Below are 133,296 nucleotides of genomic sequence, written 5' to 3'. Positions count from 1 at the left end.
CCCGAAAGCCCAAAGAAAACCATATCTGTTAGCGGTGGGCTTAGATCGTTACAGGTTGAGCTAGAGTAGCTCAACAGTCGACCTAGCATGATTAGTTCTATAAATCTTACTGCACTGACCATAGTAAACTCATTTTAAACAAATTTCCAACTCATGAAACAAACGACCGACCTAGGAGTTTAGCTTAGAGCTGTCCCAAAACGACGGGAACCTTTAATTGAAGGGCATTTTAGTAAATTTGTGTAATCCTTTTATTATAGACTAGAATTTATATCTTTGACTTGCTTAAAGAGATGAGCTCACAACCTCCAATAGTCAACTAGCCATATCCATAGGGTTGAATTTGAATATTAGAATGAGATCATCTTCCAAAATTATATCACTTACCTTCTTAGCTCACATTTAGAACGAACGGGTTCGATTTATTTGAAATGAACTCACAAAAACTCGATTTGGGGGTAGCTTGTGACCAGTTTCATCTCGGGCGTCAACTACCAACGATTTATTTGAAATGAACTCACAAAGACTCGATCAGTGTTTTGGTGTAGATGAAGAACTCAAATTTAACGTTCCGTTTTAGCTTCCTAACCTACAACATCGACATATTTTGATATTAGAGTTAGGGTCGTGAACTCAACTCAAATTTGTGAACGTGGATTAGGGTTTGAATATTTAAAAAGGAAGATCGATGTTCTTTCAAGAGAACAAGAGTGTTCAAAAAATTCGATCAGCCCAACTTAACTCAACCACGATTTTGATTGGATTGGATTCAAATAAATAAAAATTTTATAAATTGAGTTGGGTTCATTAGTTTCGTTAAAATTAGATTTAGTTGAATCAGACCTAAATTTATTCCGATACAATTATATATATTTATATTTATGTAATTCTATAATTTTTTTTTGTTAAATTTTTTAAATATATATTGAAATTGAATATATTATATTTTTGCTTAAGATATATTATCAAATTTAATAAAATATTTTATTTTTTATTTTAGAAAAAATTATATTAGATAATGATTATTAATTAAAGATTTATTTGAAACCAATATTTTAATTATATAATCCTTATGTTCTTTAACCTAAATTGTCTGAACCGGTTTGATTGTGATTTCGGGTATCGGATCTTCCGAAATTTTCACAATCGATCCCTTCCTCCTCCTTCAACGGCACAGCTTCTTCTCAGGTATGCTTCAGCCGGGTGTTTGATCGGATAACTTCAGTTTCCGGCAAATAGAGGATCAATTTGGAGTCTCCGACTCGAGTGAAACTGAAACAGGACCCAACTTTTTATGGGTGAGGCCAATAAGTCCACCTCCACTGCCGAGGAGGACTTGCTTCTCAAGAGCTTCTTCGCAGAAGTCAGCGAAGTCGAGAGAGATAACGAAGTTAGCAGGTCTCCTTCTCTCCCTTTTTCTGTTTTCTTTTTATCCCCAAGCATCGTTTGTCTGTCTTGTATTTGGGGTGTATGCTATTAATTTCAGAGTTGAACAGCATTAGGGTTTGTTGGGTTTTGGCAATGTTTTTAGTTCTTTACCTAAAAGTGGACGAATCTGATATTGTAAGCGAATTGTTTGGCTATGCTTAGTTTGATGATTAAAATGAACACACTTGGTTAAAACGATGATTTTGTTTCTGAATTTGTAGTCTTTTGATTGTATTTTCGATGTTCTTTTTGCCTCGTGGGAATTGAGAATCTGGATTAGTATGGCTATGGGATGCTTTGTGAACGTTTAGATTGTATTGATATATTTTCCACCGGAAGATTTTGATTGTATGGAATCTCTTTGAAGCGTGAACTTAGATAGTTAATAGTGGGTGATGAGAACCCAACTTTGTTCCATAGAGTGGTGTCTTTTGAAAGAATAAACTTCATTGCAGAAGTTTCTTAAGTGGATGGATGAAACTTTTATATCTTCTGATGATGAGGTTCTGAGAAGAAATTTGTGGATATCTTTAAGAAGTTCATGGTGCCTTTCTTGAGATCCAATCTCATATTGTAGGAAAAAGATTATGGCACAACTTTTTATTTAAGAGGAAGCTGAGAAAGTGAGTGAAGAGTGAAAACATAGGATCATATAAAGTTCTTTCCCCAGATGGACCTGTGATAGAACTTAGTGAAAAGGGTGAAACATACGCCCCAGATAATATTATCAATAGAAATTTCATTTGAGCAGCTTCTTTTTTATTAGAAACAATTTCATTGATGTGTGGAACTTACAAAAAGGATGGATAATCCATGAAGGTTACAAAAAGCTTTTCCAATTGGTCACCACAGAAGCATAAGCGTATGAATCAAAGAGATTAGTCATTTTACACCAAGAAATAGTATAATAGATGACAAGACCAGAGTACACTTCAAGGATTACTCTTTTTCCAAAAAAGGAACTCATTGGTTTCTTTCTTTTGAGAGAACCCAAAAGAAGGACTGAGTGATGTTTAACCATAACAAAGCCTTGGCATTCATGAAAGGATGCCCCAACAGAACAATGATGAGAAGATCCTTCACATCCCTAGGAATAGCCAAATACCATCCAAAGGAATCATAAGTTTTTGTCCGAACTTTTGTGCAAATGAACACTGAATAAGGATATGGTTCGGGATTCATCATCAGCCTTACACAAACAACACCATACAGGTGATAAAGCCAAGTAGGGTATACACCTTTGAAGGACATCTTTGGTGTTGATGATATCTCTGTGCCAAATTTCCCATGGGATTTTTTTTTTTCTTTGGTATCCTTCCATATGCCAAAGATGTCTCCATAAGGCAAGTGGTATCTCCCATATCTAAAATAAATGGTTTTGTAGAGAAGTGACAATTAGAATTAGAGGCCATCTCTAAGTATCCTCGAGTTGTGTGATTATAATCGGGTCAAGGTCAAGGTTGAGTTCTGCCCACTTTAAAGCCTCTACATCTTTCAAGTTCCTCCAAAGTCTAAGGACCCAAAAACTATTGGTGATGTTCCGAACTTCTTTAACCGTGGCCTTTTTACAGAGAGAAACCTTGGGGGTAAGTGAGAAGCCAAGGGGAAGCTAGTCACCCAAGGATCGGTCTAGAGAAGTATATTGATTCTATCACCAACTTAGTGGCCAATGCAATTGGTAATAAGGCTTTGTTGTTTTACAATGTTTTTCCAAGTACCTTTGACAACATAGCCCAATTTAAGCAAGTCAACCCGTACTTTTCTCTTTAAGTTCCTCCCCATAGCATTTTTTTTTCTTGGTTGTATCGTGATTATCATTTTGCAAGAAATGCTTTGTTTTTGTCCAACATGGAATGTAGTCCAAGGCCTTTTTGGACAAGTGGATAGAGAATATTACTCCATCTAACAAGATGATGCCCATATGCATTTTATTCTCCTTTCCATTGGAAATTTCTAAAATTTCTTGGGGTACCCTAAATTCTAAATCGGCTGATAAGTGGCTCCCATCAATATTGAGTGGAAAAGCTATCAAATTGCCACTTTTCAAGTATACCTGTGTAACTTCTATTATCTTTTTCCTTACCCTCAACAATGGTCTCTTGGAATGTCAAAGGCTTGGGAGACTGGCAAAAGTGAGCCCGGCTCACCTCCTCAACTGCAATCCCACTATGATCATTATTCAAGAAACATAATTGAATTTTGTTGATCATTGGGTTGTTAAATTCGTTTGGAGTGCTAAACATATTGATTGGACAACTTTGGATGCCTCCAGAACATCGGGGGGATCTTAATGATGTGGAATGACCCAACTCTGACCATCTTCGAATGCCAAAGGTCTTTAACCCTAACCACACATATTACTATGGTAGACGGTTACAGTTTTTGGACCACAAGGATCTATGCCCCTGCAGATACCAAGAAAGACCCATATTCTGGTAGGAATTACAGGACCTATCTTGCCTCTGCAGAGAGAACTGGCTTTTGCCTGGCGACTTCAATATCTCCATGTGGGCACATGAAAAATCTAGGTGAAAAGTCATTAGAGGCATGAGACATTTAAATAACTTCATAAGAGAAGCCGAACTCATTGACCTTCCCCATAGCAATGGCCTTTATAGTTGGTCAAACAACAAATTCTCATCTACTTTGACATTCATTGGCAGATTTATGGCTACCAACGGTCTCCTAAAAAATTCATTGATGTCGGTGCCTTTCCATGGGTTGCTTTAATTGGGCCCCATACCCTTTCATCTTGAGAATTTGTGGCTAGACCGCACTAAATTTTTTTGCCAATTGCAGAATACTAGTGGAAAAACATGCCTAATCGTGAAAGGTCAGGACATGGATTTATTAACAAACTCAAAAGACTAAAAGAAGTCATCGAGAAATGGAATAAGGAGGTTTTCAGTTGTATTTTCACAAAAAAAAAAAAAAAAAAAAAAGAAAAAAGAAAGAAATAAAGACAACACCTTACATAAATTGCTGGACTTGATCGAATGGAGGAAACCAACTCTATCATATTAGTTCAACACACGCATAAAAAGCTCATGAAAGCTGAGCTTATCTCGTTGGCAACAAAGAAAGAGAAATCTTGGAGACAAAAATGTAAAAATCGATTGGTTCAAGGAGGACGACATAAACTTTAGATTCTTCCATCACATCATGGCCTTAAAAAAAGGAAAGAGTACCATCATGGAAATTCTATCGGCATAAGTTAGAAGTTTAGTTAACCAAGATGGAATTGCTAAGAGTTTGTCCTTTTACACATCTTTATATACAAAGGACGATGCCCCTATCGAATTTTTCCACGATCTTGATTTGATCCTAGTTGATCAGCAATGGGAGGTTGCTTTCACCGAAGAAGAGGTAGGGAAGGCGATAAAGCTCTTGGGCTCTGAAGAAAACTCCGGGACCGGATGGTTTTACCTCAAAATTTTAAAAGAGGTATTGAAACATTATGAGGCAGATATCATTTGAGTGTTCCAAGACTTTTTCTTAATGGAATTATCAATGGAAACATAAATGAAACATACATATGTTTGATTTCAAAGAAAATGGATGCTCATGTTGTTGTTGACTTTTTGCCCCATAAGTCTTACAACCGAACTACACAAAATTATAGCTAGGGTGTTATCAGAACTCCTCAAAAGGGTTATCCTCTTGATAATTACTAAACAAACAACATTTGTAGTGGGACATCAGATCCTTGATAAATCCCTCGTGGCAAATGACTAATAAGCAAATGGAAAAGAAGGAAACAAATAAGTGTAGTCATCAGACTTGACTTGGAAAAAGTCTTCGACATGGTCAATTGGACTTTCCTCGAACATTCTTGTTGCAAAAGGTTTTGGCGCAAAATGGTGAGGGTGGATAAAGGGTTGCATCTCATTCACAAACTTCTCCATCATCATTAATGGAAGACCAAGAGGAAAAATCTATGCTACTTGGGTTCTTTGACAAGCGGATCCACCATCTCTTTTTCTTTTCATAATGGTAATGGATTGCCTTAGTTACTTACTCACCAAGGCTAAATACGAAGGGCAGATAAAGGACTTTCAAGTTGGAAACAAAGGCTTAGGTATATATCACCTTTTGTTTGCAGATGACACAATCCACTTCTCTGATGTGACAGATGTCTCCATAAAAAATATGTATGAGATGGTAAAATTCTTCAAAAGATTCTGAAGACAAAACATCAACCTTCAGAAAATAAAGATTATCGGCATGAACATTACAACAAAAAATATCAAAGACTTTGCTGGCAAATATGGTTGTAAGAAAGGCGAATGGTAAGCATGCACGTGGGATTGCCCTTAAATGGAAACTCCAAATCCTTCTCTTTCTAAAAGACCATTATTAAATAAATAGAAAGAAGGTTATCATCACGGTCATCATGTTACACTTCTCGGCTCAAAGCCACGCTGTCCAACATTCCCAATTACTACATGTCTCTATCCGAAATGCCTTAGAAATTGGCTATGAAAATATAAAGATTATTAAGAAACTATTTGTGGAGTAGAGTGGCTATGACCCACACTGTGTCTGATAGAATACCATAAACTACAATCTAGATTTGTCACATGTAAGACAGAATTTAGTAGTAAATTGTGGATAACACTAAATAAGCCTGTCTTCAATACCTTGGAGTAAGCTATCTGCAATCTGTTTTCGGCTCCTTTTGTTTGGACCTTTTTTTTATGCCTTTATATTCTTTCCTTTTTTTTTCTTTTTTTTTTTTTAAATTTTATTTTATTTTATGAAATCTTGGTTTCTTACACAAAAGGAAAAAATAAAATAAAATAAAATAAAGGCCTCATTGGGTTTGTTTCTTTCAACCTTTATTTTCTTAATGACCCAGTTTCTCATTGGCAAAAAGATAATTAAAAAAACCCCTTTTGGCAATGTTTAACTCATTAGTGAAAGTCCACTTGGTTTTGTGAAACTCAGGTATACTTTATGTTGGACCTTCCTCCTTAACATCTCTCTGCTACTTTTGAAAGTGGGACAAGAAAACATGGAGAATAAGATAGAAACTAAAATTTTGAGAGAGGTTGAAGTATTATCATGCATTTGGACAATACAAGGGAAATGTAGAAATCTAACATGGAAATGGGAAATTTTTGTGGGACCCAATATCATAACGATTGGCCATAAAAACTTGCTCATTGGGAGATTGGAGAGAAATATAATTTTGAAGGTAGGAGAAGGTATAGTAGGAAGTTTGGGATTGATGTTGCAATGTCTCTACTTGATGACTCGATTGAATTTTCTTACAACCTTTTTTTGTCTATTTAATTTCTTTTCTTTTAAAATCTGATCCAATTAAAAGTTTTTTTTTTTAAACTAATCTTCTTCGCCCCAATGTCCAACAAGGGTACCTCGTGTCTCTTTTTGTGCTTGATCCTGTTGATAATAATACAATATTGATCATCTTATTTCATGTACTGTTTTCAAAGATGATGTTAGGTTTTTTTCATCTTTTGTAACTGTTGGGACTTACCTCTTTAGGATCTTGTCCTGCTTCAAATTGAATCCATTCGAGTATCTGAAGTTACCATTTGATGCGTCTCCAGAAGAGGTGAAAAGGCAATATCGTAAGGTAATTGTGCTCAGCATGAAATCTGTTCTAGTTTCCTCCCAAGCTATATACTGCTTCTGTATTTTAGAGTTCATCTAATTCACTTTAAAGTATCTAATCATTTGTAGTTATCATTGCTGGTTCACCCTGATAAGTGTAAGCATCCACAAGCAAAAGAAGCATTTGGAGGTATGTTGATTTATGATATCAGTTTTGTTCAGTTTAATGTTTTGCATTCAAGGTTATTTAGATATTATTTAACTGTTTATGCCTGTAATATCCAACTAAAATTACTTTGTTGGTGCTGATCAGCATTGGCAAAAGCCCAGAAGCTATTACTTGATGGGCAAGAAAGGGATTATATTCTGAGCCAAGTCAATGCAGCAAAAGGCAAGTCAACTAATGCTTTTAGTGAGATACCAAAAAGAATGGGACTACACATACTGGAGATGAGAGAGAACTAAATTTATGCCTACCCATATCTCTATGTCTTTCCATTGCGTTGCATTTTAGTTGACAGTTTCTTGATTGCTTTCCACATAGTAGGTACATCTGGTCAAGTGATATTTACGCATGCCACCATATGATTTAGGGGAATTGATATTTACGCATATTTAGATTACACTATCCGTTGTGCCTGTAGTAGACTGACTTGATCCTGGTAGTATCATAATCCTGAACTGTCATCTGGAAGAACAAATAAAACCTATAACTATTCTACATAGAAAAATTTAACCTTCACAAAATGTAGGCTTTTATTTATTTATTTATTTTTTGTGAAATGAATTTGGTTAATGAATGAAATACAGGAAAGGCCGAAGCCTACCAAATCCAAGGAATCACATAAACATCATAAAATGCATTCCTGATTGCTTTTTTTTTTATCCCGACGTCATGGAAACTAATAATTTATATCTTCAAGTTTAGTGACTAACAAAGCTACGGCTGAAGAGTTTAATTTGGTTCTACAGTAATATTTTTCTGAAACAGTGAACTTATTTTATGTCTTAGTGTAAGTTCACTAATTTAAAAGACCTTGGGTTTGGTCTTACCTCGGTCCTCCTGCCTAGTGTCTGGCTTAGCTTGTCCATATTTGGTGCAGTAAGATCCGCGTCCATTTGTGCTTACATATTAAAACTTGGTTAAATGTGAGATAAGAAGTTGGCCTGAAATGCATGTAGAGTTTAGGTTCTCCTAATTACAAGGTTCATTTACGTGGCCTCGGTCCTCAAATTTCTGGATAGACTGAGTTTCATTGCCTGTGGATGTTTTTTCTTCAGTTATGTTTCTTGTTTTTCCCCTTCTCTTTTCTGGAGCTCTATGGAGTTGGGAAAAATTTTCACTTGTACTTATTTTGAACTGCAGAAGAACTCCTAGCAAAGAGGAAGAAGCAGTTAAAGAAAGATACAGCTTCTAAAATAAAGTCATTGGTCGAAGAGGTGAGCTGAATTCCCTTTTCTTTTCACATTTCATTGTTACTTTATGTTCTACTTGCAATATCAATGGAATCCATTTATGGCTCAAATCTAGAGTTGGTTTGTGAGACTGCTACCATTTAATTTGTGTGAATTAACAGAGCTCACTCCCTTATCATGTTGTGAATGAAAAGTTTTGTGAAAAAGTTGAGCCACGTATGTAGTAGACATTTGTGAGAGTTCTAAATTAATATAAAGCTAAGTTACGATAAAGGTCAAGTAATTAATAGGCGTCTATAACTAAGATTTTACGTTTATTTACAATAATATTACATCTAACATGTAAAATTCATCCTCAAACTGGCCTAATTTGTTACAACAGTAACCTAATCATCCTCTATGTAATGGCTTTGTGAGAAATCTTCCAATTGCTCTTTGTTCTTTATTGACAATGCATTTAGCTTGCTGACGAAATACTGAAATTGAATCAATATAAAGGTAACTTGATTGTGACACTGCAAATTGATTGAACCGTTGGAATTATGATACTATGAGTTGACGTATTCACATGATTTATGTATATTATTTGTCATAGTTTTGTAATTTGATGCCTGTGACCTCTTATGCCTGTTGATTTGGCACAGGGAAAATACGACCAACAGTATGAGAGTACAGAAGAATTCAAGCAAGAGCTAAAATTGAAGGTTCGAGAAATTTTAACAGAACAAGAATGGAGGAGGAGAAAGATGCAGATGAGGGTATGCAGGACGCTCAGATAATTTGATATTCCTCTGGATTTCTTTTAATTTCGTATATTTGGGAAGGATTATTCATTGTCTATATTGCTTTTATTGCATTTAGATTTCTGAGGAAGAAGGCAGATTGAAAAAAGATGAAGAAGAAACAAAAGAAATGTGGAAGAAAAAACGGGAGCATGAGGAGCAGTGGGAAGGAACAAGAGAACAGAGGGTTAGTATTTAACTTTTCTATATTTATAAACACAATAGATCTAGTTTTGCTATTCTTTTGGTTCTGTAAGACTGTAGAATGAGTAATTTTGCCTGTTGGTATGCCATTGGAGGAAAGAGAAGACGACCATTCAGACTTCTCAGATATAGGGAAATTCCTGCCAATGATAGAGTAGGACGTATAAGCTCAGACCCTTATGTGAGGTTACATGCGCTAGCCTCCCTGCACGTGCCGCTGTCTGCCTCACTACTCTATTTTCTTTGACGGGAAAAAGTTTATGCTTTGTTCTTCCAGTTTTCTGGCTCTATTATCTGGTTTAACACCTTCAAATTTTCTGGTTTACTGATGAGTGCTTAACATAACGTCATAACATGAATACTTGATGTTCAACTTGGAGCTAGAACATGGAGTTCTGAACCTCTGATTCTTTACCAAGTTCTGTACGGAACAAATGGTTTAATTTGCACTTTTGCCTTTCCCTTCTTCATCAGGTTTCAAGCTGGAGAGATTTTATGAAGGGTGGAAAAAAGGTGAGATGGTATACTCAGGTTGCGTTGAAGTGATGAATGCATGCGACTAAAATGGCCCAAATTTGAAATTTTTGTTTGTGTTACAGGCTAAGAAAGGGGAAACTCGACCGCCAAAGCTGAAGACTGAGGACCCCAACAAATCATATGTCCAGCGGCCAGTAAAGCGAGGTTAAATGAATGAACTGCAGCGAAGCTCCGGCGAGTAGTAGGGGAGATTGTGGATGTAGGCTGGCAGTATCAATTCTTATTACTCGCCTGTAAGCTACATAGTTAGAATGCAAATCTTATCTATATAAACATCAAAGCTGTAAAATCTTATTACTAAAATTAAAAGGATTGTTTTAATTATAGTTCCATGTAGCGACCCGACCTATTTGAATAGTAGAATGATGGCTACTCGAAAGTAAATGAAAAAACGAGTTTAAAAGTCTCTTTGAGCGTCCTAGAAATTTACATAATTGAAGAGAAGTTCACTTAGAAAGTCTCTTTGAGTTTGTTTGTATCCTTTCTAGGAGAACATCATAGGATGGTAGTTGTAGGGGTATAGCGGAGCCAACAAAATGATAGTAAGTTTGATTAGTTAGACTGAGATCTGTCAAAGGTAAGGTCTTTAGCTTGAGAGTAAGTTTCAATAAAAGAGTCATGGCCAATTACAACGTTTTCGACTATAGAATTCGGCCTAAGGGGTCAACCCGATGGCTTTTATGAGGAAGGCGACACAAAGGAGGCTCAAGAGTTTGTTAAGGAAGGTGGCAAGGGTCGAGGATAAATTGAAAGGCGTTTTCTAGTCCCCTAAGCTGGGTGGTGCTTGTGTGTGGAGTGTGCCACGACTAAGTTATGCACAAAAATATATCTTATGCACAAAAATATATCTTCTTCAAGTTCATTAGTTTAGCTTAGAAGAAAACATCTCGTATTACTACTTAATTGAAATGGGAGCACGTGTTTGCCTTTTTCATTTGAGCCCTACGTCCCAACCACGTAGCTTTATCATATTCCTCTAGGTATAGCAGAAATGAACTAGAATTATTTTTTTATGGTTGCGTATTTAGTTAGGCGGTTGATTTTACATGTTTCCATACCACTTTTTTTCTTGATGAACTATTGGGCCACACGTAAACGTGCACATACAAGTACAAATGAAGGCTTAACGTACCTTCGAATTAAAATATGATTCAAAACTATTTCATTTGATTCTTATGTCGATGTTGAATCCAAAAATATATGAAAATGTCGATTTATTTCTTAGGTTTTTGTGAAAGCTCGAGAAATAAAAAAAATGGATCGAACTGTCAAGACGACCACGAAAATTTATCCTTAACATTCTAAATTTTAATTTAAGAAACAAATTATTAATTTTGGGAAATTGAAAACAAAATCTTAAAAAACTATTTTTGTCGTCCATTTGTGACCTGAAGAAAGAGAGAAGACGAGTGTCGTGGACGTGACACGCGCTATAAAAAAGCGCGTGGGGGAAAGATGAAAGCATAGTTGTCCCGACCCCATCGGATTTTGAAGCAAAGAAAACACCTTGGAAGAAGGAGGTGAAATTTTCGGTTTAAGAAAACAAAGAAACTCCAATCCGTCTTCGGTAATTCCGGTGACCAAAGTCCTCCATTTCCACCCTTCCTTCTTCCTTCCGCCGCCGCCGTTCCTCCTCCCCACGGTGTTTCCTAACATTGTTACGATTTTCATTCTGTCCTGAAATCAAAAGCTATTCGTCCATGGAAGACGTGTTGTTGTTGTTGTTGTTGTTGTTACGTTCATTGTTGCAATACCGGTAATTTTTTTTTTTGACTGAATTTGGGCTTTATTGGGAGAGAGAAAACTTTGTATTCGTTTCTCTTTCTCTCTTTTGCTTTTGTATTGTACGTATGTTTTTGAGGGGGTCTTGGAGATTGTCATCGGAGTTTTGATTCTTCTTTTTTGCTTCTGAGCTTTATCGCGTGAGGTGAATTACGAGTTAAGAGGTAAGGAGGTTGTGGAGATTGTGTTTTCGTTGCAGCGTTTTATTGGGAGATTGATTGAAACAGAGGACTTTCGAGCTCTAGGGTTCCGGCAATGGGATTTGGTTGAATGTTGATGGAGATTCGTGTTTGTTGTGAATTCTCGTTTGGATCTCTTTGGTAGGGGTTGAATCAGAGGGTTGATGGGAATGGAAGTTGATTCGTCTATGTTGTCCGAGGTTGATCACGATCTGGCGCAGGAACAGGGCACGGCGTCGCCGCCTGCGGAAATGGAGGGGGACCAGGATAGGGAGCAGCCTTCTGGGGGAAATGGATCTTCAACTCAGTCGACGGCGACGTCCCAACAGCAGGCGTCGTCTACGCCGCATGTTCAGCAAATCCCAGTTGTGGGGCCGAGACATGCGCCAACATACTCGGTGGTGAATGCGTTAATGGACAAGAAGGAAGATGGTCCAGGGCCGCGCTGCGGCCACACGTTGACTGCGGTGTCGTCTGTTGGTGAGGAGGGGACTCCGGGATACTTAGGGCCGAGGCTTATCTTGTTTGGCGGTGCCACTGCTCTCGAGGGCAATTCTGCAGCTACAGGGACACCTACGTCGGCGGGAAATGCTGGCATCCGTATGTTTCTCTTTTCTTTTTACTTTCTGGTTGTTCCTTTCCCTTTCTCGGTTGCAAACTGAAGTTTGTTGCTTTTTGATTGCTTCTTGATGGTAATATCATCTGAAAACTGTTTGCACGCAGCCTTTTGGGTTTATATTCAATTTGCATTTTTATATAACGTTCTTGTGCGTGCTATTTGATCGAATTACTTCTCTGCTCTTTGCATATTCCAATATTGAACTAAAGGTTAATCAATTTTCCAGTTCTATAGAACGAACGTGCTGATTATTCAGTGTTATCAACTGACGTTGGGCTATGTAGCAGATGATGTCTTCAATATGAAGATCCCATCTCCACACCCCCCACACGCTCTCCCTCTCTCTCACACACACAAAAAGAAAAAAAAAAGAAAAAAGAAAAAAAAAAGAAGTAAAAAAGATGTATGTTCTTAGAATTGCTCTTAATCAATCAGTTTGGGTTATGAATCCCTTTTGGCATTGACAAAAATCATCACAAATTTTGCAGATTATCTTAAATAATTGATTACGATATTCAGGTATCTATCCTCTGTCTATTGAGTATAATATTGAGGTTTTTACCCTACGTGTCAATCCACAAGCTGGACTAACCTCTCTGAAATATAAATGTTTTAAGTTGCTTACTCTTGTACTTTTGTTCTAGTCTGCAGATAATTGTGCTTATGTTGAGTGCTGACAACATGAAACGACTTGTAGAAAGAGTTATTTGATTTGATTTTGATTTTTCTGAACATAGGGATCATCAATAATTGATACCTTAATTTTATCTGTAAATTTACTCCTCAGTATTTCTTTAAGCAGTTCTATAGTATTAGTGATAAATTTCAATGTTTCTCTCTTTTATTTTATTTTACTTTAATGCTTGACAATTTTGTCTCACTAATTGAGCAGGATTAGCTGGCGCAACTGCTGATGTGCATTGTTATGATGTTTTAACAAATAAATGGACCAGGTAAGCCTCGGGGAATGCTTTTTTCTAATCAGCTCGGTTTCCTTTACTTCTCATTGAATTACTACAGTCCATGGATTATTTTTTTAGGGTTACTCCACTTGGAGAACCACCCACCCCAAGGGCCGCACATGTGGCAACTGCTGTGGGAACAATGGTAGTTATTCAGGTATCTTGATGTTAATAATCCTATTTAAGTTCTCATATATACAGAATCATGTTTTAGTTTCTATGATCAATGTTATAATTTATTTAGGCCCCTTTATTTCAATATAGGGTGGAATTGGTCCCGCTGGTTTATCTTCTGAGGATCTTCATGTTCTTGATCTCACACAGCAACGTCCAAGATGGCATAGGTTAGAATTTTGAAGATGTTCTTGCTTGTTTGAATTTTACGTTTTGTCTCAATAATATATGGGTTCCGAATCCTGTAGGGTTGTTGTGCATGGTCATGGCCCAGGGGCACGTTATGGACATGTAATGGCTTTGGTGGGACAAAGATACCTCATGGTAGTTGGCGGCAATGATGGCAAGTTACTTTGTCTTATTTTAAATGAATATAGTAGTACATTTATAGTTTCTTGGATAAGAAGTTTTTAATTGATGGTATGAAATTACAAAACGGGGGCAAAGCCCCCATCCAAAGGAGTTACATAAAACCTCTCCAATTGGAAAAGAGAGAGTTATAGCTATAGTGATGAAAGAGTGGAGATCATTTACACCATGAAACAACCAAGATAACGACAGCATGAAAAAAAAACTGTGAAATGAAAGCTCCTTATCTTGAAAGATTCGTCGATTCCTTTCTTGCCAAACACTCCAACAAAAGGCTCTTATGAAGTTCATCCAAAGAAGCTTTTCTCCCTTTTGAAGGGGGAACCTCCAAGAGAGAGTTAGGAGGAAGGTTGGGTCATTATGTAGAGCAATGGGCTATCCAAAAGTTTTGAGAATAATATCCTAAGAAGTACCACAATATCACATAGCAGAAGCGCGGATCCAAGCTATTCCTGCGAAGAGAGCACAATTGGATAGAGATAGACATATATGGCATTCTCCTTTGTAGTTTATCGTGAGTATTAATAGCTTTGTGGCTATTGCATTTATAGTTTCTTGAGAAGCGTATTGCTTTTTTTTGAGAAGCCATGTAAGCGTTTGAGTCAAGATGCCATACGGCATATTGCATGTGTTACTAGGTTTATTTTTTTATTTTATTTTTAAAAGAAACCAACAGGATATGTATTCAGAAAGGAAGAAAGGAAAGACAATCTATGGGCTGGGAAAGAGAGAACCCCCAACAGAAGAGTACAAAGAGCTTTCCACTCAATAAAAGTGAGAGAAAGGTACTTACAAAAGAATTTGCTAAAGCTATGACACCCCCATGGAACATTTAGCTGTACATCATCCCTACTAAACTCCGAAGGAGTAGACTTATCTTCAAAAACCTTCTATTCTGTTCCAACCACAAGCTTGAAAAAAGCGCTCTTGAGGAGAACTTCCCAGAGATTCAAACAACCACCCATCCACCTGATTTGGGAGACAGATTTGCACCTCAAAAAGATTCAATAATCTTTCCCAGCAGTGTCAGCAAGGGGGCATGTGTTACTAGGTTATAATCTGACTTCTTCACGATGTGAATTGTGAAGGCTGGGACAGTGAGTTTCCATATTTTTGCTTGGTTGCTTAATGCTTTTAGTTTGTGGAGGCGCATATTTGACATGCTTTGCTTGGGCAATGGGGTTATGAGAACCTTGTGAGTAGGCTGTTGAGATCGTGTACCAACAAGAGTTGTGGAGTGTGATATTTCCGTATTGTTTAAGTATCAATGAGCTTCAATTTAGAAGGATTTTTGGGTTTAAGTATCAAGGAGCTTCAATTTAGAAGGGATACCAAGTGCAATAATGTTCGACCCTTATATAGGATGCCAAGATAAAATGTTTAGAAGGTTTCTTTCTCTTTTTCTTTTTAACAAACAAGAGAATTATCACAAGTTTCTCAGTTCATTTGTTCATTCTTGTTGCTACCATAAAGTCTTAACACATTTTATCACAGTGCCCAATATTTCATAATTTATTTTTAATATTTTGAAAATATATCCAATGATCTACGATTTGAAACTGTTCAAATGGGCTGCATCGTTTCGGATGGAATACAAGCAACAGAAACCCTATCATGGGCATTCAAAAAGCTACTGAATAAATGTAAAGAGACTTCCTTTAGGAATGTTGCAAGAAAGCATCCTAACAAGGATTTCTTTAGGAATAGTTTAAGAAAGCACCTCAATCAGTCAATAAGAATTGAATAACCTTTGGCATTTTTTTCAATGTTGTGGGGTAGTAACTACTAAACTCTTAAAAAGAAAACATACCAACAAGCTGCATAATGTTTGATTTGTTGTGATCTTTCCTCTCAATTTATCTGTTTTCCTTAAAAAATGTGTTGACTCCTTTCTGAGCAAATAAGGAAGATCCCCCCTGCTTCGGTATGCAAAATACAATAACTCGGTGTGATTACCAAGTATCGCATCTTCTTTGAATTCTTTTAGTTTTAGACCTTTCATAAGAACTAGTCATTCAAAATATTCACTTTTATCGGATGTCTTCCACATTGCAAATACATATTTACTTAGGTATGGGTGGAGAATCAACAAATTCTTCAAGAAGGGATTTTTATGGAAACTATTCCAGCAGCATCTTTTGTGACCAGCACCTTTTTATCTTCCTCTCTAGTAATAGGAATTTCCTCAAATCTATTGTAAAAGCTTAGAAAGTTCACTTATTTCCCCATGTTTGAGATTTCTTCTTATGAATTATGAAGACTTTCCATGATTTAGAATCTTTCTCTAAGCTTACAAAATCAACAAATCTTTCTTCGGAGAACTTAAAAAATATTTGTAAAGGTCTCAAGGTCAATTTTCCACCCATATATCTATCACTCCAAAAGGATGTATTCTTGCCATTGCCTGTCCTAAACGAAGAGAATCTGTTGAAGGAGCCTTTAAGCTTTCTAATGGTCCATTAAAGGTTTCTTCAACGATCTGCTTTCTTTCACTTTGTAAACCGTCCAAAGTTCTTCTTCTCATATATGTCATAGCCACCATTAATGCCATAATTCATTTGGTTCATTTAGGAGCCTCTATAACCATTAGTTATTGTTGCAAGTCTAAATTAACTTGCTCTTTTTTTAAGAATATTTTCAAAGAATTACATGTCCCTTTCTTTGAGAGAGGCTGACTGAATCTAAGGTGATAGATAATCTAAATTATTTATCTAGATATTAGGTAATCTAAACAAATCCCTATATAATAGGTAATAAGATAAGATAAATCTAAACAAGTCTTTAGTTAGTAGGTAACAATAAATCTAAATAATTATCCTTAGTAGGTAAAATCTAAATAATTATCCTTGGTAACTAAATAGGACGTCAACTACAATACTACTTCCCTTGTTTAGTACGGAATTACACTAATCTCCTTTAACAGTTACTATTTTATTTTAGATGGATTATGTATAATTATTTCATTGCACTACTCAGGAAAACGGCCACTGACTGATGTATGGGCGCTGGATACAGCAGCCAAGCCTTATGAATGGCGCAAGTTAGAACCTGAAGGCGAGGGTCCACCTCCTTGCATGTAAGCTTTCCCCTTATCTTTGTATCTCTCCCTCACTCTCTAAGGGGAAAAAAAAAAACAATTTCATTGATGTGCGAAATTTACAAAGAGGGGAAAGGATGCAGAATCCAAAGGAGTCATAATAAACTTTTCTTTGTTTCTCGTTTGTACATATATGCAATTGGAGTTATTATAAACTTCTCTTGATTTCTCATTTATACATAAATGCATTCTTTCCTTCAATTGTTTGTGATTGTGACACAAAGTGTACCAGGGGAAAAATAAAGAAAAGGAAAAGACAAAGTTCTGTAAAGATTTCAAACCATTCATAAAAGACCCTGAAAAAAAGGTGGAAATTGGAAACAGTGATGTTGGGGTTGAGATTGGGAAATGGATAAGGTATATGTGTGGGGTAAATGAGAGAGTTTAATGTCATTAATGGTTGGTCTAATTTTAACACTTTACTAAGTTTTGAGTTGTTAATGGATCCAATTGAAAAATGTGAGGGTGCAAAGCAAATATCATCTTTAGTTGGAGGGTGCAATTTTCTTATACCTCAGGCTGGCTTGTGCAAATTTTGTTTTTCTTTTATTTTCATTTTGAGGATGTTGAACTTTGGGTTTAATTTTGATAATTTAATTGTTGGAAATTGTGAACTTCCTTTTACTATCTATCCTTTGGCCCAGTACGAATTTATGTTCAATGTTATCATCGTTATCCCTAATCTAGCCATATATTAATTAGGTATGCAACTGCAAGTGCCCGGTCTGATGGTCTTCTTCTGCTATGTGGAGGAAGGGATGCAAACAGTGTGGTAAGTTTTAAAAATCGTCAATCCTTCCATAGTATTTATTATTTGTGGATGGTTGCTTTCATATTGTTTTGTGCAAATTCATGTCAAGCATTATGATTTATTTTTCATTTTTTTCATTTTTATAATTATGATCTAGGACTTCAGAGAGCCAACAATCATTGTTCATGTGTACACATATATTTGAAAGGAGAATATTATAGGAAGGAGTAGTCGTTATTTGAGGAAAGAAAAAGAAATATAAAAGAAGCTGAAATGGTATCGTAATTTTCATGTTTTTGTCTTTTTTGAACCACAAACACACTCCATCATCCACTTAATTCACCTTCGGCCGCAACCTTTTTTATCTTAAAAACTTATTCAATAAAGTCCAAGTCAGCTTGATCAACTTCTTTCTTTATATCAAGCTTCAAAAGCCCAACCCCTTTTCTTCTTGGTTTTATAATCTTCCAAAATTTTGTTTGCAATTAGAACAGTATCGAGGATATTCCTATTCCTAACCTCTATAAAAGCACTTTGAGTAATGGAAATAGTGGAAGGCATCACTAATTTCTTATATCGGGAGAATCTCCTTGAAGGACCTTTACAGATTTCCAGAAGGAAGCCAAAGAATCTTATAGTATTTTTTAGTTAGAATTTATATTTCCTTATTTGTCATCAGAACGTTATTATTTTTAGTATGGATAAATCAGCAAATTTTGTGACAATGCAATTTATACCTCCTCTCCCGAAATGTTAAAGAGTTCTCGAAAGCCTCTTAAACAAGGCACATCTTTGGTTTGGTTGCACATCTTTGGTTTGTTTGAGCATCTTTGGTATATACATGCCGAGAAGAAATCAACGTGCTACAAGAGTGATTAACGAGATAAATTCTATTTAAAGACATGGTATACCAACTCAAAGAATGAACACAGAAGGAAAAAACGCAAGGGAGACAATTGAAGTAATAATTCAATTGTTTACTATTTTTTTTTCTTAGGTTTTATGTTTTCTGAAAGTTCCATATGTTATGATTTTGGAGTACGATACTCTTGTTTCTTCAATATATATAAGTTCTGTACTTTACTTTTTTCTTAATCCATTTTCTAATTTTTTTTAGCCATTGGCAAGTGCCTATGGGCTAGCTAAACACAGAGATGGCCGTTGGGAGTGGGCAATTGCTCCTGGTGTCTCACCGTCTGCAAGATATCAACATGCTGCTGTAAGAGTTCTTTCTTTCTTTCTTTCTTTCTTTTGGTCTCTCTGTAACTTTGTACACTATGGGAAGTCTGGACATGTGCTTGTACTTCTTTCAGGTCTTCGTAAATGCACGACTCCATGTGTCTGGAGGGGCACTTGGTGGGGGGCGCATGGTGGAAGATTCGTCAAGTGTTGCAGGTTCTTGATTTCAGTGATTTAGTGCTAACTTCCCCACTTATGCTGCTATGTTGTATTGGATATTCAAGTTACTTAAGTTCTTTTGAGTCAAACTATCCTAGGTGGGCTAGTGGTTAAAGGGACAAGATATGTGTTTAAATGTCTTTGAGGTCAGGTATTCGAACATGAAACCACTTATCTAATGTTAAATCTTTTCATTTTCTTAATGAAAAGTTCCGTTTCTTGTTCAAAAAAACCTTATCTTAATAATACATATCTTTCAAAGTTTTGGCTGAATGCCACCAATTATTGTGAAGTCAGACCAATGTCTTGAGGAATATGTTGAAGTTCATAAAAAGGCTTGAAAACATCCATGGTTATATAAAAAAAGTTCTTTATGAAGTTTTCCATTCACCATTTCCACTTCTTCCCACGTGAATGCTCATATTATGCATTCATAAAATGCATGCATAGCAATGATGCTGCTTAGGAAGGGAATTTCATAGAAAGAGGCAGAGATAAGTAATGGGCATTCTGAATTTGACTTTTGGGTAGTTATTGGTTTTATTGGAGAGGTTGGTGGAACAAAATATTCCATTTTAGCTGCAGGCTAAAATTCAAAGGGCTCAGAGTGAATACATTCGCTCTATAGTGGCCACCTACATAGGATTTAATATTCTAGGTGTTTTGTTAGCAACCAATTGTAGTGCAGTCGAGCAGTTATCCTGTAAAGATTAGTCATGTGCTCAAGCTTACCTAGACATTCACTGATAAAAGAAGAAGTCACAAAAAACTTCGGAAATGTGAGGGCTGTTAGGTGTTTAATTCAAATCCCAAATCTTGGTTCAAAAGTAGTGGGCTTGGGGTTTTATAGTCTTCAGTTTTAATAAATGCTTAGGATGTTTGGTAGAATGATTTGGAATCCGTTGAACTCCTAAAACCATTTTTCAATGATGTTTATTTTAAGGTTATTGCTAGTTCTCCTTCCCCTTTTTTGTTAATCGTGGGGATATTTGGCAGAATAATTTTTTTGAACCAGAAACGTTACATTAAATAAATGAAAAAAGGCCAACGCTCAAGGGATACAAACTTCATAACAGAGTGAAAAAGTAACAAAGTGGAACGAGTAGAACAGAAAAGCAAACCCACAAAGAGAATGCCAAAGAGAAACTAAAAGCCAGCTCACTAACTGAACAAAGAAAGAATTTGGAAAGAGAGAACTGGGCAAACAAACTCAATCTGGAAAGCAGCCCACTGGAAACTACGAAAAAGGCAAAAAAAAAAAAAAAAAACAACAACATCAACGCAGCAAGGAGACTGAAAACTAAAGACCCAAAAACAAGCAAGAAAACAAAGAGAAGAGGCTACAACCGATGATTAAACCAAAAAACAACCACCAACTGCAGCCATAAAACAAACAGATGCCCCAACCGATGATCAAACCAAAAAACAACCACCAACTGCAGCCCATAAAACAAACAGATGCCCCAACCAAAACAAATAGCAACGAAGATAATAGCTCTCAAACAAAACTGAAAAAAGGTAAGGACGTTCGAAGAAGACCAAAACTGAAGTACCATTTGAACAATGAGGAAAGATCATCACAACCAAAAACAACTTTTTCACCGAACCTTTTTATAGCAAAGGAGGAATTTCTTGCATCTAAAGACCACTAACTTTATTGAGAGAAGCAAATTTGCAAGGCACTAAGGAGGGAGGAGGACAAGGAAGCTCCTTATCACTATCTTAGCAACATAGAAGACCTCAAGCACAGAATCGTGAAAATAATTTTCCAGAGGCTGCACTAATGATTCCACACTAATAAGACTAACGATAGAATGAACATTAGAGTCTTCAAAATGGGAGGGTGGAGTTTTGGAGTCTTTAGTTCCCCTTCTGTAGCAACTCAAAACTGTTTGACATCAACATGACTTGTACCCCTGAATTCTCCCTTTCGTGGTAAGGGCAAAATTCTGGGACAGCTTGTTTTTTCAGCTTTCTGAGGGATTTGGCTGGGGCGGAATTATAGGATTTTTAGAGGAGTGGAGAGATGTGGGTGGAAGTTAGGGCGGTTGTTAGGTTTAATTATTCTTTGTGCCCTTCCATCTATCATACTTTTTGTATTTATTAGTTTGATTTTATTCTTTTAGATTGGAACCCCTTCCCATAGTTAGTTGTGGGATTCCTTTTGTGGGCTTATTTTTAGTATGCCTTGACATTCTGTCATATTATTCAAATGAAAGTTCAGTTTCTTACCAAAAACACAAAAGCTTTTATCGCTGAGCTTAGCTACATATTAAATTATACCACAGTTTTACTCTCATTGGCAATATGGTCACTGTGGTTTTACTTTTTGGCTTTATGTGTTTGAAATTGATACATTTAATTTATCTGGAGTTTTCTTAAGGGAAACAATAAAAAAATTTACTGTGTTTCTACTGTTTTTAGTGTTGGATACCGCAGCAGGCATCTGGTGTGATACAAAATCAGTTGTAACAAGTCCTAGAACAGGAAGGTACAGCGCAGATGCTGCAGGTGGGGATGCTGCAGTTGAGTTAACAAGGCGTTGTAGGCATGCAGCTGCTGCTGTGGGTGACTTAATCTTTATTTATGGTGGTTTGCGGGGTGGTAAGTGATGCAGGCGCTCACATTTTCTGACTTTGAGATGTCCATTTCTATTTTTTCTGCTATGATTTACTGCAGCAAGTGATAACTTCATTTCTTATACAACTTATGTTACCTTTTATTGTTGTACAATGATCTGGTGTTCTCTCCCTAAATCTTTCTGTAATTATGATCTTGTACATATTTTGACTGATCGGGAGTCATTTTTGTAACCGTTTGACCGTTGTGCAAATAGCTCATCATCTCCCTTTTGTATGATCCTCCTTCAATCGATAAATTATTTTGTTTCTCATCTTTTTTTACAAAAGGATGCTGGGAGATCAGCAAGAAAATTTTCCATCTATGCTGCTTTTCATCTCAACTTTATTTAAAGCAGTGTCTTTATAAGAAAATTGACAATCTTTTGCTTACACTGATCTTGAGTGAGAACCATGTAGTTATCACGTTATGTGTACAATTAATTTAGAACTACATAGGTAGTGCAAGCGTGCTTTAACCAAGTCCTGTTATTTTATCATGGAAAGTACAAGTTTGTTAATGTTTTGGATTATAGATTGAAGCAATTTCCATATAGTGCAAGTATGTAGAATTTAGGTTTCATGTGTCATGATCATGCTGGTTGAATGCGTTGTTTGCTTTTGGTTGCATGTTCAAGCTGTTATCACATTGTAGAGAGATTAAGGTATGAATCATGCTTTTAGTTACTAATGTACTGTTTTACACCCCTTCCCTTCTGTAGTTTACATTGTTGCCTAATCAAATTTGATTATGGAAGCTCTATTGGTTTCTGATGTCAAATTTTGGACCATCCAGTTTTTTCTATGCATCTCTCTCTTGTTTCTTGAGGTTAATAACAACATATTCTATCATTGTCTAGGGGTATTGCTTGATGACCTTCTTGTTGCTGAGGATCTAGCAGCTGCTGAAACAACAAGTGCAGCTTCACATGCTGCAGCTGTAGCTGCTGCATCTGATGTTCAGTCTGGGCGGCTGGCAGGAAAATGTGGATTTAGCGAAGAAAGGAGTAGACAGGCCATTCATGTTGTGGCTCCTGATGGTGCTGTAGTGCTGGGAAACCCTGTAGCTCCTCCTATAAATGGTGACGTGTATACTGATATAAGCACTGAAAATGCTATGCTTCAGGGCCATCGGTAAAGAAAAATGTCCTGCTCTGATTTTTTCTTATTACTTAGTTGTTGCTTGCCGCATGCTTGACCAATGCATCTGACTGCTCTTCAGGAGAATGAACAAAGGTGTTGAGTATTTGGTTGAAGCATCAGCTGCAGAAGCTGAGGCTATTAGTGCAACATTGGCTGCAGCCAAGGCCCGACTAGGACACGATGATGGGGAAGTTGAACTGCCTGACAGGGATCGAGGAGCAGAGGCTACTCCTAGTGGGGCACAAATATCTAGCTTGATAAAGCCCAACTCAAATGCATTGAATAACATTGCTCCATCTGGAGTTCGATTGCATCATAGAGCTGTCAGTCTTTGATTTCGATTACCCTTTTGATTGTGATCTCAGTTACTATGTAACTAAGCCTCAATTAGATCAAACTGGATGGCTGATATTTGGTCCCATTTGTTTCAGGTGGTTGTAGCCGCTGAAACTAGTGGGGCTTTAGGTGGTTTGGTTAGGCAACTTTCAATTGATCAGTTTGAAAATGAAGGTCGTCGTGTGAGCTATGGTACCCCAGAGAGTGCAACTGCAGCAAGGAAGCTCCTAGATCGCCAGATGTCCATCAACAGCATTCCGAAAAAGGTATCAACTGTTTAAGTTATTAAAACTACATAATTAGTTAATCTTCGGGAAATTGCACATCTGATCAGATTTGATGCTCCTAATGTTTTGACTGACATGTAATCCAGAATATTCTCTGGCCTATATATAGAGTGGTAATATTATGCTCCTCAGGAGGCTGGAATCATTAGTCCTAAAGTTGAATAGCCATCCAGTCAGACTGATGTTGCTGTTTATAGATTGTTACATCGTTGGAAAAATTGTTGTTTGCATAAGATGATTTTCAGTTATTTCCCTCCTCTGTTTCAGCCATTTTACTGTTCATACTGCTCAATGTTGATCTTGGAATTGTGCCGACTTCATAATTTATACTTTTCTGTAGATTGTGATTCCTACTTGCAGGCATATAATCATACAAGAATTCTTGACTTCTGTGGTTGTTACCTCCTTTATATTTGATTTTTGACTTTGTTTAGTGTTGTATCTGTTTTCAGAGAAGTACTCTAGTCTTCCGGGATGTTTTTCATTTTATCTGTGTACTTCAGAATGATGCTGGTGCAGGAATATTGTTTTCATAGAATTTATCATTTCTAACATTTTTACATGATGTTGAAACCCCTTCTTTCTTGATCTAATATTCTTGTGGATATTCTTCAACTATTGTTTTAGTTCCTACAGTGGGATAGCAAAATTATTGCCGGATTGGATTCAATGTAACCGTTTCTCCTGAGAAAAATGTTATTTTGTTTGAATATGAAGTTTTTTTTTTTTCTTAATGTTATTAATGTGGTTCCTTTATCAGGTCATAGCCCATCTCTTAAAACCTCGTGGATGGAAGCCTCCTGTTCGCCGGCAGTTCTTTTTAGATTGTAATGAAATAGCTGACCTTTGTGAGAGTGCTGAAAAGATATTTTCATCTGAACCAAGTGTTCTAGAGCTCAAGGCTCCCATCAAGATATTTGGTGATCTACATGGTCAGTTCGGGGATCTCATGCGCCTTTTTGATGAGTATGGTGCACCTTCTACAGCAGGAGACATTGCGTGAGTTTTGGCTTATATTTACTTTGTCGTATTATTATTTCCTTGGGATCACAGACACCTCGAGGCTGAGAGTATTCATTTTTGACACACATGATATTAATAGGCCCCTGGTTTATGTTAGAAGAAAGAGATATGTGAGAGAGCTTAGGGATCGTTTTTAAGGGCAGGTTGGTCTTTTGCTACATGAGAAGGTTTCTTTCTTTGTGTGCAGGTTGTATTTTTGCTGTAGTGCTCCGGTTAAGTAGGTCATTCAGTTACAAATAAAAGGTATTTTGTAACAGTGGGAGCAGGAAACTAGTGATTTGAGTCGAGCATTTTCATAGTGGTGGTTTCTGGTAACATGGGGAGGGTTCTCTCATGGACCTGGAATCTTGGTTAAAACTTAGTAGCCTCAGTTCCTTAGTCCTTTTCATTTATTCAGTGTAAAGTTTTGTTCCTCATTTAAAAAAGAAATGCTTCCCTTAAGTTGGGCAGAGGCTTAATGGCTGGAGCACCTCCATTATGTTAGGTCTAATTCTTTATTGAGGCTCAATAGGAATCTGAAAACTCTCTTTTTTCTGCAATTTGGCATTAGAAGTGCAGCACTAGTTGTGATTCTCATATAAAACTAATTCTTCCTATGCTGATGGCAAGTATTTGGTGTAACTCAGCTTGTCTTAGTCCGTAGAGTTCCCGTTGATTTCAAATGATTTTGAAGTATTTTTGTAGAAAATTCCCCATATTCCTTTACACGCTTCTGAGGGTAGATGGTGGTTCATTGAATTGAGGGCCACTGGTAGACCATGTTGGTATTTTCCTTCCAGATTTTACCATTCTAATTATATTATAAAAAAAACGATTGAGAAGTAGGAAAGAATATACAAGGGCATAGAAAAATCCCAACGAAAGGAACCCAAAGAACTACAAAAAAATGGTTCCAATTCAAAACAATCTGGCCTAATTGATCATTACAAAAAAAACCTTAGCTACTAAGGTATCTCCACAAATCTCCTCCTCCTAATATTCTTTCCTTAGACATCTTCAAAGAAGCAAGCCTATAATAGAAACTCTGACTTCTCCCTAAAAGGAGGAAAAAGTAGAAACTCCTCCATCATAGCCTTGCAATCCAAAATGCAAACTGGTAACTCCAAAGAAAATGGTCAATGTCTTCTGTTGCGTCACTGTTTTTTTTTTTTTTTAAAAAAAAGGAAGAATGTCTTTGCACGTGAACTGTAGTATTAACTTTTCCATGTAAGACCGGTTAGACAAAGAGCCTTAACCTTCTAGAGCAAGGAAAAAAAGAGGGGTAGTTGGGATGAAGGAACTGTGTAGATGAAAAGTCTTGGGATGGATAGGGGGGTCCAAAAATGAAGACCCTCCTCCCTTAACTGACAAGTTCTCAAAAGCAAAAGAAAAGGCAAAGTTGACATCTTCAACGTCTCCCTATTCACGAGAGGACGCTGAAATCCAAAACTAATACAAAAAGAATCACGTGAGGTTGAAAGAACAGAGGCTACTGAATGCCACCTCTTATCCAAAAGCTGGTATAGATGAGGGAAGGATGTGCAAATATATTTTTCCCTCACCCAGAAGTCCTCCTGAGTCTTCCCAATGGAGCATTTCATGAACTAGGAACAGAGCGGGAAAATTGAAGAGATAATCTCCCAAAAGCCTACTGCCAGAGACCCACTCATAACAGTGAGAACTGTACTTACTCATGATGACCCTAGGCGACAAGGCAGTAGGTTCTCGAAAGAAATACCACAGCCACTTGGTCAACAAAGGTACTCAATCTTGGAATATATATATATATATATATATTCAGAAGATTACTCAAGGACGAAGAGATTAATGATTTTAAATGGTTGTTGGGTTGTATTTCTTCGGTTGTGATTGGTTCTTCAATAGTTCTAAGAGATGGTCTCTTGAGCCCTCAAGAATCTTCTCAGTTAAATCGTTACCTCAGCATCTTGCTTCTTCTTCTCCTCTTTGGGTAGGAATTATTTTCAGCTTTGTGGAAGTCTAAAAGTCCAAAGCGTCTTAACATCCTAATATGGATCATGCTTAATGGATCTTTAAACTGTTATGAGGTTCTTCAAAGGAACCTCCCTTCGCTTTCATCATTGGCTTGTTTGTTCTTTTATTTAGCATATATTCTCTTCAACACATTTTCTTTGATTGCCTATACTGTCAGCATTTTTGGGCTGAGTTAGTAGCGGGTTTCATTTACATGGGGTGTTTTATAACTCTTTCTAGGAAAGTGTGTTTCAGCTACTTCTGGGCCCTTCTTTGGTGCATAAATCCAAGATTTTATGGTTTAATGTTGTGAAAAGCCATCCTTACAAAGCTTTGGTTTGAAAGAAATCAATGAATCTTTCTAAACAAGTCACTCTCTTCTTTTGATCGGTTTGAGTTGGCTAAGCTTAAGGCTACATTTTGGTGCTCTCTTGCCAAATCTTCTGCAAATCACTCTATCCAAGACTTATGTCTGAATTGGAATGCTTTGATCTTTCGTCTTTAAGTTTTCCTTTTTCCGTTCTTAATGTTTTCTTTTATGCTCTGTGCTGTTTATTCCCATCTGGAGTTTGCATTAATCTTTTTGTTATTTATTTATTTTTATTTTTTGCTTGTGATTTATCATACATGGCAATCTTGCATCACTTTTGATTAGGTACATTGATTATCTATTCCTGGGAGACTATGTTGATCGAGGGCAACACAGCCTGGAAACCATAACTCTTCTGCTAGCTTTAAAGGTGCTTTTGGGCATAGTACATTTGTGTGTCATAATTTCACTTTCACTTGCACGTTAATTCAAGTTTTTTAAGGGACAATGTACTTTTCTCATAAATATTGCAGGTTGAGTATCCAAATAATGTACATTTGATTCGTGGGAATCATGAAGCAGCTGATATTAATGCCCTTTTTGGCTTTCGGATTGAGTGCATTGAACGAATGGTATAACATAGTTGTATCTCATGGCTGTATTTTGTGTTGGTTCATTACAACCTAACTTTACAACTCAATGACCAGGGTGAAAGAGATGGAATTTGGACATGGCATCGGATAAATCGTTTGTTTAACTGGCTCCCTTTGGCAGCCTTGATTGAAAAAAAAATTATTTGCATGCATGGTGGTATTGGTCGTTCGATTAACCATCTGGAACAGATTGAGAGTCTTCAGCGCCCTATAACTATGGAAGCAGGCTCTATTGTGCTAATGGATTTGTTGTGGTCAGTGCACATCCTTGATAGTCTCCTTTTATTTTTTCATGGTGGCCATGCATATAACGTGTATTTTTGTATGTATTTTATTATTTTCCTTAGGTCTGACCCCACAGAAAACGACAGTGTTGAAGGATTACGACCGAATGCTAGAGGTCCTGGATTGGTTACTTTTGGGGTGAGTAGTGTATATTTCCTCCTCTCATTTTTTCCTATTTATTTTTCTATATTGGTTTTAATTTTTTGCTCATATAGGATGGGGACTCTATCTAAAATGCTCTCTATTTAAAAACTCTATTGTTCGTAAAGTCCATAATAAAGCCAAACTTGAATACTTTTTGCATGTTAGGTCTCAAACACTGGAAAGTAGTTCATGTAGAGGCAAGGGCAATAATTCTTTTCATTTTTGAAGTTTGGAGCATTTCTCAATTTGTGTTGTCCTTGTACTGAGGGCTTCACCACTGCAATGGGTTTTATAGAAAAAGAAATTACATATAGTTAAGACTGGTTTACAAATTGTAACTGTTTTATCTCTAGTCTAAGGTATAAACGTGTCTCATATAGAGGTTTTGAGTTATAACTCACTTCCTCTGGGTGTTATCTTCATGTTCTCCATTTCGTCCTGCAAAGAGATGTTTGTTTTACGTTTTTTCTAGAAAACATTGATTTGACTTGTGTCAACTTGACTGTGTTTTCGGTTGAATTGATAAAAAAACGTAGGCAACAACTTGTCCCTGTGTCAATTTGGTTTCGTTTCATCCTCTGTATTATGGAAGCGCTTCTACTCTACTATATCTCCAACTGCAATTTTTTAGATATTGGAGAAAAAGGACGTTGACTTAATCCGAAGTTCCCAACTTTAGTGCCTTGTCGCAATGGATTATGGAGCAACAAGGATTATATATTTTTGAGTCATCAGCATAATTCTACACAAATCCTAAAAGAAAAGCCAATCACCACTTAACAACTTTCGATTCCCACACTCTTAGTACTCAAGATTTGAACAAAGGGAGTTCTGAGTGGTTCTGTTTTGTTGTTAGGTCTGGGAGGAACGTTGGGTGATGTTTGTACTTGGTTTAGAAAAAAAAAAAGTGGATTAGTAGTCTTGGGAATGTTAGGGAAAACTTTATTGAAAATTGGAACATTCTCATATGACTATTCGAATGCCCAACCAATTTTTGGATAATGGGATGGGATTAACTGTCCAATTTATCTCGTCTTCATTCTTCACATAGGGGGGCAGGATGCACAGTTTTGTAACTAATTAGATGGGAAATTAAATTTGTCCTTGTGAGATTAAATATTTAGTTGCAGCGAGCTAGTAAGTTTTTTGGGATGGTAGGTTGAGGATATCTTGGTAATATATATAAAAGATTAGAGGTTGGCTAAGTTAGGAGTAAGACATGGAACTTGTTCACTGGTTAGTGTAGGGTGTCTTCTTGTGTACTAGAGTGCATTAATTGGTGATTGGTTAAGTTAGGAAAAACGACTATCAGTTATTCCATGGTACGTGTATTTAGTAATGGAACGTCTATCAATTGATTTGGTTTTACTATCATCACCGGATGCAAGGATATTATACTTATGGATTATCTTAATTCTTTTCCTTATATACTATGCAAAGGCTTGATATTTATGCATCCATTTTATTGAGGTTCGATTTATAAAGTTTGAATTATTTTTTGGGGGTCTTGTTTCGCTGCAGCCTGATCGTGTCATGGAATTCTGCAACAATAACGATCTTCAGTTGATAGTACGTGCTCATGAATGTGTAATGGATGGGTTTGAACGTTTTGCTCAAGGACATCTAATTACACTTTTCTCAGCTACCAATTATTGTGGTATGTGTGCCTCAATTATGTTGCTTTCACGTCCTACATATTATATCCTAAAGTCCGCACTTCTGTACAGGAACTGCAAATAATGCCGGAGCAATCTTAGTTTTGGGTAGAGATCTTGTGGTTGTTCCTAAACTCATTCATCCCATACCTCCAGCAATTTCATCACCAGAGACGTCTCCAGAACGCCACATGGAGGATACATGGATGCAGGTAACTTATACTTTTATATTGGCTCGTACTCTAATGTCACTCGTTGTGTCTGGTATTAATCCTATTTGTTTTCTTGAGAACAGGAGCTGAATGCTAATCGGCCACCAACACCCACAAGAGGTCGCCCACAAGTTTCCAATGATCGTGGTTCTCTTGCTTGGATGTAGTTCATGATTTCTTTCTGTTGAATTACGAGTCGTCTGCAGCATGGTCCTTCTGATGCTCTCTGTATATAGCACTATGCCTCATACAGAAATATCCAATTGGATCTTCAACACAAAACAGCGGATGAAATTCTGATTTTTCAACACAAATGATAGGGGCCTTACAAGGTGTTCTCAAGAACCAAGTTGCTAGCGATGAGTTAGATTCAGCTCCTCTTCTCTTGAGCTGCAAGTTGATGGTGAGTTTTGACCGTCCCTTGTATATTAAGGTAAAGGCAGGTGGAAGTCAGCGTTATCCCGTCCCGCGCTGTTCTTTTTCATTTCTCTATATATTCTTTAGAATCCTTGTTATGGTCTCATTATTATTATTATTATTTTTTTCCTTTAAAATGAAACTTTCCTTGGCAGTGAGATGTAATTTCTTAGCTCTGTGGATGTTCTGTTGTGTATCATATAGAAGTTGATTGCTTTCTGTAATTTTTGTTTGTCTGCTTTGTACATTATAATTCGTGTAAAGATCAAAAAAAAAAAAAAATTTACGTCCTTCCCCTCGTTCTAAATCGATCGTTCATGGAGTTTCTTTGTTTCCTTATCATTTTTGTTGAATGGATTTTGCTCAAACTCTAATTTGCATAAGTCTGGGCTGAGTGTTTCTCGTATCACTTGAATTTTTGTTTTAAATTTGTGATTCAGGGTTACTACGAAGTTGGCCTTGTTGCTTGGAACTCTAACGATGCTGGGCTGTGTGTGGGTGTTAACAGCCAATGGCAGATGAGTTAAGAAGTTCGCTGGGTTTTCTTTTCAAAATAAGAAGCTTGTTGGTTAATAGTTTCTTAATTTTGTTATATTTTGCTTTGTAAAAGTGCTTTTTTTAAATATTTTGTGAAAAGAAAAATTATATTTGTATTATTGAATTGCCTTTTCTAGTGTTTTCAAAACCCAACCAAATTCTAAAATGGGGTTCATAAGTATATTGAAAAATTGCCTGGTCAGAAGTGAATTATGAAGTTATTAAGCATGGCTGGTTAAAGAACTTTAGAGATGCATGTTAAAACTCAGGTCGAAACTTTGAAGTTATGGTCCGAAGCCTACATGACCCAATTTGCCTCTGACACTTTTGACGTCATTATTGCCTCAAATCTTGTTTGTCTCAGCTTGTCTATAACACTCTTCTGGGTGTGTTGGGATGATGCGTCATTATTTCCTCAAATCTTGTTTGTCTCAGCTTGTCTATCGTGTTAGACATTCACCTCGATCCTCAAATCTTGTTTGTCTCAGCTTGTCTATCGTGTTAGACATTCACCTCGATCGCATCATGATACTTAGTATGATTAGGACACCACACGTCTTCAGCCCGTCTCCTTCCAATACAAATTGGTTCACATCTAAACTAATCATTAGTTATATCCTCCTATCCGATAGATATATGCAGTAAGCCATTATTGCTTTTTGTTTACGTTCCAATTTCAATTTCTGGCTTCTCTTGCTTTCTAAACTCTTTCTAAACTCTTTCAAAATCTCTCTGACCTATTTTCTAAAACTTTCCTCTTAAACTGAGGCTAAAGGCTCGAGCATTCGTCGCTTGGCCTTAGTTAAGCCTATAAGTCATCTTTAAAAGTCTAAGTATATTTCATCTTTTGGAGAAAAGACATGCAAACTCTCTTTTATGGTATTTTTCGTTATGTTATTATTATATATATTGATACTTTTCTAGTTTTTTGTAAACTAAAAATTCATATTTATTCTACTTTGCATTATCCTCACTTTCTAAAGATTCTATTTTAATACTCAAATGTAGAAATATCTTATTTCTAAAGAGAGATGAAAAGCTTGAAACTGGCATTAAAGGCGAAGAGGTGTACACTCTTTCATCCCTCACAGGAAGAGAGAGAGAGAGAGAGAGAGTGAGAGAGAGAAGCTGCTTAGGTATCACAGAAAACCTTCAAAACGCGAGTAAAATTCAAGGAAAAACAAGGAACTATAACCATTTGATAAATTTCACACCCCATTAAAGAACAATAATAATATATATTGTTGCTGCTCTTAATTCTACCATTTCCATTTTCGTTAATTTGGTCTCTCTCCCTCAGCCTTGAAAGTTAATAGAGATGCATCAACTAACCTCATGGTAACACTTTCAGGGAGGCTGAGTTTATTGGCTTCTGAAACACTCTCATTGCATGCATACCATCGCCATCTTGATTTCCCACCCGCCATGACCGATCCTTCTTTCTTTGCGGCTTCTTGTGGTGTTTATGAGATTCCTTGGGCTTCCTTTCGGTGATGCTCGGCTTCGCAAGTCCATTTGCTATGTCAAATGAATCGAGATACTCAGTCACATGTTCAAGACCAGAGGCATTTTCATTATCCACATCTGAAGAGTCCTCAATCTCATCCGAGTCTGAATCGTGTGTATCGGAAAGCCGGGTAGTTGCAGCATCTTCATCTTGAATATCATCCTCACTTGACATTCCTGGGGGATATTCATAGTGAGGAATCTTCCCATCAACGTAATCCTTCAAAATTTGGCGCGAAGCTCTGGTTTCGTCAGGCAGTCCACTAGAGGCAACATAACCACGGGAGAAACAATAAGCTTTCAGAAGTTCTGATGCTAGTGGTGCCCGAGACTGTGGCTCATATGGCTTCGGTTTTGGCAGATTAATTTTGTACACACCCTCAATCACATGCCTTGGGACTCGATTGGCGACAACCTGGATGGCCTCTCTGTGCTCTGTCATTCGATCAATAGGCAAGACTCCGTATGCAATCATCTCGTATCTTGAGCTTGAAAATGAAGGAAAAACTAAACCAGGGCAGTCACATAGTGTAAGCTTCTCAGAAATAATCAATGTTTGGAAGTGCTTTGTTTTCCCGGGAGTAGAGGTGACTCCAGCTCGCTTTTGGCCCACTAGGGCATTAATTGTTGAGCTCTTTCCCACATTTGGATACCCAACAAATCCCACCATGACGCTACTCGATGATCTTTGGTTTGTATTTCCACCGGAAGAATGATTATCTGACTGGCTTGTAGAGCTACTGCTTGATGTTGTCCTCTTCTCGGCAATCTGTTCTGCCTCATACTGTAAACGAGCCAGAAGCTCGTCCCGACCATATATTTGTGTATCATGATCATCCAAACCGTCCTGAGGTTCATCTGTGTTCCACCGGCTGCTAAGCTTCTTCCCCTCTAGAGTAGCAGAAGCAGCTTTAGCAGACCAAAACAAATATAATATCTCATTCTGATTGAAAAATTCAGCCCATTTCTTCCTGTTCATAAGTATCGACATGGAATTTTTGTTGATTAAAAGATAGCACATAAACATAGACTAACATTTAAATAATAAATAACAATCACTAACCTGAGAGAGTAAGGTAGCAGATCTGCCTTGTTCACAAGAAGCATGGTCCTCTTGTGCTCATCAACCTCTTTTGCGTATGCCTGCAGAAACAACAAAATCAGGCCAAAAGGAAAAACTAAGAAGAGTGGACATGAAGACACAAAGGAGAATGTCGAAAACTACGACAGGTTTTAGAATCACAAAGACAACAATTTTTATGTCAGCATTAAGACATACCAGTTGCAATTTTCATTCAAATATTCAATAGTAGCAGAGTTCAGTAAAACAGAATTTTTTTAACATAACATGCCAAACAAATGATGGTAAGTAAAGCAATACAAAATGTTAAGAAGTAAATTCTAAACCAAGTAAATGATTCGATTGTCTAATAAAGGCAGAACATTTAAGCTCAAATATTCCACTGAAAACAAAAAAATGGTCATTAGCATCATATCACTGACAGAAAAAAGTACAAAGTATTGAATATCTTTTTATTTCATTGCTTTTTCAGAACTTCAAAAAAATTACATATGATCATAACACCAAGTGTAGAACTTGTTTTGGAGTATTTAAATGTACTGCACGAGTAACACAGGGTTAACATATCAAAAAAAATAATTACATATGATCATAACACCAAGTGTACAACTTGTTTTGGAGTAATTAAATGTATGGCACGAGTAACACAGGGTTAACATATCAAATGGGGCACACATATTTCAGACATTCAAATTTAGTCAGAGAAAAGAACAGGAAAAGGAACCACAGATAACTAAATTATCATCACAAAGTTATATAATAAAAATAAAATAAAATAAAAAAAGTTCAGCAAAAACAATGTATTAGCTATAGATGGCAACTCATTCTTTCTTCCTTTTCTAGCATAAACCCAAGTCCACATAAATGAGATTGAACATTCTCAGGCATCAAACTCAATCAGAATAGAAAAACAGAAAAATTATGGTAGAAAAGACAATAAAGAAAATAATTCACCTCAAGGTCAGGGCAACGGTAGAATAAAGGGTCTCGAGCATCAACAACCATCACAAGCTGAAAAGGAACAAGAAATGAAAAAACATTATGATGCAGGATGAACTTAACATGATTGTAAATACAAATCAACAGAGGGAGTAATAGGACAATTACTAAACCGGGAGATTTGAGAACTGGCTGGTTATACATATAATAGCTAACTTTTATTCACTTCCTAGTTTCCACGCTATAAAACATGGGAAATAAAAGTGCACTTAATAAAACAGGTAACAACAATAGCAATTAATAAGTTTCATAGTATTACGGATAAAATAAGTAAACACATTCCAACATTTATAAAATAATGTAATACTATTGCTTCTTTTCCATATAATAATGTAATACTAAGATTTCAAGCACGATTATCAATAAGCATACTTGTGCGATAATAATTTAGAATGAAAATTCATGTACTGGTAGTGGAACTCAAGGTAGTATTGCAAGTTCAAACTAAGAAACTTTCAAATGATAAACTTTACACTCGTACATTGAATTGTTACTCTAATCTTACACAGCATATGATACTCAAGGCAGGGAAAAGGATTAGCCATCCTCAAAAGGAAAAAGAAAACACAAAATTATCAAAAAGAATTCATACTAGATAAAGACGAAACAAAATCTATAGATTTAACATATCTACTCAAGAAATGAGAAAATTACTGGACTCAAATGAGAGAGAAAATACATGGCACAGTTGAAGATTTAAGGGGAAAAAACACTCCTTTAGAGAGCCTAACCACCAAAGGCATCCGCCCAAACTCTTGCAGACACCCAAATGATAAAATTTAAATCGATCTAACCCTCTGTACAATTTATTATGGCTAAAAGTATGATATGCCTTCATTTTGTGTGAGGGAACAATAATGTCAACAGAAATTATGTTGAAGAACCATGCTTAGTGTTGGGATGTCAATTATTTCACAGTCATCATCAGAAGGATAAACCACGGTCATCATCAAAAAGATAAACTTGACCTTACCAAATCACATCGTTCAACAACCCGCCAAAGCTGTCTCCAAATATCTAGGTTCTTCTCAAATGGTGTAAGAACAAGATTCTCATTCTCCTCGAGCCTAAAATAAACATAATCACAAATGAAAGCTAACTATAAGTAAGCATACTTGGGAATGATTTACATATACGAGTTCAATGAGCCAAGATTGTACAAATCAAACAAAAACAGGGAGATTAAATTGGAGCAAACCTTGCAAGGCTCCGACGCCATATTAAGAAAGACTGTCGTTCATTATCGTCAAGCTCCTCTGCAGACATCCTAGCATTCCATGGGGGCCTACAACAAGAAAGAGATTTACGTGTTGTGCAACAAAATTTCCAAAGCAATACTTGCATAAACATGGTAAGGAAAAGAAGACAAACCTACGTGGAACTCGTAGACTGCTAGCGTGCAAAGCCTCCTCCATCTTCTGCTGCTCTCTCCTTTCCTCGGGCGTAACTCCAGTCGCGCTCGAACTTCCATCCCTAATCACGGCCAAAACAGAAGCCAATAAGAAAATCCATTAGTAGAACTTCATGCATAATCAACACCTTCCAATCCATCCATCCATGACCTCCGTCCAACACAAACAAACTACTTCCACTTTCTATGCTTAAAACACAACTTAAGCTCGTGAATCCACAGTTTTGAAGCAAATACTGTGAGAGACAAGAAAATCCATAACCTAGAAAGTACATAACATACATCTTAATGAGAAGGTTCGGAACAGGGTGATCAGCGGAGAAGAGGCGCTCGGCCTCGTCGGCTTGTTGGATAACGGCTTCGATATCGCTAACCTCCGTGACGGACTCCAAAACCTTTTTATGCTGGGATCTGTAGGTTCGGCCTTTCTCCTTAGACTGCTGGATCATCTGGTTGTGTTGCTTCACCAGAGCCCGTCCCAGCCCCGTCTTATCGTTCTTCCCCATCGCCGAATCTCAACGCACAGCCTAATACCACTCTTCAGTACCGATCAGATGCCCTAGAATTACGCGAACTTAATAGAGAACTCACCGACTTCAGAGGAACGGAGGCCGAAAATTCAAGCTTTTTGCGGCGGCGTTGAATATGGCTTAGGTATTGAACACGATGATGAAATTATCAGACAAGAGAAAATTAAACAAATAAATAAAAACCACATATATATATATATATATATATATATATATATCACAAATTTTTATGATTAATTTTTTTATTAAAAAAAATAATATAACATAATATTATATTTTGGAAAAAAAAAAAAAAAAAAAAAAAGAAGAAACCTTATCTATACTATATATTAAAAATAAAACATAAAACTTTTGTGCAAAAATAATTTAACAGAATTTCAATTTTTTTTTTCAGAAAAAAGAAGATTTCATTATTTGTTATTTGAATTAGAAAAATTGTTATTTTGTTTTCTAAAATTGTCATGTGATCGGGACTCGATAGACTTGTATTATAAAATTTCGATCTTTAAAAACAACCGACCAAAAAGGTAATTTATCAACTTTCTTTTACGTTTAGTCAATCAATTAGTTGAGCGCTTAATTTGTCAGATTACTTTGGTCTACTTGTAGTTTTGTGTCGAACTTTCCTCTATATTAATATTATAGTCTTTCTAAAAGTTATTTTCCTTCGTATCTCTGTCATTTTTTAAAATTATTTGTGAGTGTCAGGTCCAGCTCGTGCACACCTCCGGTCTAGTGGGACAATGTCGTAAGCTTACAACATTTGATTGTTGAGCTAACTAGTAAGAGGTTAAGGTAGGTGGCCACCATGACTCGAGCTCCTTGCCTCGAAACCCTTTATTGTTTACATGACATTCCTTGGCCTAAATTATCGTTCGGTCATGCTCTCAACACGTCCACGACCTCAAGAATAACCCGGCAATAGATTAAGGGCTTTGCTAACAATAAGAAAGACTAGTAATGAAATGGGTACAAGTTTTAAGGCTAATACATCAACTGTTAAACCTTCAGAAAATGATTCAAACATTTCACAAATGTGTTGAATGTAAATACAAGAATTCGACGACGAACATGTCGATATCGAGATTGAAGAAGAAGAAGAAGAAGAACAATAAGTCCATGAACTGAACGTGACGAGGGAGAATACTCGACAAGTATTATAATCGAAAAGATATGATTAACCCGAAAGGAGAGAATAGCTCTGAATTTGTAGATAATTTTGGAACAAAAGCAGCATATCAGTTGAAACCATCCATCAAGCTTACTATCTTACTAAACAGCAAAGAAAAAAGGTTCTGATGAAAGAACATCATTCAAGATTGCAAAATTTTCATAGAATTTCTAGATTTCTATAGACTAATATTCCTGTTAAGAACTCAACCTGCCAATTAATTCCCATGTCAGACAGATCATGAAGATTCAAAAGGATAAAATTAAATGAATGGAAAAGAGTATACAACAATGGTGGCTGCCACAACCGTGATTAATCCATCCACTTGGAAAGTTCACGCAAACTTAAGGACAGTAATCACGTGAGATCCCACATCAATTGGAGAGAGGAACGAGTGTCAGCGAGGATGCTGGGCCCCGAAGAGAGTGGATTGTGAGATCCCACGATTGGAGAAGAGAATGAGTGTCAACGAGGACATTGGACCCCAAAAGAGGGTGGGTGGATTGTGAGATCTCACATCGGTTGGAGAGGGGAACAAAGCATTCTTTATAAAGGTGTAGAAACCTCTCCCTAGCAGATGCTCCTCAAAGGAAAGCCCAAAGAGCACAATATCGGCTAGCGGTGGATTTGGGTTTGCTTCCATAGACCATAACATCTATTCAACTTGGTGATTCAGCTTAGAATTGGCATAAGATAATACATGTAGTTGAACACAACAAGAAGAAGATAAAAAGGCATTAGCTAAGCAAATTTATCCCAAGACCATCACAAGCTAGTGATAACATTCCATGTCCAAGATTTAGAATCTAAATCCAACACGTAATGACTCTTGCATTCCTCGGATCCCCTGCCCATGGCCGCCTCATGTTCTACAAGTAGGTAACGCAGCCATGTTGCAAATGAGGTAGGGAAAGCGAGAGTCGTGGTTTCTAAATTTTGGACACGCGGCACTCCAAAGTCTTCGCCCTTTAGCCCCAATATTATCAGAGGATAGTTTCAGATTAAGAGCATTAACCTATATTCAAGACGTAGTTTGTTTGTCTCAAACTACAAGTTTCAAGCTTGTTAATCCTGCTTACTATACACAAATCATGTTTATATGAACTCAAGTCTATGGAACACAAGGATTAAGAAGAATAATGGAGAACTAAGCGCAGGTTTCAGACAAGAAAAGAGGCAGAAAATGAAGAGCATAGAGCATAGAATCATGAACAGTCTTCCTTTCCATTTCTCGATATCTTGGAACTTCCTCACATGATATTACATATGTACAAAAAGGAAACCATGAAAAGACAGGAGAAGGATTCTATTTGTTTCAGTTCTTCCAGCAGATCAAAATGCAAGGAATAAAAAGTGGAAGAAATTCAAAATAAAATACAGCTTTGGACAAGTGTACCTTGCATTCTGCTTCACTCGTATCTCTTTCTTTTCCCAACTATTCTTTTCCCCTTGAAAATGCAAAAGTTTTGTCGGTGGCTTTGTCTGGACTGCCTCTTCTTCTGCAGTCTGGATGATTGTGGGCTCGCAGGCTGTGGGCACTTTGGCGCCTCTTCATTACCATATTCCCACACAAAACTTTTTCTTTTTCTTCTTCATTACCAAGAAGTAACGCTACAGCACTGGCCTGACATCTTTTTTCATGTCTTTAACCTGTAATAATTAAGGCACCAGGACATCAGATGCGCTCACTAGCTAGCCAAAAGAGTACAAATCTACTGTAAATTGGACTTGTGGATTGTTCTTATTTCTATGTTTACTCTCCTTAAGAAGAAGGCAAGTTTTTGAAATGAATTACATGAATCAAGATTGCTAAGAACAAATTGTTCATGTTCTTCACGTCTCTAAGTGCAACAAAAATGAAGTCCATTCAAAACTTCAAGTTTCAGACTAGACTAGAAGTTGTCTGTTTCAAGTTTAATGGCGGTCAATTTAGAAACACCATCAAAATTTTCCAATGATTCATGTGGGTCTCTCTAATCCTACAACCACAACAGTAAAATAGACAAAGAACAGATGAAATCTTCATTCTTCTCAAACTAATTCTTAAATCAAAGGGAAAAAAAGCAAAACAAGTAAACAGACAACTTCTTAGCGCATCCAACTTACCAGAGAGAGGTCTCAATCCCGGAAAATCACAGATTTGGCAATACCCATCAGCGGTTTCAAGCAATCCGGAGTAAATTTCCGGGCAAACAAGTAAGAATCGGAATAGTTGGATTTCCTGAGCTGGTGAATAAGCTTAGGAGAAACCTCTGAACTTCGATAAGTATATGGATGGCCATTAGCAGTCCCAGTCCAATTAACACGAGTAAGAGTGTATTGGGTACAGCCATTCAGATCCATCATCGAAAGAAGAGTTGGAAAATAGTGTTCTTCAGGATAACAATCATCAGAAGTTTTGCAAGGAATCTTAAATTTCCTCCACAACATCCGATCATTAACAACCAGCAACGCGTGCTTTCTAGTCAACACGAAGAACTGGGATCCAACACGAAACTTCTCAAAGGGAACCTCAGGCATCATGGTGAGGCGACCCCTCGCATTATACCTCTGCCAAAGATGCCGTTCTTTCGATACAATCTCAATAAAACTCTTGAATCGAATTCTCACACCGAGATGGGTCAGCTCGGATTTAGAGGAAGTCGAATCAAAAGTGGTCGAAGAAAACAGAGAGTTATAAACATAAGAAAAGGAATGAAGAGGGATACAATACTGAGACAAGAGAGCGAAATACGCATTGGCCGGATCATCAATAATGGCCGTCGCAATGAGGCGGCGCATGGCAGAGATAAGCGTGGGAGACCCACGATAAGTCCGCTTGGAAACAATAAAACGACCCAAAAAAGGGCCGGCAGGACGCGTAATGTTAACAGAGGGATCAGCATGAACATAAAGATTGTAGAGATCTGAGTTATTGGGGAAGAATCGAATCCAAAGAGGAGCAAAATGGAGGTCAGAATTAGTGAGAAAGAGGAACGCAATCTTCAATTTGGGGTTAGTGGAAGAGAGACGCGAGAAGGCAGATGGGTTATTGGGATTAGATCCGGCGGCGGCGCGATTGAAGAGGAAGAGATCGTCGTGTTCGTCAGGGGAGGCGATTGGGATTGATTGAGGGGTTGAAGGGATGAATCTCGGGGCGAGAAGGAAGAGGATTGGGAGAGAAAGGAGGAGGGAGAAGGAGAGAACGAATGGGGTTGAGAACATGGAGGGAAGTGGGAGAGGAATTACGAGTCTGAAGGCGGCGGGAAAATGGGAAGAAGTGGATGAAAATCTGGGAGTTCCAGAATGGGAAAAATGGTGATGAGGGTCTGGAATTGTGGCTGAAGGAAGATGAAATGGCGGAGAATTAGGGTTTCTGGGAGAGCTTAGATTCATCAAACTGAGCTCCTCTCACCTCTCTCTCTCTCTCTCTCTCTCTTCACACACAACAACAACACCAGAGACAGAGAAAAGCTTCAGAGAATTGCGATGGCGGAGACGAAGACTGAGCTTCAATGCAGCTGCCCGAAGACAAAATGGGCAGCCTTTCGCCGGATTTTTTTATTATTTATTATTACTAATAATAAACAGTACGGTCAGTTGCATTTATGTAAAATTACTGTTAAATTAATAAAAATATTTAGTCTTTTTTTTTTTTTTTTTTTTTTTTTACTCTTACTATTATATTTAATATAAACTAATTTTTAAAAGTGTTCTAAATAAATAAAAAAATATCTAAGTAAATATTAATATTATTTTTAAAAGTTTATGTGTTTTTTATTAATTTAAACTATATAAATTTAAAATTTTAAAATTAATATACATTTGTTCTTATTTTATATTTTATAAGTAATAAATTGAAATTTAAAAATTAATTGATGTGATTTAAGAAATTTAAAAATTTTAATAATTAAAACTTGAAATTTAGAAACTTGTTCATTAAATTAATTTAATAAATTTCTTTTAATATTTATATTAATATGTTTGGTGCTGGTCTTGTTCCTAAATTTTATTTAGTTAAATTAAATGCTTCCATCGTTTTTAATAAATAAATGCATTCCATGTGTAATTATGACTTCTAAAAATAAAATAAAAGTTGGTAATTTTATTTTAGCATTAATTGCACGTTTTCTATCCATTTGCACATTATTTTATTTTTTTATTTTTTTATTTTTATGTTATATAATCCACCGTTCTCAAGAGCATCATGTCATTTATTTGTATCAACTTTTGTATAAACGCCACTTGAAGGTCAATATTGTCTTGTTTATCTGTCTGCTGCGCGTGGGAGTCGCAACTTATTGTCACCCTTGATGACTTTCTAAGGGCACCATCGTCGTGAATTGTGGCATTATGACTTTTAAAACCAGAAAGAAGCTTAGTTGCACGTTTTAAGTAGATTTTCTCACTGCTTTATTCTATGTCAATTTCAAGTGTTTTGTGTGTATGTGTTAGATGATACAATGTTCTATAACTCGCATCTTGACATTTATTTGTGTTGACCCTTACGTGGTTGAATAAGCGCCACCTGAACGTAACTACTGCCTTGTTTATTTGTCTACGTGTGGGAGTCATAACTTATTGTTGTCCTCACTGACTTTCCAAGAGGCACCATCGTGAATTGTGATTCTACTCTGCTTAATTAGAATTAGTTTAGTAGATAATCGTTTTAAAGATTATCCATTTTTTAAGAATTAAACAAAAAACTACCAACTGTCACGGTCCTACATTTTTTGTCGTGCAGCGTCGTGATTTTGACACGCTCACGACTAGCCTTGAGGGGAATTAAGCCCCATATATATTTTTCGCCCCGGATTTGTGGCTTCGTTGGACCTTAGGCTAGGTTTGTCTTCGCCCATCGAATATCGCTTGTGCGGAATTCAAGCTTGTTCGACCACACACGCCGCCTGCGCGTGCATGTTCAATCGTTTGTCATCTCGATCCCCGTCGACAGGGTCCATATGTCTTGACGTCATCCCGAGTCTCGGGATGTTGTCGACCATCATAAGTCATTCGGTCACGTAAATTTTTTTTTTTAATTCAAAATTTAAAGATAAAAATAAAATATTGTTTTATTTATTTAATTAATTAAACGTAATTAAAAAATGTTTAATTCCTAAAAATTCTAAAAGGCTGCTTCACTTTATTTTCCAAAATTATCTAAACCTTTGTAAAATTTTATATATTTTATTGATGAAAAATAAAATAATGGGTAGGTCTAACCCATTTTGTTTGGTCAACCAAATGGTTGACTTTTTTACTTAAAAAAAATAATTGAATATCTAATTAATTTTAACTTAAATATATAGTTTTTAAATTAGTTGAATATGGTCGAGACTATGATATGTTACAAAGAACGGTAGGACATTATAGCTATCCTTGGGTTGGACAAATTATCCGAAGAGGATCGCTTAACCGTAGCACGAGCACGAAAAATTGAGCGTTTCTTATCACAACTTTTTTTTGTAGTAGAAGTATTTACAGGTTCTCGGGGAAATACGTTGGCCTAGGAGAAATAATTAGAGGGTTTAAATTAATCGTTGAACTATTCCTTCATACTTAGTTCTCGACGAATCCATTCGAACTCGGGAATGACTAATTTTTCTCGATCGTTGTAACCTTCTTCGAGCGGGGCAAGTAAAAAAAAGCCATATAGTATTTGTTTTCTACATCAAGAGTGGCTTTCAGCCATAAGTTCACAACAAAAATAGAAGGGAGCAAGGGAATGAAGAAGTGCCAAAGAGCCACATGGTTTGAAGACCATAGATAGAGATGATAATTACAGGACTCATCCAAACATACCAACCTTATTCCCAGAGACCTCACTAAGAATTAAACTCAGAAATTCAAAGGAACACAAGTTTGCGCGTGACCGACCCGACCCGACCCGACCACAACATGGCATTGCCCTATTTACACATGATCCTGCAGCACCTCCTCGAAGACTATACTCACCGTTTGGAATGTGTTTAGTTCACATATCAATTCTGTGATCCGGGATTTGCAGATTTCGAGTCACCTCTTGCGATCGGCTTGGGTTTGTCGTTGACGAACTTGGTCACGGTCACTTTGCCAGCAGTTCTATTGGAATTTCTCGCCCTTTGATTTTGACTACCGGGGTCTGCAACTGTTCAAATAAAATGCAGATCAAGAGCTAACAAAAATATCAAATATCACATAACAGACATCTACGTTATGCATACCGAACGAGAGACTACGAGTAAAAATACTTGGCAAACTCACCATTGTTAGGCATGGATAATCGCTTCTTAGCGTTTTTTACCAATGGTGTGGATCTCTCTTTCGGATTGCTATGGGATCTCAAACCGGTATCTACTTTAGGCTTGACTTCGTCGAATGGCCTCTCAGTTCGAACTTTATACTTGGGCTTTTGAATCTGTGCACTGGATACCTCTACAATGCCAGGTGATTGAGTGGGAGATGATGAACCATATCCATCAGAGTGTGAGGCAGCAGTTTTTTGGCTTGAGAGGTTTGATTGATCAGTCACTAAGTTTGGTTTCTTGCCGGTCGTTTTTGAATAGGATTTCGTGTTACTTTTTCCCTCGGCTGATCTGTTCTCGCGAATCATCACACCGTCTCTGAGATTAATATCGAGAAAGCGGTTTTCCCATGGACGAACAGCCATCCATCTTTCCAACCAGTTCCAACCCCAGCTGCTTTTATCAGGTTCGAACTCGGAGAGGGCAGCCTGCTGTCTCGATCCTGCTTGCCACTGGAGGTCAGAGAAAATTTATAAGAGTGTGGAAACCTGGAAGGAGAAAAGCCTAAAGAGAACAATATCTGCTAGCGGTGGGCTTGGGTTGTTACAAATGATATCAGAGTCAAACACTGGATGGCGCACCAGCAAGAATGCTCGGAGATGGATTGTGAGATCCCACATCTGTTGGAGAGGAGAACGAAGCATTCTTTATAAGGGTGTGAAAACCCCTCCTTAATAGACGTTTCAAAATCTTAAGGGGAAGCCTGGAACGGAAAGCTCAAATAGAACAATATTTGACTAGCGGTGGGTTTGGGTTGTTACAAATGGTATTAGAGCCAGACACGGGGCGGTGTGCTAGCGAGGACATTGAGCCCCCAAGGGGGTGGATTGTGAGAACCCACATCAGTTGGAGAGGAGAACGAAGCATTCTTTATAAGGGTGCGGAAACCTCTCCCTAGCAGACGCATTTCAAAACCTTGAAGGGAAGCCTAGAAGGGAAAGCCCGAAGAGGACAATATCTGCTAGCGGTGAGCTACTTACAATACATCTAGTACTATCGGAGGCATCAAATAAACACCCGAATTTGTTTCCATTTTCTTGGAAAAGGAAAGCCAATTGACTGACAGCTAAAGGGGTAAGTAGGAAATGCACTCAACAAATAGAGCAGATGAGGGATGAAAGTGTTCTACCTGATGAGCCAGAGCATATGCCATAGCTCTCTCACGCTTAGCTGCAGCCTCCTGCCTTTTTAATAATTTTACTTGAATTTCTTCAACCGATCCAACACTGTCGCACCAACCTTCCTGTAACGTAACCACGCTCGGTTAAGAGTAACGTAACCACGCTCGGTTAAGAGTATCACAAAAAGCACTCGGCTATCAGTTATATGTTATAAAGACATCAAGCAATGTAATATTGTGACACAAGTCCAAAATGGAATCCTGTTCTTTCTATTATTTCGTTTTCTATCGGGATAGGCGGCTAATACTATTCTAATAAGTTCAGTCGTGAAAGTGAAACTCGCCCTGTGGTCGGCCTTGTTTTGGACGGTAGAACGGGGAGAATTATATCCTTACGGCAAAATAAGTTTGACCATCTAAAATTGATCTAGTCTAACTATAAAAATGCACATACAAGTATACAATGTTTTATGTTTGTAATCACACAAAAAAATTATTGTTCTTACTTCAATTTCACGAACACGGGCTTGGTTTTCAAGTTGTTGTTGAATTTTCTGCTGTGCAGTTTCACTTTCCAATGCAATACGTACACGCCTTGCTCGAACACGAGCCTGGACTCTCACTAAAGCTTGCATACAGCGAAGAGTTATTGCAGCTTGTTTTCTGACAGCATGACCCCTAACAAGAGCTTGAAGTCTAACCAATCCCTTCAGAGCTCGGAGAGCTCTTCTAGCCTGAATGGAAATTTTCATTGTTTCATTACAAAAATAGATAGCTGAAAAACTTTAAAGTAAAATATAGCAGACATTATGCGTGGCAATACCAGAAACGATCGAAACATTGTTTGGATACGTATAGCCGCCTGTTCTTCTATATCATTCTGTCGACTACGCAATGCATCACATGTTTGAAGTGAACCAGAAGGAATAGAAGCGGCTTCTGGATCCGAAAGGGCATTGGACTCTTCAACAAATGGGGTAAAATTTGAATTGAACTCGTGCTGAAGTTTATCAGCATCGATATCAACAGAATGCTTTCTCCGATGCCAAAACTTGTTCGTAACTGTCCTCTGTATGATTAAAGGGATAACGTATTTCAATTAGTTCGCAAGAAAAAATCAAGAACGTAACTGGAGATTCAGCCATCTGTCTTCACGGGGAAAATACGAGCGTATACAGAGGCATAAAAGTTTCTAAGAGTAATTAAGGTCTACAATAGTAGAAGTTTCAACACCCACTCTTCCCTAATCGACCGACCCCAAGTCACTGAGCATGAAAGATGCTCGAAATCCTTGCAGCCACAGCCTAAACTTCCCACCTTCCAACAAAGGGGATCATATTGATCACAAAACCAATGCTAATTAGCTACCTGATTCTAGCAGAATATGCATGAAATGGCTGTGTGGCATCAAGATAATAAGTAACGAAAAAGTTTATTGGTATCTTCTTTTTACAAAGCAATGTAGCTTCGACGGGTGATTTAACCGACACTACTTTTTCTTCCGTTGCGAAAAAAGTACTCCATTTTTTACGTGAATCGTGATGCTATAATTGCCAACAAACTTGCTTTCAAAGAGATTATTTTTGGGACTTATATCCTTTTGGTTCCAAATGTTACATTTTTACCTTGAGTAAGGGTAAAAGTGCAACATTTTGAAATCGAGGAACCAAAACGGGAACTATACTCGAAACTCAAGGGCTAAAAAGGAAGTTTTCTCATTACTTTTTCGAAGAAACTTCGCATGAGTCTAACAAAAGTTATAGTTCTAACTTTAGGTGTTAATTAGCTTCCTTTCACATACGGAACTATGAAATTCAAACTCGTGTGACAAATAGATAGATCAAGTAATAAGTAAAAACAAAAATTATCATCGAACATTGATGGGAAGGGTATAGATACCGCATTTTCGTCATGTTCTGATGACTGAGATTTTTCCGATTTCTTCGAACCGACTAACGCTTTGAACCATTTTCCTGAAACACCCATGGTGCATTCAATAGTGTTGGCTAAGAACAGACCAACAGCTAGAAACTGTGGTTCAAAAAGAACATGTTAGAAAAGAAAACAAGAAAGTAAATACTGCAGAAGGAAAAGTAGTTCGTTGCATGTTCTAAAAATGAATGTTCTAAAAATGAATGTTCTAAAAATGAACAAACTTAGGGTGTGGAAACCTCTCCATAGCAGACGCGTTTTAAAACCTTGAGGGAAGCCTGGAAGGGAAAGCTCATAGAGGATAATATATGCTAGTGGTGGGCTTGGGCTTGGGCTTGGGCTGTTACAAATGGTATCAGAGCCAGACACCGGGCGGTGTGTAAGCGAGAATGCTGGGCCACCAAGGGGGTGAATTGTGAGATCCCACATTGGTTGGAGAGGGGAACGAAGCATTTCTTATAAGGGTGTGAAAACCTCTCCCTAGTAGACACGTTTTAAAATCTTGAGGGAAAGCCCAAAAAGAACAATATATGCTAGCGGTAAACTTAGGCTGTTACAAACGGGGTAGAGTGTGGAAACCTCTCCCTAGCAGACGCGTTTTAAAACCTTGAGGGAAAGCCCAAAGAGGCACCAAATGAACAAAAGAAAACTATTGTTGAATGTGAAGAGGCACCAACCTCAACAATTTTGGATCACCACACTTCAACGCAGTCAATCAAGTTCGTTTCAGTTACCACGATTCCGAACTTCCCAGATTTCTCGCAACCTATAGAGAACAGAAGATGAACTTCACCATTAAAAACATTCCCACCACAATATTGATAGAGATAAAGTTCACAAACTCCCAAACAAAAATTTACAAGTTTAAAGTAGCAAAATGAAGTTCCCATATCATGAATTCCATCCTCCTATATCAATGTTCATCTCAATATGAGTAGTAATGATATCAGGTGGGTGACCCAACACAAGAAAAACATTAACAGAAGGAGAACTTCATGAACATGCATCAATGATGAACAATTCTGCAAGAGAAATATAGAGGCCTGGCCTTGTTCTTGAGCACATTTATTAGGAACCAAAACAAATAAAAGAATTCCCAGAAGACTCAAGAACACCGAAACCTATAGTAAAACCCCCAAATGCAAATTACATCCTCCTACATAATTTAAGCATCTAAATCAAACAATCGAACCCAAAACAGCACTTGAAAGTTTAAAATGCTCAAGCAATGCTGGTAGCCAAAGCAACAAAACCCTTTTAAAAACGAACAAGAACAGGATCAGAACTCGAGTTTGAGTAGCACAAACAGCACAGTAACTAAAACAGAGCAGATCCACACAAATTAGTGTCCAGAAAAGAGAAATTGACCTAAGAACTCAGTTCATAGTGAGTGGAAGGAAGTTGAAGAGCAAGAAAGTCAATGAGGGAAGTGTGGGGGAAGGGCGATGATACCTTAGGAGCCGTTTGATCCATCAAGCAGTCAAAATTAGTCAACCCCAACTGAGTTCAATCATTTGGGTCACCAAAAATTTTCAAATTGGTTGAAGATTTGTCGCAGTAGACTCATTCTATCCACCACCCATCATGTGTTTCAGCAACACGAGGTCCGTCATCTTCAACCTGATAAAAAGAAGTGAGCCAGAGCGAAGGGCAAAGAGGTAAAAGAAAAAACCCCGCCCGGGAAAATATTGGAACTGCAAGGGAACGACGACGTTTTAGGTGGCGAGTCTGCATCCATCCCATTGAAATGAATTCGTGGTGAGACCCCACGCCTGGCCTTCATGATTGGACGCACGTTTGTTCTTCAACTGTTCATTTTTCATTTTTTATGGAATTCAGAATTTTAATAATTCTAATTTTATTATAACTTTCGAGAAAATAATTTTTAAATTTATTTATTAGATTTGGATCGCTAAAAGGAAAACAAATTTAACATGGGTATTGAGGTATGATAGATTTGTTAGGATTTATTTAATTTATAACAAGCAATAGGCTAAGAATTCCAATCTCTATTTACTATTTTTCTTGAACCAAAGTTCGGTTTAGAGTTGATTTTGATCGAAAGTCGAGAAAAACCAACCAGATTATACCCGAGCGGGATGTCGAAGAAAGCTAGCATATTTGTCCAGAAGATTTTATAAACACACAAACAACAACACGAGTCGGGTCAAATCCTTGTAGTAGCAGTAGTCGAAATATTACACATACTGAAGTTGAAAAACAGAGAAAGTTGCAAGAACATTAACTTCAACTGGCAATTTTCAACTCTCAGCAACCAAGGATTCTTCAGGTATTGCTGATTTCTCGTCACCAAAAACAATTTTGAGCTTGAAGCTGATGCAAGTCAACTGCTCCTTATCCGTATCTTGCAATATTATTTTCACAGAATACATACCCTGTAGTATAAATTTCAAGATTCAGGCAACTTTAGCAAAGCAAGATTCAGAATAAAATTGGGAACGAAGATGGGTGATCAAAGAAACTTGTAAAGCAACATGACATGTTGGTAAAGAGAGAGCATTAATCTATAAAACAAGACTTACTGGTGGCGTAAATGGAGGTAAGCTTTGCGAGTGGGATAACGAGAATTTTCCAGGTTTAATAGGACAAGAAGTTTCTTCACAAAGATCATGACTTTCGGAATGTATATGCACGCCAAATAAAGAAACCTCGACCTCGAACTTTCCACCGGAGAGATTCGTCTCTGCATGGAACAAATTATAATTGTTAGATGAAATTCCAACAGCAGTGCACCATCCTCTACGTCCCGGTTAGCCAGCCTAGTTGGTGTTTATAATTTCCCATAAGGCTACCACCATCTTTATTTATGGTAGAAGAGCATCTAATCAGATGGTTATAGGAACAATAACTAAATAATACTATATCAGACCAGTTGGTTTCATAAGAGGGATTGCACCTGCTCATTAAAATAAAAATGTAATATCACCTAGCTTTTACTGAATCGTCTTACTGGATCTGGATCGTCGTTGAAGTCTTCTGAATAAATTATAGTGCAATGAAATATGGTTACTAGAACAACTAAAAACTGGTGCAAAATATATAATATTGCGGGAAACCTTCGATAAACATGTTTAATTATCAGGATGCTGCACATACACGAGGAGTTTCTAAACGAGGATAAGAATAGATGCAAATGAACTTAGCTGTCAGAAAGTACATATTGCCTTAACACTTCCCAGTAAGTTCCACATTACCACAAAACTGATATCAGGGAGATTCACAAAGGGTTTACAAAAGGTAAGAAAAATATGTTCCAATTTTCTAGTTGAGGGTTTGACGCAGAAGGCCTGTCTCAAGAACAGTGCTTAATTCTTTAGCAAAAATGATGAGGAACAAGAACATTCACTGGAGAAAAAAACATATGCACCTATGGTTGACTGAGAAAGCCAACTTTAAACCAGCAACCTAAACAACAATGTCAGAAAAAATTATCCACAAAAGTAAAACACTTATGAGAGATTCTGAAGGAAAACTGGTGATCACAAGTGCACACACCACTTGATAACATTTCTTATAACATAAGACCCTTAAGTTTCAGTTTCATCATTTGGATCTTCACCAAAGTCTGATAATCATACATAATGTACATCATCAATTAAAATTTTCCAAAAATCATAGTAAGCATCCATCCAAGCAATTCACATGTAGTTTGTCATTGTCTAAGAAGTGTGTCACTTGGTCCCTCATCACATGTCAACCAATCACCTTTTGACAAATGGGCTTTCACTGGGAAGACCGGAAGTACAATTAAGAGGAGACCATTTAGACCTCAGCTAAACACAAGGATTGGAGGGAGCAAAAAAAATTCAAAATGAAGTGCTTCGAGAATTAGTGTGGAAAAAACAAAGGATAAACCAATGTTTTCTAAAGCATGAGGCACGCTAAAGTGCAATAGCTCCTACTTTCACCTCCATTACATCCATTCATCCAGTTAATAATTTTTTCGGATTTGCATAGAGCATTCGTGCACGACCAAACATGGATCTCAATCTGAGTGGAGATGGTTAGATCATTGCAAGGCTTAAGGTGTGCTTTTTCTCACTAGGATTACAGTTGACTTCTTCAAATTGCTATAAAAATCTAACAAGATTGCTTAAATACTACAAGTCATTAAGGTTTGCCACAAATATGAATAGCTTGAACAGAAGTTTAAGATCCATATCAAACACTTCAATTTCATTCCATAGCAGAAGGGCCAGAGGAAACCTCTCCAATCAATGTTAGGCCATAGCTACAATAACAATTTACAGCGCATGACAAACAGCCATAATTAGGTTTCTGGTACCCTTAGTCCTTACCAAATATGAATCATAAGCCAAAAGGTAAGGTGAGAGAGGGTAAGCAGATTAAACTTTAGATAACTAATTGGAGCATGCAAAGTACCAAAGCTTACCAGTAGAGGCTGAAACGGCAAACGTGGCAGGCTTCCCACCCTTCACTGGATAAGGAGATACTTTAAGTCCATCGACCTTCACAGGATAATTACCTCTCTTGTCTGGTTCCAATTCACAATCAAACATCAATTAATCAAAAAATAGAAAAATCCAGAATGCAAAACAGTCATAAGTTCCTTTTCCTCGGGTAATTTCTTTCTTATCTCGAATCACGACGATCGGAAACCAAAGAACAAAAAGAAGGCGAACTCGTCCTTAGGTTATTTCCGACGAAATAGAAAAGTGAAGAAATTGAAGGTTGAAAGAGAGAAACTGACCGCAATAGTCGAATTTGGCAGCGGAGATGGCCGGCAAGAGTAAATGAACCGCGAAGAGAAGAAAGAGGATGCGACTGAACATTCGCCCGTCCATGATCTCGTGGATGATCGGCGTTGAAGGGCCGATCTGAAGGGAAATGGGTGACGATGAAGAAAGAAGAAAACTCCACGACGAGCGATAGAAAAATACATTATAATGACGGCAAAATGGACCAATAAAATACTGCCATCTGTTGGTACCTGCAAATTATTATTATTATTATTTATTTATAACTAAATTAATAAAACTATTTATAAATTTGATATTTATCTGCGAAATATCCATATTTTTATTTCAAAAATATCCTTAAATTTTAAATTTTAAAATTTTTATTAATATGCAAAAGAAAATGCCAAATTTCTAAATATTATATTATTTATATCAAGTCCAGACAAAGAGATTCGTATCAAATTATTAAAGCATTTTAAAGAACAAAATTAAGGATAAGAACTAAAATCTAAAAAATATATATATATATATATATATATATATATATATATATAACAAAAAAAAAAACAAATATATATAATAAAAATAAATAATAGAAATAAGATGTTCCCAAGAGGGGATGGATCAAAGTGAAGATTCTTACCACAAAAATAATTACTTACGAATAGCTTTCAACTTAAACATAAATGCACTACTCTAGCTTCGATTACATGATCTTTGCAGCTACTCCTTGATCGGTATAGGAATGATTATAGAAGGACCTATCTTTTCATAGGTGTAACCAAGGAACATGAGCGTGGTACACCTATGAACAGGAGCGTGAACCCACCAGGTGGGTGTATACATACCACCTGAGCATTCTCTTTAGCTAGTGCACGTTTACATTGCTGAAGTTCTCGCAAATCTCCGATGACTTATTGTAAAAGAATGTAAAACATTTTAATATAATCTCTCTATTGACGGTCGAACTATGAGAATGTGATTGATTTATATATTGTGTATCAGTATTGGCACAGTCAAAATCCACAATTAACAAGACGGGAGTTCGTCAACCATTCATCCCCAAACAACCCACACTACCATTTTTAGAGTCAAATTTCACGTTAATTTCATCTAAAAAACGGATCACTGCTGGGCACACTGCACTCGCTGAGGCCCGCCGCCGTGCATGTCTTCATCTTCTTCGTGGGCTTCGCCTTGCGCCTGATGCTGCTTCCTCCGCATCTCCTCTTCAATGTTGACGTCGTGCATGGTCGTCTCCTCACATTCATCCACCTCCATGTCCGTCAGCTTGGATGATGATGGTTTTGATGGCAACACAGCTTCCAGAGCTTTCATCTGCTCTGCGCTCAACGACTCCGGGAAGTCTACACTGAAATGGATGTAGAGCTTCCCTTTCATGAATGGCCTCTGGTACACTGGCATTCCCTCGTCGTTAATGGCCTTGAATGAATCTGGAGTTTCATACATTTCCCAAATCTCAGTAGGACAACGAGAGGAAACTAAATTCATAACGTTAAACCAATCTCTGCAGAGCTCTTACCAGGCTTCACAACTTCTCCAGGGTTTGTTTTGATGAGCAGCTGCCTGCCATCCAAGTGCGTGAGCGCAAACTGGAAGCCACCGAGCGCTTCAATGAGCGACAGAGTGTGCTCCACAAACAAATCATCTCCCTTCCTCTTGAATTTTGGGTGATCCTTTTGCTGAATGACAAAAACTACATCTCCAGTGACAGAATCAGACTGTACAAAGAACAAAAAGGGATCACAAAAGGATAAAAAAACAATGCACTGATTGACTTCAAATTCTAATTCACAACATACAGCTTCATCGGCTTCTCCTGGGAATTTAATCTTCTGTCCATTCTGCATACCCTTCTCTACAATCACTTCCAAAACCTTCTTTTCTTGTACAACTTTCTCTCCCTTGCACTGTGGACACCGGTCCTTGTCGCTGATTGTTTCTCCAGTACCCTTGCATTCATTGCAAGGCTGCTGCATCTGCTGGATCATCGAAGGCCCGAGGTGCCTGATTGTTACCTTCATTCCAGTTCCTTGGCAGCCAGAACAGTTCGTTGAATCACCAGATTTTGATCCCTTACTGAAACAACCCCACCATCAATAAACATCACCACAACAAGACTGACATTCAAAAGAGTGCGAGAAAACGGGCTAACCCTTTGCATTTGGAGCAGAGAACATTTCTGGATAGAGAGAGTTTCTTAGTAGTTCCAAGGTAGAGATCCTCAAGGGAGACCTTAAGGGGTTTTACCACATCCTCTCCCCGTCTCTGGCGTCTGCCCCTGCTGCTACCACCACCTGCATAAGAACAATAGGGTACATAATGAGTCGCTAAAATCCACATCCCACTGACTGTTGAGGATTGTTGGGAGGGAGTTCCTAATTTAACGAATGATCGTGAATTTAAAGGTAAGGAATACATCTCTGTTTTGGGAAGAGTCCAAAGTATGCTCAAAGTGAACAATATTATACGTGAGAGTCGCTATTCCTAACACGGACTAATTTCGAGGGAAGACAAGCTAAAAAATCATTGAATTTTCTATTTGAGAGCTCACAAGAGCTCTGTATCTCCAAACATTGCAAGACGGACAATGATTATGAAGTAACGCATTAAAAATCACATGGTTTTGTCCATAACACTGACCCCCGAATGGGCTTCCGCCAAAGAAGGATTGGAAGATATCGAAGGGGTCATGACCACCTCCACCGCCCATTCCTTCTTTAAGTGCGTCCTCCCCATACTGATCATAAATCTCTCGCTTCTCGGGATTGCTAAGAACCTCATAAGCTTGAGCCAATTCTTTAAACTGCAATAACAATGGCGTATTCCGTCAGAAAATACGCAACCCATCCCGTCAATAGGAGCTCAAACGATTTATAACGACCATTATAACAATCAGCAGTAATTCTCAAGCAAATTTGAAATTCGAAATACCATAGCAAGAACCTAAACCACAAGTTATATAAAGAAAACAAAAGTATCAGTATATTTCGAGGTCTGCTCATTCAGAGACTCAAACTCCATGGCAGGAAATGGCGCTAGAGTGAGAAGAAAGGGGAAAAAAAACCCTAACAAACATAGCAGTCTCGTAATCCATGGTAATCTCTACATTTTCTAACTCCATGGCAGGAAATGGCGCTAGGATCATGATCGACGACGAAACCCACAAACAAAACCAGTGACATTCAACACCACCATATAACAGTGGAAACACAGATTAACTGAAAAATAACTTCAAAAAGAAGCAAATTCTTGACCACATTAATAAAAAAACTTCTATCAACAAAATGCACAGCCAGATTCAACAGAAACTGAAAGAAGACAGACAATTCAAAACAAAACTACGATTACCTTCTCCGGATCACCGCCCTTATCAGGATGATTCTTGATGGCGGCCTTCTTGTAGGCCTTCTTCAAATCATCCTGCGACGCGTTCTTGGACACTCCAAGGATCTCATAGTACCGCATGCTGTCGCTCTTCTTCGAAGCTCTTCCGAACATCCTCGCTTCGCTTCAGATGATTAAAACCCTCCTCCTTCGAAATCGTTCGAAACCCGATCGGAATTCGGAATCCCGCTTTCGTGGAATCAAAGTTTTGAGCGATGAAACGAAGGTTCTGGGCACGAAAATGCCAAGTTGTTTATACTTTTTCCTCCCTTTACTGAAAAAACTGTTGGAAACTTCGAATTTATAGAGGGAAAGGAACTCTGACATGTACGGTTGAGATGAAATCCAATCCTCCGCGTTTTGCAAAAGAACGGTCTATAATTCCTTCTTCCGTTTCGCAAGATGTTGACCGTTGGATGCTGCACTGCCTTGCATGGGAGATGTTCTAGATGCTTCCTTCATTTCATTTTTATTATTTAAATATTCTGTTAAATTGGCTAGACATAAGATAATTACATTTTTTTTTTAATTTTAATAATTATATATTTAAATCAACCAAAATTCAAATATTTGATAATTTTTTATTTTGAATAAATTTAATATTTAAACAATTCCAACGTGTATATAAAATTTCTAAAGAATTCAATCTATTTTAATTATAATAAATAATATTATTATTTCATTTATAAAAAAAAACATTTTAATACCCATTAGATACGTGTTATAACTGACCCAGTTAGTTAGACAATGCGTCTATCGCTTGATGATTTAACTTTTAACCTTATGATAAGTAATTAAAATAAAGATAAATAGTATTATTATTATTTTACCGTCAAATTTCAAACAGAGTAATACTAGCTCAAAATAGGATTGCTCCTATTAAGGTTTTTCTTGACTTATTTACATATTATATTAAAATAGGATCGATCGAGCTAGCACAAAATCATAAGGACCATGGGCACACGTAGGGAGCCCCATATGAAGTTGACCCGAGCCCAGTCATGGTCAACCAAGGGATTTGAAAAAAAGTGTGTGTTTTGATTTTTGGAGCTTTATACGAATCTTGATATGCAAGTCAAGTCTTCGAAAAAAAAAAAGTATTAGAAAAGTCAATGGTCAAAAAGTCCGAAGATGTTTGGCCCACCCATTTGAAAATGGGTCAAGTTACTAAAATACCCTCGTGGATAAAAAAATTCGAGAATCCAAAAAATTTAATAAACCCAACTCAAACGGTTCGACCTTACTGTTTGAATTGAGTCGGGTTCAAATAAACTAGAAATTTATGAATTGAATTGGTTCACGACTCTCCACAATGATATTGTCCACTTTGAGCATAAACTCTTATGAATTTGCTTTCCGCTTCCCCGGAAGGTCTCATACCAATAGAGATAGTATTGCTCGCTTATAAATCCATGATCTTACACTAAATTAACCAATATGGGACTCACTCCCAATAATCCTCAACAAGTCGGTGTGTCTTAATGTCGTTCTTTCATACTTAATTCACATAGTCATCTTAATCACCACCGCGTTGCTTTTAGGTCATCGCGGTGATTTTCTAACATTCTAATGAATTTTTACTCTTCGAGTAATTTAATAATATTGTGGCTTTTTAAAAAATAGAATATAAAATTTATGAGTATTTTTTTATTTAACCTAGCATTTTTCTAAAAAAATATCTCAATAATTTTTATTTTATTTTATATAATTTGATTTTCTAATATTTTCCCTTTAACCTTTTTTCCCTCTAAAAATTATCACTTTAATATGCTTTGCATATTTTTGTAACTTTATTTCTCTTTTTCTAAAAAGAAATTCTTTTTATTAAAGTTTTTATTTCTCTTTATAGATTTTTTTCTCTTCAACTTATCTTGAAAGTATTTTGTCTTTTGCTCTCTAATTTTTTATTTTTATAAAAAATGATTTAATTGTTATTTTTTTATTTTATTTAAATATTTCTAGCTTTCCAACTTTTAAAAATAAATTAAAATAATGATTTAATATATATATATATAATGAAATTTAGAAAAAACAATAAAAAATAGATATATATATATATACGGCGGCTGTTGGCACCAGACTTGCCCTCCAATTGATCATCGTTAAGAGATTTAGATTGTACTCATTCCAATTACTAGACTCGAAGAGCCCGGTATTGTTATTTATTGTCACTACCTCCCCGTGTCAAGATTGGGTAATTTGCGCGCCTGTTGCCTTCCTTGGATATGGTAACCGTTTCTCAGGCTCCCTCTCTGGAATCGAACCCTAATTCTCCGTCACCCGTCACCACCATAGTAGGCCACTATCCTACCATCGAAAGTTGATAGGGCAGAAATTTGAATGATGCGTCGCACGGCCATCATATATATATATATATATATATATATATATATATATCCAACCTTAAAAATACAATATTGTTCATTACAAGAAATTAACACAACTCTGCCGGAATGCGAAACATATATGTTATTCTAACAACACTCGAGACTAAAAAAACTCAAAATCTCACTAAAAGGCATTATGAGCATTATACCATCTCGGACTTAAAGCTTTCTTCACATAAGGAGACCTTGAAGAAATATATCTACCGGCTTTGATGGACCATCATATAGATACTTCAAGACTCATCGGAGAGCACTCTAATGATTAAAGAAGCCTACAATTTTCCTCCATCCCATGTCTCGGGACATATCGACCATCTTGACTTGCTCGGACACATCATTGGGAACTGACCCATGTGTCGATCATCTCATCAGGACATTCTGAACATCCACCCACACTCGAACATCAAACTCTCTAGTGTTCATGCTAAACCATTTATAATATACATTCCAGATAGCAAGGGTATAATCCAATCTCTAACACATGGGTTAGGGCGCAATACCAGCTTACCCATGTCATTTGGTATTGTCCTTGAAATACCATTTTCAAAGAAAGATACTCGAGATCATTCGTCTTGTGACGCTCGTCCACGCTATATCATAGGGTAGCTCATTTAGGCCACAACCTAAGAGATTGCGAGACACGTGAATCTACGTTAAAGCAGTTAAATCTAAAAGGAAACAACCGGACGAAAGCTTAACAAACAAATATCTCAAAACGAGGCAAATTCAACTAATTAGGAAATAATTCAATGTTATAAGATTCACTAATCATTCCGCTCATGAGCTCTACTAATGAACTCTCGAAACTAGAACCCCAACCGTGTAAGAAACTGAATTGACCATAATTTTAGGTTAATTTCTTTTCCGAGGAGGGAAAAAAAAGACGGTAGGACAATTTCAATTGAAATAATCTGAACATAGAGTTGGTGCGATAAACATACTCAAACACTCGTTCGAACGAACGTGGTTGAGATTTGTTCGATCACATCAACATAATCAAACCTTAAACTAAACAAACACTACACACACACATATATATATATATATACAAATATGAAAATTATTATATGAACAAGTTTTGATTTCAATTTATGGTTGAGAGGGCTACAGGGAATCCGCCAAGTGGGATCCGCATCTCTGACTCGAATTCAAAATGGAAGCGCGAAACGCCTCTCTTTCTCTCTCTCTCTCTCTGATTGCGTGATTTCTTCTTGGACTCACGCAACGAACACCCACATCCCCAAGTTGTTTAAAGTTCCCTTTTCGATTTTTGAAATTTTGAATTTCAACTCCGTTCTAAATGCCCTTTTGACATCGATTTCTGTGTCCTCTTAAATCTCTCATTACTCTTCTTTGTTTTCTTAAATCAGGCTTGCATTCTTCGCGTTCTTTCGTTTTTGTTTTCGGAAATGACGGGAATCGAAGATCGGCGTGTAATCTCTTTCACCTATGAAAAATTTGCGTGTTTATTGGGGTTTTCGCTGTTGCGTCTTTGATTCGATTGCAAGAACTTGCAGATGAAGCAATAGAGGAGGAAGAAGAAGAAATCTGAGGACTCTACAAGGTTAGAAATCCCTTTTTCTTCCGTTTCTCTTTAGCTGTTAGCGATATTTAGGGTATCTGATGAATGCTGTCAAATTTTTAGCTCAAGACATTAGGAATATAGCGGCATTTCTTAAGTTTTGTTTGGCTTTTCTCTTTGCAGGTTAAGAATGATGTTGAAAACTGGCTAATTAGTAGTTTTCTTTTGAAGATCATTAGGAATATAGAGGCATTTCTTAAATTTTTTGAAGAAGGGGAAGATGATGAAGACACAAGGATATGTAAAAGGAAGAGCAACAACCAAGATGAACGCACAACAGTTGGTTTTTGAGTTGAAACAGAAGGTAGTTCTTGCACTAAACAAGCTTGCAGATCGAGACACTTACCAAATTGGGTATGATGAGCTTGAAAAAACAGCTGAATGCATTGCTCCTGATATGATTCCCCCTTTCTTGTCCTGTATATTGGACATAGATTCAGAACAGAAGAGCGCCGTTCGACAGGAATGTATTCGGCTAATGGGGACTCTGGCAAAATCCCATGAAGGTCTTATAAGGCCACACCTTCGTAGGATTGTTGGTAGCATTGTGAAGCGGCTGAAGGATTCAGATTCTGCTGTGAGGGATGCTTGTGGGGAGACGTGTGGAGTTTTAGCTTCGAAATTGATTAGTGTTGGAGATGAGAGTGATGAAGTTTTTGTTACTCTTGTGAAACCAATCTTTGAAGGCTTGGGAGAACAACATAAGCAAATGCAGACAGGTTCAGCATTTTGCTTGGCAAGGATTATTGATAACACTCAGGATCCACCGGTTTCGATTTTGCAGCGGATGTTGGCAAGAACTACAAAGCTACTTAAGAATCCACACTTCATGGGGAAGCCGGCTGTAATTGATTTGAACAGAAGTATCATACAGGTTATTCTTTTTTCACACGTCTTGAGTTTCTTTAACATTACGTTTTTAAGACCTTGCTACATACTTCTTTTTTTCTCTGCACTTCTAACCAAAGATAGGCGCATATAGGTTTTTATTTTATATCTTTTTGTGTACTCAAACTAGGTACATATCTGTAACGCCCCATGTAACGCCCCAAGCCCACCGCTAGTAGATATTGTCATTTTTGGGCTTCCTCTCAAGGTTTTTATAACGTGTCTGCTGGAGAGAGGTTTCTACACCCTTATAAAGAATGTTTCGTTCCCTTCTCCAATCGATGTGGGACCCCCAATCCGTCCCCTTTGGGGCCCAATGCTCTTGCTGACACACCACTCGTGTCCACCTCCCTTCGGGGCTCAGCTTCCTCGCTGGCACATGGCCCGGTGTATGGCTTTGATACCATTTGTAATGGTCCAAGCCCACCGCTAGCTGATATTGTCCTCTTTGGGCTTTCCCTTTCGGGCTTCCCATCAAGGTTTTTAAAACGCGTCTGCTAGGGAGAAGTTTCTACATCCTTATAAAGAATGCTTCGTTCTCCTCCCCAACCGACATTTATTTTATTTGGTCAGTGTGATTGATAGGCAAAATATATTTGATTTCCAAGTTTTGCATCATTTCTTTTCCCTGCCCTCGTGTTATATCCTCATGTGTAGCTTCACCCAAGCATAGTTTTTGTTTTCACTTTAGCTTTTAAACAGTTCAGAGAAAGGATTTAGCAACTTTCTGATGCTTATTGTTGCCTGCTAATGGGTTTTTACTTCAATATTCACTATGAATGTATTGTATACAACAAGAAACAAACCGTCATCACTTCAACATCCTAGTTATGACAGTAGGGATAGAGAAAGTAAATGCCAGCCATCTATAGATTGGTCTTATGGTGCTTATATTATCAAGATTATTTCATTTGGGCAACTATTGTAAAGCTTTAGTGTCTTAAGAAACTATATAAAATATGGTTCCGTTTGTCTATGTATTACAGGCTGGGGGTGCTTCAAATCGAAATGTTCTCTCTGCTGCAATGCTTGGCATCCAAGAAGCTCTCAAGAATAGTGATTGGACAACTCGTAAAGCTGCTTCTGTTGCGTTAGGTGACATTGCTACAAGCTGTGGGTCCTTCCTGGGGTCTTTTAAGGCTTCCTGCATTCGGTCCCTTGAATCATGTCGATTTGACAAGGTAGGACCAATAGCATACATAAATATAGTAGAAATATGAAACTGCATTGTGAGATCTCACATCGATTGGAGAGGGGAACGAAGCATTCCTTATAAGGGTGTGGAAACCTCTCCCTAGCAGACGCGTTTTAAAACCGTGAGGCTGACAACGATATGTAACGGGCCAAAGTGGACAATATCTGCTAACAGTGGGCTTGAGCTGTTACAAATGGTATCAGAGTCAGTCACCGAGTGGTGTGCCAGCGAGGACGCTGGGCCTCCAAGGGGGGTGGATTATGAGATCCCACATCGGTAGGAGAGTGAAACGAAGCATTCCTTATAAGGGTGTGGAAACATCTCCCTAGTAGACGCTTTTTAAAACCGCGCAAAGCAAATAATATCTGCTAGCTGTGGGCTCGGGCTGTTACATGCATCTAAGTTCTGCTTAATTTTGAAAATGAAGTTTTAAACTTGTTTTTTATCTGATAGGTGAAACCAGTCAGGGATATTGTACTCCAGACCCTTCAATATTGGAATAACGTTCAAGGGCCTGATACTCCTGAACCTTCAGAAGCTGGATCATCAATCAAAGGTCTATTGGTCAATGCCTGATGCCAACATAACTGCTTAGACTATGTTTGTTATAGTTTCTGCCCTGTTTCATGTTTTACATTCTTACCTTTTATTTACCTCTCTTTCATGCTTTGCACAGAAAACCTTTGTGGGGGTGACTTCAGTGACGTTACTAGTTCTGTAGAACATGGAAAGAAGGATACTGCAATTAGGAAAGTAGGTATGGGCTCTACCGGAGGGAGGATTCCACTAAACATGAGGAAAACTTGTCCAAGATATTTGGAGAACACTCAGCATTTTAAAGCAAATGATTGTCATATTGAAATAGCTGTTCCACAAAAGCACAATCAGTCATTATCAGGATTTTACACCGAAGAATCTGAAGGTAGTACAATTACAAAGACATTTCAAGGAGTGAGTACTGATGCTACAGACATGCAAGATATTGAATATGATTATGTCAGAATGGATGAAAAACAAGAATGTTCCTCTGAAGACAGCAATATGCATAAATCAACAGACAGAAATAAGCGGTTTGTTACCGAAGAGGCTACGAGCGAGGGGCAAATATACTCAACAAAGGTGACGGATCGAAGAAGTCTCGATTCCGTGGTCACAGAGTCTAGTTGTCAGGTTGTACAAGAATGTGACTCGGAAATTGCAAATGATATGGTTTGCATCCGAAAACATCTCCTGGAAATCGAAAACAAGCAGTCAAACTTGATGGACTTATTCAAGGTAATACTTTTTGTGTATGGAATATCTTTTGCTCTTCTCAGACTGATCCACTGATTCTTCTCTGTGAAATTGATATCAGGAGTTCACTTCGGGCATAATGGATAGCTTGTCAGTCATACAATCAAGGGTGGTTGGTTTAGAACATGTTGTGTATGGATTATCTCAGGATCTTTTGAATGGGAATAGAGATTGTGAGATTTCAAACTCAAAGTTCATGAAGCAGAACCAAGGCTTGAATTCTCCTAGGCTTTCTACATGCACGCCTAGGCCATCGGTAGATATTACAGGGAGACAGTCTTCGTTATTGTCGCTTAAACATTCTAACATATGGGATGAAAATGTTGCTGTTAGGAGCCAATTGAGTAATGCATCAAAACGTGGAACTGATATTTGGAGAAAGACCATTTCAGTTAAGAATCCTCCTGAGAAGGATCTTCAAAATAGTAGCAGCAGCCGTCACTTGCGAAATGCTAATGCAGTGTTTTCTTCATCTCCCTGTGCAAATGTTAGACAATTTACAGATGGAAAGAACAGCATTTTGAAACGTGTGTCCGGTTTCCTACGACAAGGTGATGTCAATACAGCATACATCGAAGCCTTGCGTTCTGGTGATGAAGCTGTTCTGTTTGAACTTCTTGATCAAACAGGGCCTGTTCTTGAATGTTTGTCACCTAAAACTATCAGCAATATCCTTCGCGTTTTGGCATCATTTCTCCCAGAGCAAAAGTTTATACGCTGTATAATACCTTGGTTGCAGCAGGTAAATTTTATATACACTCTTTCCAACCTTGTGCTTTGGTTTTATCTATTTGATTCTGTAACGGCTCAAGCCCACCGCTAGCAAATATTGTCGTCTTTGTGTTTTCCCTTTCGAACTTCCCTTCAAGGTTTTTAAAATGCGTCTGCTAGGGAGAGGTTTCCACACCCTTATAAAGAATGATTCGTTCTCCTCTCGACGTGGAATCTCATAGATTCTGAATGGATATCACATTCCTTTTCTTGCCCTTGCTAGTAACTTTACATGGTTTGTTTGTCATGTAATTGCTGTAGGTAGTTGATTTGAGCACAATGCATGGAGCAAATTCTCTTGGTCTCTCAGCCAAAGAAAGACAAGAATTTGTTCTTGCCATCCAGGAGGCTTCAAAGAGTGAATTTTCTAATCCTGCAGAAACAAGACTTATGACTCAGCTAGCAACAAAATTGTGCTATATATGGGGTAAGTTTATTCACCATACACTTGATAAAATAGTGGACGTCTATGCTTCATGCTTGGTTTGTAGCTGTGAAATTTTACTATGCCTGCAACTGCAACCAATCTGCAAAATTTGTTTCTTGAAAAACATTCTGTGTGAATAGGGCAAGGCTCGTGATCGGAGGCGGTAGACGTAGATCTCAATGGCAAGGTCTTGTTTCCAAAGATTCCCAGACTGGATTTCAGGTAAGGGAGATGGGAAGTTTGTACTTGTAGTTATAGTCATTTGTAGCTTCCAGATTTTCTATGGTTGTTCTTCTGCAAGTTGATTTTTAGGCTGTGGCTGTAGCTGAATTGGAATGCAATTTGTTCATTGGTCTCCAATCTTGATATAAGTTTGAAGTGCATATAGGGAATGAAGCCAGAAACTATACTAAGAACTTGGAACCGAACGCGAATTTTACTGAAAAAATGAAAAAGAAAAGAAAAGAAAATCAACATAATAGCCATTTCACTATCTCAAAATCGATCGAGACAACTTCTCGTTCGAGCAATGTAATTGACCATAATAAAATACATACACTACATCGATCTAAAGCTATCAAGAACCCGACCATGATTGGTCAACCACGATGTTGAACTCATGCAACAAATAAAGAGCATGTAAATCTAACTCAATAAGAAATAGTTGGATAACACCTTCGTTGTCGCAACAATCATACCAAAAACGAAGAATAACAAAGCACACATCACATGTGGGTGCAGCAAATCAATGATCAAGCCAATTGCAGTTGCTACAGAACCAATTGATAGATCATCCTGGAGGTGCAACAAATAAAGAATGGAGAGGGAGAAGAGCTTGCAAGGCACGTCGCAATGTCGGGGACACATGGAAAGGTCGCTAATCGAACTTTCTGGTCAGATCACAGCATGAAATCACGATTGATTAACATAAAGGACGGGGACCAGCCCCGCCATTTTACCATCCCTCCCTGGACGTTTCTTTTTCACCTGCAACAGTAACAACAGTACATTAGTTCTAGCTTCTAATACCATTATTGCATTCAGGTAAACAAGTTATCAACCAAAAATTTGTTGCATCTTCCCTTTAACTAAAGATAGAAAGCAAAATGTAAACATCATAAAACGATCCTTGGTTTCTACAGAGTGCATAAAAGCTGTAAAATTTCGCATCTCCTTCCATTATACTCACATAGAACCAGCCATCTACTTCGTACTCAATTTCGACTTCTTCACCAGCTGATAAACTTAACTGCAAGGCAAGAAACAACAGTCAAGGTAAATATTATAGCACCAAAGCTTAGTGCTACCTTCTCATGTTCTTCCATTGAGAAAAAACAGAAAAGCAAATAGAAACCACAATATGATATTAAAGAGCAAGTAACCTCATCATCACCACCAGCAGTGAAGTCATAGAGAGCGGATCCATGTTGTGGATGTCCAGACGAGGCACGGTCTTCTTGAGATCCAAAACTCTGAGCGTCACGCCCTGCTAAGGGGTTCTCAAATGATTCGTAACGTTGCATATCATGAGGTGAATATGGAAGGGGATCTTCCCTGATCTGAGAAGCATGAAGGTTCGATTAGAAGCAGAAACTACTCGACAAAACTTACGGAGATACAACGAACAAATATCGAACTGGAGAATTTAAACTCTCGTGTATTGTTGGATTACTAAACCTGCTTGCTCCTGATCTTTCCTGGAGATCATTAGTACGCGTCACAACTGAAAAAAATGAATGGCAGCAATGCAATAAGTTAAAAATTTAATATCATACCGAAGTTTGGGTACCGCCATAGGAAGGTCGTGAACTAAACAACGAAGGATAGTTCATTCCACCAAAGTGAGAAGATATGGAGGTTTCAACTGAGCCTGTCGATTCAGGAGAGGACGTTCCAGACGACCGTGCATCATCTTCCTGAAATTCAAAGGAATACACAGTTGAAAATCACCGAAACATGTCAGTCCAATACTCACCAAACTGCAAACTCTTCATGGAAAAGTAAATCATAGTACCTCTAGTTCTGAACTCTCTAAGAGAGTTTTTGCCCACATATCATCATAACTAACCGATGGCCTCGAGATGATATTCTCTTCATCGACGTCAGGCGCATCGGTTCCAGCACCAGCAAGAAATTCATTAACCTAATGGCAAGTAAAGATGAAATAAATCAAAATGGAAAACAGAAGGTCAATTAGAACAGCTTAAAATCCATCCTTTAAATGATATCTGTAGCACTCTAAAAGACATACTCTGCTCATTGCTGGTGCACTGCTTCCTAGCAGTCCATCGTCACCAAGATTGGCTGCCCAAGCATTCACTAGGTCGTCATCAAGAGCATCTGGCTCATTGGTTGCAGGTTTTGATTCATAAATAAGATCAGAAATGCCAGTAGCAACGGCTGGATCACTCAAACCAGTTGATGCACTTATATTGTGTTCTGTCCTATAGATGTCAATCAGCTTTGCACTGACAATTTAAAATCAAATAAAGTTATGAGTTGGATAATGGAAACACAAAAATGAAACAAACGAATCACCTTATTGGCCCCAAAGGTAGGTACTTCGCTCTAGGAACATAGCAAAATAGTGAAACAAGATCCAACAATCTTTCATGGGTTTCATATAGCTTCTTAAGCTCCTCATCCGTCCATTTTTTCTTAGCGTTGTCATGATAGCGAATATCTCTGTTCGTGCAGGAACGTTTCATCGGTGCCCGAGATAAAAATGAGAATTTAAAAAAAAAATGGCAAAGAAAAGAAGGAAGGGACGTGTTTGAGCTTATACTTGATCAAATCGTCTTGAGCTTGATACATTTCATCGAGCACTTTTATCATTGGACTAATTAAAACTCCGAGGCCAGTACCACTGGCTCCTTGATCTTCACCATTGCTAAGATGCATCTCTGAAAATTGAGACTGTAGACCACCTTGGGCTAAAGAATGTAAGAAGTCATAAATCTGCAGCCTATATGGCTCACCGGACCTGATTGCCACTGTTGTAAGAGCTTGAGCAGCAATTAGACGAACCTGAATCATACAAAAAGGTCTAATAGTTTGAAAAATATTACTACTATGCTAAGAAATTAGGCTATGATGTGATGTAAATATTGTCCTCTTTGGGTTTTCCCTTTCAGGCTTCCCCTCAAGGTTTTAAAACGTGTTTTATTGGGAGAGGTTTCTACACGCTTATAAGGAATGTTTTGTTCTCCTCTCCAACCGGTGTGGGATCTCACAATCCATCCCCCTTGGGGGCTAGCGTCCTCGCTGACACTATAGTGTTTGGCTCTGATACTATTTCTAACAGCCCAAGCTCACCGCTAGCAAATATTATCCTTTTTTGGTTTTCCCTTCCGAGCTTCCCCTCAAGGTTCTAAAACGCGTATGCTAGAAAGAGGTTTTCACACCTTTATAAGGAATGTTCTGTTCCCCTCTCCAACCGATGTGGGATCTCACAAATAAAATATCTATTCTAAGCTGAAAAAAGAAACATTCAACTTATTTCCAACTTCCACCAATATAGTTGTGAAGTAATGTTTCAAGATGGACAAAATTAAGTCATATTTATCAAATTCTTCAACATCAAACAAATACTGATGAAAGACTTTGCTGGATAACCAATAGAGGGGAGCAATACCTCCCAGCTTCCACTGAAGGCACTCCTTTGAAGACGAGACAACGCACCAGCAAGCGTAGGATTGCGAGAGCCAGCCGCAGCAACCATTTTATCTGCATCTAACATCATCAATGCTGTACCAGGCGGGGTTGCTGATTCCCAAGCATACTCAGATGCAGCATAATTTGCATTCTCTCCAAGAAACCACACCTGTTCGAGTTAATTTAAAATGGTTTTCTTAATAAAAACCAAGTTCAATACAGAAAACAAATGATAATACTAAAAGAAGATGCATACAGCAGCTTGCACCAATCGCTGCAAAGCCAGTGCTGACTTAGGATCAGAAGCTGAAACACGGTCAACTGAAGTAATCGACGTCATAGAGCCAGGTTGTGGCGGAGGAAGATCTAGAACTAAGGTTACTGCTTCCAAAGCTGTGTGCTTCCAGTCAGAACCAGCTCCAATAAGGCACGTCTGTAAATGGAATAACAAAATGGCATGTCTGTAAGCAACGATCCTAGATAGTGATGGCAAACTGACAATTGACTAGAATTGCTGCTTCAATAGCTCCCTAATTAGCAGAACAAGCTTTGTCACAGGTTTGATAACACAAGAAAATCATTTATATATGTCTATCAATCCCCGAACGATCATTTTAATTGCACGACACACGATTATGAGTGATGGCGATGGCCTTGTTATCACTATTTCATTATATGATCTCACAAGATTCCAGCTCTTGATCTCGACTAATCCAAAAATGGTTTTAACTTTTAACTGAACCAAACCTGATCAAATGAGAAATTTGGAGAAGTGAACTGAATAGTGACTTACTTTCCATAGTAGTTGCAAGACATCTGCATCAATTTTCCCGGGAACTTTAGTCGCAAAAACTCTAGCGATTTGAAGAAGAGTGACAGCCATATCAGGTGTTGCCTAGAAACAAACATTAGTGCATATGCATTACTATCATAAACAGAATATTTTTTCTATACGAAACATACCTTAAATCGAGCGTGCAAAGTAAGTAAAATATCATTTAACAATGCTGCTGGCCAGGCTGGGTCAGAAAGCTCTGATGCAATCATGGATTCAAGTTCATCAAATGAATCATGGGGACTTTGCATCCATATCAAGGCCTTCATTATCATGGCTCGAACATAGACACATTCACATGCTACTGTTGTTCGTACTACTTCCATTAACGAAGCCAGCAGACTAGCAATCGTATCTTTCTCGCCCCGTCCATTCGCCACTGAAGTAGATCTCCGTATATCTAAAAAAAAGAGGATGAAATTCAACCAACATCTACAACATGCAATTCCTCAAGTTAAACAATGTTCACCAAGCTGCTTTGTTTCATTAGACGTCAAAATTTTGCTACTTTTGGTGAACTGACAGATATTTCATACTGCTTTCCAAAGAGGAAGCATAAATATAATGGTTTTGATTAATTAAACAAGATGTAATATGAGTGAGAGTTGGGAACAGAGAGAAAATTACTTTCAGAATGTGAGTTTCCTTTAGCATCAGAATCCTGTTCAGCTCCCTCAGAAAATGAATTAACAAAAGCTCCTTCATCCATATCCTGTAGGCCTAAGGAAAATGCAGCAGCCCGACTTCTTCCCATCTCTTGTACAACTCGTGCCGCTGTATGAAGAACAGGCCTTGAGAAACTACGAAACGAACTTTCTAACCTGCATCCAAAGAATGTTCCAATGCAAGTGAACTCAACCTTCTCATTAAAATCATTCAAATCATAATGCAAGTGAACTCAACCTTCTCATTACAAGTTTGATGAGAGGTTGAGGACGTCTCGTCTTCTGAGATTTATTTTTGAAAGCTCCCTTCGACGGCGCTTGTGGTAGCTTGAGAAACTCCCTTGTCAGACGATACCAACCAGCAGCTCGCTCTTCAGTCCTAAAATACCAAAAATAAGGGAACAACCATTTCGTGATAAAAATAATAGTGATAGTAATAACTTACCTATCCGAGTTGTCTGATTTTCCGAGTACACATAATATTGCCTCAAAACAGACTCTTTCACTGGGATCAAGAAGAAGCTGATAAAGCACCGAGTTGAACTGCGACTTAATATCTGGCCGCTCTATACAAATAAATGTCACAAAAAAACATCATGATATACAAAAAAGCTAAAACTGTAAGGTACATACACATTGATTTTAATTTTTACCATCCAATGCTCGAGCTCTCGATATTGAATGACACAACCGTGCTAGCGAAACTCTGGCAAGAACATCATGCAAATGGAGAACATCCAGCAATGCTCCTAAATGTAAAGGTAGATAAAAAAAATTGATGAATACTTCCTTACAATGTTAAGTAATCAACCCAATAAAGCTGCAGAAATTGGGTCAAAAGATTAAACATATTAATTTTTGCACACATTCTTAAATTTGGTTCTTTTATGGTTCTATGTTTGTGTAAATGTAAACATCCTTAATCAGAATAAATAAGAAGAATAAGTTGCTATGATATAAAAGCATACCTCCATGTTGTACAAGTTTTCCTGAAAGAAGGCATAGGGTAAATCATTAGATGCACAAACTAGAAATTAACCAAACTTTAGTTAATTTTTAGATAAAACGTGACGACACTCTGAAAGAAATTTTACAAGTCGTAAACAGAAAATAACCTAGTGACATTGCAACTGCATAAGGATCTCTTGCAGCTAGCTCAGAAAGCATTTCCAATGCATGTCTCACAGCAATTGGATCAGTAAATGACACTCTGCAGTTAACACAGAAAAACCTTGATATTATAACAAAAAGATTAGTACAAGTTGATCAAAACATCAAGCACTATACAGAACATGAGCGAACAATCAAAGTAGCTAGGAGAAAATTTTTGGACCAAGTCCTTATTGATAATGAGGCAATTGAGGACTATCAGAATTGTAAGCAATGGGGCTGTTTTTTATATTGATTTTGAGAAGACTTACAATCATGTTGGTTGGGAGTTTCTGGATCAAGTTTTGGGTAAGATGGGTTAGCTACAAACGTAGATCCTCGATGTGGCATTGTATTAGGATGATCCGACATTCCATTCTTGTTAATGGCAGACCAAGGGGGAAGGTAAAGGGAACTTAAGGGTTTGTCATGAGGCTTTCTTGGTCTAAATCCCTTAATTTAAATGGAAGATAAAAAACAATAAAAACAAAAGCTAGCTAGGTTCATATTAATTTGTTTGTATCAAATAAACAAGTAAATGGGAAGTTGAAAGTTGTTTAGGCATTCAGAAAATGAGGTCCGTACCCCTGTACGGCACGATGCAGAAATACAGGATTTCCAGGATCAAGGGGAAGTCTTCTCAATGCACTAAGCGCCGCTTGTTGCAAATTGCTCCTCATCACATACTACTGAATTGCAAGAGAGGTAAGCAAATAAGTAACGTCATGTACACGACACATACATTTTAACAACCCAAGCCCACCGCTAGCAGATATTGTCCTCTTTGGGCTTTCCCTTTCGGGGTTCCCCTCAAAGTTTTTAAAATGCGTCTGCTAAGAAGAGGTTTCCACACCCTTATAAAGAATGTTTCATTCTCCTCCCCAATCGATGTGGGATCTCACACATGTAAAGCAGTTAAATGATGAATTTGTATGAACATAAAACACCATCATATGAAGACACGACTAACAAGTGTCAGAAATTACCTCCTTATCTCCACCTTTAATCCCAAGTACCCCTTTCTTGCGTTTATAAGGAGCATCAGCGACCTGGAAACCGAATACAAAAGGAACATATTTAGAGTGTTTCTACTAGAATCTTAAAAAAAAAAACACAAACATTATTTATGTCGAAAGAAAATATCTCAAGGGGAAATCATTTTGGAATCCACATGAACACGGTCAAAAAGAAAAGATAAACAAATTGCTAAATCTCAAGGTGCTAAAGTGGATTATCCTATTAGCTGTTCCAGTATTTTGTCAAGTCACTATGAACAGCACCCAAAATCTGATAGCAAATTCCAACTACCACGAACCGTTCTAAGGGTCTTAAATCATTAGTATTTTACCCTGAAACTTATCCCACATAAAATTTTCAATCATCAACCCGCACCATTTTTGGTACACGAACTACTCGAATAGATTTCAAATACTATGCATATAGCCAGAAAAAACAAACCTTATCAAGGATTGAAAAAACAATTTCATATAGTTGGGACAAAATCTCAGAGCTGCTTGAAGGAGCATAGGTCAAAGCCTTTAGTGCTTGTAGTCTTCTAGCATGAACTTCAAGAGAAATATTGTGTCAAAGGAGGATGCAAACATTTTATAAGAGGAATCTCTTTCAACTCAATAAACAATATGATAATTCTTTCAAATTCAATAAAAAGGAAACCGGCTTACATTCAACATCAGGATTAGAGGCCTCAGTTACAAGCTGATTAACTATTCCGGGTACAACATCAGCTCGAGTCACCCCCCCGACTGCATCAATATCAGCTAAAGCATCCCAGTTAGGTGTTGGAATCCCACCACCTGTACTTACACCTTGTGCACTAGTATCTGATAAAATTCTGGCTAAATAATAGTATACGTAACGGAGGACACTCCTATCTTCACACTGCTGATTTAACTGTCAAATATAGGAAAAACATAATTCTTTGTTCTTTATTTTTTTTCTTTATTCCTTCAGAAGAAATACATTTCATTGGTAATAAAATGACAAAAATATGGGGGAATGAAAGCATCCATATGAAACACATTCATCCTCCACTCCAACTGGTTTTATCAACTAGAATTTCTATGCCTCATCTCCTTGTTTCTTGTTTAGCCCCTCTAGCTTTTTGTTCTTTCATACAGACAATTTTAAGATCCAAACTGTAACAGCCCAAGCCCACCGCTAACAGTTATTGTTATCTTTGGGCTTTCCTTTCGAGCTTTCCCTCAAGGTTTTTAAAACGCATTTGCTAGGGAGAGGTTTCCACACCCTTATAAAAGGTGTTTTATTCTCCTCCCCAACCGAGGTGGGATCTCATAATCCATCCCCCTTTGGAGCCCAACATCCTCGCTGGCACACCGCCTGGTGCTTGGCTCGGATACCCTTTGTAACGGCCCAAGCCCACCGCTAGTAGATATTGGGCTTTTCCTTTCGGGCTTCCCTCAATGTTTTTAAAACTCATCTGCTAGGGAGAGGTTTCCACACCCTTATAAAGGGTGTTTTGTCCTTCTCCCCAACCGATGTGGGATCTCACACAAACAATTGGTAATGGGTACAATAAAAGAGAACTGTTTGGGATTCCATAAAGTTTCTTCACGGAAAAATGAACTAGACCAGTACGAACAAGAGACGAATATAATTTATCTTATCAATAGCCATATTCTAGACAATTTTGAAGTCATAAAGATTACTTGATTGCTAACAAGAAATGAAATATTATCATACCATGAGCAGAGAAGGTGCCAACGAAGGATCAACTGAATTGTAGACGGCAAGTTTTGGGAATACATGATGAACTAACTGCTTCTGGGAGCTTTTCTATAAAATTCACAGAAACATAACAATGTTCACATGTTTTACCTCCAAATCATCACAACAATAAGAATCATCGCATACTGTTCACCTGGTCCGAAGTAGCAGCGAGTTCATGGATACTCCTAGCCAATTGAGCATAAGAAACAGGCTGCAGTGCAAGTCAAATTGAACAAAACAAAATCAATACACATGCCAGGAACAACAATTCAAAAAAAAGACGTGAAACATATAGGAGGAGGGCACCTTCTTCTTGCTCAGCCTCTGCGGCATCATGTTGGTCCTCACAGGATTCAAAGCGGCTTTAGCAGCAGAAATTGTGTCATTCTGGATCTGCATCAGTGCCGCCCTCTTAGACCTCTTCTCCCCGGCCGGCCTCCCCAGTGTAGAGGGCAGAGCACTTGAGGCGGAAGTTGAAGATGAACTAATCGTTGATGGCGCGGCCAATGCAGCGTTTGTGGAGGACGATCCCGACGACGCTTTTGATGGATCGGCGGTAATCAGATCCATTAGCGTCGTCCCCGACGAATCCTGACAAAACCCCCAAAAATGAATGTTTATGAAGGAAATGTCGAAAATAAATTGTGCATGAAGAGAAGGTCTGGAAAATTACCGCCATGATTGTTCGATTGATCCGTTCGACTCTGCTTGATTGCAATGCTCTCTGTTTGTCCTCCGCTCAACTTTTCTGTTCTGTTGGTTCGCAATTCGAATCACCAATGCTTCTAATTTCTTTTTCTGTTTTCAAAATCGTCTAAAACCTCATGAATCTATCTGATTCCGATCAGAAGAAGTTCCATCGCAGGAAAAAAAGAACAGAGGGTTCGCCTAAGAAATGGCAAATGTGCAGAAGGGTTCGACCTCAAATCTATTCCAAATGGATATGCATGGTTCTTTATTTCGACGCCATGCAAACATCTAAATTTTCTATTTTTAGATATTTTTTTAAAAGAAATTTTGTTTTTTGTTTTTTTTTTTTTTTTTTTTTTTTTTATGATATTATGTATGATTAGATACATTATGGTAAATTTCATCTTAAAAAATCGAAAAAAATATTTAGTATGCTACTAAATTTTCCATTTTTTTTATTTATAAATTTAATTTCAAATATTAAAAAAATTATAATTTAGTCGTTGTAATTATAAAATTTAAGATGTTTCTATGACTAGAGAGAGTCAATTTCTAATGAATCCGTATAAATAGTCATTATCTGTTTCTTCTACTGTGGGAGGGCTGATTGTCTCCTGTGAGAGGGTTGATTGGGATCTTTCGGTATAAATAATAGTCATTATCTATTCTTGTACCGTGAGAGCATTATCTGTTCTTGTACCGTGAGAGCATTATTTGTTCTTCTACAGTGAGGGGTTGATTGGGATTTTTGAGCAACTCACGACCTCGTACTCATTGACCTTGACCTCGTACTCGTTGACCTCTTGCCAATTGATTCTGAGAGATCATAAGCAAATTGCGCATGAGAGCATTATCTGTTTTTCTACCATGAGGGGGTTGATCTGAATTTTTGAGCAACTCACAACTTCGTACTCATGACCTCTTGCCAATTGATTCTGAGAGATGCGAATTCTTCTAATTCCACAAATTGAGCGAATTCCAAATGGAGCCCAGCTTTAATTATCCAAATTATTTTTGAACTTCCACGAGGCCCTTAAACAAAAATGACATGGCATCTAACGTGGCGTGGTTAGACAACTTTGGAAATTTTAAGATTTCTCGATGGCCGAGGTGGGGATTCGTAAAACCAATGTCTCAAACTATACGTTTCACCCACGATTTCTCGATGGCAAAATCGAATTCACAATAACAGAAACTGCCTCAGAATTGCACTGCACAACATCATTGGAACAACTCGTTACAATGCATCTATTATGGAAGCTCTTAGGTTCATTCTGTTTGAATGTGTTCATCTGTTCATCTCTTGTTGTGCAAGGAAGGACCCAGGAAATGATATCTGTTCAACTTTTGGTTGAACAGAATCACATAACATCAATACAATCGGACTTATTGCGAGTATAATACAAGAAAAGAATGATAGATCATGACATTTCCAGAAGAACAGAATGAATATATGTCAATATAATGAAAACCTGGCATGAAGGCTCCCTCCTCCATGGAGTTCCTGTACATCAGATATCCCATCTTGAAGCAACGACGTGCTTGGGCGTCACAGGAGAATTCGACTTGCTTCATCGAATCTGTTCAAAAGCAGAGTAAAAGGGTACGCACAAAGAAAAAAGAAGACGACTTCTTAAAACAAGAGAGCAGTTTTGTTGTACATTTAACAGCAAATTACAATTCTGAGTATTCGCATTAAACCTATCTCCCTAGCTCCTTCATAAGTTCCTTATGGTCTAGACTCTAAGAGACATATAGAATAACATATCACATATTGAAAAAGAAAAAGAAAGCAACACAAAGAAAGGAGAAAAACACATAGCTCAGAGGTTAAATAAATCCTCTCCTCTGTTTGTAAGATTCACAGCAGCTGGCTCTGAACTTACTAAAGAAGCCACCCCATAAGAAAATATCAAATAAAACATGTCAAACTCCCTAAGACAATGAAATTTTTTTGGAATTCCTTTATTAATCTGCTTCACCAAATGGGTAGCTATCATAAATACCCAGCAACTGGACTGTTGATACGATACGATACGAAACGCGAACATGTTCTGCACACTTCCTACATAAAATCCCACTCAGCTAAACCCATTCCCTTTAGCAGAATCCTTCCACACGAGAAATGCGATCGACACCTTTCAAAGGTAAGGAAATTTTCAATGTAAATTAAGCAATATTTTATCAGAAAAGCTTCTGGACAAGCGCAAGTCAATTTTCCTCCAGCTGCTTTGGGCAATTGAACATGAAAAAATGGTAAAAAAAGCGTCAGATATCATCTTCACTGCTATGGAATCTAAAATACTGCCTCAGATGTTATCAGCTATTGGAGAACAGAAAATCAGTCACAAAGGGTGTCTCAAGATGCCAAATACCTATCAAACTCGTTCATCTAAATGCTTGAAGGAATCAAAGGAGAGTCCAATCTTACGGCAAGATACTCAATTCTGCTAAAACCATATCCATTTTCAGATGCTTGGACTTTCTTAATACTTAGTCTCTCCGCTTCAAGACTCGAACAAGTCTCAGACTTTCTTTGCCGGATCATCATCAAGCGAAACTGAAGCATCTATTCTAGACGTTGCACTCTTTTCAATTTCTGGTTTTTCTTTCTCGTTATCATCGAGTTGAAGGGCTTGAGCAAACTGGTCAGAAATAGGGCTAATGGCACCATCCCCAAGTGAATTTAGAGAATTAGCATTTGCAAATAGCTGCTGTCTTGTTTTCCTTTCTTTCAAAATCCTCTCCCGTTCATCATAGAAATCAAAATCATCTATAATAGATGTTCGTGGATCATGGTCCTTGAAAATTTTCAACATCTCAATACCTTGTTTCAGCGGCACCTGTCAATTTATGGCATTGAGAAATAACATCAAGAAGCATAAAGGAAGGACTAACAAAATTTACATGTACGTATACGAAAATGCAAAGTGCTCATTGACCAGGTACCCTAAGCACAAATAGGAATTGAGAGTAATAGGTAATATAAATAAAAGTTCTGTTCTACAGCAGTTCCCACATCAAAGTTAGATGGCAGGTTATAACTTTTTTTTCCATGGTCCAAAACTTGTCCCTATAACTTTGTTATCTATTTGATCTCTATACTTTCAAAACTAATTAGTCCTTGTAGGTCGAAGAACACTTGCTTTTATTCCCTTCGACTTGTTGGTTGACCACTGTTACAAAATTATAATGTGGCAAAATATACATGCTGACATAACATAAAAAAGAGCATTTTAACTGTTGTCCCTGCTCAATCTTCCTTCTTCCCCATCACTCTTTCTTTTTTCTTTTTGACAAGGATACAGGTAGGGTGGGTAGGTCAACGAAAATATGCATACTATACAATACACCTAAGGAAAAACTTGAGTTGCAGGGCAAATAATACATTTAAAAAACAAGGAAGAAGAAAGACATGATCCTCCGTGACATGAGTTTTAAAGCTTCTTGCCAAATGTTACTCGGTTATAATTTAACATAGTAATAGCCTAGTAAAAGGTTCTACCTAACAACAAACAACTGCGTACACCGTTGCTACATGCACATAGATGAGGATGCAGTTATTAAAGAATATTGATATCAAATCATACCTCCTGAGAATCTCTGCTATGTGTAACTGGTTTATTGTCATTATTTTGAAGTAAAACATGCCGAAATCTAATATTAGGAACATCTTTGATGATATGCCACTTAACGGGAAATTGTCCACTCCACCTATCCTGCTGCCAGTAATCTGCATTTTTCTCAAAGTCAACAGGTCCAACCATTTCAGCTACACCACAAAATTGACCACTAGCATTAACCTGCAAGATAAACATGACCCACTTGCTCTTACAACATCCAAAAAAAATAATGAACGATTGAAAGTATGCAACAAGAAGCAAGAAGATAGAACCTACAAATCTGTGGATGGAGATTCAATTCCACCAATAGGCACAACAATTGATGTTAAAGAAGATACCTAGTGTAGCTACACGATTTTAAAAGATGCCATCACTTGAAGAATAAATTGAATATTATGAATAATTTCATTGACCACTCCGACGCACAAACTAAAGACCTGCCCACAATGTGCAAAATTCTTGATAGCTTGAAGAAAAACCATTTAATTCTTTTTTGTTTAATTTTCTGTTATCATAATTATGCCAGGAAAAGATGAGTCGGGTTTAATGGCCACATAAATTGACGCTTGAATCCTACAGCCATTACCAGCAGAAAGCCCTAAACCCCAAAAAAATTTGATGGTAGTGTAGTAAGATAAAACAAACTCCAAAGGAGCCTACAGCCACTACTATGCTTCTTGTTTTCCTCCTGAAACCTCCTTGACTACGTCTCATAATAACACAACTATGACTGAGGCAGTGTCAAGCACTCATCTTTCCCCCTCTAAGCACGAACAAGATTTCCAAACGGAAAAAAAGGTAATTAAGAATAGTCTTCAGAGCTTACGGAGAAAAAGAGGAGAACTGGACAATTTCCTTGCATTTCTTTTGCCTCCCGGTAAGCAGCATCCAGTTTCTTGTTACCATGTGGAGTACTGGCCCAAACGTTGTACTTGATACTTCTATGAACATTATCTTCACTAAATGACTTGATAATGAAAAACTTAGCAGTCTCGTAATCTGTAGCAAAATCTGGCCGATTGTAGGAATCAGGACTAACTGATAAAGTCGATAAATCGTTTTTTATTGTACCAGATGCAATACTTTGGTCGCCTTTACCCTTGGCCTTCAAAGCTCTTGGTCCTCGATTACGGTCACTAAAGATGCTATGCGGATCATTAAAAAGTGAAATTGAGTCTCTATCTCTGTCTCTTACTCTGTCCTTCTCAAAGGTAAGTCGGCTTCGGTCATTTACAACTGGATAAGAAATGGATGCACCACCAAAGTTAGAGCCCTGATAAGAACTGCTTAATGGGTACCGAGCATCATAAGCACTTGACACCATTCCAAATCCATGCATAGGTCTCTGTTGTAGAGAAGCCTAGAATGAAAACAAGTTAATAGCGAGATAAAAGTATAAAAATCTACAATTAGGACCAAAATAATAGCATTGCCAATAGGACAAGAATGTACAAGTATAACATGAATAAAGGGTTTTCACAGTAGATACAAAAGGCCATAGTTCTTAAAATTGTATAGTGCACATATACGACAAATGCAGAAATGATAATGTGATGGGTGCTCGTGGAAACAAAGGAAAAAAGATTACTGACTTACTAGTTCATGCTCACTAACACTAGATCAAAAATTCAAGAAGTGAATTTTATCGTAACTAAAACAGAAACTAGGCAACTAATTCCAATATGTGAAGTCAAGAAACTAGTTCAACTGGTATGGCTAGCTTCTCCCTCATTTCTTCTTTTTCTTGAAAGAGAATAAGCACTTCCAGTAATCGAGCTCAAGCAAATTAGATTAAATCAAACAGATTTGATATCATTAATAAGTATCATAGTTAATCACACTTGTATATAATTTTAGTGCGCAAACAAAATTATAGTCTTACATAGTAAGTTATTTTGTATTTAATCAAGAGTTGAGTTCAGTAAGGTTTGAGTTATTGGAAGTTTAATCCCAAAATATGTAGTATAAGGTTTCATCAAGAAGAAACCACACATTACAAAAGCAAGAGAAGAACAGGAAAGAAGAGAATTCGAAGAAAACCAACGTTGTTCCCCAGGTAGTACAAGTCACAAACTATTTTACTATCAAGAATTATATTTTGGTTGGTATTTGATTTTTCAAATATTGTTATATGATATTTCTTCCTTTCGAATGTCTTTTTAAAGAAATAATATGATATATCTTATCAATAAAATATTAAGATGGCAATAAGCTATTATGGGCATAAAATGTGACATGAAATATCTCATGCTGGCTAATACAAGCAATATCAAATAGGGATTTTAGGTTGTAGAAGCATCTAATAACCTTTCCTAACTATAACATATTATGCTAAGTCAACAAACAAACCTGTCCAACATTCTGATCATTAGAGCCAAACATTCCCATTGGTTGTGGATAAGCTGCTGGAGATGATAAAGAGCCTGAACCAAGATTTCCCCCACCATAGGACCCAAAATTTAGCAAAAACCCTGTTCCAGGCCCATAGAGCATGTTCTCAAATGCACTACTCTCAGGTGATATCATCTCAGTTGGCGAAACGGGAACTGCTGAAGATCCATGAGGTAAACCAGGTGCAGCTTGTTGTGGGTAGTATGATGGGGAAAATGGAACTTGTTGAGGAGAATACAGTTGCCCATCTAACATAACCGAAGGCATAGGAGTAGCAACAGGTGAATATTGTCCATATGCCATATCAGGATTGAAGCCATAACCAGAATGAAAGACAATAGATGGACTATCATTGTACATGACCTGATCCATGGACAAATCAAAGGGTGAATTTGTTATATGTAATCGATTTTTAGATGGATATTTTCAGAAGATGAACAGTATATTTTCAGAAGTAGACTCACCGGCGATACAACAGGAAAACTATCAGCATTTACATATTGTGAATAAGCATCCCAAGCACCAGTACTACTTCCACCATATCCTGAAGACAACACAAAGCCATGACATGTTGGAGGATTATTTTCACAGTTATAGGAGTCAAAAATAGGTAACAATTTGCAAAAACTAATATGAACAAGATTTCTTGTCCCACATGTGTCAATTAGAGTTGACTTCAACTCAAATGGCAATCCCCTATGATGGAAAAAAGCAAGATATTCTTTTTCAACAAGAAACAAAACTTTCCATTGATAAAATGAAAAGAGACTAAGGTTCAAAATATAGAGCTCCACAAGAGCTACAAAAAACATAATGTATGGAATGGGGCACCATACCCCAATTATAAAAATATATTTAGAAAAGAAAAATAAAATAAAAGGCAAAGATTTCTTTTAGGAAGGCCCATAGATGGACAGAGGGTTGCACCTTGTAAAGCGGAAGGTTTCTCTATTCCTTAGGAGGTTGGTGACATGGACACGGATAACAAGTATCATAAGAGGAAGGAATGAATAATCGCTTGCTAAGGCAAGGATTACGGTTGAAAATGCTTGAAATTCAATTGTAAGTGGAGTCATGAAGGGGTAATATCCTATGACTATCACATTTCTAGGAAAATACATGTTTTAAAGAACAAAGGAGAATTTCTAGGGATATTCCCTGAAGTACATATTATATCAATACTGGAAGGCAACTGTGCTATTCCTCCTGGTTCTTGTCTAGTAAAGAATAGGTGCTTTTATGGTCTCATTTCCTAGGACAATTGAATACCCATAACAAATTCCTAGCAATATATCCTAGTAGTGCAATTGTAAGCTAGTTAGTGTCCTTGGTGCAAGCTGGGAGCAAGAGGAGGAGATTATCAATTTCTCCGATATCTTCTTTGACATTATGTAAAAGTTCGTTCAAACATTGATGACTTGACAATGTTCATCCCTAGATGACTACACCCCGCATACTGATCCATATTCTTTCCTGGACACACCCTTGAGAAGGAGGGATGGAGAGGGAGGGAGGGAAAAAAACAGTATTTTTATTTAATTAATGTCCATCCAAGAAGATTCATTTAACTTCTCTGGCTTTCTCCTTTGGGGTCTGTAGCCCACTGTACGCTTCATTGTCTTTGTGAAATTTTCATTTTTTGTCCCCATACAAAAGAGCAAAGAAGAATACAAGCTGTCCCAATCCTAAATAGATAATAGCAGTGAGGAGTTTGGAAAACTAACCACCATATTGCATATTTGGTTCGTGCGAAGAGGCATAAACATTCACTGGATGAACATTGCCAATACTTGTTCCTGAATCCATAGATACTTTCTGCTCTATGGCATCCCTCGACGGTCCAATAACTGCTGAATTTGGAGAAGGATTTGCTGAAGCAATCCTTCCACCTTTAGGTGAGAGTTGCTGATAATGAATCAGGAAAAAAATGCCAGAGGTAAACATCAGTAGTCAAAACCTATAAACATGTAAATCAACTACAAGGGAAAAAAAAGAAGGGTTGAGTGACATTACTGGCTCTATCAGGTTATCTGACCTAAGAGATCTTTCTCCTGCATAAAAATTGATTGTTCAGTGCCCCTATAGAGGACAGAAGTACTTAGAAAACGTCTATTTGCTCTAAAAATTAAAACCCAGAAGAAGAAAGTGAATAATTAGTACTTTGGCCTACAAATCTTGTCAAGTACTAATCAAGACACTTTTTCAGTCTATGTAGATCTTAGACAGATCCATCATGATTGACTAACAACCCACCGCAAAGGGCAGTTCAATACATGGTCAACAGAACCACTGTGAAGTGTCAACTCAAAGACTGAGAAAAAAATACGGGGAAAAAAAAACAAAACAGCAATGATTTTCAGCTCTCTGTCGGTGCGTTTCATGGCAGAGAGAACATCCATAGTACAGCAAACAAAAACCCTAGACTACATAAACAGGTAAACCATAAGATTTCTAACTACAAAGCGACCCAAGAACCGTACATTCCCAATTCACAAACCCAAAAAAAAAAAAAAAAACACGCAAAAATCAATCTCTCTCAAAAGGAAAAATCAAGATCTCACCAATCCAGAAGTTATCATAGCAGAATTCCACAAAACCCCAGATGGAGTAACACAAGAAGAACAAGAAAAATTCAAAACAAGTAAAAGAAATCAACCAGTGGTCAAACAAGATGCAGAAGGAGCATACCAATAGGAACGATTCGATCCTGGTCCTCATCGGGGCGATCCATAAAGACAGAGATCCTGAAACAAGGCGATTGGGAAGGGAAAATTGAAGTGAAGGAGAAAATCAAACGGGAAAATTTGAGAGGGATTTTGGGATTTGAATGGAAGAGAATAAAAAGGGTTTAGGTTTTTACGAGGCAATGATTTTTGGGGAAATCAAAAAATTAAAAAGAAAACGAAAAGAAAAAACTGAGAATTTAATTGAAGAATTGAAGCCAAATCTTGGGCGTCTATGGCGGTTTGTTCTTTAAAAACCATTGCTGGCTGAGGCCCAAAAGTAATCCCCATGCCCAAACACCGTACCCAATAATTTTATTTTTATTTTATTTTTATATTCATATTCTTCTCTATATTTTAAATTACATAAATATCTAATTACCATAATAACTCACCTCTTAAAAATACATATCTATTCTTTAAAATAATTATAATATAATATATAATTCAATCCAATCTCTTCTAAATTAACAATATATTTTTCCACTTATTTTTATTTTTTTTCCAGATATATATTTATATATTATTGAGAGTGGGTCCCACGTGAGTTAATTTAGCGGAAGATCATATGTTTATCGGTGAATAATACTATCTTCGTTGGTATGGGGTCTTCTAGAGAAGCCCAAAGCAAAGCCACGAGAGCTTATGGTCAAAGCAGACAATATTATACCTTGTGGAGATCCGTGATTCCTAACATGATTATTAGAGTCATGCCCTAAACTTAGCTATCTCAATAAAGAATCCTCAAAGATGTAGTCAAAGTGACTAAAGTGTCGAACATATGGTGTACTTTGTTCGAGGGCTCCAGAGTAAGGAGTCGAGTCGAGTCTCCATTAAGAGGTAAGATAATAAGTAGGGTGATAAAGTGACTAAAGTGTCGAACAAATGGTGTATTTTGTTCGAGGGCTCCAAAGAAAGGAGTCGAGCCTGGATTAAAGTGTAAGGTGATAAAGTGACTAAAGTGTCAAACAAAGGATAATTGACAGTATTTTTTAATTATGGTGCACCTTGAAAATTTACTATGATAAATAGTTTTAATTCTTCTTTTATTCCAATAAATCAATGAGTTATTAATATTAAAAAAATTTATAAACAATATAAAAAAATAAATAATTAAACCATATATCATTACCGGTTAGAAATTCAAATCTTCACTCTATATTATAACTTATTCACATTTTTAAAAAATTAATTGACGTCAAATTTGTAAAATCATATATATTAAATTAACGCTACCGAAAAGATTAAACCCATAAAAAAAATATTCGACTATCAATCAATATACAATGCAACAAAAATAAATAAATGCATACAAACAAGTTTCCATATGAGTAAAATTATTGATAACATTAATTGAAAGCATACAAGATAGAGTACTATGGCGCACATGAGTATGTGTGATGTCACTATTATCCCATGTCGGGTACCTATTGATACCCTCTATATCTATATATATATATATATAGAACTATATGTAGCTTGAAACAAAAGGATTTGAACATCTCGAGTTGGCTTCCCCTCAAGGTTTAAAATGCGGAGGATTTCCACTCCCTTATAAGAAATGTTTCGCTCCCATCTCTAACCAATATTTCGTTCTCGCTGGCACACGGCCCGATGACTGACTCTAATACCATTTGTAATAGTCTAAGCCCACTGTTAGCCGCAGATATTGTCCTCTTTGGACTTTCCCTTCTGAGTTTTCCCCTGAGGTTTTAAAACGTGTCTCCTAGGGAGGGTTCCACTCCTTTGTTGACCATTCAGTATTCCGACAATTGAGTAAATTAGGTGTTCATGAATGAACTGGGCCACATCCAAATGAGAGCGATTCTAAGAATATGATGACTAAAAAAGACTACGAATTGAAAGCCACTACTGTACCAACAAGTTTCATCTTCTTTTTCAGTGGCTCAATCATAGGAACTCAATGATTAAACATGCTTTACTTGGAGCAGTTCTATGTTTGGTTAACCTCTTGGGAATTTTCCTAAGATGTATGTGAGTGAGGACAAACCATGTTAGAAGAACTCGGGTTGCTCTGTAGAGGGATAGTCCTCACTTTTAGAAGCGAGGAGTAAGTAACGTGATCATATCGGGGTCATTAAGTGTCGAATCAACTCCGGATCCTATTCAAAATTCTGGACATGGGTCGTGACAAACGGGCTCGAACATAGAAGTTTATAACTCAACAAAAATCGAGATTGATGTTCTCTCTACTATAATTGTTGTAACGGGTAAGATTCAAGAGAAACCGATAAACTAATAGTAGTTGAAACATAGAAACTTAAATGTATAAACTATGAAAAATCAAGAGGTGATCAAAGGTAATGTAACGACAATAACGAGATCGTTAAATTATTCATTTGCACGTATAGACAAAATGAACATGGGAATTTTTCACTCAACAAATACACATGCTTTGTTGATTCTCTTCTTGGCATGCAGGTATGGAAAGACTTTTTTAGCCTTTCATTCTCTTTTTAACTTTTCAAAATTCCCCTCGAACAAAGTATGTCTTCCTCAATCAAGGCTCGACTCCTTTTTCTTTTGGAGTCTTTTGTTCGACATTTGAGGATTCTATTGACATGACTAAGTTTAGGGCATGACTCTGATACCATGTTAGATGAACACGACTCTCCACAATAGTATGATATTGTCAACTTTAAGCATAAGCTCTCATGACTTTGCTTGTGCTTCTCAAAAGGCCTCATACCAATTGAGATAGTATTACTTGATTATAAGCCCATAATCATTCTCTAAATTAGCCGATCTAATACCATATTAGATGAACACGATTCTCCACAATGGTATGATATTGTCCACTTTAAGCATAACCTTTCGTAACTTTGCTTCGGGCTTCCCCAAAAGACCTCATACTGATACTATTCCTTGATTATAAACCCATGATCGTTCTCTAAATTAGTCGATGTGAGACTTTCATCCGACATATTATACTCAAAAGTATAAGAATCAATTTTTAATTTAAATATTAGGGGAAGGTTTAATACCTTATTAGAGGAGAACGAGACAAAATAATAAATGAAAATTACTTTTATTTAATAAATTATTGTTCTAATAAATTAATCATTCCCATCATATTAAAATCTACATGCTTCCATCAACCAACTCCTTCAATTAATTAATTGTGAATTTAAAAAATGATCCATATTTTAATTTCAAAAAATATTGACCCTATCAATTAAAATATAAAATATAAAATTTTGATTTTATCATAAACTATCGTAATTTTTGCATTTTAGTCCTTAAACTTTCATATATTTTTGTTTCAGCCCCGGATATTAAAAAAATAGAAATTTAAATATATACTCCAAAATATTTTTAATAATTTATATGAACAAATATATGCGTTTGCAGTAGGTATACCTTAGATAATTTATTAAGGAATAAATTGATTATTTATACATCATTTTAAAACTAGAATATAATATTTGAAAATTTGTAATAATTAAAAAAAAAAGACTTAAATTCATAGTATTTTAAAAATTCCACCAATCAAAATCATGTTTTAACTAAATGAAATTTATAAAAATACTATTTTTTGTCAAATTTAAATTTAGATTTACAATTTTAACTCATAAGTTTTTTAATTACAAAATCTCACCACATCTATTTTAATTATTATCTTTATTTTTTATATTAATAAATGAATAACTCATAAGTTTATATTAATAAGTTTTAAAGTTTTTTAATATATTTGTAGGAGGCATTTTGGGAAGCCCAAAACAAAGAGTCCTCAAATATCGAACAAAGAATTGTGAGCTACGAAGGTGTAGTGAAAAGTGACTAAAGTGTCGAACAAAAGGTGTACTTTGTTCGAAGGCTCCAGAGAGAGGAGTCGAGCCTAGATTAAGGGGAGGCTATTCGAGAGCTGCATAAGACTCAGAGGAGGGTTTATAGTGTACTTCGTTCGAGGGGAGGATTGTTGAGGATCATGGAGATTCGTGATTCCTAACCAAAGACGGGTAAACATTTTGAAAGGTAAAAAAAGTAAAACAGTCTCAAAATTAAAACGAGCATTTTAAAAATAAAAATATTCAATTATTATCGAGTATAAAAATTATTCTATTCTTACCGGGTAAGATACCATAATAAGGATTTTTTTTCAATGAAAATTTGGTTAAAAAAAACTTACCTAAAAAATATATTTATTGGAAAAGAACATAAATTATGAAATTTTAACCGATGGGATTAAAGTAAAAAAGTTTTTAGTCATATAGTAAGGATGATATGTAGGGTAATAGATACGGTAAAAAAGTAAAAATAGAAAAATAAAAATTATTAATGGATTTCCATTTCTGAATATTGTTCCAAGTGGTCCTGTCCCAAAAAGCAGCTGCCCACTGCCACTAATGCAATGCCAGCCATGGCTGACCCAACAAAGATGCTTCACTATCCGACATCCCCAGCTGATTCATAATCCTCGCTTCTTCAATGTCAGTCACCGTTGTTTTTTTACCAATGCCTCTCTCATTTATTTTTCACTTTCCCCTCTCTCTTGCACCGCCATAACAACAACCCTTCTCTTTTACTGGGTCGATACAGGTTCCAATAAGCTTGATTTCGCTTCCGTTTCACTTTTTTTGAGATGGGTTTTCTGTGTTTGGGTAATTTTGATCTTCTTTTCCCCCTTTAATGGCGGATTCTTCCTGTTTTTCTAGCTGAAATTACTGTGTTATGTTGTTTTTGAACTTCCCCTGAGCTGAAAAGGGTATTTAACCATCTCCTCCCCCTTTGTGATTCCTAGTGGATTTCACTTTTACCTCTAAAGATTCTTTACCACTTTCTTGTTCTTTCTTTTGGGTCATCTGGAAATGATGAACAGCAAAATGGGTTGCTGTTTCTTGTACGGCTCCGTTGGTTTGCTTTCGTTGATATCTATGGTTTGTTCTGTGGTAGCCATAGGTGCCAACTGGGGTACTCAGTCGTCGCATCCACTGCCTCCAGAGACAGTCGTTGGGATGCTAAGGGATAATCAGATTCAGAAAGTGAAGCTGTTTGATGCTGATTATGGAACTCTTAGAGCTTTGGGGAAAACTGGGATTGAAGTAATGGTTGGGATTCCTAATGATATGCTATCCACTTTAGCAAACAGTGAAAAAGCAGCTGAGAAATGGGTTTCTAAGAATGTCTCTGTTCATATTTCCGACAACAATGTGAACATCAGGCGAGTTTTCCTTATTTTCCTCGCTTTCTTTCTTGTGTGTTGATTATGAAAGTTTAGGCCTTATCTTTAATGATTGAGATGATTTTCACTTTGATTTGGTGCTTTCTTTGCTATGTTCTTCAGTTTTGTAAAGAGAAATTCATGTTTTTGAAGGGTTTAGTGTTGGATTTGGAGGGGAATTGTTTACTTTATTCACTTACATTCTAAAACAAGGTAGTTTGCATGTGTCACTTTTTGAGGTAATGATGGGGAAGACAAAGGGTAGAATGAAGTGGACAATGGGAATAAATAAAGTGGCATCTATAACATGTCTTCTCTTTAAAGTGACCTATCCAATATTTTTTTATACGTTAATGGTCTATAGAATCCAATATTTTCCGTTCGGGATTCCTCCTAAGGTTTTTAAAACGCGTCTACTAGGGAGAGGTTTCCACACTCTTATAAAGAATGTTTCGTTCTCCCCTCCAACCAATATGGGATCTTACAATCCACCCCATTTAGAGCTAGAGTCCTTCAAGGATTTTAAAACGGTCTCTTAGGGAGAGTTTTCCACACCCTTATAAGGGATGTTTCGTTCTCCTCCCCAACCGATATGGGATCTCACAATCCACCCCCCCTTTGGGGCCAGGGTCATTCAAGGATTTTAAAACGCGTCTCTTAGGGAGAGTTCTCCACACCCTTATAAGGAATGTTTCGTTCTCCTCCCCAACCGATGTGGGATCTCATAATCCACCCCCCTTTGGGGCTCAGCGTCCTCGCTGACATTCGTTCCCTTCTCTAATCGATGGGACACCCCAATCCACCCCCTCTTCGGGGTCTAGCATCCTTGTTGACACACTGCCTCGTGTCCACCCCCTTCAGAGCTTAGCCTCTTCGCTGGCACATCGCCCGGTGTTTGGCTCTAATACCATTCGCCCGATATTGTCCTTTTTGGGCTTTTCCTTTGGACTTCTTCTCAAGGTTTTTAAAGGAGAAGTTTCCACACCCTTATAAAGAATGTTACGTTCTCCTCCTTATCGATGTCATTCCTCTCTCCAATGAATGTGGGATCTCACAATAGTTGAAGTTTGAAGAATTGCCCCCGAAATCGTTAGTTAGTTATTCTATCCGGTGAGAAAACAACATCCTGAGTTCAAAAGCTATTTCAAACCTCAATGCCTCCCTTAACTTCTCCCCTTAACTTCTCCCACTCTGCTGCATTTACCATCTTTATCTGTCAAAGTTTCCAAGAATTGGGTTCTTGAATGATCCGCCAGGTAAGGACCTTGTCACTGTTTCTCCATAGAAAGCACATAGGTCGGGGAGGAGAATGAAGCATTCTTTATAAAGGTGCAGAAACCTCTTCCTAGCAAACACGTTTTAAAAACTTTGAGGGGAAGCCCAAAAGAGAAAACCCAAAGAGGACAATATCAGCTAGCGGTGGGCTTGAGCCGTTACACCTTCGTCTTATTTTGCTTGATTGGAGGCCGATCGAGTAGCATGCCTCCTCCTTTTGTGGGTTCTCTTTTTGTATGCCCTTTTCTTTTATTTTTTTTAAAACTAGGGTTGGAGGGACCTGGTTTACCGTTGTAGCTTGAGACTACTCTTGTAACAGCCCAAGTCCACTATTAGAGCAGATATTGTCTTCTTTGGGCTTCCCCTCAAGGTTCTTAAAACGCATCAAAGATATTGTCCTCTTTGGGTTTCCCCTCAAGGTTTTTAAAACGCGTCTTTGAAGGAGAGGTTCCCACACCCTTATAAAGAATGTTTCGTTCTCCTCCCAACCGATGTGGGATCTCACAATCCACCCCCTTGGAGGCCCAACAACCGGTGTCTAGCTCTGATACCATTTGTAACAGTGGACTTGGGCCGTTACAACTCCCTCATTTCCATCCGTGATTGTTCGTAAAAATTTTAACCAATGGCAGAAATCTTCCAATTCTTAAGCTGACTAAGTGGGAAAGTACCTGTTTAAATTGTAATGCATCCCTTGATTTCTTTTCAAGTCACCATGTTAATTATGAACTTTCAGGTATGTTGCTGTAGGGAATGAGCCTTTCTTGTCCACTTACAATGGAAGCTTTCTTAGTACAACCTTTCCTGCTCTGCAGAACATCCAGAGAGCCTTACTAAAAGCTAATCTAGGAAACCAAGTAAAGGTAACCGTTCCGCTAAACGCCGATGTCTACGAAAGCTCAACTACGTTTCCATCGGGCGGCAACTTCCGAGCTGATATACACGATTTGATGCTCGCCATTGTCAAGTTTTTGAGTGATACCGGTTCTCCATTCACCGTGAACATTTACCCCTTCATCAGTCTTTATTCCACCCCCAACTTCCCTGTTGAATATGCTTTCTTTGATGGCAATGCATCACCCTTAGTCGATGGCCAGACATCGTATTTCAACATGTTCGATGCAAATTACGACACCCTTGTGTGGGCGCTTCAAAAGAATGGCTTTGGAAACTTACCGATCATAGTCGGGGAGATCGGTTGGCCAACAGACGGGGATCGGAATGCCAACCCCATCTACGCTCAACGGTTCAATCAAGGCTTCATGTCACACATATTAGGCGGGAAAGGAACACCAATGAGGCCAGGTCCAATTGATGCCTACTTATTCAGTCTTATTGATGAAGACTCAAAGAGCATTGATCCAGGAAACTTCGAACGTCATTGGGGCATATTCTACTACGACGGTCAACCAAAATATCAGCTCAGCCTTGGAAATTCGAACAATGGATCATTGGTCGGAGCCAAAGGCGTGCGGTATTTGGAACGAAAATGGTGTGTAATGAAGCCATCTGCTCACCTTGAAGATTCACAGGTTGCGCCGAGTGTTAGCTATGCGTGTTACCATGCTGATTGCACCAGCCTTGGTTATGGGACGTCTTGTTCGGGGTTAGACGCTCGGTCGAACATCTCGTATGCGTTTAACAGTTATTACCAGAGGAGCAATCATGCAGAGGATGCCTGCAAGTTTTCAGGGTTGTCAACAGTGACCAATAGTGATCCAAGCTTTGGGAGTTGTAGGTTTGACATAATGATAGAGTCATATATGGGAGGGGCAGAAGGAAGGTCAGGGTGCCGTTTCAAAAGGCTTTTGGCGTTGGTTTCTGGGTTTGTTCTTGTTTTATTGACAATTCTGTGAATGTTTTAAGGTAATTTATTTGTATGTCTTTGTCTCCTTTTTCTTTTTAAGGTATCTTTTGATGTGTAGAATTGAATAAGTAATTATATCAATTTAGATTTTAAATTTTAAATTTTTATAAACGTATCGTGTCAATTATGGAGGATTCAAATTGTGCGGTGACACGAATGAACTCACCATGGAGAAGATGTTAGAACTAATAAAATGCAACAAGTTCTTGAGTGGTATTTTAATCTGTCTAATAAAATTAACGTTCAAAAGGAAAAATAATCCATTTATGTTCTCAAATTATTGGGACATTCCGAACATCCATATATCCTAGTTCAATAGAGGCATTGGGCCTCCTGTGCCCATGTCATATTATTTACGGACTCCGTATTTGATAGCGGGTGCATAATCCAACCTCCAACATATGGGCTGGGGCGCAATGCCGACACACCCGTGTCGTCTGGTACTGTCTTTGAAAAATTCATTTCAAAGGAAGTCATCCAAGATATTCGTCTTGCAACGCTTGTCTTCACTGTAACACACGCATGTACCACATGGTAGCTCACTTAGGCCACATGACCCAAGAGTGGGGGAGAGCTGACACCATGTCTCCACCTCTAGTACATATGGAGGCATTTCTAAATTGGCGGGTGTAGACATGATTTTGACGATCAGAAATACGGTGTCGTGGAGCGTATGTCGAATGTCCAATTGACACCAAATTTGGTGAGCTTTCATATTTCATACGGACGAACTTGACTCTAGAACCACATGTCCAAATTCCCTTTGGAACCCCAACTTTCGAGGCCAAGCCCTAACCCAACTCTTCAACAAGCTTATTTGTGACACTCATGTCTATTCGTTGTCCCTATCTTGCTTATGCCTCGTTTCCTCTTCAATGAACACGTTATATGGTGTGTTAGATAATGCATCGTCCTCCGTAGTCGCATCATGACATTTTTCTATATTAGCCCTTGCATGGCTGGATGGTCACCTCTTTATTTGACTCAACGTGAGGGTCACAACCTACTCTCTTTATAACGCAGTTGTGACACCCCATGTACATCTCTAATTGTTGGCTAGCGTACCAAACACGATATATTTACATCATACCAAAAATGGAAATATTTGATGGTGAAGCGTTGGTTGATTAACAACATTGACTCCTACCCCTAAACATTTGTCTCAAAATAACAAACTTCCTTCTTCTCATTCCTTTCCGCATTTTTCTTTGAAAGACATTCTTTTCCATTTACTGAACAACTCTGTTGCCGTTCTTCCCGTCCATTTATTCCATTCATCAGACAAGAATTCTATATCAAACTTTAAGCCTTCTTTTACCCATAATTGAATGACCCCATTTTTGGAGCAATGTCGACATGTAACGTCCAATGGAGGAAATGCCGATGAATTCCTGTGTTAGAGAAAGAGAAATCGAGGCTTAAACCAACAATCTCTCTCTTCAAAAACAGACAGACAGAGAGAGAGAGAGAGAGAGAGAGAGAGAGACAACAACAGCAACAAAAAAAACTAAACGTTTGTTGTTCTTTCTCTAAATTTCTCACCATTAATCATCTCATTTGCCGTTAGAATCGCGGATCCCTCTCTCCATTTCGTTTATTTTGCCATTTGATTTGTCGCTGTCAATACCTTTCCCTTTTCCCTTCCGTTGATCCTTCTAAGGGAAAGGTAAGGAGCTTCATTTTTGAATCTGCAAAAGAAACATTGTAGAAATTGATATCTAATAAAAATTTAGGACCTGGGTTTCGCTCCAAATCGTCTGAAAGTGGCCGCCATTATGGTCCTCCGGCAAGAGCTTTTGGTGGGTTTCTTCTTGTTATCATTTTGCTTACCTGGGTCCTGCAATTTGGTGTTTGAAGTGCAGCATAAGTTTAAGGGTCGAGAGAAGACACTGAATGAATTGAGGTCTCATGATGTTCGTCGCCATGGTAGGCTTCTCTCTATCGTTGATCTCGAACTGGGAGGCAACGGACAACCTGCTGAAACAGGGTTAGCCATTTCTCTCATCATATTCATCTTATTATGAACATATATTTCCTGTATTTTGATCTCAGATGAGATGGTTTTGGTGATAAATTTTGTTTGTGGGATGTGATCCTTAGGTCTCTTCAAATGTTTAGCTGGTTTCATGAAGACTATGACTAACTACCCTAGGATGATATAACCGTCACGAAAACGTGTTCGTAACGATATGAGTTTAGCTCAACAGTTAAGATACCTGTTTCTTATCCAATCACTCAACAATTAAGATATCCACTTTATTGTACTAGAGACGAAGAGAAAAGAATTTTTCTCTCGAGACCATTGAGAACCTTTTTTTCAAAGATTAGAGATTAAACCGATAGATTTTCAATCTAGGGACGAGATAGAAATCCGAACAAAAGGTTGTAGTTTATGTTTACCCCTCCCCTTATCTTTCCTGTTAACTGCTCTGTGCACTTGGGATGTTAAATTGTTTCTTTTGTTAAATCATAAAGGTTATTCTTCGCCAGAATTGGCCTTGGAACTCCTCCAAACGATTACTATGTGCAAGTGGATACAGGGAGTGACGTTCTATGGGTGAACTGTATGGGCTGCAGCAATTGTCCTGAGAAAAGTGATATTGATGTATGTTCTTCAACACTGGAATTTGTGTAAATTGGTTAATTGAAAAATAACCTTTGAGTGTTCACTTACAGGTGGAGTTGAGACTTTTTGATCCAAAGGGCTCTAGCACTGCGAAATTTATTACTTGTGATCAATCATCTTGCTCGACCATGTACGGCGGTAGTACGATCCAGGATTGCAAACCAGATATGCTCTGCAGATATACAATTATCTATGGAGATGGAAGTGCAACAACTGGAGATTTTGTGAAGGATTATATTCATCTCCAACAAGTTGTTGGAAACCATCAAACTACTGTAACTAATGGCAGTATAGAATTTGGGTAATTCCTTGTCGTTTCCTTGGTTTTGATCTTCTAGTTTGCTTAAAAGGTATACTTTAATTTTTGTGGTTTTTTGCATTTGGATAAACTTACGAACAATCTGACTTGTCTCAACTGATTAAGACATAAACTCTTGACCTCGACCAAGAGGGCGGTGGTTTGAGTCCCATACTTTAGCTCTTGAAATCTTTCCAACTCGAGAAATATAATGTGTCTAGCTTCATTTGGACTTAGCTATGGTTTTTGTTTTTTGATGGGCAGTTCCGAAATATGGCTTCTTATCCAATCCAATGGTTAATATACTCTTAGTCTCTTTAAACTTGGAAAAAAGCTTAAGATCATACAAGTTCAATTAGCTATGCTGCTGCTTTTACTTCTTTATCTCAAGTTGACTTATGTGGTTTAGGTGTGCAACTAAGCAATCTGGGGAGCTCGGCACGGCGTCTGAGGCGCTCGATGGGATAATTGGTTTTGGACAGGCAAATTCATCTATCATTTCTCAGTTGGCTGCCTCTGGGAAGGTGAAGAAGATTTTTGCACATTGCTTGGATAGTATATCAGGGGGTGGGATCTTTGCCATTGGAGATGTAGTGGAACCAACAGTGAAAACCACACCAGTGATACCTCATCAGTATGTGTATTCTAGCTCCAAATCTTATTTGTTGTAACCGGCCTACTTACTCATTATCTATCATATTTTGCACCTCCTTTGACGAGTCTAGTTAAGATTCCAAAACTGATGGGAGTTCGACGGTATGTTCGTACAAGTCCCTTCATTTCTCCATATGCAAGGTTCTACATCTTTCTTTATAACATTCTTAACCGAGACTCAAGTTAAGCTCCGTCTTAGAACCTTGTTGGGTTAAGAGTAAAGCATCCCGAGGTTGAGGCATCTCGTTGGACATGGAGAAACATTGGGAACCAAAATAGCTTTCTTCAGAGTCGTTTCTTGTCCGTCCCCCGCGTCCCTGTTCACTGGTCCTCCTGACTTGAGCTCCCACTACACGCTACCTCTAGCTACTCCCCATTTCCCATATGTCTGCTACATCATGCCAAATCAACTAACACTTATCCAATAACTATATTATGTCATCGTTCAGTTGTGTTTACTATTCAAAGTCGAAAAATCCTCGTCTTCCTAATTTGGCTTAGCTAACAACGTTTTTTTCTCCTCTCTTAAGTTCGCTTCTTGTGGGACAAGAATTTAGCTTTCTTCTAAACATCTACAAATGTCAGGGTTCATTACAATGTTGTTCTGAATGGAGTTAAGGTAGGAGAGACCACTCTTGATCTTCCTGTTGGACTATTTGAAACTGTATATAGAAGAGAAGCAATCATTGACAGTGGCACAACACTGGCTTATCTTCCTGGGCACATTTACCACCCATTGATGCAGAAGGTATTAGTTTCAAATTTTAGCCCCTTTTTATGTAAGCTTTTTTGCACTCAAGTCCAAATTTATTTTTTCTAAACATGTATTTTGCAGATCTTGGGAGCCCAACCTGGCCTGAAACTACATACAGTTGACCACCAGTTTACTTGTTTTAAGTATGATGAGAAGTAAGATGCTTTCCCTTATCCTTGCTTACTATTTCTACAGCTAATTGTATCATTTGATCTTTGAAGTATACAGTACTCTTTGTGTTGTAACAGTTCAATTTGGTTGATGTTAAATATTTTTCAATCAAATGCCTATTCTTTATGTTTTTTTGGTTTAAGAACCCACCTGATTTTGCCCAAATCAAGAACTTTATCAGCCTAATAACTATGAGGAAAAAGGATTGTGATTTTTATACCATCCTTTTCATTTGGAGGATTGAGGTTTGAGAAGAACATGACATTTGAAAAGAGAGATTTGATTGAAAAAAGTTCGAATGTGGTATGGAAAAAGTATTTGGTTGAAAATGTTGCAGGCAGTAGAGAAAAATTATTGAATGAGATCGCTACAATGTGACTGTTTTCTAATAACAGTTTTTTTAGCAATAAAAAACTTCTTGTTCGATTGTGACAACCTCTTCGAATAAATTTTCATAGAAACTTCTACTCAGTTTGTTTGTTGAAGGGAGAAATGTTGTCACTGTTTTCAACTGTTTGACTGTTTGGTTTGTACTGTTGCAGTGTGGACGATGGATTTCCATTAGTAACACTTCTCTTTGTGGAGTCTCTAACCTTGATAGTTTACCCACACGAGTATCTCTTTCAGATCCGTGTAAGTATTCTGCTTTTTGTTAACATTTTGATTGTCTATGTGATGTCCCACATTAGTTGGGGAGGAGAACAAAATACCATTTATAAGGGTGTGGTGGAAACCTTCCCTTAGCAGACGTGTTTTAAATCCTTGAGGGGAAGCCCTAAAGGGAAAGCCCAAAGAGGACAATATTTGCTAGCGGTGAATCTGGGTCGTTACAGTCTATCTTCATGGGATTTGTTTATCTTTTGGAAATCGACTCAAATTTTCATCCAATAACCATCAAAAGTTCAACAAAAGTAACTAAAAGAACCATACTTGGTTGACTGCTAAGGAAGAGAAAGTCAAAGAATTCTAATTTCTCTGATCTCTCTTTGCTTTCGAAACTTTAATGGTAGTGTGTAGGAACATTCACACGCTCCGATGTGTAGCCAATTAGTTTTCAAAACAAGATGAGAATGTGAGTGTCACAAACATAAATTATAAAAACAAAAGAACTAAAATCAGAAGTATGAATTGAGAAGGTTTTTTTATTGTTTGGGGTATGCAGGATGATATGTGGTGCATTGGATGGCAGAATAGTGGGACTCAATCCAGAGATGGACGTGAGGTCACTCTCTTGGGAGGTATATTTCACAATGCTAAACTTCCATGTTCTATCTATATATATATTCTTAGCTTGACTTCCTTTTAATGGCTTTGAATTGCAGATTTGGTTCTTCAAAACAAGTTGATTTACTACAATCTTGAAAATCAGACCCTTGGCTGGATTGAGTATAACTGTGAGTTTCTTCCAACTTAAAACTCATTTTCTTGTGGGTTTTAGACTAAATGACTTGAAAAACTGAATGAATCTCTAACCTAAACCATTCTTTTAATTTTTTTACTTTCCAACACCTTTTGGGAAACAAACAATTCATTCTAATTATTTGATTGTAAAAATTAACTATTTTTCGTGATGGTAAGATTTATGAACAAATTAGTTGAATTGAATACTATACAGTTAGATTGAGTAACACAGTCGTTGGAGAATGAAAAAAGGTTATCGATACCTTAATCAAACCATTTTCTTCTTCTTTTAGAGGTCGAAGAGGGAGTATTTGAACCTCTAACCTCTAAAAAAGGACCTTAATGTTTATGGTGTCTTATATTTGATGATGTTTAAGTTAATTTTCAATCCAAGTCTGAAGAAGTAAGAGTAAAATGGTGACCCACAGGCACTTCAGGGATTAAATTGAGAGAAGAAAAGTCAGGAAAAGTTTACACAGTGGGAGCCCACAGACTGTCTTCACCAGCATCTATTATAGAGATTGGCAGACTACTTCCGTTGTTGTTAGCTTTTACCCTATTTTTTATCCAATAGCTTCTTTCTCTTTCTCTTTTGTTGTTTTCTTGAATATATTCATATGGGAATGGCAAGATAAATATATGTTTGTAAATGGCAATAATGGGATGGTTGTAGTTTGCTTTAATGGTAAATTTTGTATTCCTTCTTAAATGGAGACGTGTGATATGAACCACGATCAAGGAATTTCCATACCTCAAAGTCCAATTACAAGGATAAGAGCCAAGAAGCTACAACAAACCTTGGACACTTATATTCAAGCTATGGTGAGCTCATCAAAGAAAATTCTAGAAGACGTTGAAGACCTCTGTTATATGTTATGCAAAGTTGAGCTTCAAGAAAGAGATGCATTAAAACGCACTTTAAGTAGCATTTAATGAACTCAACTAAATTTAAGGAACTAGTCCAAGGAGGATTAATAGTGCAATGAATGAAATGTGCTTATTAGTCATTCTTGGACTAGTTCTATAAACTTAACTGAGTTCATTAAATGCAACTTAAAGTGCATTTTAATGCATCTCTTTCTTGACGCTCAACTTTGCACAATATATAAGGGAGGTCTCCAACGTCTTCTAGAATTTTCTTTGATGAGCTCACCATAGCTTGAATATAAGTGTACAATGTTTGTTGTAATTTCTTGGCTCTCTTTCTTGTAATTGGACCTTGAGGTATGGAAATTCCTTGGTCGTGGTCCATATCAATGGTATACCTAACAGACAAACATTAACTGATTTAACATTATATTGTCGGTCGACAACAAATAGAAGACACTAAATTAATACTTTTATCGCCATTCTCAAGAATTAAACTTAAGGTAAATGAGAAGTATTTTAACATTTTTGCTTTTTTTCTTTCTTAAAGATAATTACCATTATAGTAACGGCATAATTACATATATTACACAACAATAACGAATAGTTTGACATTGACTTTGACTTAATAACAAATATACCAATTATAAACTATGACGTTTTAAGGGAGTGAATATAATACAGAACGTACGTACCTTAGTTTTGTTGCATTTACAGTGTTGCCTTCAAAAACTGTACAACAAAATAGATGATAGCTAGCAATAGTGCAAATTGGTATGCATCTCTTTGGAAGTTGTCCTCGCCTTCGAAGAACTACACACAAAAATTCAACAACGGGTATAGATTAAGCAAAAGTAGTCCAGTTATAAGCACTTTATGGAGGAAAATATTTAGTATTGGCTCGGTTCTATACTCGTAAAAGTGTTTTTGAAATACGTTTTAGTTAAATACTTGAGGGAAAAAACACGATTCGGAAAAGACTACTCGTAATAGTAATAGTTTGCAATGCAATATTTTCGAAAGCTCAAAACAAGAAGCTGACTAGTAAAATAAGATTGGTGCAAATGGGAAGAACAATTAGCATATTTAAGAACACTGACCTTGCTAGGATCACCAGAAGGATCAGGGAACATCTCCAAGTTCTGTTTCTCAGTAGATACTTGCCCGGTGAGGTTGCTGACAGAATCAGCCAAGTCTTTCCCTGCTTCCGTGGAGGCAAAGAGATAGCGGGAAGCCCAAAAGAAAGCTTGGGAAACGGCAGAGGAACTCGACACGTCCCAACGCTCTTCGTGCTCGATGACTTGCCCACTGATTTGGTTGAGAGTGAACTGTGAATCAACTTTGATGATCAGGTCTCCTCCTATGGCTGCAACCAAGGACTTGGGTTTCCCTTTGATTGTCCACTTGATGTTAAGTATGCTTGTTGATACCATCACCATTTCTTGCACACTCTGTTGTTACAAACAGTATGAGTTAAGTTTTCATTTAGTGATCGAAAAACGAAAAACGAAAATTGAAAAACGAAAAACAAACAACGAACAAATTAACAGTTTAGTTGCCCTTTTCACCGCTCATCTCGAACATTAGTCGTCTCTAATAATTACAAACTCTTTTCCTAACATTTTTTAAGAAACCGAGCTTTCATTAAAAAAAAAAAAAAAAAACAAGCAGAAACAAATCCAACGAAAAAAAGAGTCACATAAATTACTCGAATCCGATAATCAAGATCAAGATCATGATTGAAAATAAGATAAAAACTGAAAAAATCAACTTAATTTTAAGAAATATAAAATGGTTATTGAAAAAATTTATTCTTTTACAATAAAAAATGTTTAAAGTAAAAAAAGAATGATAAATAAAAATAAAAGACAAACACAGAGGAATTGTGGAGAAACTTCCTTTTCTTTGATGAAAACAATGCATCCATAACATCGAAACCTAAATCTAGATTAAACTACTTTTTTCATTCGAGTTCGTGGTGTTCTAACTACGTTCAAGAAATTAGTTAGCCGTGAGAGATTCGAGAATTCACACACTTGAACATAAGTGTACTATTCTTCTTACCGTAGTTGGATTCTCGAGCGCACTGGTTGCCCAGAGTTGCCTTTTGTACTTCTCTCGACCAGTGAATTTCCTAATTGGATCCTGCATTTCATGTTTGAACTAATTTTAATCATCTTCCTCCAATTTTGCGAAACAATTAGTAGATGAAATTAGCCAATATTAAGCAGAAAATTCGAGACCTTATACTTGACAAAGACTGCGAAATTTCCAAGAGATCGATCTCCTTGACGAAGTTGAAGAATGTCTTTAGCAAGTTGCCTAGCTGTGGATTCAACCAAGGGGCTACTAACGCACTCAAATTCGTTGCAGAGCTCACCGAAATCCATGCCGTCAACGATCTTATCGGCCTCCGATCTTTCGACAGCGGATTCCGCCGTCAATTGATCGGTACTGTTCGAATCATTCGCAGCGGCTGCAAAACAGAAACCCTAGCTCTATCAGAGACATTGAGAAATCGCGAAAAAAAAGAAAGAAAAAGAGAAGGATTGGAAGAAAAATTGCAGGCCTCGTAGGGGAAAAGCATGGCGGGAGTGAGGAGAAGGAACAGTGAACAGTGTGGCGGCGCCATGGTGGCTCTTGCGGCGGAAGACTGCGGCGGACACAGCTGCGGAGGCAGCGGCGAGAGAAGGAGAGGAAACGCAGGTACTCATCTCTCCGTCCCATTGTGATTCCAGCCATTACTTACTTGTGGTTTCAGTTTGAGTCTCTAACTGCTACTATTTTTTTTTTTTTTTTTTCATTTCCATTTTTTTCATTATTTATTTTTACAACCAATTTTAAGTTTATATCTTATTTTATAAATTTGAGCCTAAATTAATAAATAAATAAATAAATAAATTCTAAACTTAAAAATACCATTAGATTTTCAAATTTTTTTAAAAAATACTATTTAATTTTAGTTAAAAACAATTAAAATTTCGTATAAAAATAGAATTTTCATTAATATTCTTGATTTTTTTACAAAAAAAAATTAAAAAAAATATTTTTATAGAACCGACTTAAAAAAATATCCTTAATTTTCAAAAATGTTTTAAAATAGCTTTAATTTTAGATGGAAAGGTTAATATTTTGTTTAAAAAATAACCCTAAACTTTCTTGAACGTTTAAATTTTTTTATAAAATTTTAAAAATATTATTACTATTAGTATATGAACGAAATTGTTGATTAGTATCGGGTTTTAAAAATATCTTAAAATGGTAAAAATAATATTAATTCCCTTAATTTTTTTAAAAAATATTTTTAGAGTTTGTATTTAGTCAAAAATTATTTATCTACATTTAATAAACATCTTTTTTTTTTATATATTTTTAAAATATGTAATATAAGTGTATATATATTAATTTGTAGTCTAAAATACAAGAAAGGTAAAAGTTAAGAAGTTAAAATTGACCTTTTTGAATGAAATTAGAATTTAAAATAATTTAAAATAATCTTTATTCTTCATCGCTCAAAATCTTGTGGATAAGGTGGTGAGGAGAGATTCTCTACGACCGAATTCAGAATGACAACAAAGAAAAGGACAGATGTAGAGAAGTTATTGGTTAGTGGCTTGTTAATGAATAAGATGGATCTAGAGCTGATTTGAACCAAATAATTGTATTTGTGGTTGTGGGAGTGGGGATAATTAATATTTGTTCTAGAAAATTTTCATTTTTTTAGATTCATTAATAATTAATGAATGAAAAGCGCTTCATGTTGAGGCTCAGGGCAATCTCGTGCATCGAAATTAACTACAAACAATATTAAATTTTTTTTTCCAAAGTATCAAAATCGAGCACGAAATCTTTTTCTTATAAGTTCAATTGGTACTAACTATCCACTCAGTAATCCCCACTTAATTGGTTCTCTTAACTGAGCTTAGCATTCTCCACGAGAGTTCTACATTGACTATTTTAAGGAATAATCAGGGGCTTACCAGTAAGAATACATCTACATTGGTACGAGACATTTTGAAAAAGCCATGAATGCTTATGTCTCAAAGTGGACAATATCTTACACTGATAATGTATTATTTTGTAAAAGAAACTACTTTCAATTTTCAAACAATACCCTCAAAGCATCCACTTATTCCACTTTGAAACCAGACATCTGAAGGGTATTAATGTACTTTCACACGTCCGAGAGAATGATCATTCCTTTTTATCAACTTCCCGTCACCATTAGATTATCCCTCAGCAGCCACAGAGAAATTTAGTTCGCCCACATTTACATTCCTACCCCCATAATTTACCTTTAACCCTTAAATCAAAGAAGGGTATGCAAGTCTTTTCACATCCAACCCATTCTCAACCACAATCCACGTTTTTTAAATGGCTAAAACACCCCCAATACTTGCCGTAGCTCTCCAAACTCTTAAGGGTAAATTAGTATTTTCAATAACCTCCTCCTCCCTCGACGTCTTGTTCCGCAGCATCAGGTCACCCTCTCCTCCGCCATTTCTGGAACCTTTTTGCGGTCTCTCTCTCTCTCTCTGCCTCTCTCTCTCTTCAATGGCTTTGCGTCTCCCTCTCACTCCGCCGTCGATCAGGCCCTCGACGTCGTTGCCTTGCAACGGAAAGCAACCGATTGCTTCTCTTTCGGACTCGAAGAGCGGCTGCTTCAGTTCAAAGAGCTTGAATGTTACTAGTCGCAGGAGCATTGGTGTTTCCGGTGGAAATCGCTCCTTCAAGGTCAATTCTAGCTTGGAAATTGCCGGAGCAACCGTCGGTCAGGTCACCGAGGTCAACAAGGACACTTTCTGGCCCATCGTCAATGCTGCCGGCGATAAAACCGTTGTGCTCGATATGTACACCCAATGGTTTGTGCTTCTGTGTATCCTTAAGCCTATACTTCTTTTTGTGGTTTCTGTACTTACTATATGAGATTGTTGAGGATTTATGGCTGCCATGATCTTGTGTTTGTATGTCATTTCTGGTTTTCTGATTTTCTGATCTTGGATGGAAATTAGTGAAGGTAGGCGATGCTTAGTTGTGGAGTTTAGATCTCCTAGTTTTAGGAAATTGAAGGGAAACTTTGGTGTTTCTTAGGCGTCTGTTTGTCAAATGTTTCTGAAATGTATATAATTAATCCCTGCAATGAGTTTGACCTAGATTAAAAAATTAAGAACCAGAGGATGACGGTTTTCCCCCTTCTTTTGAAGCTAGAATTAGGTCTAGAAAACTGGTTTTAGTTTGTTTTGTGGAATTTTTTGTTCACATCTCTGACTGGACTAGATTAAGCTTAATAGCTTGAATTTTTAGGATAATACTAAGATAAATTATTGAGGTTGGTGGTTCTACATTGAGTTATTTTTGCAATCTAAGACCATGTTGGAACAGTTTATAATTCAGACAAGTTCAAGGCAATTCATATTGGGTATTCTTGTGTGAGATCTCACATCGGTTGAGAGTAGAACAAAACATTCTTTATAAGGGTGTGGAAACCTCTCTCTAGCCGGAAGCTTGAAAAGGAAATCCCAACGACGACAAATAGTTGCAAATGGTGGACTTGAACTGGTACAAATGATATTAGAGATAGACACTAGGCGATATGCCAGCGAAGAGGTTGAGCCCTGAAGGGGGGTGGACACAAGGCGGTGTGCCTGCAAAGACGCTAGGCCTCAAAGGGAGGTGGATTGGGACGTCCCACATCGATTTGAAAAGGGAATGAGCGCCAGCGAGGATGCTGGGCCTCGAAGGGGGTGGGAGAAGAACGAAACATTTTTTGCAAGGGTGTGGAAACCTCTCCCTAACAGGTGCCTTTTAAAAACTTTAATGAAAAGCTAAAAGTAAAAACTCAAACAGGACAATATCTGTTAGTGGTAGACTTGGGCGGTTACATTTTGCTAATTGCTAGTTCAAGTTAAATTTTTGCAAAGTTGTCGGAGCCAAGCTAATAAACTCATCTTCCATGTCAAGCAATTTATTTGTATATTCAATGATCCTGTAGAACTAAAATAGATATAGCTGCTTGATTGGTTGTTTCCTTTCCAACAACTCGACATATTTTGGAGGTAATGTTCTCTGTTTTAGGTCAGATTCTATTTGGTGATGGTGCCCTTCTAATGGTGATATGGTTTCTGTTCAACTCTGAAGTAGTTTATTGATGTGTGAATTGTGGGAAAGAAAACTGGAGAAAGAATGAGGAAATGGATTCCTAGAAACACAACACAACACAGCTTGTTTATTGTAATTGAAGCATGCCCTGCCTATATGTTGTGACCTCTTGGATGTTACTGATCTTTCCTTAATATCATTATGCATAAATTTGTTAACTAAAAACCCCCTTCTCCAGTGAAGTTTAGATGCTCTACATTTTGCAGATATGGAAATGGATAGGTAGAAATTAGAAACTTTTCCTGGTATTGAAGTTTTCTGTGCAATTTCAGGCTCCTTGCAAGTTCAATCTTCTATGAAGTTCTAGATTCATATGTGTATTGTCATTGTTTTTGGATCCCCAAGCTTAACCTCTTCATTAACTTTCTATATTCATCCTTAAATACTACACTGAAGGTGTGGACCCTGCAAAGTGATGGCTCCCAAATTTCAAGAATTATCTGAGAAATTTCTTGACGTTATCTTTCTAAAGCTTGACTGCAACCAAGACAATAAGGTTGGTTCCATGATCCCTACTTTCTTGCTGGAGCTTGGGAATGTATATGCATATGGAAGAACACTTCAGCTTTCTCTCTCTCTCTCTCTCTCTCTCTCTCTCTCTCTCATATGGTGATTTCTTTGGCAGCCATTGGCGAAGGAACTTGGGATAAAAGTGGTGCCGACATTCAAAATTCTAAAGAATAAAATGGTAGTTAAAGAAGTAACTGGAGCAAAGTATGATGATTTGGTTCATGCCATTGATGCTGTAAGAACCAGCTGAAGACTCACCTCTTTCTAAGTTTATATATTGCAAGAAAGAGAGAGTATCCACAACTGTTATTTATTTGACTCTCTTAATTTAATGATTTTGTGTACTGTTAAGTCAGTCCTATGGAAGAAGAAGCAATTCAACAATATTCTTATTCTTCTTCCTGCAAAGATGGTTTGGGAAATGGTTCTGTATATAGATGTTTGGGGCAGGGATATTTGAATATGAGCAATGACAGTTCACACTTGCTTTTACATGCTTTCTTTTTCTTTAAACATTTGATGGATTCATATTCCCAATGGATTATAGTTATGCATCTCCCTCTCCAACCAACTGTTCACTGCAGATTGAAAGACTATGATATTGGAAACAATTTAGAAATCGAGTTGAGGTTAGTTTTGGGAGCACTTTAAGGTAAGTTACACGGGTTTAGTCACGTACTAAAAATGCATTTTAGTCATGTTTGAGCTATGACAACTCACCGACACGACACGTTTGAGCTATGACAATTCAGTCATTCTCAAAACCTTTCATATAATATATTACCCATCAACCTCTATAATACCCTAATCAAAATGAGAATAAGGATAATGGGAAAAATCATTTTCCCTTTGTATAATTCAACACTAAACTTGAATGACCAATATATCACTCAAAATTTATCTAGCCACTAAAATACTTAATACAGCTACACAAATACGTGAACCTAGCCACAAAATCAAGTAGGAAAAAAAAGCAACAAACTTAGCAAAAGAACATCCAACAACATGAAAAACCAAAACCCACAAAATCTACTAATCCAACCACGAAAACGTCCCGAACTAAATACAAATCTTCATGATAATATATGCTTAATCAATTGCAGATGTTAAGTTCACACTAATTCAAGCTTGTAAGATCTGGATAAAAAGTGAATTTTTATCTTAAATAATGCATGTTGAACTAGTTCACAAATAAGTTAACGGGAGAATCTCATCAAATCATTATTGAAATATAGGCTCAGTTGATCCATTTTAGCCAATAACAGTTTGCCTCAACTTAAGCAGCTTGAAGCTGGCTCAACCCAGTTTCGAGCGAAATAAAAATACAGTGGGATAAATAAGGGAAATCTAACGGTACCTAATATCTCGTGTCAAGATAGGAGAAACCCGAGTGAAAGCACGTGCAGCTTTCGTCTATTTTGCTTGAGGGTGAGAGGCAATAAAATCAACAGCAAGATTGATAGCATTGATTTTGTCTGATTCATTATCAGGAATTTCAAAACGGAACTCTTCTTCAAGAGCCATCACAACCTCCACAGTATCTAAACTGTCCAATCCTAAATCATTTTGAAAATGGGCCGTTGGAGTAACCTGGCAGAGAATGTATAATATGCATTATGAACTCGTGAAAAAAGAAAGAAAGAAAGATAGAAATGAATGCAGTGCTTAAAATTTCTATGCGAGTTTCAAATGCACCTGGTAGTCTACCTAAACAAGTATTTTCATATGAATAATTGAGATCCTACAATTTAAGAAAGGATGAAAAAGAAAATCCACATGACAGCAGACAACTCAAAAAGAAAAAAAAGGATTTCTCCTTCTATTTTCCTGTGTGTAACTGTAATGGTTCATTCTTTACCGGAGGAACGAGGAGAGTCTTAATCATTTGTTGTAAACTTACCAATTTTCTCTTTACCTTTAGAGGCGTTGGAAGAGTCCATTCGAGGCTTGTGAGGTGCACACGGATATGGGAGGTCTATGATGGGGGAGGTGCATCTGAATCTTCCCTCTAGGGAGAAGGGCAAAGTGGTGTGACAAACAAGTTGTTGTGGGGTATTTGAATTGAGGGAACAGTAGAATTTATAAAGGAAGAGGAAGAGTATCATTGTCATTTTCTTAAAATAATGAACCAAAAGCTTCAAAATAAGATCTTCAAGAACAACATCCTCCAAGTTAGGCTCCATAACTGATTCAACACTTTTTAATGCTAACGTTGGAATCAGAATCATGTGAAAGAGGAGCACGGTATTTTGTCAAGTGGAGAACTCCTCTAGTTAATAAAGAATCTGGATTCAAAGGGGATAAAACATTTTGGTTGCAAGTATTGGGAAGTAAAAAATGTGAAGGATAAGGAGGTGAAGAGGCAACTTGCTTCATATGGGGGGCTAAAAGACTTGAACAACTTTCTTCGATTAAATCAGTATTCAAAGAATTATCCTCAATGAACGGATGAAATGAAGAATAAAGCCAAAATTTTCGAGAATAAGATAATGATAGGTAGACTCAAAAGCCTTCAGGGAAGCTTCAGAAGGTGTTTTGAAACCCACAGAAGGGGCATGTTCAAACAAAATTTGAATCGAAGATTCATCGGTCATTTAAATGTCATTAATGGGACTTGAGTTATTGTTTGTAACCTCTTCAAAATTAAGAGTTTCAGTAAAAGATGAAGCTTTCGAAGTTGTATACCAAATCTAACATCAATGCTCAAACACATTTCCAAATCATGCAAGCCCATGTTAGTTAATGATATCTACAAATGAAAAACTTCACTGGAAGAAGAATCTGCCGAAGAGGAATAACTTGAAGGCTGAGAGTTGAGGTTCCATTGGGGGTAAGAAAATATACTTCGTTTAATGGATTCAACCATACTTCTGTTGGATGATGAAAGTCCCACATCGGTTAATTTAAGGAATGATCATGGGTTTATAGTCAAAGAATACTATCTCCATTGGTATGAGGCCTTTTGGGGAAGCCCAAAGCAAAGCCATGAGAGCTTATGCTCAAAGTGGACAATATCATACCATTGTGGAGAGTCGTGTTCATCTAACATGGTATCAAGCCATGCCCTAAACTTAGTCGTGCCAATAGATTGGTAAATCTTCAAATATCGAACAAACGACTCCAAAAGAAAAGGAGTCAAGCCTCCTCGAGGGCATAGTAAAAAATGACTAAGACTCCAAAGGAGTTGAGCCTTGATTAAGGGGAGACATACTTTGTTCGAGGGGAGGTGTTGGATGATGAAAGTCCCACATCGGTTAATTAAGGTAATGATCATGAGTTTATAATCAAAGAATACTATCTCCATTGGTATGAGACCTTTTGGGGAAGCCCAAAGCAAAGCCATGAGAGCTTATGCTCAAAGTGTACAATATCATACCATTACCATTGTGAAGAGTCGTGTTCATCTAACAACTTCTATTGAGTAACGCATCCTATTTCAATATATTTTTAATACTTTATAACATAGATACATATCCCTAATTTGCAAGTACAATGAAAACACACAATACGTTCTCACTAGTAGATCACAAACCAAATCAACCCTAAATTTCAAAGTTATTAAACTAACAGAAAGCCACTGCAAACGCGAAGCGTAGCTCACAGAAACTTAATTGCGTAATTTGATATCGGACACATTAAATCAAATCAATCATGAAAGGAATAGAATATTTCTCATACCTTGCAAGGATCGACCTTCTGAAATTTCTTGACAACGGAAATGACGCGGTCAGTGACTTCCGATTTGTCAAGAAAAGAACCCCTCACCTCCTCGGAGAAGAGACGGCGTCGAATCGCATTGAAGGGGTGGACATAGAGAATGGGGGTGTTGGATTTGGGCAGGGCCTGTACGTGAACCCTAATATACTTCAGTAGAGAATTCCTCGCCGCCATTGGAACTGATATATGCAGTTTCGAGAGCTCGAAGAAATGGCTGCTCGTGAGAGAGGTTTTATGCGGTTTTTGACGCAGAGCAACGAACGAAGCAATTTTTTTCCGGTTAAATTAATAACAATATTATTATCTAAAAAAAAAAACATAACTCTAAATTTTAAAAAATTTTAATAATACAAAATTTCAAAAATATTTTGTTTAAAAAATGTTAAGTTAGTTAATATCTTTAAAAACGTTAATTTTAGGTAGAAATTATTAATATTTTTGTTTTTTTTTTTTTAATGAGTTAATATCTTTAAAAACAATACTCGTGCATTATAACAATTAGTATCTCCGAGCGTATTTGATACTATGTTTGATACTATGTTTACATATAGATCTGTCGTACTTTTAGATATCTCTCGTAAAAGTAATGGATTATCTCTCGTAATTTTTACATATCTCTTGTAATCCCTACGTCCTTACATTCCATATAAGTTTGTAAACATAAAGAAAACATAATGAATCCCTACGTCCTTACATTTCATTTAGGATTAGGCTTAGGAATATGCTTACGAACTTGTTTTTTACATCTCTCGTTGTTTGAGACCTTATTCATCTCTTTGGGCTTCTATTGAATCGAGAAATAGGTTTGATTGTCATCTTGATTTAATTGTATCTTTTTGATACAATAGTAAGGCATCCTCCGGATAATTCAAATCGAAGCAATTGAATGTCCGACTCGAATCTATGACATGACCGAGCAATAGAAGTACTTTAACACTCCACCGCTGTCATATATTCCATACATCACACTATATAGGAATCATATTCAATGCAGTGACTTAGAACCACACAAGGGATCTGATAAAAATAATAACAGTCCCACCATATCTAAGGGCCTCAAAGTACCTTAAACATTGAAGAATCTATTTAAGTTCCCACAACAAAATAAGCGTTATTTAGTTGCATTACAATTTTAGCATCTCAATGGCCCCTTGTGATATGATCCAATAAGACATTCTTGCCAAACAAACGTAGGAAGTACAAAAATAATTGGTACATGTTGTTAATAATGAACCTTTTTATCTTTCTTTGAGCTCTTGCTCGAATTGAAGCAATTTTTCACGAATGGGCTGCAAGAATCGCTTCAAATCTTGGCAAATCTGCTGCTTATCCGAACCCAGAAGATCTTTCTCTTCGCTCAATCTCACTTCCATCTGTTATGTTTCAAAAGTAAAATTTTACAGGCCAGATCACAAAGAGGATACAGCCAAAGTAATACAAAGCATCATATTATCGTTAAAACATTATTGCTCCGATCGGTTCTATGAGATCCCACCTCAGTTGGGGAGAAGAACGAAGCATTCTTTATAAGGGTATGAAAAACTCTCCCTAGCAGACACGTTTTAAAAACCTCGAAGGGAAACCCGAAAGGGAAAGCCCAAAGAGGACAATATCTGCTAGCGGTGGACTTGAGCTGTTACAAATGGTATCAGAGCCAAACACCGGACGATGTGCCAACGAGGAGGCTGAGCCCCGAAGGGGAGTGGACACAAGGCGGTGTGCCAGCAAGAACACTGGCCCAGAAGGGGGTGGATTGGGGGGTGCCACATCGATTGAAGAAGGGAACGGGTGCCAGTGAGGATGCTGGGCCCTGAAGGAGAATGGACTGTGAGATCCAGCATCGGTTGGGGAGGAGAATGAAGCACTCTTTATAAGGGTGAGGAAACCTCTCCCTAGCAGACGCATCTTAAAAACCTTGAGAGGAAACACGAAAGAAAAAGTCTAAAGAAGACAATATCTGCTAGCAATGGGCTTGGGTGGTTATAGAAATCCACAAACAAAAGTATGTTTTGGACATCCTCAGAGCTTTTAGTATAGGTTGAGTTTGGCAGCTTTGGCTAAGCCCTCAGTTTAACATAAACAATTATTTAAGTCAAATCGAGGCAAAAGGAAAAAGGTAAGGTATCAGCCTTGATGAGCCACACATTAGCTCGCAACTCCCTAGGTTCATTTGGCTCTCGAGGAACCCATCAAGGAAAACTGAAGCATGGAAAGGCAAGAAATATATTGTTTACATTCATCCACCATCCAAGACAGCCTAACGTTTGGAAAGATGAATTCGCTTATATTATTACTCCAGACCATTCAAGAAGCTTGCAGCCACCAAAATACACAAATGAAACGAAGAACAATGTACCTGCAGGTCATCTAGCTCACCAAATGAGAACTCTGGGACGTCTATATGCCCCTTCACTGTCTTTTTCTCCTGTTTAATTGTCCACTCACCTGATATCATACACAATCGTGCTAGTAAATACATAGACAAACGGAAGGAAAGTGATGTTAAATAAATGTAATTCTAATTAAGCTAACCACTACCTTTAATTTTCAATGTGAGTTCATATGTATAACCAACACGTTTCTTGTTACGGACAGTCACCAAAAAAGCCTGCACACATGAATGTAGAATACATGATACTCAGAGATTTGAGTCATTGATATACTAGCAGAAGAAAAAGGGGGAAATGGCATTGGTGTTCCATTGCAGGCATAGATCAATTTGATGCGTTGTCTATGTGGAGACAAACTGCGGCAATGGGATCTTGCACTTTCTCGAGTGTTGTTTTCTTTAACCATATGAGGAATAGAACAACATGGAAGTAACCATATGTGGAGGAGTTATTCTAAGGGGGAAGGAGTAGATATAGTACAGGAATTACTGTATAGTTACTGGTTTTTATTCCCCTGTTTTCCCTCTGTTTAACTAGTTTCTGGTTGGTTACTGTGGTTGGTGGTCTTTATTTTTACAGCAAGGTTTTTGAGAGTTTACATCCAGGTAAAACATGGTTACCTTGGATTACTAAGGGGTTTGTGATACATGTCACTACAAGTGTACACACATTACACTCATGCCAAAAAGAAGCAGTCATGTATGGAGCCCATTGGTTGAATTTTAATTTATGCAGTTAAAGGAGGAGTCTTCCACGTTCATTTCTATTTTTAGTTATTATACAACTTGTATAAATAGCCATAAACATCAATGAAAATGGTATCTAAAAATTTTCAATTAAGTCTTGAGCACTTTAACTCAGAGGTATTAACTCAAAGGTATTAAGGTTCCCTCTATTAGAGCCTTGCAATTATTCAAATAGATCGAAAGAAGCATCTTATGTCTTCCCTCACACAAACACCGGCTACCTCCACTTACAAGAGACCCATAACTCGATTGCAGACTTGGGCCCATAACAGTTTGCAATTGGGGTATTATTCAAATAAAGATTGGTTCAAAACTTCTCCAATATTTGTGCAACGTTATTGAAGGTGATCAAAAGACATGGAATCAGAGCACACCATGAAATAGACACCCTAGACACCCAGACTCCATCATTTTTCATAAAGAAATGGAAACTAATTGATTAATAGTTGAAACAGGCTAAAGGCGGGATGATAACGTCACAACGCATCACCCCTGCCCAAAAGAGGATTTAATAAGAAACATTTGAAAGCAGTAGATGCGCACCCAATTATCATTTAAAATGAAATAACGTAAGCAAATTGCAATTAGATGCCAGTATCAAAGGAAGCAACAAGTCTTAGCCTTTAATTTTGAACTACTGATTCTAAATCAAATTAGGACAAGGAAAAGTAAAGAAGGAAAGCACTAAACAGATACGAATAGCAAGAGATTCCAGAGAGAAATCAAAAAACATGAGCAAAAGATATAGTAAAGTCAGCCAAATTACAACTCAAATAGTATTACTATTTCATAGTGATGCTATGCTGCAAATGTACGAAATGTTGAACTCGAACAGAATACTAGAGAAACCAATACACACCCAACATGAGATTTTCATTGTACCACATTATATTTCAAGAATTTTACGTATCTATTTAACTTAAAATCAACAAATAATTAAGAATAAACGACAGGGACTAATTCTATTTCAAGAATTATACCACCATAAGCAGGTACAGATTTGTTTGATTTGTTCATACTGCAAATCCCACCAAAAACATTCACAGTTGAGTATATAAAACAAGCATTCATATGGACCTATTCTAATAGAAAGACAACTGAGAACTTACATCCCCAACACACTTCGATACATCCTCTATTTCGGCTTTACCACCGGAGAACTCCAAGGAATCTACTGACATTAGCAACTCCTACAATAAAGGTGGGGAAAGAGAGAAATCGTGTTAGAAAAAGACAACAGCAGATAAACAGAAAGAACGTATAAAAAATGTACAGTAAGATTGCAGCTTGTTGAGGTCACCAACCTTCATTCTATCACTCGCCCATTTATTCAAGTTCTTCTCCTCCCAAGTTCCAGCCTACAAAGGTAGAAAAAAACAAATAACATTAACAACAAAATTCATCAGACACAGTGCAAACGCCACTTAGCCAAGAAAAGCCAAGAAAAGAAACATAGATCATCATAAGGCAATCATTTTAGTGACCTTCCATGTATGGGAATCTAAGTTGCTGACCATTTAACTTACTTTGAGTATTTGTTAGCCATATCTAAAACAGGCAAGTTAATCATAATGAAATTCTGACTCCGTTCCCCACTTCTAACTTTATTCATGATATCGACATTACCCAACCGAATGGATCAAAGAAAATTAACACAAAATCTAGATTATCTCAAGTTCAAGAACATTAACAAACCTTCTTTCTAACAAAACAAATTTAAACAACATTCCTTTCAAATCTTTCTCATTATAGAGGATGTGATTCATTTCAACTTTTTTGCTGTAAATTCGAGAGTCCTTTTATATTGGAGAGGACTTCAATTTCCAAGTTCAGATATTATCACAAACGCTATATTCCTCCCAGCCACACGACCCATACCATTAACATTAATCCTTACAGAAATCAAAACATCCATATTTCATCAACAAGAATGACCATTACAAACGAAACATACCCGATTCCAGACGGAGCCAAGGGTGGGAGGCTGAGACGCTTGAGAAGCAATAATGTCGTCAGCCGAGAGCTTGCGAGGGACAGGAAGTGGAGCCGCATCCTCTCGCGTCTCCCTGACCCAGTACGTGTAAGACGCACCCTGTTGAGTCTCGGAAGAAACTGCTCCATTCTCCATCGCGAACCCAATAAAGGAAAGCTTCTTCCAATCTGCCCGATCACCAAGATTAGAATATCTGATGATTTGAACAAGCGCACGCCAAATTTGAACACCAAAGACGAAGGTGGACGTGGATCTGTGCGTTCTTGGAAGAAGCTTCACGAAGATTTTGAATTACGGGGGAGATGCAGGCTCTTTGCCTTTTGCTTTTCGTAGAAATGGCGCTAGCCGCAGCTCAAGGCCTCGCACGAGATTCAACGAGGCTGTTCTGGAACGTTCTGCTCAGCGAATTTGCGTATGGAATTTTGGGATGGCCCATGTGAGGACCTTCAGACACCCTTTTGTTTGGTTGTAAATAAAAATGGTCTTTTTAGGGTTCTAAGCCTTCAAGGCCCAAATTTTAGGGCTTCGGTTGGTCAAATGACAATAAAAGTTTCATTTTTATTTCTCAATTTCAATTTCTTTTCCCTAAAAAATAAATTTAGGTATAAAATTGTTTATGTAAATAATTTTAGTTATGTTTTTTTAAGATGAAATAAATAATTAAAAAATAATTGGTATTTTTATGAAAATAATTCAAAAATATTTGGTATAATTTAACCAAAAATAACATTAAAAATAGAGATAATCTATAAAATATTAATAGACGAAGATAAATATTTTTAAATTTTTTAAATATTTAAAAAAATATCTATAAAATATCCGAATTTTAGTTATATTTTTTAGATGAAATAAATAATTAAAAAAATAATTGGTATTTTTATTTAAAAAATTCAAAAATATTTTTTATAATTCGATTAAAAATTTAAAGGTATTTTATGAAATAAATAAATATTTTAGAGTTTTTTTAAATATTTAAAAGTATTATTGAAATTTTTTGAAATTTAAAGATATTTTAAAAATAAATGAAAAGTAAAATAAAATAAAAACTAATTTCAAATAACCCTAAGGCTATTTTCGTAAAGTTGGGGCTTTCCCTTATTTCAGAGGGGTCCCTGTTGGGCGACTGCTGGGACTGCGAGCTCTAGGAGGAAGAAGAAAAGCCATGGAAGAAGGAGAAAGCGCCTCCACGAAGATGAGGATTTACGTTGGAGGACTAGGTGCTGCCATGACTGAAGACGACCTCAGGAAGGTTTTTAAGAGCGTCGGCGGCGTGGTGGAGGCCGTCGATTTCATTCGTTCCAAATCTCGCAGCTTCGCTTACGTTGATTTCTTTCCGTCCTCCCAATCGTCCGTCTCCAAACTCTTCAGCACTGTAAGTTTTTTTCTCCTCGATTCCATTGCCGAACTCTCATTACGTTGTTTCTTTTTCCCGATTTTGGTATGGTACGTTTCTCTTGAGTGTGTGTTCATATGCTTATCTCGGTATCTGGTTGCGATTTTAACCTAATTGTAGTTCGATTGTTGCATTTTCCGTACCTCTTCATGAATTAGATAGCGCGTTCCTAATTTAGTTGCTGAAAAGTTCGTTATTCTTATACATAGTACAATGGATGTGCTTGGAAAGGAGGAAAATTGAGGCTTGAGAAAGCTAAGGAACATTATCTTGCTCGCTTGAGGCGGGAGTGGGAGGAAGATGCTGAAATTATGAATTATGATGATGGTGCAGACCTGGAGGCTTCTGCTCCAGAATCTACAGAGCATGTTGCGAAATCAGAGCACATTCAGATTTTCTTTCCAAGTTTAGGAGAGGTGATTCTTTGCTTACAAATTTTTCATTTTGAGATGATTCAATCAATGACTGTTCTTTAGATTCTTAAGTATGAATTTGTTTTACAGGTGAAGTCTTTACCAATTAGTGGTACAGGAACTCACAAATATGATTTTCCACATGTTGAGGTGCCTCCTCTTCCTGTGCATTTTTGTGACTGTGAAGAGCATAATGTTTCTGATCCCACGAGCAAATCCATGGACACAAAAACAGGAGATTTGGATGCTGGGAATGGTGGAATGGATGAAGATGAAATCAAGATGATGAATACAGTGTTGAACAAGCTCTTTGAGAGGCAGGATGCTTCTCATGTTAATTGTAATGAGACCATGGCAGTCAAGGATAAAGACAACTCTAAGATATGGACCGATAATCAACCACTTGAAGATGATAAAGAGGATAGTGATGAAGATAACCTTGTGCTTAATGTAATGGCTAGTGGCTCCAATTCCAAACCTATGCCATTGAACAGTGGAAGTAGAAGTTTCAAAGCTCATGGGAACAGTAAGGTTAAGAATTACGCTATCACCATCGCCATTTTATCGTTTTTTCCTTTACGGTTTAAGATATATTTGAGAGGGTATGTTTATCTCAAGGGTTTGTTGAAGCATTTTGGGTTTTTTATATTTCATTCGAGTTTTATCATCTTGAACTTTGCGGTCGAGGTATACTTATAAAAGTGGATCGTTTCAGGGTGCGGACAGGGATCAGAAAGGTAATAGCAGAGTTCAAAGCAAGAAAAGGAAATCGGTTACCGATGAGGAATTTGATAGTAATGAATATGTGCCCAATATCCCTACTGGCAGTGGAAAGGGGAACACAAATCCAGCATATGAGCCAGTTGGACCCTCGAGACCTCAAGCTCCTGATCGAGCAATGCCGATCCAATCTTCACATTCTCAGAAATCTTCATGGAAAACACTTATTTGTGATAAGAGCAAGGCTTCATTCAGCATCTCAGACATACTGCCTTCTGTTCCTTCAGCAAATGAAGAGCAACCAGAAGCAGATGATCTAAGTCTAGCTCATTCATCTCCGAACAGAAACAGCAACCGTGCTACTGCTGCGGTATTGAAAAGAAAAAAAGATAAAACAAAACCCGCGAATAGCAATGTTTCGTTCAGCATTTTAGACACACTGCCTACTGCGTCTTCAGCAGATCAAGAGCAAACAGCAGCTGATGATCCGAATCGAGCTCATTCAACTCCAAACAGAAACAGTGACCTTGCTACTGCTGCGGTATTGAAAAGAAAAAAAGATGAAACGAAACCCGCGAATAGCAATGTTTCGTTCAGCATTTTAGACACACTGCCTACTGCGTCTTCAGCAGATCAAGAGCAAACAGAAGCTGATGATCCGAATCAAGCTCATTCAACTCCAAACAGAAACAGCAACCTTGCTACTGCTGCAGTATTGAAAAGAAAAAAAGATGAAACGAAACCCGCGAATAGCAATGTTTCGATCTGCATTTCAGACGCACTGCCTACTGCATCATCAGCAGATCAAGAGCAAACAGAAGCTGAGGATCTGAATCTAGCTGCAACTGATGCAATATTGGAAAGCAAATCAAAAGAAATGAAATCTGTGGAGAGTTCCCCAGAAGCCGCAAATACAGTTCGAAATGTCACCTCGAATCAAGGAAGAGGCGCTGCATGGAAGCAAAAATCTTCATGGACACAATTAGTTAGCCAGGAAGCCACCTCCTTCAGTATTACTCAAATTTTATCAAACAATACTTCTGAAAAACAGGTACAAAGGGAATCCGATGTCATCAATGTTAATCTCTTTGCGGCAAGCGAAAATAATGATTCAATAGAACAGGAAAGTCGAAGTACTGCGGCAGATGATTCTGCTGCATTTGTAATTACAAAAGATGAAACTGCCTGTTATGATGTCAACAAGAATGACCAACCTGCAGTGCAAGAAAATGAGTCCTCTCCCACCGAAGCTATTGAGAGGCATATTAAACCACAGGAAGCAGGTTCATTTGATGCTAAAAGCGGCGAAACTTGCTGCCCGTTTATGAGAAATTCTCGGTCGGTAGCCGAGTGGACAAAGATAAAAGCTGCTCTTTCTGGTGGATCCAAGAAGAAAAAACAGAGACAATCGGACACTCAATAGCATAGGTATGTAACTCTTAAATCTTGGTTGAATGTGGGGGCTTCATTTGAATGTCTGAACATAAATTGGTTTCATCTACTTATGAACAATCCATTGCAGCTTTGAATGGGTTCTTGGGGTGAAAGTGTTTTTAGCCTCAGAAGGAAAATTTAAAAGCAGGGAAGTTTTATCTACCTGCATTATTGACATTTTATAATTTAGCCTTATAATTTCAGCTATTATTCATAGACAATAGTTTGTATCCTTTAAATTGAGTTTAGATTTGCATTACCCACTCCCAAACGGCTTCAAATATATGGGTTTTTAAACTCTTTCAAACACTAACCAACACGTGTGGTTATTTACTTGGTAGTCGTGTGCCTTCTCGAGCTAGCTTTTCTGCGTGTTAGGAGCTCCAAAAATTATGAAATTTCTTTGGTTGGTCTTAATTCCAGTAAAATTAGGGTTAGTATTGAAATCGGGATGAAAAACAATTGATGGAGGTTGAACGGTCGAGCAATTCACACATGCATTTGCACGCGCTGACACGTGTGGACCATACGTGCGTAGTGTCACAACCTCACTAAGAAGACAAGTAGGTTATGACTCCATACATAGACGGAAAAGGTGGTGATCTTCAAATGGTGTCCATCCAGCCACATGAGGGCTGAAACAAATAGTGTCATGATGTGATTGAGGAGGATGATGCATCATCCAACACAACTAGAAGAATGTGTGTTAAAGCCAAGTTGAGGCATAAGCAAGCTTGGAGAGAATGATGTGACACGAATGTTGAAGACAAGCTTGGAGAGAGGGTTGAGTAGGGCTCCAAGCCATAATCTCAGAAGTTGGGGTTTCGATATGAGTCTTAGTGTACGAACTCTGGAATTAAGTTCGTCTATATGAGAGATGAAAACTCACCAACCTTGGTCTCAATCAGATATCCGATGGACTCTCCATCGATTGGATGACTGCATGCAAAAATAACATCTACTCCAAAAAGATTAGGAATGCTTCAAAATATATAATTAGGGGAGACATGATGTTAGCTCTCTACCAACACGTCTTAATCATGTAATATAAATTTCAAGAAAGATGAATTTTCTTTTATTTTTAGACGGTTATAAATTTTGGGTGGATGATAATTTAAAATTATGATATTTCGTTAATGTATTTTAAAAAATTTTATATACTTTAAGTTATATTTATATAGAGGCTAATCATGAACATAAAATACGAAAGTTACAACTTTTCAAACGTTATCTGTGTATAATAATTTTGGAAACTGTAACAAAAAAAAAAAAAAAACGCATTTATGTTTTCTGTTAGGGAAGTGTTTAAGTTGCATACTTATAATCATTGAAGCTTAACTTGATCGATCGATTTTGGTTGTAAAGAGATTCGAATATCAAGCAAATGTTATTTCTTAGAAATATTCGATCAACAGGAGATTATTTATCATTTTGAGGCTCTTTGATATATTTAGATCTAAAGTCCTTATTTTTCAATATCGTTGTTAGATCGAATTCCCAAGAGTTGCAATCATTTGATTTGGGGGTTTTAGTATTTGTGAACTATGAGTTTGCATATCAAAAGCGTTTATAAAACTTCTTAGGTTCAATTAGTTAAGGTCAACAGATCTTCTTGCATCTGTGTTATGATGTTTAAAGTATATCATAACATTGTTGACACATGTTTATTATAACTAGTTAAAAGTGTCAAACAAAGGGTATACTTTGTTCGAGGGTTCCAGAGAAGGAGTCGTGTCTCGACTGAGGGGAGGCTGTTCAAGGGTTCCATAGACCTCAGAGGAAGTTAGATGGTGTACTTTGTTCGAGGGGAGGATAGTTGGGACAGGAGTCCCACCTTAGCTAATTAAAAGAATGATCATGAGTTTATAAGTAAGGAATCGTGGTATGAGATCTTTCAGAGAAACCAAAAACAAAATCACGAGAACTCATGGTGAGTGCCAAAGGGAAGCACTAAGGCCTTTAGAAAAAACGATCAAAGTTAACATAACTCAAAGAAGTCAATCTTAAAAAGCTTTGTGAGGGTTAAACACGAATGCTTAGTGACTCAACGGACTCGAGTGATCTCGTTGAGCGTAGACAAAAATCGAGTATGCATAAGGTTTAACGAGCATGTTCAATTAGTTGTATGAGTAGCATATAGTTTTCTTTCTATGCCATATGAGCTATTTAGTACACATGGTTTTTCTCCAATACATTAATGGTTTGATTCCATTACACTAAGAATATAGGGATGTCGTGACGTGTTATTCTCTATAGGGTATCAGGTAAACGAGTAGCTATCCTAATTACGCTACGATGTTGCTGATATCATCCGAGCATCACAATTGGTATTAGAGAAAAGTTAAAGGTCCATTTTGGTAATGATTCCTCATCAACATAAAATTTAGGACGTTACATCTTGATTTAAGATTAATATTTTTATACGTCATAGATTCGGTTCAAAATTTTGCTATAGATCCTTTAGGGTTTAGGGTTCAAACTCTCGATCTTCTACTCAGATTCTTACGAAAAAAAGCACAACACGAACACTCGAACAAGAAAGACGAAGAAGAAAAGGCAGTGATTCATACGAAACGATCATATTATAGATATATATATAATATTATAATATATAGTATAAGAGCAATATTTAGGAATGCATTTGGGCTTATTTATGATCCAAAATAAAGGTTAATCTAAAAGCAAGGTAGGATTAATAGATGATAGGGGCTATAATATTAATCTAATTAATGTGAAGTGGGGACTTAGAAATCATCTTGGCTTCTTCTCCTTCCACCAGACCCACTTTCCCTTTGGCAATTGAAATAAACGGCTGCCACCGGCAAGCCTAGATTGTAAAGCTCTGCAAAGTCTCTTGTGTTGAAGTTCTGGCGCCACCCAGGAGCGTACACCGTTTGCCTTCCAAGCTGTCGAAACAACACCAGCACCAGACGATGGATACCCACCGTTGGCCTTGGGCTCTCATAGCACACGATCTCTTGACCTACCATTGTTCCAACCACAAATGAATATCGATTAATATATGTATAACTAAGATGTCGGAGTCGGTTTAAGTCCTATGTTTTCACGTGACATTAAACTCGAGAAAAGAAGAAACTAGAATTTATGAATAATGCGTCTGTTGGGGAGAGGCTGCTGGATCTCACGATCCATCCCCCTTGGAGACCTAGCGTCCTCGAAGTATACCGCTTGGTGATGGGCTTTGATACCATTTGTAATAGTCCAAGCTCACCGCTAGTAAATATTGTCCACTTTAGCCTGTTACGTATCACCGTCAGCTTCACGGTTTTAAAACGCGTCTGCTAGGAAGAAGTTTCCACACGTTTATAAAGAATGTTTCGTTCTCCTTCCTAATCGATGTGGGATATCACAAATCACCCTTGGAGACCCAATGTCCTCACTGGCACACTGCTCAGTGATGGGGTTTGATACCATTTGTAACAGTCCAAGCCCACCGCTAGTAGATATTGTTCGTTTTATCCCGTTACGTGTCGTCGTCAGCCTCATGGTTTTAGAACACGTCTGCTGGGTAGAGGTTTCCACACCTTAAGTATGTTTTGTTCCCCTCTCCAACCAAGGTGGGAACTCACAAATCCCCCTTGGAACGTCCTCGTTGACACACCGCTCGGAGACGGACTTTGATACTATTTGTAACAGTCCAAACCCACCGCCAGATATTGTTCACTTTAACCCGTTACGTATTGTCATCCGTCTCACCGTTTTAAAACGCATCTACTAGGGAGAGATTTCCACACTCAATGTGTTTCGTTTCTCTCTCCAACTGATGTGCACAGATATGCTTTGAAGTCAGATATTCAAATTTTCATACTCGTAATGTTAGAAATTGACGGGAGAAAAAGCTAATTTAATATTTTTTTGGGATCTCTTTCTCAAAGTACTTTAATAATGGTAAGGAATATATAAGGTTATGGAGGCATCCCTATCAAACTTTTAATAAACTTGATGACATAAACAAATCTCTATAAACAAAGTGTTTAGAAACATAAAGATAACATACCAAAGGTCGCTCCAGTTGTAGCGGGGATATCAGTCACCAACCTGCAAATCGAACCGAAACAATTATATACATTTACATCGGGACGAATCCACGTTGGAGTTAAAGGGGCACGTGTCCCCGAAACTATCCATTTAATTCACGAAAGGACACTGACAATCTCCAATTCTAGAGACATCTATGATTCTATTACATCCTAAAAATCGATGGTTCGATTCTTTACCTTATTATATTTAAAATATAATAATGTTTAAAAATTATTATTAACATTAAAAATTTAAACTTTCAATCTATAAAAAAAAAAAAAAGATTCGTCAGGATCAGGTAAAAATGTACGTATGGACGAGCGTTCTGATTAGTTATTAGAAAGAATGATTCCTGTTTTGGAAAAAAATAGGTTACCTTTCTCGGGAAAAGTAAAAAGAAAAATTACCCATGATGAAAAATTATTCAATGAGGTCGCCACAACGTGGCCAACTCTTAATAACGATTATATATATATATATATATATATATATATATATATATATATATATATATATCAAAAAAATGTTTGCGTTTTAATAATCATAGGATGCAAAAGTGAAGCAGGCGTACAAATTTTTTGTTTCACATTTAACGGTGTAAAATTATCGATTGTATTATGATGACCTCTCGACACCGTAAAAAAAAATTTAGAGTGAAAAGGTAAAAAAAAAAAAAAAAAAAAAAAAAAAAAGACTTACCAATGCAAGTATTCCCTTAGATTAGGGTCACTAGGGCTAGGAGCATCAGGATCCACCATAACCTATAGCAAACAAAGTGAACTGAAAGGGTAAAAAACATGCATGGCCAAGAAAGTGAAAAAGTAAAAACAAAGGATTTACCAAAGTGAAGAAGGTGCGAAGGTCAGTGCCACCAATCTCAACTCTTGGCTGGTTGACAACTTGAGAGGGTTTGAGCTCACACCCATTGCTAATTTCCCTATTGTTGTAAGTAGCCCTAATTGAAATGGACCTCGTGAACGAGTCGATAACGTCGCCGATGACTCTCCCGACGACCAAAGGGTCACGGTCTCTCGGCATGGCGTCGAAAGGATGGTAGGTTGGGTATTGATGTACGTGAGAGAGAGCTGAAAAGATGTGTAATTGTCTGGTGAAGAAGTTATTGAAGGGCAATCCCTTATTTATATACTTTTGAGAGGACCCTACCATTGTTAGCTGTTGTCATCTAGAGATTCTTCACATTCTTCATGTCTCTATCATGTTTCTTTGTAATCTCATGTTCTTTTCTTTCTTTCATTTTTTTTTTTTTTTTGTTACGAATTTTATAAAAATATACGAGTTCGATATGGAACTCGTTACGATTGACGTTTAATTACGTGAGATTATGAAGTTTAGTGGATCTATTGAAACACTGTTGTGAGAGATCCCACGTTGGTTGGTGAGGAGAATGAAGTATTCTTTCTAACAGTGTGTATACTTTTCCCTATCAGACAGTTTTAAAACTGTGAAACTAACGACTGTACGTAATGGGCTAAAGCGGACAATGTTTGCTAGCGGTGGACTTGGGTGCACGCACTCGCTTCTCAGTTCTGACGGTGATACGTAATAGACTAAAGTTAACAATATCTGCTGCTAGTGGTGAGCTTAGGTGTCCTTTGCATCCCAGCAACAGGACAACGTTACCTACTTGTTCTTGCTCACATGCATCTTAAGAGGTCACCGAATAGTGACTTTCAATTTCTTAAAGTATTTTTTAACTCTCGTATTTCTTAACATCGTTCTTATTCAAATATGGATTCGGTTTATTCAAATACCTCTCATTTACTCGAGCCTCACATTTGCAGTCAAGTAAGAAAATGTCATTAAATGAGTTATGATCGAAATTAAAAAGAAAAAAATAAAATGTTATTTAAGTAAATTTGAGTTAATGTTTAGAAATTATGAATTTATCACCGACGTATTAATTCATAATAGAAAGTTTATGAACGATTTATCTTAAAAAAATTTACATGTTAAACATATAAGTTATATTTTGCTTATATGATTTAAATATATCGACCGACCAGTCTCACAACATTCTGAACCTAGCTCACGTTTATTTCAAATTAAATATAATAATTATATGAAAGATAAAAACATGTTAAAATAACTCGTGTTAGTTTATGAAGATAATCTTTACGAGGTGTTTCAGTTTGAGTCCATGAATTCGGGAAGAAGATAAAGAAAAGTTTTCACTTTATTACGTTCATGTTCATCTCTCTTCTTTATGCCACCTACTTTTGTACTTTGTGGTATTTTTTTTATTATTTGTTTTGATTCTTGCTTATTTCATTCCCTTATTTATCATTCTTTCATCGAAATAGAGTAATTATATTTATGATAATTAAGTGTACTAGAAACTCGAATTCATTAGAGGACGACTAAATTTTCAAGTTTAATTGTAAATAGGGAATGAGTTTCGGGTACAAATTCAAATAAATGCAAAACGACTCAAAATACACGTACAGAACTGACAGCCAAGGATGACATTTTTTGTGACCTCGCAGCTCTCGAGTGCTCCCCCACCTCGGTTAGAAGTCAGCAGTCACTTGAAAAATAATGAAGAGCGGGTGAATATAAAAATACTCAGCAAGCAGCTTGCTTTTAGTCTCTCATTGCATTTTTATCCTAGTAGGTTGCCGTGGTATTTTCTTTAGGCTCTAGGAAGTTAAGACCTAATCTCTAAAACTATCAGGTTGTTTAACATTTCTGTATTTTGATTCAGATAGCTTACTTTGCCTATGAAGTGAAAGAGTGACATCCTGAGTTGAGGCGCTACCTCAATAGAATCTGGTGGGATAGTATGACGTCTGTTGATTTGAATATAATCTAGGGAAGGTTAGCTAGCGGGCCCTTGCACAGGACCATGATGTAAACCTAGTTAGGGAGAGCAACTTCGTGTGTCAACCAACTACTATATCAATCTGTATGGTCCCATGCCCCATCTTAAGATCAATTTACAACACAAAGACCCTGCTCAGGAGATTCTTTCCATTTGCACAAGGTAAAGGTACCTAGTTGTCTCGACACACTTCCTTAACGGCCTAGGCTTAGCGCAACATATCGCTCATGAGGACCTATCAATTGGCAAAGGGTGCTATTGGGTCCGACCTACGTCGCTAATAATGCTATTGGGGTAGCTACTGGAGTGGATAGAGTGGCAGAGACTCTAGTGACATCATTCACACTACTAGCAACCTAGAGAGATATCTTGGTCATTCCGAGGTGGTGTGGAGGTCTACTAGGTTTCCAGGACATCTAGATTGCTACAAACATGGACTCTATATTCCAAAAGTCTATATACTAACTCCTTGAATTTTTTTTGGTCTATGATCACTAAGGTTTAGATCCATAATTGTTGCTTACAATCCTAAGGTACACTAGTCGAAGGTCAAGTCCACGGATATGTATATGAGCTAACATTTGGTCCATGTGCGCTTATGTAGGTCGTGTATAGAAAAGTATTATACATGCAATTTTGTCGAGACTAAAAGTAGAGACTAAAGTCATGTCATGATTTTTTGTGGAAGTAAATATCTCAAACATGTTTGCATGTGGTTGCATTTCTTGACCAGAAATAGGGTTACTTACTATGATGTCCCACATTGGTTGGGGAGGAGAACAAAACACCCTTTATAAGGGTGTGGAAACCTTCCTCTGCAGATGCGTTTTAAAGCCTTGAGGGGAAGCCCGAAAAGGAAAGCCCAAAGAGGACAATATCTGTTAGTGTTCGATCTAGACGATGTGTGATGTGTCAGCCTTCTCGCTGTTCCCCGAAGGGGGATAGACACAAGGCTATATGCTAGTAAGGACGCTGGGCCTCAAAGGGGGGTGAATTCGGAGGGGATCCTACATTGATTGGAGAATGTCAACGAGGACGTTGGTCCCCGAAGGGGGTTGGAATGTGATGTCCCACATTGGTTGGGGAGGAGAACAAAATCCCCTTTATAAGGGTGTGAAACCTTCCTGTAGCAGACGCCTTCTAAAGCCCTGGTTGGGGAGGAGAACAAAACGCCTTCTAAAGCCCTGGTTGGGGAGGAGAACAAAACGCCTTCTAAAGCCCTGGTTGGGGAGGAGAACAAAACGCCTTCTAAAGCCCTGGTTGGGGAGGAGAACAAAACGCCTTCTAAAGCCCTGGTTGGGGAGGAGAACAAAACGCCTTCTAAAGCCCTGGTTGGGGAGGAGAACAAAACGCCTTCTAAAGCCCTGGTTGGGGAGGAGAACAAAACGCCTTCTAAAGCCCTGGTTGGGGAGGAGAACAAAACGCCTTCTAAAGCCCTGGTTGGGGAGGAGAACAAAACGCCTTCTAAAGCCCTGGTTGGGGAGGAGAACAAAACGCCTTCTAAAGCCCTGGTTGGGGAGGAGAACAAAACGCCTTCTAAAGCCCTGGTTGGGGAGGAGAACAAAACGCCTTCTAAAGCCCTGGTTGGGGAGGAGAACAAAACGCCTTCTAAAGCCCTGGTTGGGGAGGAGAACAAAACGCCTTCTAAAGCCCTGGTTGGGGAGGAGAACAAAACGCCTTCTAAAGCCCCTTGAGGGGAAGCGCGAGGAGAACAAATCCCCATTATAAGGGTCCTTCTAAAGCCCCTTGAGGGGAAGCGCGAAACGGAAAGCCCAAAGACGCTTAAATTGTAGCCCTTAGGTTAGATCAAAACGATTTTGTTGCTTTGAACTTGATGTTCTTTCGTTTCCGCTATTTAAAATGAATTCACGAACATTAATTCCATGACATTTTTCGGAAATGTTTTGAAAGATTTTTTTTTAGCTCACAATCACTCACAACCATTTATTCCGAGTCTATAAGTCAGTTTTGTTAAATTTAGGTACCAGATAGAAACAAATGTAAAAGTTAAAGAGCTAAACTCGTAATTTATACAAATCTAAACACGGGTTTTCGATAAAACACAAGAACGAGCCAAAAGAAACATGGATTAAAAATCAAAACATCATCAACATATGCATCTATTTCACAAAATTTGATGTAATCACAAGTGAAATTTGTTGGAATGTCTCTTATTTGTTGTGCATTCATCGCTATCAAAAGGAATATTTATACGTTTGTATGGAGTTTCTTGTCAACTTTTGTGCACTTGCTTTGGTCCATATAAATTTGCAAGATAAGATTCCAAGTTAAGACAAGCAAAGAAGTTAAAACGTCGACGCATTACATGTGATATTTCTTTTATTTTGTTTCTATTTATAGTACTCTTTGTGTTTGATGAACCAAAAAGCAAGGATTTGAGAAAAGAAAGTGAAAGTCCCATGAATTGTTTGAATGGCTAAGCCACCACCACACCTCCTACACGAATATTGTTTTAAGGCATTTTACAACTCGTATATTAGGGTTATAATCGAATCGAAACAAATTGAGTTGAACTATAAACGTAATAAGTTATATGTATCTGTAGATTCGAGTTCATCGAATGTTCAGAATTGTTCACACGTTTTGTTGGTTTAATTTAGTGAGCTGAGCTTTATCAAATGTTCCAATAAATGTTGATTGATATCATGTCTGTATTCTCATACGTGTATCATATCAAAGCTAGTTTGATAATTAAATTTATCGTAACTTATTTATTTTAGTTTTTGGGTTAATTAGTGAATTAACATGGCATTAGAGTAGAATATCTTGTGTTGAGCTTCTGTAGTGTCGTTTGTGACACTTGAGTAAACGAGGGGTACATGAATGAACTGACACCACATCTGAATAAGAGCAATCGTGATGATATGATGACTAAGAAAGACTTAAAAGAATTGAAAGTCGGTGCACCTTGTTTTTCAATAACTCAATCATATGAACTTCATAGTTAAGAATTTTCCTAAGATGCATGGGATTGAGAACACAGTATGCTAGAAGGACTCGTGTTGGTTTGTGGGGATAGTCTTCACTCTTAGAAGTAAGGAGTAAATAACGTTACCCTGTAGCAAGGGATGTAGGGAAATGTTGGGGTCATTAGGTACTGAATCCTGATCTGAATTCTAGGCACGATAGTCTTCAATTTTAGAAGCGAGGGGTAAATAACGTGACCCTGTTGCAAGGGATGTAGGGAATGTCGGGGTCATTAGGTATCGAATCCTGATCTGAATTCTGGGCACGATAGTTTTCACTCTTAGAAGCGAGGAGTAAATAACGTTACCCTGTCGCAAAGGATGTAGGGGAATGTCAAGGTCATTAGGTATCGAATCCTAATTCAAATTCTAGGCACGATAGTATTCACTCTTAGAAGTGAGGCGTAAATAACGTGACCCTGTTGCAAGGGATGTAGGGAATCGGGGTCATTAGGTAGCGAATCCTGATCTGAATTCTGGGCACGATATTCTTCACTCTTAGAAGCTACGAGTAAATAACGTGACCCTGTTGCAAGGGACGTAGGAAAATGTCGAGGTTATTAGATACCGAATCCTGATCCGAGGCATAAATTGTGTTATAATCCTCTTCAAAGGCCTGCAAATGCATCAACAAGTGATTTTTATTTGTTATTGATAAGAACAAAGATTTTTATTTATGAAGACGACAAAGTTTGCATCATCTTTCTTTTATTGTTACTCCACCTTTCCTATAAACAAGCTTTAAGGCTTCCAATACAACAGTGAGCTTTAACTTATCCATTGACCAAGTAGTGAGTGGAGTGTCGAATAACTAAGTGCACGTGAGCCACACCTATATTCAACCGACATAATAGGCTTTCCTTAAACCCTAATTTACCCATTCATGTTTTTTATATTTGTCGGTTCTTTTGTTTCATTTACAATATTCCTCCCCAATTTCTTTAGGGCAAACCTTTACTTTCGATTTTAGGTAATCTAGTATCAGAGCGAGTTTCGATTATGAGATTTATGGATTATGAGTCCATTACACTTCTGTTGCGCATGACACTCGAGTAAAAGAAAGATATAAGAATGAACCGAAACCACATAGAATGAGAAAGGATTATGAGTCCACCATGCTTCCGTTGCGCATATGACACTCGAGTAAAAGAAGGGTACATGAATGAACCGAAACCACATCGGAATGAGAAAGGATTATGAGTCCACCATGCTTCCGTTGCGCATATGACACTCGAGTAAAAGAAGGGTACATGAATGAACCGAAACCACATCGGAATGAGAAAGGATTATGAGTCCACCATGCTTCCGTTGCGCATATGACACTCGAGTAAAAGAAGGGTACATGAATGAACCGAAACCACATCGGAATGAGAAAGGATTATGAGTCCACCATGCTTCCGTTGCGCATATGACACTCGAGTAAAAGAAGGGTACATGAATGAACCGAAACCACATCGGAATGAGAAAGGATTATGAGTCCACCATGCTTCCGTTGCGCATATGACACTCGAGTAAAGAAATGGTACATGAATGAACTGAGACCATATCGAAATGAGAAAGATCATGAAGATAGGATAGGTAAGAAAGACATAAAAAAACTGAAAGTTATTACCTATACCAACAAGGTGCACTGTAACAGTCCAAGCCCACCGCTAGCATATATTGTCTACTTTAATCGTTACGTATCGCCTTCAACCTCACGGTTTTAAAACGCGTATGTTAGAGAGAGGTTTTCACACCCTTATAAGGAATGTTTCGTTCCACTCTCCAACCGACATGCGATCTCAAGCGCACTTTCCTTTTGGGTGACTCAATCATAAAATAACATGATCGTGTCGTCAGAACTCAGAGATGTAGGGGAATGCCAAAACCATTAGGTATTGAATCCGAATTTCGACTCCTGATCTAAATTATGGGCATGAGTCGATACGAAAACTTTACTCGATCATACTAATTCATTTCGGAAGTGCTTCTCAAACATATTTCTAGGTTTCTATGTTAGGAAGGTGGAATTCTTAAGAAATGATGAAGGATAAAATCGTACGAATAATATCACTCACAACACTAAATTTGGAATTTTCTAGAAAACGAAAAGGTATAAAGAAAAAGAAAGCAAAAAATAACATAAAATAAAAATAAGAATCTCCAAAATTAAAATTTTAACATTCGATTGAGATATATATTTGATAGAATCTCTCTCGAGCAAAGGTAATAAAGAAAAAGACTATTATTCTTATTATTCTTCTATATTCGAGCATAATCACGTCCAGTTGTTTATTTTGTTTTCTCGGTTAAGAACGGTTAATACTATCAATTTTGAATATAGCACTTGAAGAAGGTCTCGTGACAATGAAGACGTCTTTTTTCATTTATATATAACTTTTGACACTGACCGATGTAGAACTTTGATTTCTTTTATAACCCTACGAGTAAGCATCGAACATACGGGTGCGCATGGATTAGATTAGGTTGGGTGGAAAAATCTTTTGAATCAACCCAAAATTATGAGTTGGTTAGGTTGGTGACCCGAGCAATCCGGATAGAGTTCACAACCCAACTCAACCTTCTATTTTGGAGTTGAGTTGTAGGTTGTTCATTTTTTTAGTTATTAAAAAAAATTATATTTATCCACAGTACATGTTATATTAATAACTAAAATCTTATAAATCTCAGATGTCAGACATTCACGAGTCACAACATAGAGCTAATATCGGTTACAAACGTCAAATATTCTTAATTTTCATAATAATCTTAAAAGTATGGTAACATAAGGTCGGGCTGTTACCTTGTCATGACCCGATTTTCAAGGTTTTGAATCTCAAACCGAGACTAAAAAGACAAAGACAATAGCAAATAAAAATAAAAGATGTAGATCTAATAAAATTTAAATCAAATAAAGACAACAACACCAAAATTAAATACAAAGTAAAATCTAAATTATAAAATGATGTTCAAATTTATTAGAAATAGGGAAACATGTTTGGGTTACAATTACAAATCGAAATACAAAAATGGACTGACTCTCGGGAACAACTCCTCTATGGCCACACAAATCTCGACTAGTCCTCCACCTCATTATACAGTTTGCAAATACCTCAAAAAAGACAGGAGTAAAGGGTGAGCATAAAAATACTCAGTAAGTAATCTACTTGCATGCTCATCGCATCTTTATCATAGTAGGTATTCATGAGCTTTACTTTAGGCTCTAGGAAGTTCGAGCCTAGTCTCAATTACTATCTGAGCACCTGGGGTGCCTCAAAGTTTCAAGCGATACTTTAACTACTCACGGGCCAATTCTGGGTTCGGAGGTGGTAGTTCACCCTTTTCTGAGGTCGCAGGTCGACTAACCAACAAACTCTCTCCTGATGAGGACAATAAAGTGTGTGCTAGCCTACTCATTGTCCAAGGGAGGATAGCTGACAAACTCATTCCATAGAACCATATAGTCACCAAAAGTCGAGGGTGCAACCCCCTATGCTTACCAGCTCCAATGATTACCCACGTGTATCCACATCCCCTCCATAGGACGGATCTACAATACCTGCGTGATTCACGTCCCCCCATACGACAGATATGTATTTTTCGTGGGATCTCGTCCCCATACTTCATTTGTTTCACGTGAATTATTTATTTCGAAAGAGAATATCATAGAAACCTTTGGTTGATGACATATTCATTTAATTGGGTCATTTGTAATGGGCAAAGATAAGATTCAAAAGCTTGTCTTATAGCTATCATGAACATGACAAATTCTTTCTTAGTTATTTAATTGTTATTCTCTTAGTATAATGTTTTGTAAATATAGTAACAATCGTCTATGGTTTTATTGGCCAAACCAAAAAGCAAAAATTTGACTCCATTCAAAGGTATCTTTGGGGAAGTGGAAGCCCCACGAATCATTTGCATTGTTCTTCCATCCTTCATCTAAGAATATTCTCCAACTATTGAAGGGGTTGGAGAAGGAAGAGTGGAGAAGAAGGAAAGATGATTTGATTTTTACGTGTCGGTTAATTTACAAATTCAGTCATACTTTTCGAGATAGTTAGAATTAGTTCGTCAATAGCATGCTAGTCATACTCATTTGGTACTTGACGGTGCATGCTGTCAGGAACTTTCAAGTTTATAGAGGAAGCAATTCTCGATATACAGCTAATAGGGATAAACAATTTTTGTAACGTCTCGTACTCATGACTTAGAATAGGAGTTGGATATCCATATAAACCAACACAAACTCAATAGGGATAACTCATTTTCGTAACGTTTCGTGCCCATGATTCAGACTAGAGATAACCCATAATCATAACAACTCGTATTCATGATTCAGACAAGGAGTTGGATATCGACATAAACCAACATGAGTTCGTTTGGCATGCCTTTTGCTCCTCACGTGCTTTCTGGGTAAAAGCATTTCTTTTAAGTCAAACATGTTTGACCGATGATTGAGCTACCAAAATACTTTCTGGGTAAAAGCATTTCTTTTAAGCTAAACACGTTTGACCTATGATTGAGCTACCAAAATACTTTCTGGGTAAAAGCATTTCTTTTAAGCCAAACACGTTTGACCTATGATTGAGCCACCAAAATGCTTTCTGAGTCATAGTATTTCTTTCAAACCAAGCACGTTTGACCTATGATTGAGCCACAAAAATGAAAGAAAGACATGATATCCATACCCAAGATTGTGAACTACCATATTCTCAGGATCGCTCTCATTTAAATGTCGTAATAATTCATTCATATACATCGACCATTTTGGATTCAATCAATATGACAACAAAGAATCTAATATTGTTCGAAATATTACGTAAAGCAATTAAGAAAGAATATTGTAAAGAGGACAACATGATCAACAAATAAGATATCATAAGTAGAATAGGATTTAAGATATCATGTCATTTGGGTCGATGCATGTTCCAAATGATGTCCTTCGAAAAGACGTATCCCTACTTAAGTTACTCGAACTCTCCATTCTCACAATACAACTTCCTTTAACAAGATTCGTTTTTTTTTTCTTCTTTTCATAACTCTCGAACGTTTTCTGAAAAGCCTGTCTACATGAACGTTTACTTACTATGTGAGGGAGAAGACCGTAAAAACCCATAATGCACGTGGATAACTTTCTCTTTACCTGAAGGAACTTTTGTCAATACAACAATATTTCTTAATTAACCCTAACCCAATACAAGCAGAGATTCAAACTTTTGATTTCTCAATTGTAGATGTTGGATGATGAAAGTCCCACATCGGCTAATTTAAGGAATGATCATGGGTTTATAATCAAGGAATACTATCTCTATTGGGAGGAGGCCTTTTGAGGAAGCCCAAAGCAAAGTCACGAGAGTTTATACTCAAAGTGGACAATATCATACCATTGTGCAGAGTCGTGTTCATCTAATATGGTATCAGAGCCATGTCGTAAACTTAGTCGTGCCAATAGATTGGTAAATCCTCAAATGTCGAACAAAGGACTCCAAAAGAAAAGGGGTCGAGCCTCCTCGAAGGCATAGTAAAAAATGACTAAGACTCCAAAAGAAAAAGGAGTCGAGCCTCGATTAAGGGGAGGTGTTGGATGATGAAAGTCCCACATCGGCTAATTTAGGGCACGAGAGCCTCCTCAAAGGCATAGTAAAAAATAACTAAGACTCCAAAAGAAAAAGAAGTCGAGCCTCGATTAAGGGGAGGTGTTGGATGATGAAAGTCTCACATCGGTTAATTTAGGGCACGATCATGGGTTTATAATCAAGGGGGAAGCTCAAAGCAAAGCCATGAGAGTTTTATCATATCATTGTGGAGAGTCCGATCATGGGTTTATAATCAAGGGGGAAGCTCAAAGCAAAGCCATGAGAGTTTTATCATATCATTGTGGAGAGTCGTGTTCATCTAACAATAGATAGGTATCTTAATCAATTAAACTACGGTTAGATAACAAGCTTATTATGAATCGACCGATGTGAAATGAGCTAAAATATGTTTTTCTATCTATAAAATTACTCGGTTGATGGATTTCAGCCTTTAAGATCTCTAATGAAAAAAGAGGGAAATAATCAACTTGAGTATAGCTTAATTATTCACGACACATAACTATCATATGAATTTAAATTATACTCGATCGAGCGAGTTAAAAAGAAGAGACGAGAAGAAAGTAATAACATGCAAAAAGTAAATTTGAGGGAGACATAAAGAATCAAAGTAGGTACTAATAAAGATAGGGGATGGTTTTGAAGATTAGAAATTGACAAGAGAGAATATGTTTGTAATTTTGTCCTTTGCCAACTTTTTGTCTTTTCGAATCCAAAGCGGGAGACATAAAGAATCAAAGTAGGTACTAATAAAGATAGGGGATGGTTTTGAAGATTAGAAATTGACAAGAGAGAATATGTTTGTAATTTTGTCCTTTGCCAACTTTTTGTCTTTTCGAATCCAAAGCTATTGGCCATACAAGAACTTACTCAAAATAGTAAGCTTTTGATTTCAATGCATGACATATAAAGTTGAAGGCAACTCACGTAAGCCCACTACCACCATTTGTTCTTTCGTATAAACTACTTTTCTTTTACTTTTTCTTTCTTTCTTTGCCCATTTCTTTCTTATTATATGAATGTCTACAAGAACAAACTTTTATTCTCGACTCTAATCCTTTTATCGTAATGGGGTTCGATCCGTTCGGGTTATATCGTGAATTATGGTCAGAAATAATGAGACGATGTAAGGTTTACGTCCATTCGTTTAGCCATAATGTATATGGACAGATCTTTAAGCTTTTTTATTATATTTTGATTTGATTCGTTGTAACTTTGAAATATTAAGTATATTGAAGCTGCATATATTAC

The 133,296-nt window shown here is 37.3% G+C and overlaps 18 protein-coding genes across 26 annotated transcripts; 7 read left to right on the top strand and 11 right to left on the bottom strand.

The window, feature by feature from the left end:
* Nucleotides 1-1,082: 1,082 nt before the first annotated feature.
* LOC111784083 (uncharacterized) lies at nt 1,083-10,270 on the top strand. Its single transcript, XM_023664913.2, has 9 exons — nt 1,083-1,398; nt 6,937-7,027; nt 7,135-7,195; nt 7,319-7,396; nt 8,372-8,445; nt 9,066-9,179; nt 9,283-9,390; nt 9,882-9,920; nt 10,007-10,270. The coding sequence occupies exons 1-9, from the start codon at nt 1,295-1,297 to the stop codon at nt 10,091-10,093; spliced, it is 756 nt and encodes a 251-aa protein (XP_023520681.2). The 5' UTR covers nt 1,083-1,294; the 3' UTR covers nt 10,094-10,270.
* Nucleotides 10,271-11,445: 1,175 nt separating this feature from the next.
* LOC111784056 (serine/threonine-protein phosphatase BSL3) lies at nt 11,446-30,553 on the top strand. Its single transcript, XM_023664880.2, has 21 exons — nt 11,446-12,505; nt 13,417-13,477; nt 13,565-13,643; nt 13,751-13,830; nt 13,909-14,003; nt 17,006-17,105; nt 17,829-17,898; nt 18,995-19,096; nt 19,191-19,272; nt 21,700-21,879; nt 22,754-23,027; nt 23,116-23,359; nt 23,468-23,638; nt 24,420-24,658; nt 27,309-27,393; nt 27,497-27,595; nt 27,671-27,870; nt 27,964-28,039; nt 29,567-29,702; nt 29,773-29,912; nt 29,996-30,553. Exons 1-21 carry the CDS (start codon nt 12,070-12,072, stop codon nt 30,077-30,079), a joined length of 3,033 nt encoding a protein of 1,010 aa, XP_023520648.2. The 5' UTR covers nt 11,446-12,069; the 3' UTR covers nt 30,080-30,553.
* Nucleotides 30,554-32,035: 1,482 nt separating this feature from the next.
* On the bottom strand, nt 32,036-36,572 carry LOC111784057 (P-loop containing nucleoside triphosphate hydrolases superfamily protein). The gene is made up of 8 exons (XM_023664882.2): nt 36,455-36,572; nt 36,146-36,390; nt 35,824-35,925; nt 35,651-35,737; nt 35,426-35,519; nt 34,408-34,464; nt 33,436-33,515; nt 32,036-33,343 (listed from the first exon to the last, which is right to left on the bottom strand). Exons 2-8 carry the CDS (start codon nt 36,367-36,369, stop codon nt 32,200-32,202), a joined length of 1,788 nt encoding a protein of 595 aa, XP_023520650.2. The 5' UTR covers nt 36,370-36,390; nt 36,455-36,572; the 3' UTR covers nt 32,036-32,199.
* Nucleotides 36,573-38,764: 2,192 nt separating this feature from the next.
* LOC111784059 (glycosyltransferase BC10) lies at nt 38,765-41,138 on the bottom strand. The gene is made up of 2 exons (XM_023664884.2): nt 39,671-41,138; nt 38,765-39,214 (listed from the first exon to the last, which is right to left on the bottom strand). Exon 1 carries the CDS (start codon nt 40,937-40,939, stop codon nt 39,683-39,685), a length of 1,257 nt encoding a protein of 418 aa, XP_023520652.1. The 5' UTR covers nt 40,940-41,138; the 3' UTR covers nt 38,765-39,214; nt 39,671-39,682.
* A 2,043-nt stretch (nt 41,139-43,181) lies between these two features.
* On the bottom strand, nt 43,182-48,578 carry LOC111784058 (protein IQ-DOMAIN 5). Of its 2 annotated transcripts, none has more exons than XM_023664883.2 (8): nt 48,332-48,578; nt 47,557-47,645; nt 46,847-46,978; nt 45,771-46,016; nt 45,454-45,681; nt 44,957-45,070; nt 43,787-44,279; nt 43,182-43,670 (listed from the first exon to the last, which is right to left on the bottom strand). In XM_023664883.2, exons 3-8 carry the CDS (start codon nt 46,931-46,933, stop codon nt 43,525-43,527), a joined length of 1,314 nt encoding a protein of 437 aa, XP_023520651.2. In that variant the 5' UTR covers nt 46,934-46,978; nt 47,557-47,645; nt 48,332-48,578; the 3' UTR covers nt 43,182-43,524. The 2 variants fall into 2 exon arrangements, with proteins under 2 accessions (XP_023520651.2, XP_086979490.1); XM_087123364.1 differs by lacking the exon at nt 48,332-48,578 and adding an exon at nt 48,248-48,267.
* A 401-nt stretch (nt 48,579-48,979) lies between these two features.
* On the bottom strand, nt 48,980-51,787 carry LOC111784060 (MD-2-related lipid-recognition protein ROSY1). The gene is made up of 4 exons (XM_023664885.2): nt 51,612-51,787; nt 51,294-51,395; nt 49,423-49,583; nt 48,980-49,275 (listed from the first exon to the last, which is right to left on the bottom strand). The coding sequence occupies exons 1-4, from the start codon at nt 51,703-51,705 to the stop codon at nt 49,141-49,143; spliced, it is 492 nt and encodes a 163-aa protein (XP_023520653.2). The 5' UTR covers nt 51,706-51,787; the 3' UTR covers nt 48,980-49,140.
* Nucleotides 51,788-52,569: 782 nt separating this feature from the next.
* Nucleotides 52,570-55,298, bottom strand: LOC111784043 (dnaJ protein homolog). The gene is made up of 6 exons (XM_023664862.2): nt 54,973-55,298; nt 54,265-54,427; nt 53,777-53,918; nt 53,424-53,700; nt 53,144-53,342; nt 52,570-53,054 (listed from the first exon to the last, which is right to left on the bottom strand). Exons 1-6 carry the CDS (start codon nt 55,120-55,122, stop codon nt 52,726-52,728), a joined length of 1,260 nt encoding a protein of 419 aa, XP_023520630.2. The 5' UTR covers nt 55,123-55,298; the 3' UTR covers nt 52,570-52,725.
* A 3,323-nt stretch (nt 55,299-58,621) lies between these two features.
* On the top strand, nt 58,622-63,934 carry LOC111784041 (TORTIFOLIA1-like protein 2). Of its 2 annotated transcripts, XM_023664859.2 has the most exons (9): nt 58,622-58,639; nt 58,766-58,959; nt 59,101-59,851; nt 60,852-61,046; nt 61,514-61,616; nt 61,737-62,335; nt 62,415-63,095; nt 63,386-63,551; nt 63,692-63,934. In XM_023664859.2, exons 3-9 carry the CDS (start codon nt 59,198-59,200, stop codon nt 63,703-63,705), a joined length of 2,412 nt encoding a protein of 803 aa, XP_023520627.2. In that variant the 5' UTR covers nt 58,622-58,639; nt 58,766-58,959; nt 59,101-59,197; the 3' UTR covers nt 63,706-63,934. The 2 variants fall into 2 exon arrangements, with proteins under 2 accessions (XP_023520627.2, XP_023520626.2); XM_023664858.2 differs by lacking the exon at nt 58,622-58,639 and having other exon boundaries at nt 58,670-58,959.
* A 246-nt stretch (nt 63,935-64,180) lies between these two features.
* Nucleotides 64,181-75,809, bottom strand: LOC111784042 (uncharacterized). Of its 2 annotated transcripts, XM_023664861.2 has the most exons (28): nt 75,668-75,809; nt 73,276-74,872; nt 72,909-73,193; nt 72,754-72,813; nt 72,576-72,668; nt 71,537-71,765; nt 71,313-71,419; nt 70,841-70,903; nt 70,440-70,540; nt 69,821-69,915; nt 69,674-69,694; nt 69,359-69,454; nt 69,151-69,271; nt 68,944-69,084; nt 68,668-68,861; nt 68,169-68,440; nt 67,999-68,100; nt 67,462-67,638; nt 67,186-67,374; nt 66,337-66,578; nt 66,090-66,236; nt 65,803-66,019; nt 65,566-65,694; nt 65,327-65,467; nt 65,189-65,248; nt 64,934-65,110; nt 64,741-64,800; nt 64,181-64,538 (listed from the first exon to the last, which is right to left on the bottom strand). In XM_023664861.2, exons 2-28 carry the CDS (start codon nt 73,279-73,281, stop codon nt 64,464-64,466), a joined length of 3,600 nt encoding a protein of 1,199 aa, XP_023520629.2. In that variant the 5' UTR covers nt 73,282-74,872; nt 75,668-75,809; the 3' UTR covers nt 64,181-64,463. The 2 variants fall into 2 exon arrangements, with proteins under 2 accessions (XP_023520629.2, XP_086979207.1); XM_087123081.1 differs by lacking the exon at nt 65,189-65,248.
* On the bottom strand, nt 74,909-82,278 carry LOC111784068 (YTH domain-containing protein ECT4). 4 transcript variants are annotated; one of them, XR_002813477.2, is made up of 9 exons: nt 81,995-82,277; nt 81,320-81,357; nt 81,031-81,211; nt 79,771-79,850; nt 79,265-79,669; nt 77,742-78,275; nt 76,883-77,095; nt 75,668-76,135; nt 74,909-75,518 (listed from the first exon to the last, which is right to left on the bottom strand). XR_002813477.2 is itself a non-coding variant. In XM_023664893.2 (8 exons), exons 1-8 carry the CDS (start codon nt 82,035-82,037, stop codon nt 75,818-75,820), a joined length of 1,812 nt encoding a protein of 603 aa, XP_023520661.1. In that variant the 5' UTR covers nt 82,038-82,277; the 3' UTR covers nt 74,909-75,817. The 4 variants fall into 4 exon arrangements, 3 of the variants coding, with proteins under 3 accessions (XP_023520661.1, XP_023520662.1, XP_086979208.1); XM_023664893.2 differs by having other exon boundaries at nt 74,909-76,135; XM_023664894.2 differs by having other exon boundaries at nt 74,909-76,135; nt 81,320-81,385; nt 81,995-82,276.
* Nucleotides 82,279-86,404: 4,126 nt separating this feature from the next.
* LOC111784052 (glucan endo-1,3-beta-glucosidase 6) lies at nt 86,405-90,454 on the top strand. Its single transcript, XM_023664874.2, has 2 exons — nt 86,405-87,211; nt 89,223-90,454. Exons 1-2 carry the CDS (start codon nt 86,859-86,861, stop codon nt 90,340-90,342), a joined length of 1,473 nt encoding a protein of 490 aa, XP_023520642.1. The 5' UTR covers nt 86,405-86,858; the 3' UTR covers nt 90,343-90,454.
* A 983-nt stretch (nt 90,455-91,437) lies between these two features.
* On the bottom strand, nt 91,438-99,873 carry LOC111784055 (transmembrane protein, putative (DUF2358)). 3 transcript variants are annotated; one of them, XR_002813476.2, is made up of 8 exons: nt 99,694-99,873; nt 99,368-99,600; nt 99,189-99,269; nt 98,225-98,575; nt 97,820-97,937; nt 92,184-92,327; nt 91,896-92,041; nt 91,438-91,744 (listed from the first exon to the last, which is right to left on the bottom strand). XR_002813476.2 is itself a non-coding variant. In XM_023664879.2 (6 exons), exons 1-5 carry the CDS (start codon nt 99,836-99,838, stop codon nt 97,836-97,838), a joined length of 912 nt encoding a protein of 303 aa, XP_023520647.1. In that variant the 5' UTR covers nt 99,839-99,873; the 3' UTR covers nt 97,183-97,522; nt 97,820-97,835. The 3 variants fall into 3 exon arrangements, 2 of the variants coding, with proteins under 2 accessions (XP_023520647.1, XP_023520646.1); XM_023664879.2 differs by lacking the exons at nt 91,438-91,744; nt 91,896-92,041; nt 92,184-92,327 and adding an exon at nt 97,183-97,522; XM_023664878.2 differs by lacking the exons at nt 91,438-91,744; nt 91,896-92,041; nt 92,184-92,327 and having other exon boundaries at nt 97,685-97,937; nt 99,694-99,872.
* Nucleotides 92,038-96,940, top strand: LOC111784053 (aspartic proteinase 36). The gene is made up of 10 exons (XM_023664875.2): nt 92,038-92,340; nt 92,829-92,958; nt 93,030-93,280; nt 93,687-93,911; nt 94,517-94,679; nt 94,767-94,840; nt 95,399-95,489; nt 96,019-96,094; nt 96,179-96,250; nt 96,686-96,940. Exons 1-10 carry the CDS (start codon nt 92,129-92,131, stop codon nt 96,829-96,831), a joined length of 1,440 nt encoding a protein of 479 aa, XP_023520643.2. The 5' UTR covers nt 92,038-92,128; the 3' UTR covers nt 96,832-96,940.
* Nucleotides 99,874-101,483: 1,610 nt separating the features above from the next.
* On the top strand, nt 101,484-104,285 carry LOC111784046 (thioredoxin F-type, chloroplastic). Its single transcript, XM_023664865.2, has 3 exons — nt 101,484-101,986; nt 103,680-103,779; nt 103,909-104,285. Exons 1-3 carry the CDS (start codon nt 101,499-101,501, stop codon nt 104,041-104,043), a joined length of 723 nt encoding a protein of 240 aa, XP_023520633.2. The 5' UTR covers nt 101,484-101,498; the 3' UTR covers nt 104,044-104,285.
* A 704-nt stretch (nt 104,286-104,989) lies between these two features.
* LOC111784047 (acyl carrier protein 2, mitochondrial) lies at nt 104,990-107,773 on the bottom strand. The gene is made up of 2 exons (XM_023664866.2): nt 107,472-107,773; nt 104,990-105,383 (listed from the first exon to the last, which is right to left on the bottom strand). Exons 1-2 carry the CDS (start codon nt 107,682-107,684, stop codon nt 105,207-105,209), a joined length of 390 nt encoding a protein of 129 aa, XP_023520634.2. The 5' UTR covers nt 107,685-107,773; the 3' UTR covers nt 104,990-105,206.
* Nucleotides 107,774-108,504: 731 nt separating this feature from the next.
* Nucleotides 108,505-113,077, bottom strand: LOC111784085 (uncharacterized). Its single transcript, XM_023664914.2, has 6 exons — nt 112,601-113,077; nt 111,951-112,004; nt 111,756-111,836; nt 110,049-110,118; nt 109,867-109,955; nt 108,505-108,883 (listed from the first exon to the last, which is right to left on the bottom strand). Exons 1-6 carry the CDS (start codon nt 112,772-112,774, stop codon nt 108,749-108,751), a joined length of 603 nt encoding a protein of 200 aa, XP_023520682.2. The 5' UTR covers nt 112,775-113,077; the 3' UTR covers nt 108,505-108,748.
* Nucleotides 113,078-113,741: 664 nt separating this feature from the next.
* Nucleotides 113,742-116,761, top strand: ROS3 (RNA-binding (RRM/RBD/RNP motifs) family protein). Its single transcript, XM_023664898.2, has 4 exons — nt 113,742-114,011; nt 114,242-114,448; nt 114,536-114,976; nt 115,161-116,761. Exons 1-4 carry the CDS (start codon nt 113,802-113,804, stop codon nt 116,586-116,588), a joined length of 2,286 nt encoding a protein of 761 aa, XP_023520666.2. The 5' UTR covers nt 113,742-113,801; the 3' UTR covers nt 116,589-116,761.
* A 2,401-nt stretch (nt 116,762-119,162) lies between these two features.
* Nucleotides 119,163-121,745, bottom strand: FT (PEBP (phosphatidylethanolamine-binding protein) family protein). Its single transcript, XM_023664873.2, has 4 exons — nt 121,481-121,745; nt 121,340-121,401; nt 120,618-120,658; nt 119,163-119,582 (listed from the first exon to the last, which is right to left on the bottom strand). The coding sequence occupies exons 1-4, from the start codon at nt 121,676-121,678 to the stop codon at nt 119,344-119,346; spliced, it is 540 nt and encodes a 179-aa protein (XP_023520641.1). The 5' UTR covers nt 121,679-121,745; the 3' UTR covers nt 119,163-119,343.
* Between the last annotated feature and the right edge of the window lie 11,551 nt (nt 121,746-133,296).

Source organism: Cucurbita pepo, chromosome 4, assembly GCF_057944985.1.
Source record: "Cucurbita pepo subsp. pepo isolate OVF chromosome 4, ASM5794498v1, whole genome shotgun sequence".
Classification (NCBI taxonomy): Eukaryota; Viridiplantae; Streptophyta; class Magnoliopsida; order Cucurbitales; family Cucurbitaceae; genus Cucurbita; species Cucurbita pepo.
The sequence above is the reverse complement of the archived record's forward strand: the minus strand, read 5'-3'. Positions and strand labels throughout refer to the sequence as shown.

Excerpts from the sequence above, each read along its gene's own strand:
- LOC111784083 (XM_023664913.2), top strand. The coding sequence starts at position 1,295 with ATGGGTGAGGCCAATAAGTCCACCTCCACTGCCGAGGAGGACTTGCTT. Across the intron at positions 7,196-7,318 it reads AGCAAAAGAAGCATTTGGAG|CATTGGCAAAAGCCCAGAAG; the intron begins GTATGTTGATTT and ends GGTGCTGATCAG. Across the intron at positions 9,921-10,006 it reads TTATGAAGGGTGGAAAAAAG|GCTAAGAAAGGGGAAACTCG; the intron begins GTGAGATGGTAT and ends TTTGTGTTACAG.
- LOC111784056 (XM_023664880.2), top strand. The coding sequence starts at position 12,070 with ATGGGAATGGAAGTTGATTCGTCTATGTTGTCCGAGGTTGATCACGAT. Across the intron at positions 17,899-18,994 it reads GAAGGGATGCAAACAGTGTG|CCATTGGCAAGTGCCTATGG; the intron begins GTAAGTTTTAAA and ends AATTTTTTTTAG. Across the intron at positions 23,360-23,467 it reads TTCGATTGCATCATAGAGCT|GTGGTTGTAGCCGCTGAAAC; the intron begins GTCAGTCTTTGA and ends CATTTGTTTCAG.
- LOC111784057 (XM_023664882.2), bottom strand. The coding sequence starts at position 36,369 with ATGGGGAAGAACGATAAGACGGGGCTGGGACGGGCTCTGGTGAAGCAA. Across the intron at positions 35,926-36,145 it reads CCGAACCTTCTCATTAAGAT|GGATGGAAGTTCGAGCGCGA; the intron begins GTATGTTATGTA and ends GGCCGTGATTAG. Across the intron at positions 35,520-35,650 it reads TGGCGTCGGAGCCTTGCAAG|GCTCGAGGAGAATGAGAATC; the intron begins GTTTGCTCCAAT and ends TGTTTATTTTAG.
- LOC111784059 (XM_023664884.2), bottom strand. The coding sequence starts at position 40,939 with ATGAATCTAAGCTCTCCCAGAAACCCTAATTCTCCGCCATTTCATCTT.
- LOC111784058 (XM_023664883.2), bottom strand. The coding sequence starts at position 46,933 with ATGGGTGTTTCAGGAAAATGGTTCAAAGCGTTAGTCGGTTCGAAGAAA. Across the intron at positions 44,280-44,956 it reads CATATGCTCTGGCTCATCAG|TGGCAAGCAGGATCGAGACA; the intron begins GTAGAACACTTT and ends TCTGACCTCCAG. Across the intron at positions 43,671-43,786 it reads ATTATCCATGCCTAACAATG|TTGCAGACCCCGGTAGTCAA; the intron begins GTGAGTTTGCCA and ends TTATTTGAACAG.
- LOC111784060 (XM_023664885.2), bottom strand. The coding sequence starts at position 51,705 with ATGGACGGGCGAATGTTCAGTCGCATCCTCTTTCTTCTCTTCGCGGTT. Across the intron at positions 49,584-51,293 it reads TGCCGTTTCAGCCTCTACTG|AGACGAATCTCTCCGGTGGA; the intron begins GTAAGCTTTGGT and ends TGTTCCATGCAG. Across the intron at positions 49,276-49,422 it reads TACCTCCATTTACGCCACCA|GGTATGTATTCTGTGAAAAT; the intron begins GTAAGTCTTGTT and ends TTTATACTACAG.
- LOC111784043 (XM_023664862.2), bottom strand. The coding sequence starts at position 55,122 with ATGTTCGGAAGAGCTTCGAAGAAGAGCGACAGCATGCGGTACTATGAG. Across the intron at positions 53,701-53,776 it reads CTCTGCTCCAAATGCAAAGG|TAAGGGATCAAAATCTGGTG; the intron begins GTTAGCCCGTTT and ends GGGTTGTTTCAG. Across the intron at positions 53,055-53,143 it reads TGGAGAAGTTGTGAAGCCTG|ATTCATTCAAGGCCATTAAC; the intron begins GTAAGAGCTCTG and ends ATGAAACTCCAG.
- LOC111784041 (XM_023664859.2), top strand. The coding sequence starts at position 59,198 with ATGATGAAGACACAAGGATATGTAAAAGGAAGAGCAACAACCAAGATG. Across the intron at positions 59,852-60,851 it reads TGAACAGAAGTATCATACAG|GCTGGGGGTGCTTCAAATCG; the intron begins GTTATTCTTTTT and ends TATGTATTACAG. Across the intron at positions 61,047-61,513 it reads AATCATGTCGATTTGACAAG|GTGAAACCAGTCAGGGATAT; the intron begins GTAGGACCAATA and ends TTTATCTGATAG.
- LOC111784042 (XM_023664861.2), bottom strand. Across the intron at positions 71,766-72,575 it reads TGGCACCTTCTCTGCTCATG|TTAAATCAGCAGTGTGAAGA; the intron begins GTATGATAATAT and ends TATATTTGACAG. Across the intron at positions 67,639-67,998 it reads TCTTGCAACTACTATGGAAA|ACGTGCCTTATTGGAGCTGG; the intron begins GTAAGTCACTAT and ends TTCCATTTACAG.
- LOC111784068 (XM_023664893.2), bottom strand. The coding sequence starts at position 82,037 with ATGGATCGCCCCGATGAGGACCAGGATCGAATCGTTCCTATTG. Across the intron at positions 81,212-81,319 it reads CAGATAACCTGATAGAGCCA|CAACTCTCACCTAAAGGTGG; the intron begins GTAATGTCACTC and ends ATTCATTATCAG. Across the intron at positions 79,851-81,030 it reads ACCAAATATGCAATATGGTG|GATATGGTGGAAGTAGTACT; the intron begins GTTAGTTTTCCA and ends TGTTGTCTTCAG.
- LOC111784052 (XM_023664874.2), top strand. The coding sequence starts at position 86,859 with ATGATGAACAGCAAAATGGGTTGCTGTTTCTTGTACGGCTCCGTTGGT. Across the intron at positions 87,212-89,222 it reads GACAACAATGTGAACATCAG|GTATGTTGCTGTAGGGAATG; the intron begins GCGAGTTTTCCT and ends ATGAACTTTCAG.
- LOC111784053 (XM_023664875.2), top strand. The coding sequence starts at position 92,129 with ATGGTCCTCCGGCAAGAGCTTTTGGTGGGTTTCTTCTTGTTATCATTT. Across the intron at positions 92,341-92,828 it reads GGACAACCTGCTGAAACAGG|GTTATTCTTCGCCAGAATTG; the intron begins GTTAGCCATTTC and ends TAAATCATAAAG. Across the intron at positions 93,912-94,516 it reads ACACCAGTGATACCTCATCA|GGTTCATTACAATGTTGTTC; the intron begins GTATGTGTATTC and ends TACAAATGTCAG.
- LOC111784055 (XM_023664879.2), bottom strand. The coding sequence starts at position 99,838 with ATGAGTACCTGCGTTTCCTCTCCTTCTCTCGCCGCTGCCTCCGCAGCT. Across the intron at positions 99,270-99,367 it reads CAGTCTTTGTCAAGTATAAG|GATCCAATTAGGAAATTCAC; the intron begins GTCTCGAATTTT and ends CATGAAATGCAG. Across the intron at positions 98,576-99,188 it reads CGCTCGAGAATCCAACTACG|AGTGTGCAAGAAATGGTGAT; the intron begins GTAAGAAGAATA and ends TTGTAACAACAG.
- LOC111784046 (XM_023664865.2), top strand. The coding sequence starts at position 101,499 with ATGGCTAAAACACCCCCAATACTTGCCGTAGCTCTCCAAACTCTTAAG. Across the intron at positions 101,987-103,679 it reads CTCGATATGTACACCCAATG|GTGTGGACCCTGCAAAGTGA; the intron begins GTTTGTGCTTCT and ends ACTACACTGAAG. Across the intron at positions 103,780-103,908 it reads ACTGCAACCAAGACAATAAG|CCATTGGCGAAGGAACTTGG; the intron begins GTTGGTTCCATG and ends TTTCTTTGGCAG.
- LOC111784047 (XM_023664866.2), bottom strand. The coding sequence starts at position 107,684 with ATGGCGGCGAGGAATTCTCTACTGAAGTATATTAGGGTTCACGTACAG. Across the intron at positions 105,384-107,471 it reads AGAAGGTCGATCCTTGCAAG|GTTACTCCAACGGCCCATTT; the intron begins GTATGAGAAATA and ends ATTCTCTGCCAG.
- LOC111784085 (XM_023664914.2), bottom strand. The coding sequence starts at position 112,774 with ATGGAGAATGGAGCAGTTTCTTCCGAGACTCAACAGGGTGCGTCTTAC. Across the intron at positions 111,837-111,950 it reads GGGCGAGTGATAGAATGAAG|GAGTTGCTAATGTCAGTAGA; the intron begins GTTGGTGACCTC and ends CCTTTATTGTAG. Across the intron at positions 108,884-109,866 it reads GTGAGCTAGATGACCTGCAG|ATGGAAGTGAGATTGAGCGA; the intron begins GTACATTGTTCT and ends GAAACATAACAG.
- ROS3 (XM_023664898.2), top strand. The coding sequence starts at position 113,802 with ATGGAAGAAGGAGAAAGCGCCTCCACGAAGATGAGGATTTACGTTGGA. Across the intron at positions 114,012-114,241 it reads TCTCCAAACTCTTCAGCACT|TACAATGGATGTGCTTGGAA; the intron begins GTAAGTTTTTTT and ends TCTTATACATAG. Across the intron at positions 114,977-115,160 it reads AAGCTCATGGGAACAGTAAG|GGTGCGGACAGGGATCAGAA; the intron begins GTTAAGAATTAC and ends GGATCGTTTCAG.
- FT (XM_023664873.2), bottom strand. The coding sequence starts at position 121,678 with ATGCCGAGAGACCGTGACCCTTTGGTCGTCGGGAGAGTCATCGGCGAC. Across the intron at positions 120,659-121,339 it reads CTAAGGGAATACTTGCATTG|GTTGGTGACTGATATCCCCG; the intron begins GTAAGTCTTTTT and ends TTCGATTTGCAG. Across the intron at positions 119,583-120,617 it reads TACAACTGGAGCGACCTTTG|GTCAAGAGATCGTGTGCTAT; the intron begins GTATGTTATCTT and ends GAACAATGGTAG.